The following is a 144,179-nucleotide window of genomic DNA, read 5'->3' as shown; positions in this document are numbered from 1 at the left end:
CAATTTTCACACTTTTGAACCAGATCTGCTGCATCCGAAGCTACCTTCGGCCAATAAAATCCTTGTCTGAAAACCTTCCCCAGCAAAGGCCTAGACCCAATATGAGATCCACATAAACCTGCATGTATCTCCTCCATCAGCTCTTGACCTTCGGTTCTAGATAAACACTTGAGTAGTGGAGAGCAGACTCCATGTTTGTATAAATCTCCTTCTATTATCACATATGGTCTTGTTCTTGCTTCCATTCTTTTATTATAAACTTCGTCATCCGAAAGACAGTTACCTTGGAGGAAAGAAATAATTTCAGTCCTCCAATCTTCACTATGTACAGGTGATATTGCAAGTACTACTCTCTCCATAAGTTCAACCGAAGGTGCTTTTATTGTCTCAAAGAATACTTCCGAAGGTAGAGGAAGCCCCTGTGCCGCTGACTTAGCTAGCAGATCTGCATGCTCATTTTCCCCTCTTGGAATATTTTTTACAGAAAATCCTTCAAAAGAAGCCTCCAATCTTCGGACTGTATCCAAGTATTTTTCAAGCTTCGGATCCCTTGCCTTGCTGCTCTTGTCTACATGGCCAGAAATAACTTCAGAATCAGTTTTAAGGACTGCCCTTCTTATTCCCATTGCCTTTAGCTTCCGAAGCCCCAACAGAAGGGCTTCGTATTCAGCAATGTTATTTGTATAACTAAAGTCAAGCCTTGCTGCGTAGCATGTCCTGACTTTAGAGGGTGCTACTAAAATAGCAGTCGCTCCTGCGCCGAAGGTTCGCCAAGAACCGTCACAGAATATTGTCCAGGCTTCTGTGTCTTTTATTGCGTCTTCTTCCTGAGCCTTTAGAGGTTGTGAAATCTGCAATGAAATCTGCTAACGCCTAGGACTAAATTGAGGATCTATGTACATAATCAATAGTGAATTCATTGAGTTCCGCAGCCCATTTTCCAATTCTTCCTGTATCTTCTCTGTTTCTCATTATGTCCTTTAGAGGTTGTGATGAAGGTACAATTATATGATAGGCTTGAAAATAATGTCGAAGCTTTCTAGAGGCCATTAGCACAGCATAGAGTACCTTCTCCAATTCTGTGTAATTTTGTTTTGATAAACTGAGTACTTCGGAGACGAAGTATACTCGTGCTTGTCTTTTTACTTGACCATCTTGCTTCTCCTGCACTAATGCCACACTGACTGCAGAATGGGAGGCTGCCACATATAGGAGTAACAGAGTCCCTGATGAAGGTGGAGTTAAAGTTGTCAAGTCTATCAAGTATTGCTTTAATTCTTCAAAAGCCTTTTGTTGAGCTGGACCCCATTGGAAAACTTTGGCTGACTTTAGTATTTCAAAGAATGGCATATTCCTTTCTGCTGATCTTGATATAAATCTATTTAATGATGCCAACCTTCCTGCCAATCGTTGAGCCCCCTTCTTTGAATTTGGTAGCTCCATCCGAAGGATAGCTTCGATCTTACTTGGGTTAGCTTCGATTCCCTTCGTTGATACCAGAGAGCCAAGGAACTTGCCCTTCTTTACTACAAAAACACACTTTTCTGGATTTAGCTTAAGACCAGCTTGCCTGAAATTGGCAAACGTCTCTTGCAAGTCGGCAATATGATTCTCTTGTTTCGTGCTTTTTACTATGATGTCATCAACATAAGTCAACACATTCCTGCCTATTTGAGAATGAAGGACCTTGGCTGTCATTCTGCTGAAGCTTCCTCCAGCATTTTTGAGCCCCTCAGGCATCCGAAGGTAACAATAAGTACCACTGGGAGTTATGAAGCTTGTTTTTGGCTCATCTTCTTTCTTCATCCAAATCTGGTGATAGCCTGAGTAGCAGTCTAGTAGGCTCATAAGTTCCAAAGAAGCCGCTGCATCGACAAGGGAGTCTATTCTTGGTAAAGGGAACTCGTCCTTTGGACATGCTTTGTTAAGATATGTGAAATCAATACACATTCTCCATTTCCCATTAGCCTTCTTCACCATAACAGTGTTAGCTAACCACTCTGGATATGTTACTTCTCTGATAACACCAACACTGAGAAGTCTTTTTACTTCATTCCGAGCACCTTTGGCTTTATCCTCAGACATTTTCTGAAGTCTTTGCTTCCTTGGCCTGAAAGATGGATCCACATTGAGTGAATGTTCAACGATATCTCTGTTAACACCACAGAGATCATTAGCTGTCCAAGCGAAGACATCCTTGTTGTTGAACAAAAATCTTAGCAGAGTCTTTTCTTGTTCATTAGATAACTGAGATACCAGCGGTACCCTTTGATCTGTTATATCTTCACACAAGAGCATAGGCTTCGACTGATCTGCCGAAGCAGCCTTCTCTCTTTTGTGCTTATATTGTTGACAAGCTTCGACTCCATCTATGTTATGGATTGCCTTCGAATCCGTCCAACTCCCTTTAGCTCTCCTGGCAGATTCTTGACTCCCATGAACAGTAATGGGCCCCTGTTCCGAAGGTATCTTCATGCACAAGTATGTTGGGTGGAGTATGGCTTCGAAGGCATTAAGCGTGCCCCGACCAATGATTGCATTGTATGGGTATTCCATGTCAGCAATGTCAAAGACAACTTGTTCAGACCTTGTGTTGTGGACATAACCGAAGGTAACTGACATTGTCATTTTACCAAGTGCTACAATCTGCCTCCCCCCGAAGCCACAAAGAGGGTGTGTTGCATCATGAATCTTGCCCTCTGGTTCTTACATCTGTCTGAAAGCCTTTGCAAATATGATGTCCGCTGCACTGCATGTGAAACCAGAACATTGTGGACCAGAAATCCCTTGATAACACAAGATATAACCATGGCATCATTGTGAGGATAGTCTTTAAGCTGAAGATCCTCCTGGGAGAAGGTGATTGTGATATGAGACCACTTGGATCTGATGAAGGGTCCTTGCACCCCAACATGTTGCACTCTTCTCTGTGCTTCCTTCTTATACTTCTTGTTAGCTGGCTCTGAGCTCGAACCGCCTGTGATTAGGAGCACCAGCTTCATGACCGAAGGTGCTTCAGCTTGGTTGTTGTACGAAGCCATGGGCACAACAGTGGAAGTGAGTTCACCAGAGGTGGGTGCCAATGTTGGTCACTTGTTCTCAAATGCTACGAGTTAAGAACAAGGCAACACAAATGTTAATGGTTAAAGACCTTCATCCTCCAAAGCATTATCTCCCTTAGGATATAATGGTCTTCAGACGAAGGTTATGAAGGACATATTTTCATCATCTCAATATGTAATGAAAAGTAGGAACATGTGATACATATAAAGAATATGAATAATCATATCAAATCATTAGATTATTTATATTCCCATTGTATAATCATTAATAAACATTAACGATATCGAATTACATTTATACCTTCATCTTGCCAGAAGGTAAGAATCCAAGAATGACGTGCAAGTCAATACAAGTCAGCGTGAACAGTACGGGGGTACCGTTGACCTATTTATAGGCATAGGACGTAACCCAGTAAAAATTACATTTATATCCTTGATAACTAATTATAGTCATGACACAAATTGTCAGGGACTGAGCGGTCTTTTCCTCTTTAAGTCGGTGCTGCCCTTTGTCTCAGTTGTGTCATCATGCCGAAGCTCTCTTGATTACAGCTTCGGCATATACCTTCGTGTTGTGTCTGCTTGCATATGGCCTTTCCGAAGGTGTTTTTGCTTAGAGGTCCTTCGGCGGAGAAGAAGGCCCCCAACAGGAACGACTTTGGAGCTTCGTCACCCTTTTTGTTACACTCGATGGTGTAACCCTAGATTTATTACATCAGGACAAAGGTTGAACCTTCTTACACTGTTTTTCAGAGAAAGAAAATATAAAGACAGAATAGTAATGAGTATATTAAGCATGAAAATCTTCTGATTGAGGCCCTGTATTGCTTCAGTAAATATATCTTGACTCAGGCACAATACTGTTACTGTGCGTGCTTCGGATTCTTCATGTGTGTCATGTTGTTGCTACGCTTGGCGGTGCCCTTCTGGCTGCTGATTGTGAGTCAAGGTTGGTACCATGGGTGGTGGCGGTGGTAGCAGAGCCCATGCTACTTGAGAGTGGCTTGCCGAAGTAACTGATGCTATGGGCTATTGATTGCCCACATACTCGGAAATGTATGGAGAATAGCACGAAGAAGTATGTAGGACCTGCTTCGGCTGATTCTGCCTTGCTTCGGCTTTAGCTATCTCTTTTTGCTTCTAGATCGTGACCTGGCACGTCCTTGTTGTATGTCCCTTATCTTCCCCACAAAATAAACAGAACAACCTTCTGGATTGGGAATTGAACCTTCCTCCGAAGCTTCTTCCTCCTCTGCCTCTTGGAGCTGGTGGTCTGAAGGAGCTTTGTTGCGTCCCTGAAGACTGGGAGCTTTGCTGGTGGCCTTGAGTGTGATTTCCTCTGTCATCACTTGAGCTAGGATTGTGGATTGTTCTGACATGTCTAGAGTGGAGCCTTCCTCCGAAGCCCCTTGTCATATTTGAGTATCTGTAGGCCTCTTCCCTTCTCTGCCGAAAGTCATTATCGTCTCTGATGTACTCGTCCTTCTGGAGGAGCTTTTCCAAAGTTTGCAATGGCTTCCTGGCAAAATATTGTGTCATTGGTCCTGATCGAAGCCCCTTGATCATAGGTTCGATAACAATCTCGTTTGGCACCGTTGGCGCCTGAGCCCTAAGACGCAAAAACCTTCGGACATACGCTTGCATGTATTCCTCATGGTCTTGCGTGCACTGGAACAGGGCTTGGGCAATTATTGGCTTCGCCTGGAAACCCTGAAAGCTGGTTACCAGCATGTCCTTCAGCTTTTGCCATGATGTGATTGTTCTCGGGTGAAGGGAAGAATACCATGACTGTGGCACGCTCCTGACTGCCATGACGAAGGATTTCGCCATGACAGCCGTGTTACAACCATATGAAGATATGGTTGCCTCATAGCTCATGAGAAACTACTTCAGATCAGAATGCCTAACATACAAGGGAAGCTGCGGTGGCTTGTAGGATGGTGGCCATGGGGTAGCCTGCAATTTTGCTACTAGAGGAGAAGCATCATCAAAAGCAAAGTTACCATGATAAAAGTCATCATACCATTCGTCATCATTGCTTGGACTTTCTTGGCGAAGCTCTCTCTGTTGTGGCCTTCGTCCTTGGTCATCTTGTGTGATATGTCGCATTTCTTCAGCAGCTTCATCAATCTTCCTTTGAAGTTCGGCTAGCCGAAGCATCTTCTCTCTCTTTCTCTGCACTTGCTGGTGAATAGCCTCCAAGTCTCTAATCTCTTGGTCCAGTTCTTCCTCCTGCGATGTTGGGCTGGTATCCTTCCTCTTCTAGTTTCGGGCTTTTCTCAGGGAGAGCCCTTCTTGGTTGGTGTCCAGTGGCTGAAGGGCAGCCCCTGGCGCTATCGCCTTCTTCGGCGGCATGACGAAGACGAATGCCTGAGATGTTGCCGAAGGTGGTCGTTGGAGTTCACTAGAGGAGGGCACCAATGTTGGTCACTTGTTCTCAAATTCTATGAATCAAGAACAAGGCAACACAATTGTTAAATATTAAGGACCTTTGTCCTCTGAAGCATTATTTCCTTTTGGATATAATGATCTTCAGATGAAGGTCATGAAGGACGCAGCTTCATCATTCATGATGATAAGAGTACATAGAGATAGTAGATATTTACTCATTCATACACGTATGTATATTTCATAATGTACACATAAACATTAACATAATTTACATAACATTGATACCTTCAGCTTGTTCGAAGGTGTTGATACAAGGGTAGTTACAATCCAGCGTGAACAGTATGGGGGTACTGTTCACCTATTTATAGGCACGGGACGCAGCCCGGGTAAATGTACATTTATGACCTTAACATTTATTCATAACTATAACATAAATCATTAAGGACTAGCTAGTCTTTTCCTCTTTGGCTCGGCTCCATGTTTGATCTTCGGTGTCACTTTAAGCCAAAGTTGTTTCTCTTTGATTATAGCTTCGATCGTTCATTGTCGTCACTTTCGGGCTATGCCTTTGTCTCGAAGACCTTCGGTCGTTCTCCCATCATGAATCGGAGCTCCCTGTGATAATCAATATTATACTAAAAGTACATTGTTAGTCATGTTTTTAGGACCTTCGGAAGAGGAAGGCCCCCAACAAAAGTTAGTCATTTAGTTGGGCAACCTTTTATTTCCACTTTCCTCTTTCTCTGAGAAGTTGTGTTTGGCTGTGTGGAGAATCAGTGAAGATGCTCATCTGTTCAGTGTTATGAAGACTTCTATAAATCTTTTCTTATGTTGGAAGGCTGCAGGGTCAGGTTTGATGTGTGTATGCTTTCTACAGATGTCTAACAACAGGCGCTGAGGTGGAAGGCGTGCTCAGCCAGAGCAGCAGGCACTATAGGATGAGGTACCCCAGCAGCAGTTGCCACCCCCACCCCCAATGATGATCGTGCAGATGTTTCTGATACAGACTCATGCAGTCCAAGCGATTGGTCAGACCCTGGTAGCCATGCAATAGGTGCAGCAACAGCCTCAACCTCAACCTCAACCACAAGTGTGGATGTCGTAGATGCCTAGAGACAAGCGGGCGAAGTTCATGAGGGGTCATCACCCCGTGTTTGCTCACTCTGCAGACCCCATGGACGTCGAAGACTGGTTGCGCACAGTGAAGCGGGAGTTGCATACCGCTCAGTGCAATGATCGCGAGAAGGTCATGTATGTTCCTCGTCCGCTAAGGGGAGCAGCATAGTCCTGGTGGGAGTCCTACCTTGCCACCCATGCCGACCCTAAAGCTATCACTTGGGAGGAGTTTAGAAACAACTTCCGCTAGTACCACGTTACTAAAGGTTTGATGATAGTGAGGAAGGATGAATTCCTGGCATTGAAGCAAGGCCCCCTATCTGTCAGTAAGTACATAGACAAATTTCTGCAGCTATCTCGTTATGCACCTGAGGATGTCAATACTGATGCCAAGAGACAGTAACAGGTTTCTGAGAGATTTGGTTGACCCCCTTCACTACCAGTTGATGAACCATACCTTCCCTACCTGATAGGAACGGGGGTGCCCGATCTTCCGTCAGGTGAAGGTAACTATCGATTAGGTGGAGATGTCACACAGACGATCCGGCTTCCAATCAACACGACTAGAACCCGCAATCGCAGCACCACTTCTCCTCTGGTTATCAACCTTTCACTGCGCGATTAACCTCGCCACGAGGGCTAATTCCTGCCTGAGAATCGAGACACAAGCAAGAACAAGAAAGAAGACAATCTAGAATATTGCTGATGAATGATTAAGCTCACAAGTTAGGGTCTCACAAACCGATCTACGACGACTGTTCTTAACAGATCTAACTTAAGCAAAACCCACGTCTAACAAGAAGGGGCGGCTACTAATATAGACTCTAGGGTTATGCAAAACCCTAGACGTGCCCCTAATGGGCTCAACGAAGATACACGGCCCAATAGGCCAAAAGACGGCGTCGCAGCGCCGGAACAGATTCTGGACGTCAACTTGTTTAGATAATTCCCGTGGATTCTAGATGAATTTGGACCTAAAACCGGTGCCATTGGAAGATCCTCGAAATTATCTTTCCATCCATATAAAGAACGTCCAAATCTGGCTCCGTATGCGACTTGGGCGCCCATTTTATTACGGGCTGTTCCTGGAATCCGAAACTGAAATGAACTCTAATCGGTTTGGACCTCCACCTTGATCCGAACGTCCTTGCTGGCCTTCCATGCCTCCAAGTCCTTCACCATGTCCTTGCTGGTCCTTTTCTTCATTCCTAAGTACAATTAATTCATTAGGTAGCACACTATTCTCAAATGCACAAGAATAAGTACATAGGAACGAGCTCACCTGCAAATTCAATTGTCTTGCGCGTGAGCGAGTAATCGGACCTTGAACATCAACTAGGGGAGTGTTGTTTGTATCTATGGTAGTGATGTCCTCATCACTACCTTTCAACATCTGATTGAAAGAGCCATAATGACTTAGAGGAAGCGCCGGAAGATGGAAGACGGGAAGTGCACGATCGGTGGACCGCACGCTGGGAGCAGCAACCGTCCACGTTTCTCAGGCAACCCACCCCAACAATTCAAGCAGAATCACCCTCAAGGACACCAGCACCAGCATCAGCATCAACATCAGCATCAATAGCAGTTCTAGAGGCAGTTCCCTCAGCAACTACAGCAGTACCGCCAGAACAACCAATAGGGAGGACACTAGTATCAGCGACAGAACAACCAAGCACCTCGCCTTCCTGTCCTAGCAACAAATTCGAGCAACAAAGCAGCTCCAGTGCAAGGAGGAGGTCGTGGATGTTTCCACTGTGGGGAACAAGGACACTAGGCGACTCATTGCCCAAAGAAAGCAGCTCAACAGTGGTCAGCTCTAATGCCCCTGCAAGACAGAATGCACCTCAACAAGGAGCCAACAACCGTGGACAGCCCCATGCCTAGTATGAAAAGGTGAACCACCTGGAGGCCGACATAGTTCAGGAGACCCCAGGAGTGGCACTAGGTACGTTCTCAGTCGAATATCATCTGCAAATGTGTTATTTGATACTGGAGCAACACATTTCTTTTGTGACTGCATCATGGGTAGAAACACACAACATAACAGTAGCACCCATGTACCCACCTATGAGGGTTAGTTCAATTGGTGGGAGGACTCAAACAGATAAATTTTGCCCCAGTGCAAGAGTTCAAATAAGGAGGATAGAGTTCCTCGCTGATCTGATAGTAATGGGTACCCAGGATGTAGACATAGATTTCATCCTAGGGATGAATTGGTTGACCAAATACCAAGCAGTCCTTAGCTGTGATAAGAGGACTGTGAGATTAGTGTACTTGTCAGGAGAAGAAGTGTTGGTGGAGTTAGTTTTGTCTGGACCAAGGAAAGGAAGTTGTCACCAGATCACTACCCATAGTGAGGAAGTAAATCCACCCAAAGCCATCAAAGTAGTATCGGAATTTCCGAATGTGTTTCCCGAGGATCTACTAGGCATGTCGCCTGAGACAAAAGTTGAATTTCTCATAGAGCTTATCACTGGCACCGCCCCTATTTCTAAGAGAGCCTATAGAGTGTTCAGACCAGAATTGGTGGAACTCAAGAAGCAGATAAATGAGTTGTTGGAGAAGGGTTACATCAGACCCAGCACCTTGCCTTGGGCCACCCTAGTGTTGTTTGTGGAGAAGAAAGATGGTACGAAGAGGATGTGCATTGACTACAGAGCTTTGAATGAAGTCACTATCAAGAACAAGTACCCCCTGCCCAGAATTGAAGATCTGTTCAACCAGTTGAGAGGAGGTAGTGTGTTCTTGAAGATAGATTTGAGGTCAGGTTATCATCAGCTCAGAATCTGGCCTTTGAACATACCGAAGATAGAGTTTATTACCAAGTATGGGCTTTATGAGTACACAGTCATGTCCTTCAGTCTAACAAATGCGCTAGCTTTCTTCATGTACTTGATGAATAGCGTATTCATGGAGTACCTCGACAAACTCGTAGTGGTGTTCATCGATGATATTCTCATATATTCCCAGAATGAGCAAGACCATGAAGAGCATTTGAGAAAGGTATTGTGTAGGCTACAAGATTGTCAATTGTATGCCAAGCTTAGCAAATGTGAATTCTAGAATAGTGAAGTCCTATTCTTGGGTCATATCATAAAATGAGATGGATTAGCTATGGATCCGAAGAAGGTAGCAGATATTCTAGACTGGAAAGCACCAAGAGATGTCCGGGGAATCAAGAGTTTCATTGGAATGATCGGATACTATCGGCGTTTCATTGAAGGTTTCTCCAAGATTGCTAGGCCAATGACAGCCCTGCTACCAAAGAAAGTCGAGTTCAAGTGGACCCCAGAGTGCCAAGAGTCCTTTAAAACGTTGAAAAAGAAGTTGACTACAACATCGATATTGATTCTGCCAGATGTTCACAAGTTGTTCTCAGTGTATTGTGATGCTTCATACACCGGACTAGGATGTGTGCTAATGCAAGAAGGGAGAGTAGTGGCATACTCGTCCCGATAGTAGAAGATTCATGAGAGAAATTATCCCACACATGACTTGGAGTTGGCAGTAGTGGTTCATGCACTAAAGACCTGGAGCACTACTTATATGGGCAAAAGTGTGATGTTTACACAGACCACAGGAGTCTTAAGTATATATTCACCTAGTCAGAGTTAAATATGAGGCAGCGAAGATGGCTGCAGTTGATCAAAGATTATGAGCTAGAGATACATTATCACCCAGGCAAAGCTAATGTTGTTGTAGATGCTTTGAGCAGAAAGAGCCAAGTCAACATGATGGCCGCTCATCTGATGCCATATGAGCTAGCAAAGGAATTCGATGGGCTGAGTCTCGGATTTCTAAACGGCACCCAAGGAGTAACCATTGAGCTGGAACCTACTCTAGAACAAGATATCAAGGAAGGACAGAAAAATGATGAAAATATCAATTAAATTCGGCAGCTGATCCTAGATGGGAAAGGCAAGGACTTCCGGGAAGATGCAGAAGGCGTAGTATGGTTCAGAGATAGGTTGTGTGTTCCTGACTCAAATCGATTCGGGAGCTGATTCTCAAGGAAGCTCATGAGACAGCTTATTCCATACACCCTGGCAGCAAGAAGATGTACCAAGACCTAAAGAAAAGATTCTAGTGATACAGTATGAAAAGGGAGATTGCAGAGTATGTTGCCATATGTGACAGTTGTTAGAGAATCAAGGCAGAGCATCAGAGGCCCGCAGGTTTGTTGCAGCCGTTGCAGATTCCTCAGTGGAAGTGGGATGGATTTTATAGTCGGTTTGCCTCGCACTCGAGCCGGTTATGACTCCATCTGGGTAGTAGTGGACCGCTTGACAAAGGTGGCTCATTTCATACCAGTCAAGACCACCTATAATAGTGCAGTGTTGGCATAATTATATATGTCCCGGATCGTATGCTTGCGTGGTGTACCAAAGAAGATAGTATCAGATTGGGGAACTCAATTCACATCCCATTTTTGGCAGCAGTTGCATGAAGCTTTGGGCACGCACTTGAAGTTCATTTCAGCTTATCACCCATAGACAGATGGTCAGACCGAGAGAAACAACTAGATCCTAGAAGACATGTTGAGGGCTTGTGTTTTGCAAGGCAAGTTAGGTTGGGACAAAAGGCTACCTTATGCAGAATTCTCCTACAACAACAGTTATCAGGCCAGTTTGAAGATGTAACACCCCTGGTGTTTGGCATACTCTTACATGGCATCTGCATCACAAAAGCATTATCATGAGCATTGTTGGGGACTTGTTCTCAAATGCTATGAATTAAGAACAAGGCAACACAAAATGTTAAATGTTAATGCCCTTCATCCTACGAAGCATTATTTCCCTTAGGATATAATGATCTTCAGACGAAGGTCATGAAGGACATACCTTCATGATCGCAGTATATGTTAATAAGAGAAGGAGCATACGAAATATAAGAGACAACATGAACAATCATGTAATATCATCAATTCATTCTCATTATATTATTATAGAAAGATAGAAACAATATTGAATTACAAATGTACCTTCGGCTTGATAGAAGGTAAAAGTACAAGTGTGACGCACAAGTGAATACAAGTCAGCGTGAATAGTACGGGGGTACTGTTCATCTATTTATAGGCACAGGACGCAGCCTGCGAGAAATTACATTCATGCCCTTTATATTTACTATTGACTTATAGACAAATCTATGAGGACTAGATAGCCTTTTCCCCTTTAAGTCGGTTCCTTTATCTGCTATTAGCCGAAACTCCCTTGCGCGTAGCTTCGGCGCTGGTTCAGTCCTTCGTTCCAATCCTGCTTTCCATGCCATATATGCTTTTAACCTGAAACCGAAGGTACCTGTTCATATGTCATACTTGGAAGACATTGTTAAATTATGTTTTTGAGGACCTTCGGAGGACGAAGGCCCCCAACAGTAGCCCCTCGCAGTATTAATTCGTTTAAGATAACGAATTCAGACTGCGACTTGGACGAAGGCCTTAAGCCGAAGGTCCAAAAAAACACCTTCCCTTTGCTAGAATAGCAACAGTCAATGATGGATAGGGCCCCCCAATTTGGAGCATGCTGAGCATATAAATAAGGACTCACACCAGCTATATTTGATACATTGCTTGTGCTATTTGCTTTACTTCCTCAATTTCATAGCTCTTGCTCACTAACGCTTGCTAGTTTTTCAAGCTTCCTGAGCTTCGGTTAAAAAGACGCATTTTCGTCAATTCTGAAGGAGAAATGTCTCAAGACAAGAAGGTTGTTGCTGAGACGAAGTTAACTGAAGAGGAGAAGCTTTTTGAGGAGAAGAAGGTTGTGAATCCTTACATTGCTGGATTTATCGAGTCAATGGCAAAAACAAATGCAGAGAAGATTACTAAGGAGATACTGGAAGGCATGTCTGAAGATACTGGTGACAGTGATAGTTATGATGCAGAAAGTGGGGGCGAAGATTCTGAGGATCGGCCCTGGAGACCAAGTCATTCGATTTTCGGAAAATCGACCATCAAACAAAGTCATCTTGAGAACATGAGAGGAAGATACTTTCGGGATATGTCTATTGTAAGGGCTGGCGGAGACAACAACGTCCCTGCCCCCAAGGAAAACGAAGTTGTGATTTACCGAAGCTTTTTCAAAGCTGGGCTTCGGTTCCCACTGAGCAGGTTTGTAGTTGAAGTGCTGAAAACCTACCAAATATTCCTTCATCAGATGACCCTCGAAGCCATATTGAGGATGGGAGTCTTCGTTTGGGCAGTAAGAAGCCAAGGGATAGAGCCAAGCGCGAAGTGCTTCTGCAGCATGCACGAACTTCTGTATGAGACGAAGGCCATGGGTAAGGAACAGTATCACAACAACTTCGGTTGTTATGGATTTATCGCCCGTCCCAACGCAAGCCACCTAGTGCCAACATTTCAGAAAAGATGGCCCGGAACTTGGATGGAAGAATGGTTTTAAGTGAAGAACGACTTGACAGCGAGGGAGGAAATCAAGGAGGTTATCATGCGCCCCATATGGTCCTGCTTCGGTCTCCGAAAACCGAAGGTTGAAATTGATGACGCCGCCGAAGCGTGTCAGAAGGCGTTTGGTACTGTATGTTTCTTCATTGGTACAAGAGATTTAATTCAAGAGCATATAGCATTCAGAGTATGGCCACTTGTAGAGAGCTAGGAAATGCCGAAGGAGACCATCACCAAGTCTAGCGAAGGTGAACTGGTCCGGCTGAAGTATACATTCAGGTATGGGGATAAATTCGACGAACCAAACGATGACTGGCTGAAATGCATCGAAGCTACAAGTGATGAACTGCTTGGAGCATATTCCAAGGCAGAAGATAATGCACTATCCGTAGCCTTCGGAGGCCGGGGAAAAAAGAGATTGAATAGAGTTTTGATGCCATTAGCTTTGTTTACCCCGACTACCGCTACCCGCTGTGGGGGCAAGGGAAAAAGAGGAAAGCTGCTACTTCGGTCACCCCAGACGAACCTGTGCCGAAGGGAAAAAAGTTGAAGGTCCTAACTCACCGACCACGATACATCGAACCGACCGCGATACCTGAATTTGGCGAAGGGACCTCCTCGGCTGCCAAAACAAAAGAAATCATTGCTCCCGTGCAGAGGACTGAAGAGCCGGCTACAATCCTGAAGGTGCCTTCAGTTAAGGTAGTTGAAACGAAGGTTGATAAGGCTGATAAGCCAGAAACTGAAGAAATAATGAAGATGCTAGATGTTTTGAGCCCTCCAGTAAAGGCAACAGTACCAAAGGTACAAATGGGTTCTGTCGTAACTCCTAAGAGGAGGAGAATGGTAAATGTACTGGATGTGCTAGAAACAACCGAAACCTTGAATCCCGCTTCTATAGGGAAAGTTGCCGAAGCTTCCAGGGCGCAACCCGAAGCTGAAACGAAACAGGCAGAAGTCGAAGCTACAATAATTCAAACTGAAACCAAAGCTGGGCCTTCAGAGCCCGCTGAGAAAAAGCCTGCGGAAATTGAAGAAAAGGCAACAGAAGAAAAGGCCACCGAGCAGATTTCGTCTGAAAAGGTTGCAACTCCTGCTCTCGAAGCTTTAAAAGAGTGCATTGATTACATCATTCGGCATGCTTCGGGAAAAGGATTTTCTCAAGAAGAAAAACGAGAAGCGCAACATTATGCCCAAAAATTGAAATACCCGAAGGGGGCATTAGTGTTTAATGGCAGCGGGGAAGAAGATTTTCTGTACTGTCTCCCGGATAATAAAGAGATATCCGTTTGCCGGGAGATAGGTAGAAGCATCGGATTCCCGAAGCTAGAAGATGGTCTTTCAATATTTTCAAAAGATGAGCTCGCTGACAGTTTGGCTTATAATAGCATAAAGGTATAAAAGCTAATTTTGTGTTTTGAAAACGAAATATTTTATTTGTTTATGCTTAATTCTGTTCTCCTCTTGCAGGGCTTAATTCTTAGCAACGCGCTGAGGGCTCAGAAAAACATTGAAGACGAAGGATATACGATGGCTCTGAACAACCTTTGTTTAGAGGTAATTGAACTAAGAAACGAAGGTCTTGAGAAAGACAAAATCTTGGTTTCGTTGGTAAACAAAGTGAAAGAAGATGAAGCTAGTTTCAAAGCTCAAGCTGAAATTCAAAAGAATGAGATCAAAGACCTTCAAAAACAGCTGGCTGAAGCCAAAGAAAAATGCAGTCTCGCAGAGGCCAATCGAGATATTAGTGAATATTGGAAAAACTATTTAGAAAAAACAGTTGAAGAACTTCACGCATCCAAAGAAAGATGCTTCAAAAAATCCCTAGGCTGCGTGGAGAAGATAAAGGCTAGCTTCGCCAACGTGGGCGCCTATTCCAACAAAGATAACTTTATACGAGGCGACCCTGAAGGTGTTATCGAATGGATAAGCGGAGAGGCCGAAGCTTTTGAAGAAATTTTAAGTGATCGCGGGGATGTCCGCGCGTTCTCCGGTGCAAGAGGAATTTCAGCCATCCTGGAGAAGGCGGGTTGCAATCATGTCAAAACCCTGGCCCAGGCCGAAGCTGCCTTCTTCGTGGATGACACAAAGGATCCCTCAGCCGAAGCAAGTTTAATGGGCGAAAAAAATTTCACTGACATCTGGTCAAATGGTGGCTGAGAAATGGCTCATGAAATTATGAAGAAAAGTGAAAAAGATATTCACGACACTCGAGCAGCAGCGAAACAAGCTGAGGAAGCTGCAGAACGCGAGAGACGCATAGGTATTGTTTCGCAGCACCTAGCTTCGACTTTTGTTTTTGTGGCTTCGGACTAACTAGTTTTTTCCGTTGTAGCTGAATTATCTCCGCCACCGGAACCATTCGATCTACTAGCCGATCTAGCAATGAAGGAAGCACTAGAAATCATAAATATGTCTGAATCTGTTGTTGACAAAGTCGTTAAAAATTGATGAATGAAGTTGCGGAGAAGGTCCTGAAGGAAGACTAGTACTTATTGTAAAAATACTTTCAGATGAACAATGTAACTTTGTTGCAACAAGGTTGTAATAATCGATGTAAAGTTTTGAACCTAAGATGTAAATTATTTGTAATTCTCTTCTTTGCGATGCATGAAACTTTTATACACATACCGTTTTTTAGCCTTTAGCGAAAAAACACCTTCCCTTCTTTTTCATGCTTCGTAAAGAGAAGAATCCATGCTTCGTGAAAATATCCATACTTCATAAAATCATTCATGCTTCGTAGGAACATCCAAGCTTCGTAAAAACATCTAGGCTTCGCAAAAACGTCCATGCTTCATAAACAAGGGATCCCTTCTTTTGCAACAGAGCTGATGAAACTGTATTTCTCAGCTTACTTTGTGCCTTAGCACATTTTCATTTTTTCAAAGCATTCTCCGAAGATTGACTTCGTGTTCAATTCGTGCCTTTAGTGCGATATGATGTATGATGTGATGCTATGCGGTATGATGTAATGATATGATGCAAAATATGATGCTAATGCCGAAGACACACACTCACACACCCACACAGTCTCTGCGTCCCCTTAGGAACGATCAATGTCTCTTTGCCGTTTATTTTTCGGCTTCATCGCTTATTTTTTGGTGTAAGTTCTACATCCCCTAAGGAACGTCTTTTGAACTTCATCGCCTTATATTTCGGCGGTATCACCGTTGACTTTTCGGTGTAAGTTCTGCATTCCCTTAGGAACGTCTTTTGAACTTCTTCGCCTTATATTTCGGCGGTATTTGGCTCTGCATTCCCTTTGGAACGACTTTTGAGCAGAAAACTTACACTGTGCTCCCTTAGGAACGACTTTTGTAACTTCGGCATAACTTACTCTGTGCTCCCTTAGGAGCGACTTTTTGTAGTTTCGGCGATTTTTAGCTCTGCATTCCCTTAGGAATGACTTTTGAGCTTCGGCAGTTTTTGAGCTTCGTAAGTCTGTGAAGAAGATATATTTCATTTTAATAGAAGCGAAACTATTACAAGGAATTAAAACTAGATTTGCATTACTTGTTTCTTATTGAAAAACAAAATGACATTGAACGTAAAAATGTTTCAGAGGTAGGATATCTCTCAATAGATGTGCTTTGATTCCGGCATAGTACTGTTGACTGTGCGAGCTTCGGATTCCTCCCTGAATTCCCGTTGTTGTTGAGAGTGCTGGTGCCCTTCTGGCTGCTGGCTTCGGGAATAGGTCAGTTGTAGTGGTGGTGGGGGTGGGAGTTGTGGCCAGGAAGCCTGTGAATGGCTGGCCGAAGCAACAGAAGCTGCAGGATGATTGCTCACATACTCTGGTATGTAAGGAGAGTGACACGAAGCAATGTGCAAGACCTGCTTCGGCTGATTCTGCCGAGCTTCGGCTTCTGCTATCTCCTTTTGCTTCTGAATGGTGATGTGGCACATTCTTGTGGTATGGCCCTTGTCCTCACCACAGAATAAGCAGTAGATCTTTCTAGGTTGATCCCCAAATCATCCTCCGAAGCCCCTGGCACCTCTGCCCCTTGGAGCTGGTGGCCTAAAAGAGCTTTACTGTTGCCCCAAAGATTGTGAGGTGTATTGTGACCTCTGAGACTGACTTCCTTTGTCGTCGCTCTGAGTGGAGTTATGGATTGACCTAACATGTCTCGGGTGGATTCTTCCTCCGAAGCCCCTGGTCATTTCCGAGAATCTGTAAGCTTCCTCCCTTCTTTGGCGAAAGTCGTTGTCAGCTCGGATGTACTCATCCATCTTCTGAAGCAGCCTCCCCAGAGTTTGTGGGGGCTTCCTGGCGAAGTACTGACCAGTAGGTCCTAGCCTAAGACCCTTGATCATGGCCTCAATGACAATTTCATTGGGCACTGTAGGCGCTTGTGCTCTCAGTCGCAAGAATCTTCGTACATATGCCTGAAGGTATTCTTCATGATCTTGTGTGCATTGGAACAGGGCCTGAGCTGTGACTGGCTTCGTTTGAAAACCTTGGAAACTGGTAATTAGCATATCCTTAAGCTTCTGCCACGACGTGATAGTCCCTGGCCGAAGAGAAGAATACCATGTTTGGGCTACATTCCGGACTGTCATGACGAAGGACTTCGCCATGACTGCAGTATTGCCTCCATACGAAAATATAGTTGCTTCGTAGCTTATCAGAAACTGCTTTGGATCTGAGTGCCCATCATACATAGGAAGCTGAGGTGGCTTGTATGATGGGAGCCATGGGGTAGCCTGCAGTTCTGCTGCCAAGGGAGAAGCATCATCAGAAGTAAAGGCATCATGATTAAAATCATCATACCATCCATCCTCGTTGAATAAGCCTTCTTGACGAAGCTCCCTGTGTTGGGGCCTTCGATCTTGTTCATCTTGAGCAAGATGACGCACTTCTTCAGTAGCTTCATCGATCTTCCTTTGAAGATCAGCCAGTTGTGCCATCTTCTCCTTCCTTCTTTGTACTTGCTGATGGATGATCTCCATGTCCCTGATCTCTTGGTCCAACTCCTCCTCTTGGAGTGTTGGACTGGTGACCTTCCTCTTCTGGCTCCGAGCTTCTTGGACAGAAAGAGTTTCCTGGTTTGGGTCCAGTGGCTGTAGTGCAGCAGCCCCTGTCGCTGAAGCTTTCTTCGGCGGCATAACGAAGGTCAGTGCTTGCCGAAGGTGGTCGAAAAGGTTTCACCAGAGGTGGGCGCCATTGTTGGGGACTTGTTCTCAAATGCTATGAATTAAGAACAAGGCAACACAAAATGTTAAATGTTAATGCCCTTCGTCTTACGAAGCATTATTTCCCTTAGGATATAATGATCTTCAGACGAAGGTCATGAAGGACATACCTTCATGATCGCAGTATATGTTAATAAGAGGAGCATACGAAATATAAGAGACAACATGAACAATCATGTAATATCATCAATTCATTCTCATTATATTATTATAGAAAGATAGAAACAATATTGAATTACAAATGTACCTTCGGCTTGATAGAAGGTAAAAGTACAAGCGTGACGCATAAGTGAATACAAGTCAGTGTGAATAGTACGGGGGGTACTGTTCATCTATTTATAGGCACAGGATGCAGCTTGCGAGAAATTACATTCATGCCCTTTATATTTACTATTGACTTATAGACAAATCTATGAGGACTAGATAGCCTTTTCCCCTTTAAGTCGGTTCCTTTTTCTGCTATTAGCCGAAGCTCCCTTGCGCGTAGCTTCGGCGCTGGTTCAGTCCTTCGTTCCAATCCTGCTTTCTATGCCGTATATGCTTTTAACCCAAAACTGAAGGTACATGTTCATATGTCATACTTGGAAGACATTGTTAAATTATGTTTTTGAGGACCTTTGGAGGATGAAGGCCCCCAACAAGCATCGTCAATCATTTCACCACTTACATTAGAATCGTAAAATTGACACTAATGGTTGTGAAGTGAACCCTTACTTGAACCAATAGAAGACCTAGGTCTCATAGCCATAGATTATCATGGAGTGCTAGTATGAGTAAGTAAATCCACCTAGATAATTTAGATTGATAATGGTTGATCTTTCAACTCTTGAGTTCATGTGATGATAGTTTCTTAAAGTATATGTGATTATGTGATTTAGTGAATGTTGTGCTTGATAAATGAAATTCTCTCAAAAATCCAAAACTTAAGAAGCAAGCATTTGACTTATGAAACTATTAATTATAAGAATTCAAATCCCAAAGGAAATGAAGCTTAACCAAGAATGAAAGATTGGGAAATGGTTAAAGAATGGGAACAACCCTAATTTTTCTAAGTCTAATCATGTACCTCTTTTCAAATGCCAGCATGTTCTAACCAAAATAATCTTCAAATCACATTGCCTCCATTACAAAAGTTGTAGATAATTATTTAGGGCACACCCTGTAAAAAGTTGGTAAATTTTTGAATCCGTTTGACATGTTTTGACACGGTTAGACAGTTGGTTTTCACTGTTTTGCGCAGTGCTGACAAACCAAAGTTTGGAGGCATATATTTCAAAATCTAGCAGCTAAACTGTAACACCCCAAAGTCCTGATTTTGCAATTAGTAAAATCCTTCTAAAAGAAACCAATGTAAAGTGTCCCTAATAAATAATTATACTTTGAAATTCACCCTTTCTAAAAATAAATAATAATATAAAAACAATGTTAGTAAAAAATATTTAGTAAGTTTCTAGAAATAAATAATAGAAAGAGTATCAATTTATTAGATTAGATTATCCTCTTCAAGAAATATATAAACATTCTTTTATGAGTTAAAGTCAGTCTTAATAAATATTTCTATTAACACTTCCTAACTTAGATAAGTAATCAATGTTCACTTTTGATGTACCTTTAATTTGTATAAATACATTTAAGGATGTTAAGGGTCCAGAAGGAAAAAATGGGTATGTATAAATTACATACTTAGAAGCATTTGTTTAAATTAACAAGATAAAGAAATAAATAAACAGATATACTTTTGTATTTGCATTCTGGAGTTTTATTATGACTGTGCATATAAATTTGATTCATGAACCTAGATTTAATTTTGAATTTTGTTTGAATCTAGTTTGGAATAAAAAAAGAAAAAAAAGAAGCATACTGCTCACCTTGGGCCAAATCCTCCCCAGTCACGGCCCAAATCTAAGCATCCGCGCGGCCCACTATCCATTTTCTTTCTCTCACTCGCGCCCAGGGGTGGTAACGGGCCATTTAATTTAGCCTAGCAAATTTAAGGATCGGATCAAGTTAGGGCCGGATCATAAAACAATATAATTTTGAACTAACAAAATTAAGGGCCTTGTTGGTTTGTGAAGCAAGTATTAGGGTCATGATCCATTACCACCCCTACTCGCGCTAGCCATCGCGCGCACTTCCTTCTTACACTGACAAGCAGGGCCCGCGCTCCAGCCTCCCTACCCCGTGCACCAGCGCTATGCCTAGTCGCTGATTGGTGGGACCAAACAGTCATCTTCTCTCCCTCTCCTTCGAAGCAGATCACGTGAACTCGTAAAACCCCTCAACAAAATCGCGCGCAAACACCGTAATCTGATGGGATTCTGCTGGCCATGGACTTGCCACCAGAGTATAAAGCCTGAGGTACCGTACCCCCTCTGCGTCGTGCTGCGCTAGATGCAGAGAGCCTCCCTCTGCGAAGCGTGGGCAGGGGAATCCAGCCGCCGTCGGGCATGGTCTACCAACAACGAGACCTCGGGGTGGATCATCGGGGTCGCGGATGTCTCTAGGATGAGGTCAAGATGTATCCAGGCAAGATATCCCTAGGAGCCATGCCTATTGCTCGATGGAGCGATAACATCACCGCGGTCCGCCTGGCTCTGCGGGTCGAGGTCGTCGCGACATCATTCCAGGTAAAAAGCCATTCGTTAGGATCATCATGTTGCGGGCATCGTGGCGCACTGTTATGGGTGTAGTTTGGGACCTTGGAACGTCGGGTTGCCGTTCTTCGGCGGCAGCGTCGCCGCAGGGGAGGCCAGCACCACCGCCTGGGGGGCTCGGGTGGGGAAGAATAGCCGGGGGCATTGATCCGGCCACGGACGACTATGATTAGATCATAGGATACCCATTCGATACTTTAATTCCTAGTCGTAGATCCGGTAACGGATGGACAAGAATTGGTCACCGCATACCCTATCGAGGAGTTAGAATCAAACCAGGATCATTAATGTGCGGTGTGGATTAGACCCCAGAATAATCCTTCAACCTTTTAATCTGGGCTGTCTGGTTTGGATCTGATGGCTGAAACGCAGCGATACCCCTTCAACCATGTGTTTTTACATAAGAGACCCTCGGTTTTTAGCGAACTAACCCGTCGTCCACGGCAATATAAAGAACAATACAGATCGGTCATGTTTTTCACAAGTTAGACCCTGAGCTCTCTGGTAATTATGCCCGAAGTCCAGAGCCATTAGGAAAATTCAGAATTAAATCAGAAAATGATTTCTAGTAAAAATAATTCCAGAAACTTGTTTAATTCATAAGTAATTTATTTTAACTCCTTTTTTATCCATTCCATTTCCATTAATCTCATATTAATATTGTTTATCATCCAGTAAGCTTGTATTACCATGAAACCTATGGTTAAAATCTTGCACCACATTAGTTTTACAATAAACACTTAAACCTTCAGAAAATCATAACTTTATAACCGTAACTCCAAATTTAGTAATTCTCAAACCCACATTTAGTTCAGCTTATCACCCGCAGACAGATGGTCAGACCAAGAGAACCAACCAAATCCTAGAAGACATGTTCAGGGCTTGTGCTTTGCAAGACAAGTTAGGTTGGGACAAAAGGCTACCTTATGCAGAATTCTCCTACAACAATAATTACCAGACCAGTTTGAAGTTGTAACACCCCTGGTGTTTAGCATACTCTTACATCCAATGTGCATCATGAAAGCATTATCATGATCATCATCAATCATTTCACCACTTACATTAGAATCGTAAATTGTTAATGGTTGTGAAGTGAACCCTTGCTTGAACCAATAGAAGACCTAGGTCTCATAGCCATAGATTATCATGGAGTGCTAGTGTGTGTAAGTAAATCCACCTAGATAATTTAGATTGATAATGGTTGATCTTTCAACTCTTGAGTTCATGTGATGACAGTTTCTTAAACTATATGTGATGATGTGATTTAGTGAATGTTGTGCTTGATAAATGAAATTCTCTCAAAAACCCAAAACTTAAGAAGCAAACATTTGACTTGATGAAACTATTAATTATAAGAATTCAAATCCCAAAGGAAATGAAATTTAACCAAGAATGAAAGATTGGAAAATGGTTAAAGAATGGGAACAACCGTGATTTTTCTAAGTCTAATCTCGTACCTCTTTTCAAATGCCAGCATGTTCTAACCGAAATAATATTCAAATCACATTGCCCTAATTACAAAAGTTGTAGATAATTACTTAGGGCACACCCTGTAAAAAGTTGGTAAACTTTTGAATCCGTTTGACATGTTTTGACACAGTTAGACAGTCGGTTTTCACTGTTTTGCGCGCGCGTGGACAAGCTAGCAGCCACGCCTGGCTTCTTATGGCCGAGCACTCCACTGCGCCCTCACTCTCTCCCACTGCTCTCGTTTTGCTCGCACTCGCCCTCGCTCCCATCCCTTCTTCCACCCGACGCCGACCGCCATGGCCGACGTGAGCTAGCTCGCGCCCACGTCTCTACTGACCACCGTTGTCCACACACCAAGCTGCAATCACTTCGTTGTCAAGTGCACAAACCTGGAGCCTTTGCTCGACCTCGGAGAAGGCCCCAAGCACCTCCGTCGACACCGTCATTCCTCGGTTCCCACCGGCGCACGTAGACCGAGTGCCTCCATCCACAAACTGTCGGGCCGAGAGCACTGTTGAGTTTGCCTTCGTCCATCGCACATGTCTGCCAACTCACCTAGCCAACTCCACCACCGGTAAGCCGATAACCGAGCCGCACGCTCTTCTCTCCCTCTCTCTCTGTTTTGAGGAAGAAGATGGATCTCACGCGCGAATAAGCCAAAACCCGAGGGTTTTTTTGTAAACTATCATAGACTCGATGAATAGCGATCGAGGACCCCGTGGTAACAGTCTGCAGATAGTTGGAACCCGAGGGGCTAACATGCAAAGTGGTTTTCTGTTTTCCTTTCTCCTTTTTCGGTTTAAAAAGCAGAGAACCCTGTAAAATTTGTAACTCGAGTTTTTGAACTCGAAAAATGGTGAAACAAATTTTGTAGGACTCCTTTAGGTCAGATCTACAGTTTAAAAATGTTGCATGTCAAGGTTTGAATGCTTTGGTACTCGGTTTGAATTTAAATACAAAAATTGAGTTTCTCTATAGGTAATAAAATAAATAAATCTGTGGCCAGAAAAATAGGAACCCAATTTTTATTAGATTCCCTTAGTCATGGTCTACCTATGATAAATAATTTGGGGGTATGTTCTGTTGATTAATTTATGATTATGCATTAAAAGAATAAGTTGCTGATTCCTTAGAAATTTGAAAATAAATAGCAAAACCTCTAATATTGTTGTGAAACTTTTTGTGGACAAATTATGTGCTATCAACCACCTCTAGAATTAATTTGAACCAGCAATCATGTAGAGAAATTTTGGATAATAAATTAAAACAGAAAAGGTAGATTTCTTTAGAAACCCATGTAAAAAGATTTATAAAGGAAATGCATGTGTAAATTTTTATGTCACAATGTTAGGTCAATTAGGGTATAGGAAAAACATGGCATTGATTGTTTGATTGATTTAGTAATGGGAAGTAGATTAATTTATTTTCTACACCATTTCTTGTTATTTTTATGCAATCAGAAACATTGGTCCAAAACCATTGAAATTTTTGTGGTAAAGAACGATATAAAAATACTATCTTCTAGAATTTTTGTAATACATTTTGAAGTAATCAAATGGTAGTCTCAATATAAGTCCAACTAAATGGTATACCAAAAGTTTAAATAATTCGGAGAAATTCTAGTTCAATAGTGAGATGGTCTGAAATAATTTAGGAGCTAATTACTGTTGAGGTAGTTAAAGTTTGAACAAATCCCTTGCACAAAGAAATAACTAACCTCAAAAAAAAGAGGGCTAAATGAAGAATATTGCTTAGTGTGTCTACACCCACAGGTGTAAGGCAATCCGAAATGTATTATAACATAACTTGTATTAAGTTGTATGGATTCTTTAAGTAATAGTCAAGACCAACCAAGAAAATACAGACTACATGTTCTTGGATGATATAGACTATCTTGTAGAAACCCGTACGTAATGGATCGATTTAAATATATGTATACATTACATGCACCCATATGCATCATACATCTCTTGCATGAAGCATCATGTATCCTCATACTGCATCCATACAATTACAAGATCACATGAGGAAGTACCAGTGGGGATTATCGAGGAGTTGTCAGGAATTCTCGTGGAAGAGGGTGAACCCGAAGCTGAAGCTCAGGAGTGTCCTGATCACCGCCCTAGTTCCTTCGAGAAAGGCAAGCCCCGACATCTAACTTCCTATATTTGCAGTACTTTAATTTATTCACTGCCTACCTATAGTGTTGCATTAGGTATAGGAGTTGATTGAAACCAATTGTTGCATATACCCTTGATCTCTTGTTTACCCTATCCTTGCCACCTATTTAAAGTAAGCACGCTTAAATGCTTAGGTTTGCTTAGACGGTAAAAGTCGGGTGATTTCCTGTCACCTGCGGGATATAGGTGATTTCTTATGCTTGATTTGGGATAAGTCCTTGGACAATATCCATGATGGAAACAAAGATTTAAGATGAGACTAGGCGGCCTCATATGGGCACCATGTAGGCCATAGTGATCCCGCCTGTGTCGATTAAGGACCGTACCGTTGTGGTCCCTCGAGTCATGTTGAATTTATGCCGACACACTTAGTTGGCTGGATAATTCGTTCCAACCGCGAAACCAAGACACCATTCCAGCCGGATTCGACCTTGCGGTGCACCTACTGGTGTGGTTGAGGAGTGACGGGGACACGACAAGATAACCCATGGTGGATGGTACGCCCTAACCCTCTGGTAGCCAGGCGATCCCTAGGTATGGTGGCCCTTGTGGAATCCGAGATGTGCAGTAAGGCTGCTACTAGAATGAATGCAGTGGTGATTGTATCTCACGAAGTACAGTGGGTACGATTTGTGTTAGGAGTACCCACCAGCTAATTAGGAATCGATTCGAATCACCATCGCTCCTAGATAGTGAGCACTTGACTTGAGCTATCTCATCATAGTAAGAACTGCACTTTATATGAGTTGATGATAAGGATATTAAATGGTGTAATCCCAATTATGCTTAAGGGACGGGATAGCTTGATGTGATAACTTTGATTAATCTTTCTTAACTTGATTCTACACTAAAGTTGTAATTAGACATACAATAAATGTGATATTGAATACTTAGAGAATCAGGTGCAAAACCTAGCCTACAACAAAGTAGGTATTAATTTCGACCTGCTAAAATGGAGTAATAAATTGGTAATCCCCTTTAAGTTGTTAATAACTTCCATAACTCCTGTTACTCTTGTAAAGGAAAGAGTTAACTCCGGATATAGCTTTGCATACTTCTTGGAGTCTTTTTGTTGGGGACTTGTTCTCAAATGCTATGAATTAAGAACAAGGCAACCTAAAATGTTAAATATCAAAGTCCTTCGTCCTTCGAAGCATTATTTCCTTTTGGATATAATGGATTTCGGACGAAGGTTATGAAGGTCACACCTTCATAATCATAATAAAAGATAAGAGAGATTTATACATAAAACATGAAAAATAACATGATAACTTTGAACATTATTATTAATTTATTTATATTTATTTTACTTATATAAACAACAACAAATTACAAACGTACCTTCGGCTTGAAGGAAAGTAAGGGTACAAGCGTGATGCTAATGCCAAGTCAGCGTGAACAGTACGGGAGTACTGTTCATCTATTTATAGGCACGGGACGCAGCCCATGTAAAATTACATTAATGCCCTTTACTTTTATCAATAACTCTATAGTAATTCTTCGAGGTCTAATTTGGCTTTTCGTCTTTAAGTCGGTTTCCCCTTTCTGCTGTCATGCCGAAGCTCTTCTGCACATAGCTTCGTGATCGTTTCATCCTTCATCATGATCGTCTTCCATTTCAGTCAAGCTTCGTCTTGACCATGCTCTTGTATACCCGCAACCTGATTCCGAAGATACCTGCTCGCATACTTGGAAAACATTGTCAAATCATGTTTTTGAGGACCTTCGGAAGCCGAAGGCCCCCAACAGTAGCCCCTCGCAATATTAATTTGCTGGAATGATAAATTCATATTGCGACATGGACGAAGGCCTTAAGCCGAAGGTCCGAAAAAACACCTTCTCTTTGCTAGAATAGCAACAGTCTTTGACAAGCGGGACCCTCCAGCTTTCAACGCACTAGGTGTATAAATAAGAGCTCATCACGAGTTTATTTGGCACGCTCTCTTGCCAACTGCTTTTACTCACCCAACTTTTAGCCTGCGCGCAACAACACTTGCTTGGCTTTTAGATTTTTAAGCTTCGGGATCGAGAGCACTTTCTCAGCGTTTGCAAGGATGTCTGAAGATAAAAAAGCTGTTGGTGATTCGAAGCTAAGTCTTTCTGAGGAGATGCATCTGGGCTTTCTTCAATCAATGTCGAAGACTAATACAGAGAAGATTACTAAAGAAATTTTGGAGGGTTTATCTGAAGATACCGGCGACAGTGACAGTTATGATGTGGATAGCGGTGGTGAAGACTCCGAAGATCGACCTTGGCGACCAAGCCATGCGGTTTTTGGTAAATCAAGTATTAAAGAAAATCATCTTGTCAATATGAGGGGCAGATATTTCCGAGACTTGTCCGTTGTGAGGGCTGATGAAGGAGAGAAGACTTGTTCGACTCCTGAGGAGAATGAAGTCATGGTATTCCGAAGCTTCTTGAAAGCTGGACTACGATTTCCCTTAAGCAGTTTTGTTGTAGAAATACTGAAGATATTTGAAATCTACCTTCACCAACTTACCCCCGAAGCAATCATAAGGATGAATATCTTTGTGTGGGCCGTGAGAAGCCAAGGTTTGGAACCTAATGCGAAAAGTTTCTGCAACATACATGAATTGTTGTACGAGACAAAACCCTGGGGTAAAGAACAGTATCACAACAATTTTGGCTGCTACAGCTTCGGCTCCAGGTCTGGGTCAAGCTGCCCTGTGCCTACCTTTCGAAAGAGGTGGCCCGGCGACTGGATGACGGAATGGTTTTACGTGAAGAATGACTTGAAATCACGGGAAGATATAAAAAGGATCATTATGTGTCCCATCTGGCAACGCTTCGGCCTGCGGAGGCCGAAGGTGGAAATGAATGAAGCAGCCGAAGAATGCCAGAGAGCCTTCGGTGTTGTTTGCTCTTTTATTGGGACAAGGGATTTGGTCCAAGAACACATTGCCTTCAGAGTATGGCCACTTGTGGAAAAATGGGAAATGCCGAAGGAAACCATTAAAGAAACTGACGAAGGTGGACTAGTCAGGCTGAAATACACATTTAAATACGGAGATAAATTCGTTGAGCCGGATGATGACTGGTTAAAAAGTATTGAGGCCATCAGTGATGAATTGCTTGGTGTATACTCAAAGGCCGAAGATACTGCATTATCAGCGGCCTTCGGAGGCCGAAAGAGGAAGAGGCTCAATCGAGTATTTGATGCAATTGGGTTTGTCTACCCCGACTACCGCTATCCAGCGCGGGGTGAAAAAAGAAAGAATACATCTTCGGCGAAGGAAACTGCACCAGTCGCTCCTAGCGAGCCGGCGCCAAAGAGGAGAAGGGTAAAAGTTCTCACACACCGGCCACGTTATATTGAACCGGCCACAGTGCCTGCATTTGTCGGTGGGACTCCTTCGGCCACTGAAGCTAAAGAGACAGCTCCCCTGCCAAATATTGAAGTGCTGGCCGAAGTGCCAGTGACTGAAAAAATAGAAGAAACGAGGGCTAAAGAAGTAAAGACATCAGAAGTCTTGAGTCCTTCGACAAAAACTGAGGCAACAAAAAGCCATAAGGGTCCAGCAGTGACCCCTAAAAGAAAAAGGATGGTTAATGTGCTAGATGTTTTAGAGACAATTAAATCTTCAAGCACAACTCCAAAGAAAATTGCTAAAACTTCCGAAGTGCACACTGAAACCTTTGACGCCGAAGCTTCAAAGCCACAGTCTGAAACTGAAGTCGGGCCTTCAGAGCCCGCCAAGGTGAAATCCTTGGAAACTGAAAAAACAGAAATGGCAGAACAAATTTTGAGTGAAGAAACTGGCACTGCTGCCCCCGAAGCATCTTCCAAAATACGTTATTATATTGTACGACATGCTTCGGGGAAGAGATTATCTGAAGAAGAGATTTTTGAAGCTAATCACTATGCCCGAGAACTGAAGTATTCGAAGGGGGCCTTAGTGTTCAACAGCACAGATGAAGATGACTTCTTATACTGCCTCCCAGACAACAAAGAATTATCTGTCTACCGGGAGATGGCTAGAAGTATGGGGTTCCCGAAGCTTGAAGCTGGGCTCTGCGCTATGACGAAGGACGATCTTGCGGATAGCCTTGCATATAATAGTCTGAAGGTATGAGAATTGTATATTTGGAAATTTGTAATTTTTGAATCATTCTTTTATTCTTATACTAATTCTTTTTCATATAGGGTTTAATATTGAGCAACGCTTTGAGAGAGCAAAAGAATGCCGAAGACGAGAGCTATAATATTGCTTTCAACAACCTACGAACAGAGGTTATTAAGCTGAGGAACGAAGCTTTGGAAAAAGATAAAATTCTGCTTACATTGGTGGATAAAATAAAGGAAGACGAAGCTACCTCTAAGGCTCAAGCTGAAGCCCAAAAACGCGAAACTCAGGATCTTCGGAAACAGCTGGCCAGAGCTAAAGAAGAACGTATACTTGAAGAAACAAAATGAGAACTTAGTGATCAATGGGCAAATCATTTGGAAATAAATGTTGAAGAGCTTCGTGCAGCCAAGAAAAGGTGCTATGACAAATCCATAGAGTGTGTTAAGAAAATAAAATCCAGCTTCGCCAGCGTTGGCGCATTCTCTAGCGAAGAAAATTTCACAAGGGGGAATCCAGAAGGCCCGATTGAATGGATCAGCCACGAAGCCAAAGCCTTCGAGGAAATCTTGAATAGCCACGGAGACATATGTGCTTTTTCAGGCGCCAGGGGGATTGCTACTGTTTTGGAAAGAAAAGGCTGCGGTCATGTGAAATCTTTAGCGCAATCTGAAACTGCCTTGTCTTCCGAAGATATTAAAGACCCCTCGGCCGAAGCAAGCCTGGTTGGTGGAAAAATTTCACCGACATCTGGGACAATGGCGGCTGAGAAATGGCCCAAGAAATCATTCAAAAAAGCGAAAAAGGCATCCATGATGCTAGGAAGGTAGCAGAGGCTACTGAGAAAAGCACAGAGCCCGAAGGGCAAATAGGTATTAATTAGTGATAACTGACTCTTCGTTGTAACTTTTTGATTTCGAACTTGTTCATTGTTTGTAATAGTAATATATCTGTATCTTCTCTTCCCTCAGAACCTGCTGAGCTATCACCAGGCCCCCACACAAAGGGGGATGACGAAATTAAACAAATGGCCGAAGCCATCATGGATAGAGTTGTTGATCAGCTTCTAAATGAAGCTGCAGAAGTAGTCTTAAAGGAAGATTAAATGCTGCTGTAAAAACATTTAGATTGTAATGCTTGCTGAGTATCATGTGTAATATTGTGTAACTTTGGATATAGCATTTTAGCTGTTCATAATTCTATTTTTGACGATGCATGAAACATCACATACGTACCATTTTTGAGCCTTCGGCGAAAAAACACCTTCCCTTCTTTTCATGCTTCGTAAAAATCAATGATCAATCCTTGTGAAATCAATAATCAATAGGTCCTTCCATTTCAGTGTTTGACGATGGTATAACTTTTCAACGGCTATTTTTTGTGCCTTGTCACTATTTCTTCAAAACAATCTTCGAATACCAATATCGAGACCCCCCTTCTTGCGTTGTTGATGCACTATGATGTATGATGTTATGCTATGCAAATGATGTAATGATGTAATGCTGTGCAAAATGATATTTGCCGAAGGTTGACATTAATTTTTCTCTGTAAGCCTCCCTTAGGAGCTTCTTCGCCTTTTACTTCAGCGGAATCAGCGTTTATTTTTCGCTGTAAGCCTCCCTTAGGAGCTTCTTCGCCTTTTACTTTCAGCGGAATCAACGTTTATTTTTTGCTGTAAGCCTCCCTTAGGAGCTTCTTCGCCTTTTACTTTCAGCAGAATCAGCGCTTATTTTTCGCTGTAGGCTCAGAAAACTTACACTGCGCTCCCTTAGGAACGACTTTTTGCTGCTTCGAAAAAATTGCGTTGCGTTCCTTAGAACAAATTTTTGATAATTCGAAGGTCCTCCTTGCCATCATAAATCCTCATGCTTCGGCAACTTAGGCCTATGGAGAAGATATATTTTCATTATGGTAAAAAGTGAAACTATTACAAGAAATTAAAAGACGATAAAAGACATTTAGACTCTCCATAATTGTTCCTTATTAAAAAGAAAATAATACTGAATGTGAAAATGCGAAAAGCTGCTGTCGAGGTAGGATATTTTCAGTAAATGTCCTTCGACTCTGGCACAATGCTATTGACTGTGCGAGCTTCGGACTCCTCTCTGAAGTCCCGCTGAAGGTGAGTGTGTTGACTCCCTTCTGGCTGCTGACCTCGTTGTGTTGGTGGTGGCGGTGGAGGCTGTTGCCAAGATGCTTGGGGTTGGCTTGCCGAAGCAACAGAAGCTGCAGAGTGATTGCCTACATATTCTGGAATGTAAGGCGAATGGTACGAAGCAGTATGCATGACCTGCTTCGGCTGACTCTGTTGTGCTGCAGCTTCTGCTATCTCCTTTTGCTTCTAGATGGTAACATGGCACATCCTGGTGGTATGGCCCTTGTCTTCACCACAGAATAGGCAGTAGATTTTTCTTGGCTGATCCCCAAATCTTCCCCTGAAGCCCCTGGCGCCTCTGCCCCTTGGCGCTTGCGGCCGAAAAGAGCTTTGCTGCTGCCCCGAAGCTTGCGAGGAGTATTGTGGCCTTTGCTGTTGGCTCCCTCTATCATCATTCTGAGTGGAGTTATGAATTGACCTGACGTGCCTCGGATGAAATCTTCCTCCGAAGCCCTTGGTCATTTCAGAGAACCTGAATGCCTCCTCCCTTCTTTGGCGGAAGTCATTGTCAGCTCGGATATACTCGTCCATCTTCTGGAGCAGCTTCTCCAAAGTTTGTGGTGGCTTCCTGACAAAGTATTGTGTTGAAGGTCCCGGCCGAAGTCCCTTAATCATGGCCTCAATGACAATTTCATTGGGCACTGTTGGCGTCTGTGCCCTCAGACGCAGAAACCTTCGGACATACGCCTGAAGGTATTCTTCATGGTCCTGGGTACACTGGAATAAAGCTTGAGCAGTAACTAGCTTCGTCTGAAACCCTTGAAAGCTGGTTATCAACATATCCTTCAGCTTCTGCCATGAGGTGATTGTCCCTGGCCGAAGAGAGGAGTACCAGGTTTGAGCGACACTCTTGACGGCCATGACAAAAGACTTTGCCATGACTGCAGTATTGCCACCATACGAAGATATGGTTGCTTCATAGCTCATCAAGAATTGCTTCGGGTCTGAATGACCATCGTACATGGGGAGATGGGGTGGCTTGTAAGACTGGGGCCATGGTGTAGCCTGCAATTCTGTTGATAGAGGAAAAGCATCATCAAAAGCAAAATTTCCATGATGGAAATCTTCATACCAGTCGTCCTCATTGTAGAAGCCCTCCTGATGAAGCTCTCTGCGCAGAGGCCTTCGGTTCTGGTCATCCTGAGCAAGATGACGAACCTCTTCTGAAGCTTCATCTATCTGCCTCTGAAGGTCAGCTAGGCGAGCCATCTTGTCCTTCTTTCGTTGCACCTGTTGATGGAGCATCTCTAGGTTTTGGATTTCCTGGTCCGAGTCGTCCTCCGGAGGCGTTGGACTAGTGGCCTTCCTCTTCTAGCTTCGGGCCTCCCTAAGAGAAAGGATGTCCTGATTGGGGTCCAGCGGCTGCAGAGTGGCAGCCCCTGTCGCTGAAGCTTTTTTCGGCAGCATGACGAAGGTGATGCTTGCCGAAGATGTTCAAAGCTCAAGAAATGGAAGTGAGTTCACCGGAGGTGGGCGCCAATGTTGGGAACTTGTTCTCAAATGCTATGAATTAAGAACAAGGCAACATAAAATGTTAAATATCAAAGTCCTTCGTCCTTCGAAGCATTATTTCCCTTTTGTCACACCCGGTTCCAGGGGGTAGAACCGAGCGCATACCATATGTGTGCCAGGATCCATTTCCACACATATGTTGACGTCACAAGTGTAATATATCAAAAGACAATGCAATAAAGGCGTAAAGAGAGTATAATACTTTATTACATCATCTGAAACATTGTATCTTTAACAAGTATCACATCAAAGTAAAGCGGAAATAAACAACTGGGCAATCTCCCACAGGAAGATGACCGGCGCATCGTTAGACTTAGAAATCATCGTCGTCGATAAAATCTCCATCAAAGTCTCCAGCATCACCCTCTGATCAAAATATTAGCAAGGGTGAGCTCACTTATGGTCGGGGCTCAGCAAGTGGGGGAAAACTAATGCAGGTATAACAAGGTGAGGCTAAGGTTGAGCAGTAAGCATTTTAGTTGGTCAACATTTTATTAACAACACCTGTCTTACTAATAAGTGTGAATCCCAAAATCCCATTTAAACAAAGGAATATGAATATAACAAAAACACTTAAGTGAAATCACTTAAGCAAATTATTGGCAGATCATCGGATCTCAATTTAATTCCATCTTCAAGTTCAATTATCATGTGAGGAGTCCAGGTCGCTCATAACCGGGAGCACGGCTGATATATCAGTTTTACACTCTGCAGAGGTGGTACAACTTTACCCACAAGCCATGTATCCCATCTAGCCCGGGTTGATCGGACCCTTAGACACTGCCGAGGTGAATGGCTAGGGATCCATTATGAGGTTTTCACAAAATACGCTTAATACGAAGCAACCCGCTAAGGTTTCTAAAGACGATGGTGGTGGCCCCCTGGGTGAAGTACCTTAGCCAAGAATACGACCCCATGTTAACGTGGGCTGCCAGCACCTACCGCTCCCCCTCTTGCCCATCTTTCAGGTAAGGTTGCTAGGCACTAAGCATATAGAGCTATTTACCAAAGCCAGAGCCATGATAGCACTCGTGGTTGCACTGTTATCCTGGGTGGTCACTCCATGTTCCAATTAAATTTGCAATAAAGTTATCTTAACCATCGGGTTAATGCCATAATTGCCAATTAAATCTTTGGAACATTAAAACCAATTAATGAGTGACATTAAGAAATCATTAAGTTGAGCGGTAGCATAAATCTTGCACAGCTTAATTATTTCCCCAGGTTAAACAAGGAATACATGTAGTAAATCTAGGAAATCCTTAATTAGGTGAAACCCATCAAATTATGCAGTATATCAAAAGTAAACATTATTAAATGCAATGACTGGGTACAAAAAGAGTATGCAGAGGGAGAATCCACTTGCCTTGCTCAAGCGAGTCGTGCGGATCGTCTTCGAACGAGTTCGGATCGTCTACCGCACAATCCGCTTCTAATAGGGTCGCATAGCGCACATACAAAAATAAAACATACACCAATAAATAAACATGCACCATTCATAAACATACACCAATACGTCATTAAGCACACATTAACCTATCACACTAATCATATCTTAATTACGTACTAATCGCGTAAATACTTATTAATTCAATTGTGGCTATTAATGTGAATCCTAATGGTGAATTTATGAGTGGGTGCAATAAATATAATTTTAACTAATATTAATTTATTTTAACACCATCAATGAAATTAAATAATACTTATTATCTTTTAATACTAATAAATAAATTAATACCTTTTATTCCTTCTAACTCAAATTAGTTAGTATAGCAAGAATGAATTTAATAATATTAATATTCTAAAAATCTACATAAACTACTAATTGAATATTTTCTAACACAAGCGAGGTTATTTGACATAAACTAGTACTCTAACAATTTTAAGTTCTAAATCTGTGAACATGTTTATTTGACTAGCAAAAACCTATTTTGCCATCTACCAATGATATTTTCTCCTTTCTTTATAAAAAAAATATGCTAATAAAATAATTAGATAAATCATCTAAAATCCTATATTATTCAAATAACATGAGTTCTATACCATTTTCTAATCCATCAAAACTGCACCTATAATTCTCCAAATAGTTTCTAGAATTTATCGTGACCAAAATTGACTATAAATTCTTATCTAGTATTTTTATCACCAACGTGTGACTATTAAATCTACGTCATATTTCTCTAAACCAAAATCAACGCGTCGATTACATGAAATAACACGGTGCACGCATATTTCTAACAAATTCTGTAGCGCACACAAATACATAAATCGGAATCACATGTGTTCATATTACAACAAACAAACTATACAACACATGAATCAAATTAAAAGCACTTTATAAAATACATAAAATAAATTTGGGTCGTCATCAACCTCGGGTTCGTGCGTGTGACGGAGATGGATCGACGGGTTTCGGTCGGACGGAGAGCGGGGCTCGACTACGGACAGCGAGTACGTGACTCCGGTGAACTCCGACGATGAACGGCACACTCCGGCGAACTCCACGGGCTCCGGCGACGAACGGCAACGGCACTAGCGATGAGCGTGGAGTGCTAGAGAGAGAGGCAAATTCGAGTAGGCAGGAATGGGGGAGGCTCTGCTACCTTTTATAGGAGAGGGAGGGGAGAAGAGAAGTCGTCGTGGGAGAGAGGAGAGCGGTCGGCGGCTCCATTACGCGCGGTTTAATGGCGACAGTTTCTTCTGTGGTTTCAATGGAGAGAATAGAGAGAGGGAAGAAGGAACGGACGTCACTTGAAGTTCCATAACGCAGGGAGGTGTAACGGCAAGGGAAACGGCTCGGTCGCGTGGTGAGCGGGCAGGGCGCTCGGGTCGTCGCGGCGGTCGTCGGGGCGAGGCACGGCTGGGCGAGTCGCTGGCACGGCCGGCGCTTGGAGCGCGCGCTGCACGAGGACGCGGCCGGGGCTCAGCCGGCCGAGCGCGGCTGGGAGCAGGCGCTGGGCGCGACTCTGCGCACGCGGCTGAGTGCTCGCGGCGTGGCTTGGCCGGGCGGCTGCGTGCGGCTGCGCGCTCGGCTGGGGTCGCGGGCAGGTGAGCGAACGGAGAGAGAAGAGAGGAGCGGTGAGGGAGAGAGAGAGTGGGAGAGAGAGAAGAGAGGGAGAGAGAGTGGGAGGCGGCGGCGGCTGGGGGAAAAATTCCCAGGGGCGCGCGGCGCATAAGGCTAGGGTTAGGTAGTTTTGGGCCCCTAAGTGGGCCGGCTGGGTAGTTTTAGGTTTTTTTTTCTTTTTTTTTTAAATTCCAAAATTCATTTTTAAAGAACTCTAAAAATCATAAAAAATTACCAAAAAAATTTATAAATGGAGTACTTGTTTTTAGACTAATAATTACTATAATACTTAATTATTATTTAATTACAAGTACTTCTTTTTAAAATGGATTGATATTTAAACATCCGATAAGAAATCACGTGCATGCAAAGAAAAACGATGCAAATAAATAGTTAAACACTAAGAAAAAAAATCATTACCCTGATTAATATAATATCTACATTTGTTATTTTTATTTGATGGCTTTTGTGGTGTTACAAACCTACCCCTCTTAAAAAGAATCTCGTCCTCGAGATTAAGAAACTTCCGAGAATAATTGGGGAAATTCTGCTCTGAGTTCATCTTCTCTTTCCCAAGTGGCTTCATCTTCCGAATGATGACTCCACTGAACTTTGCACATGTTAATGACTTTACTCCGTGTAATTCTGCGAGATGTTTCCAGAATTCTGATCGGGTACTCCGAATAAGTCAAATCCTCATTAACATTCAGTTCTTCCATGGGTAGTTGTTCCTCTGGTACTCTCAAGCACTTCTTGAGTTGTGATACGTGAAATACGTCATGCACATCCGATAATCTATTGGGTAGCTCTAATTGGTAGGCAACTTCACCTTTTCTTTCCAAAATCTTGAATGGGCCAATATAGCGAGGTGATAATTTTTCTTTAACCTTAAACCTTTTCATTCCTCTCATCGGTGAAACTTTAAGGTATACGAAGTCTCCTACTTCGAACATCAACTCTCTTCTTCTATTATCAGCATAGCTTTTCTGTCTTGACTGTGCTGTCTTCAAATTTTCTCTGATAATCTGCACTTGCTTTTCGGCCTCTTGGAGTATTTCTGGTCCAAATACTTCACTTTCTCCAGTCTGATTCCAATAAAGCGGTGTTCTACACTTTCGTCCATATAGTGCTTCAAACGGTGTCATTTTGAGACTTGCTTGATAAATGTTGTTATACGAAAATTCTGCATAAGGCAAACTTTTATCTCAGCTTCTACCATGCTTTAGAGCGCAAGCTCTTAGCATATCTTCCAACACTTGGTTTGTTCTTTCCGTTTGCCCATCCGTTTGAGGATGATAAGCTGAACTAAAGTTTAGCTTGGTATCCATGGACTCATGAAGTCTTTTCCAAAAGCGTGAGGTAAACTGGGTTCCTCGATCTGATACGATCTTCTTCGGTACTCCATGCAGACAAACAATCCTCGACATGTACAACTCTGCTAACTGGGCTCCTGAGTAGGTTGTCTTCACAGGTATAAAGTGTGCTACTTTAGTTAACCTGTCTACTATGACCCATATTGAATCATAGCCATCTCGAGTACGGGGTAGTCCAACTATGAAATCCATACTGATTTCTTCCCATTTCCATTCCGGTACCTTGAGAGGTTGTAGCAATCCTGCTGGTCTTTGGTGTTCAGCTTTAACTCACTGACACACGTCACATAATGCAACATGAGTAGCAACATCTCTTTTCAAACCGTACCACCAATACTTTTCTTTAAGGTCCTGGTACATCTTTGTACTTCCAGGGTGAATAGAGTAAGCTGAATCATGAGCTTCTCTCAAAATAAGTTGGCGCAAGTGCTCGATTTCTAGTACACAGATTCTCTTCTTAAACCATATTGTGCCTTGTTCATCTTCCGTGAAATCTGGGGCTTTACCCATACTAATCAAAGTTTTAATTTCCTTAATCTTCTCATCGGACTCTTGTCCTTTACGAATCTCTTCTTCCAAAGTAGATTCAACTTCCATCACCGTTGCTTCTACATTATTGAGAAATCCAAGGTTGAGTCGTTCCATTTCCCAGCACAATTCTTGTGACATCAAATGAGTAGTGATGTTGTTCACTTGACCCTTACGGCTCAAAGCATCAGCTACTACATTTGCTTTTCCGGGGTGATATTGTATTTCCAAATCATAATCTTTAATCAACTCAAGCCATCTTCTCTGTCTGAGGTTGAGTTCTTTCTGAGTGAATATATATTTCAAGCTTTTATGATCCGTGAAGATTTTGCACTTGTTTCCAATCATATAGTGCCTCCAAATCTTCAAAGCATGCACTACGACAGCTAGTTCCAAATCATGCGTAGGATAATTCTTCTCATGTTTCCTCAACTGTCTTGAAGCATAAGCAATCACCTTTCCTTCTTGCATTAGCACACATCCAAGTCCAAGGTGTGATGCATCGCAATACACATCAAATCCCTTGTGGATGTCTGGCATTACCAATATTGGTGCAGTGGTTAATCTTTTCTTGAGTTCTTCAAAACAATTCTGGCAAGCTTCATCCCATTTGAACTCTTTGCCTTTCTCCAGTAGAGAGGTAAGTGGTTTCACTAACTTGGAAAAACCTTCAATAAATCTTCTATAGTATCCTGCCAATCCAAGAAAACTTCTGATCTTGGACGCATCCTTTGGTTGCTTCCAATTCAGTATCTCACTTATCTTTCCTGGGTCCACTTTAATTCCACCATCGGTAACAATATGCCCTAAGAAAGCAACTTCTTTCAACCAAAAATCACACTTCGAGAATTTTGCGTACAATTGGTTGTCACGAAGCTTTTGTAGGACTAGCCTTAGATGATCTTCGTGTGCTTCTTCATTCGGAGAATATATCAGTATGTCGTCAATGAATACAACCACAAACTGATCCAGATATTCCATGAATACTTTATTCATCAAGTTCATAAAGTATGCTGGTGCATTAGTCAGTCCAAACGACATGACCAAAAACTCATATAATCCATATCTCGTCGTGAAGGCTGTCTTCGGTACATCTTCTGCTCGAATCTTTAACTGATGATATCCCGATCTCAGATCTATCTTCGAGAATATCTTAGCTCCCTTCATTTGATCGAATAAATCTTCAATCCGAGGCAGCGGGTATTTTATTCTTGATGGTTACTTCATTCAAACTTCTATAATCAACACACATTCTCCTCGAACCATCTTTCTTGTTCACAAATAGCACTGGGGCTCCCCAAGGGGATGAACTTGGGCGAATGAAACCTTTTTCTAGTAATTCTTATATTTGTTTCTTCAATTCTACTAAATCTTTAACATCCATTCTATATGGTCTTTTCGAGATAGGTGCGGTTCCGGGTACTAATTCAATAGAAAACTCTATATCACGGTCAGGTGGCATACCTGGCAATTCCTCCGGAAATACGTCTGGGTATTCGCACACTACTTTGATATTTTCCAAGGGCTTTTCTTCCAAGTGATTGATCACTGTCTTCCCTTTTTCATTTGTTGACTTGTCTATGTTAACTTGGATTCTTTCACCTTGAGGACTTGTCAACATAATTGTTCCATTGGCACACCGTATCACTCCATCACAACTTTTCAACCAGTTGCATCCAAGAATCACATCAATCCCGTTGGATCCTAGGACCACTGGGTCGACTGTAAAATCTATTCCTTGAATCTTGATATTAACATGAGGGCATGAGTGTGTGGCCTTCATGTCACCTCCCGGTGAACTAATGTGTAATATCCTCTTCAGAGGGTACTTAGGTATGTTATGTTTTTCCACGAATGACTCAGTTATAAATGAATGTGATGCTCCAGAGTCAAATAAAACTGATGCAGGTATGGAGTTAACAAGGAACATACCATACACTATGTCGGCATCCTCAGGCACTGATTCCGCAGTGACGTGATTGACCCTTCCTCTGCTCTGGTTCTGTGGTGTCTTGTTCTGAGCAGATCCACGAGCGGGGGTGTTCTGGTCATTCCTCTAAGTATTGCTTTTCTGAGGTGTCTGTTGGTTGCGCCTTGGGCAGTTGTTGGCATAGTGGCCCAGTTCACCGCACTTGAAACAGCCGTTGGGTTGGACTGGTGCGTTGTTTCTGGCCTGCGTGTTGTTGGTGCCACCTTGACGGTTTTGTGAATTTCCACCAGACCTCTGGTTGGTCTGGGAGTTGCTCCTTTGCTGATTCTGGTTTTGATTACTTCTCTGGCTTTGCTGTCCAGAGCGTTGCACTTGATAATTGTTTCCACCCTGATTTCCAGAGCGGAACTGCGAACCTTGAGCATTGTTTGGCCGGGTGTTCCTGCTGGACTGACCTTGAAATTTTCTTTTGTGGTCAGATAGCTCCTTCCTTTTACTCTCAAGGCCGATTGCCTTGTTCGGCAGTGTCTGGAAGTTGGGAAAAGTGTGACTCTGAAGTTGATAGTTCAGAGGTCCAATCAATCCTTCCAGGAAACGCTCTTGGCGCTTCTCATCAGTGTCCACTTCTTCTGGTGCGTAGTGTGAAAGCTGAGTGAAGCGATCACGATACTCACTAACAGACATATTCCCTTGAGTAAGGGAAAGGAACTCCTTCTTCTTCAGCTTCATAATTCCAGAGGGGATGTGATGAGCGCGGAAGTTCTCTTGGAACTCCTGCCAGGTTATGGTATCAGTGTTGGGATGTGCCGCTGTGAAGGCATCCCACCAATCGGACGCAGCTCCCTCGAGTCTTCCCGAGGCGTACAAGACCTTCTCCCGGTCGTTGCACTGAGTTATGTCCAGCTTCTTTCCAATAACTTTGAGCCAGTCATCAGCGTCCAGAGGATCAACCGCATGAGGGAATGTTGGCGGGTGATGACTCATGAAGTCCCGGTGCTTATCTCTGGCCGGGGGTGCATATTGCTGCTGCTGGGGTTGCTGATTCTGTTGGTTCTGTTGTAATTGCTGAACCGCAGCAGTGAGTCCTTGCAGAATCTGCATCTGGGCGGCGATGAACTGCTCCATATTGGGATTTGGTGGTGGTGGTGGTGGTGCTTGTTGTCCACGCTGGTTCCGGTTGTTAGGTCCTTGACGTTGGTTCACCATCTGATTGGTTAGAAAGTGAACATCTTAGAGAAGAGTAGAAAGATTCTAGAGGGGAAATGACTTAAGTTTTAAAATTTTTATATGTTCTTATGGCCATCATTCCATAAGACCATTGCACTCAAACAAAGATCCAAATCAAACATTTCAATCAATCACCATCACATGGTTGATATTTATTAATATGATAACATAAAGAGAGTATCATCGTCTAACGCGAAGTATAACTTATTACATCATGACTCAAAACTCCTAAAGCAGCCTAGTGACTGATCCGGGCTCTCCATAGCGCAGCCTCTTGCGGGGAGGAGACAGCGCCATGGCGGGGACCTGAGCTTCTGGCGGATCCAGTCCTTGCAGTTGGGCTTCCAGGGCTGCAATCCTGGCGTGGGCATTCTCCAGCTCCAAGTGCACACTGTAGAGGTCCAGAGTGGCACTGTCCAGGTCGGTGTTGAGACCGGCCACTACACCAGCTAGGGTGCTGAGGCGATCCTCACCAGGTTCACCTGGGACAATGTTGGTCTGGCTTTCTCCACGCAGGCGCTGAGGAAGGTGCCTGAACCTCGTGTTCTGCAGCTGCTGCCGGTAGGTGTGGCTGAGCGACCACAGGGTCCGACGGGCAGCATCGCTGACCTAGGCAGCGTAGGTGGACAGCGGTATCAGGGACTCGTGAGCAGACAGAGTCCTGAATCCCCTGTCACCTGCATCCATTACCCTGACATGGATGCGAGTGATGTAATAGCAAGCCCGGGGAGGCTCGCTCACTCGCCTCGTCTCGTACAGGGGGCGGACGTAGGCTCCTAGCTCGTGCAGCACTGCTTACAGCAGGTTGGGGAAGTGCCCTGTCTCGAACATTGATGTGTAATGTTCGACAACTGGACCAATCCCCATGAAGTAGTCCTGCTGGGCGTAGTCAGCTTCCTCGTTGACGTGTCCGTCTTCTCCATCGTCTTCGTCGTCGTCATCCTCGTCATCGCCGTCTCCGGAGTCGTCGGGGTCATCGCCTCCAGGTGCAGGTGCTTGGAAGGCTGGTGCAGACAGTGCTGACGTCGATGACCCAGCTGCGAAGGCCAGGGACTCGGCCAACGGGGTGGGGGTCGGCAGCTGCTCCTCCGAGCTGTCCTCCAGGTTGATCACGTTCTCCACTTGGACGGAAGGGAGATTCGCTGGAGCTTCCTCGACTACCACTGGGTAGACCGGGATCTGCCGGGGCTGAGGGGCGTAGCTGGTGTTGATGCGGGTAGTTTGGAGAGTGCGAACCATCTACAAGAGAAGTGTCAACTCAGTTGAATTTCAAAGAGGTAAGACTGATAAAGGAATTTATAGGAATGAAATTAGCAAGTTTTGAACAACTAGGCTTTCCATTTCTAACTAATCTAACGACCTAGGGTCAGCATAGCTTTGATACCACTTCTGTCACACCCGGTTCCAGGGGGTAGAACCGAGCGCATACCATATGTGTGCCAGGATCCATTTCCACACATATGTTGACGTCACAAGTGTAATATATCAAAAGACAATGCAATAAAGGCGTAAAGAGAGTATAATACTTTATTACATCATCTGAAACATTGTATCTTTAACAAGTATCACATCAAAGTAAAGCGGAAATAAACAATTGGGCAATCTCCCACAGGAAGATGACTGGCGCATCGTTAGACTTAGAAATCATCGTCGTCGATAAAATCTCCATCAAAGTCTCCAGCATCACCCTCTGATCAAAATATTAGCAAGGGTGAGCTCACTTATGGTCGGGGCTCAGCAAGTGGGGGAAAACTAATGCAGGTATAACAAGGTGAGGCTAAGGTTGAGCAGTAAGCATTTTAGTTGGTCAACATTTTATTAACAACACATGTCTTACTAATAAGTGTGAATCCCAAATATCCCATTTAAACAAAGGAATATGAATATAACAAAAACACTTAAGTGAAATCACTTAAGCAAATTATTGGCAGATCATCGGATCTCAATTTAATTCCATCTTCAAGTTCAATTATCATGTGAGGAGTCCAGGTCGCTCATAACCGGGAGCACGGCTGATATATCAGTTTTACACTCTGCAGAGGTGGTACAACTTTACCCACAAGCCATGTATCCCATCTAGCCCGGGTTGATCGGACCCTTAGACACTGCCGAGGTGAATGGCTAGGGATCCATTATGAGGTTTTCACAAAATACGCTTAATACGAAGCAACCCGCTAAGGTTTCTAAAGACGATGGTGGTGGCCCCCTGGGTGAAGTACCTTAGCCAAGAATACGACCCCATGTTAACGTGGGCTGCCAGCACCTACCGCTCCCCCTCTTGCCCATCTTTCAGGTAAGGTTGCTAGGCACTAAGCATATAGAGCTATTTACCAAAGCCAGAGCCATGATAGCACTCGTGGTTGCACTGTTATCCTGGGTGGTCACTCCATGTTCCAATTAAATTTGCAATAAAGTTATCTTAACCATCGGGTTAATGCCATAATTGCCAATTAAATCTTTGGAACATTAAAACCAATTAATGAGTGACATTAAGAAATCATTAAGTTGAGCGGTAGCATAAATCTTGCACAGCTTAATTATTTCCCCAGGTTAAACAAGGAATACATGTAGTAAATCTAGGAAATCCTTAATTAGGTGAAACCCATCAAATTATGCAGTATATCAAAAGTAAACATTATTAAATGCAATGACTGGGTACAAAAAGAGTATGCAGAGGGAGAATCCACTTGCCTTGCTCAAGCGAGTCCTGTGGATCGTCTTCGAACGAGTTCGGATCGTCTACCGCACAATCCGCTTCTAATAGGGTCGCATAGCGCACATACAAAAATAAAACATACACCAATAAATAAACATGCACCATTCATAAACATACACCAATACGTCATTAAGCACACATTAACCTATCACACTAATCATATCTTAATTACGTACTAATCGCGTAAATACTTATTAATTCAATTGTGGCTATTAATGTGAATCCTAATGGTGAATTTATGAGTGGGTGCAATAAATATAGTTTTAACTAATATTAATTTATTTTAACACCATCAATGAAATTAAATAATACTTATTATCTTTTAATACTAATAAATAAATTAATACCTTTTATTCCTTCTAACTCAAATTAGTTAGTATAGCAAGAATGAATTTAATAATATTAATATTCTAAAAATCTACATAAACTACTAATTGAATATTTTCTAACACAAGCGAGGTTATTTGACATAAACTAGTACTCTAACAATTTTAAGTTCTAAATCTGTGAACATGTTTATTTGACTAGCAAAAACCTATTTTGCCATCTACCAATGATATTTTCTCCTTTCTTTATAAAAAAAATATGCTAATAAAATAATTAGATAAATCATCTAAAATCCTATATTATTCAAATAACATGAGTTCTATACCATTTTCTAATCCATCAAAACTGCACCTATAATTCTCCAAATAGTTTCTAGAATTTATCGTGACCAAAATTGACTATAAATTCTTATCTAGTATTTTTATCACCAACGTGTGACTATTAAATCTACGTCATATTTCTCTAAACCAAAATCAACGCGTCGATTACATGAAATAACACGGTGCACGCATATTTCTAACAAATTCCGTAGCGCACACAAATACATAAATCGGAATCACATGTGTTCATATTACAACAAACAAACTATACAACACATGAATCAAATTAAAAGCACTTTATAAAATGCATAAAATAAATTTGGGTCGTCATCAACCTCGGGTTCGTGCGTGTGACGGAGATGGATCGACGGGTTTCGGTCGGACGGAGAGCGGGGCTCGACTACGGACAGCGAGTACGTGACTCCGGTGAACTCCGGCGACGAACGGCACACTCCGGTGAACTCCACGGGCTCCAGCGACGAACGGCAACGGCACTAGCGATGAGTGTGGAGTGCTAGAGAGAGAGGCAAATTCGAGTAGGCAGGAATGGGGAGGCTCTGCTGCCTTTTATAGGAGAGGGAGGGGAGAAGAGAAGTCGTCGTGGGAGAGAGGAGAGCGGTCGGCGGCTCCATTACGCGCGGTTTAATGGCGACAGTTTCTTCTGTGGTTTCAATGGAGAGAAATAGAGAGAGGGAAGAAGGAACGGACGTCACTTGAAGTTCCATAACGCAGGGAGGTGTAACGGCAAGGGAAACGGCTTGGTCGCGTGGTGAGCGGGCAGGGCGCTCGGGTCGTCGCGGAGGTCGTCGGGGCGAGGCACGGCTGGGCGAGTCGCTGGCACGGCCGGCGCTTGGAGCGCGCGCTGCACGAGGACGCGGCCGGGCTCAGCCGACCGAGCGCGGCTGGGAGCAGGCGCTGGGCGCGACTCTGCACACGCGGGTGAGTGCTCGCGGCGCGGCTTGGCCGGGCGGATGCGCGCGGCTGCGCGCTCGGCTGGGGTCGCGGGCAGGTGAGCGAATGGAGAGAGAAGAGAGGAGCGGTGAGGGAGAGAGAGAGTGGGAGAGAGAGAGAAGAGAGGGAGAGAGAGTGGGAGGCGGCGGCGGCTGGGGGAAAAATTCCCAGGGGCGCGCGGCGCATAAGGCTAGGGTTAGGTAGTTTTGGGCCCCTAAGTGGGCCGGCTGGGTAGCTTTAGGTTTTTTTTCTTTTTTTTAAATTCCGAAATTCATTTTTAAAGAACTCTAAAAATCATAAAAAAAATTACCAAAAATATTTATAAATGGAGTACTTGTTTTTAGACTAATAATTACTATAATACTTAATTATTATTTAATTACTAGTACTTCTTTTTAAAATGGATTGATATTTAAACATCCGATAAGAAATCACGTGCATGCAAAGAAAAACGATGCAAATAAATAGTTAAACACTAAGAAAAAAAATCATTACCCTGATTAATATAATATCTAAATTTGTTATTTTTATTTGATGGCTTTTGTGGTGTTACACCTTTGGATATAATGGATTTCGGATGAAGGTTATGAAGGTCACACCTTCATAATCATAATAAAAGATAAGAGAGATTTATACATAAAACACGAAAAATAGCATGATAACTTTGAACATTATTATTAATTTATTTATATTTATTTTACTTATATAAACAACAACAAATTACAAACGTACCTTCGGCTTGAAGGAAAGTAAGGGTACAAGCGTGATGCTAATGCCAAGTCAGCGTGAACAGTACGGGAGTACTGTTCATCTATTTATAGGCACAGGACGCAGCCCGTGTAAAATTACATTAATGCCCTTTACTTTTATCAATAACTCTATAGTAATTCTTTGAGGTCTAATTTGGCTTTTCGTCTTTAAGTCGGTTTCCCCTTTCTGCTGTCATGCCGAAGCTCTTCTGCACATAGCTTCGTGATCGTTTCATCCTTCGTCATGATCGTCTTCCATTTCAGTCAAGCTTTGTCTTGACCATGCTCTTGTATACCCGCAACCTGATTCCGAAGATACCTGCTCGCATACTTGGAAAACATTGTCAAATCATGTTTTTGAGGACCTTCGGAAGCCGAAGGCCCCCAACACTTTTTACTTTCTTATTTCCTGGTTTTGGACGGGTCAGTCTAGATGAGTACATTCCGGTACTCAGGGTGCTATTCTCAATGATTTGTTACAGATGGTCAGATGTACTACGGGTACTGCGAGCACTTCTTATACCCGGCTACCGAAGATGACTAAGCCTAGGGCAGGGCTTCCCCATTCTTGTCTCAAGCTTTTGGTGGGTTGACATACCTAATGTTGGCACAATATCTCCAAAACCCCGCAAGTGTTGTGGGTGCTAGTTAAATAAATGCTTCCTCTAAACTTATCACTTCAATGAATGCTACTTGGAGTTATTTGGGGCTTGTGTGCCACCTTTATTGTAACAACTCTACAAACTCCGATTGATGTTAAAAACATTGTGGAATGTTGTAACACTTGATGCAATGAATGTCAGTTCATTACGATCTTGGTTGCGAAGGAAAAGTTCAGGATCCTTCGCGATTTCACTAGACCTTGGGTTTATATGGGCTCGAGTGTGAGATAATCTCTGCGGGGCAGGTGGTTTGCATACTTGATCTCTTATAAATCTGGTCAAGTTGCCGTAGAAGATGTCATCGTTCCAAGCACTCTATATGAGGAATTATCGAACTCCGTTGCACTGGGACTAACTCGGCATAAGGCAGGTGTTCGGCCCAGACATTTTGCTTGAAGCCGAAGAGAATATCAGAATGGTTCGAGAGAATCTGAAGACAGCGCAGTCCAGACAGCGAAGTTATGTCGACACTCGAAGAAGAGAGCTGAGTTTCAAAGTGTGAGATTATGTTTACCTGAAGGTGTCACCGATCAGAGGAATCAAAAGGTTTGGAGTCAAGGGCAAGCTAGCACCTCGATACATCGAACCGTACCAGATTCAGTCAAGACATGGAGAAGTGGCATATCAACTCAGCCTACCAGAAAGTCTGTCAGTCGTGCATGATGTATTCCATTTGTCTCAGCTGAAGAAGTGTTTGCGAGTGCCAGAAGAGTAATTGTCAACCGAGGATCTTGAGGTTCAAGAAGACTTGACTTATATCGAGATGCCAACTCAAATTCTAGAAACAACAGACAGAGTCACTCGAAGAAGCACCGTCAGAATGTGAATCTGAAGACAGCGCAGTCCAGGCAGCGAAGTTATGCCGACACTCGAAGAAGAGAGCGGAGTTTCGAAGTGGGAGATTACGTTTACCTAAAGGTGTCACCGATCAGAGGAATCAAAAGGTTTGGAGTCAAGGGCAAGCTAGCACCTCGATACACCGGACCGTACCAGATTCAGTCAAGACGTGGAGAAGTGGCATATCAACTCAGCCTACCAGAAAGTCCATCAGCCGTGCATGATGTATTCCATGTGTCTCAGCTGAAGAAGTGTTTGCGAGTGCCAGAAGAGCAATTGTCAACCGAGGATCTCGAGGTTCAAGAAGACTTGACTTATATCGGGAAGCCAACTCAAATTCTGGAAACAGCAGACAGAGTCACTCGAAGAAGCACCGTCAGAATGTGTAAAGTCAAGTGGGGCCACCATTCAAAGGAAGAAGCATCTTGGGAAAGAAAAGATGATCTGAAAGCTAAATATCCCTAGCTCTTTGCTAACCAACACAGAATTTCCAGGGCGAGATTCTTTTTAAGGGGGATAGGTTCGTAACACCCTGAATTTGGAGTATAAAATTTCTTCTCTAGTGCCTAGCAAATTTAGGTGTTACACCTTTTCTCACCTCTATAGTTTTTCTTCTCTATTCTCTCTAATAGGATTTTAGGTTATTTTTGGGAGAGAGGTATTATTTTGTTTCTTGGGAATATTAAAACCTAGGGTATATATGAATGTTTGCATCATGCTGAGCCTAGATTATTCTTTTTGTTTGATTCACATGTTTGAATTATTTGAATTTGAATTGTGGTTTGGTTTGAATTGAATCCCTAGAAAAAATAAAAAGAAAATCAATTGCAAATTCAAAAGAAAATAGAAAAACCCATTTTAGCCCACGCAGCCCAACTTGGCCCATCCAGCCGCACGTGTGCGCTCGCCCTCCCTAGGACAGTCGGGCCCCGCCGGTTGGAGCCAACCCGCGCCCGCGTGTCCCTTCTTCCCCTCTCCCTGTGCCCGGTGGGGCCGACCTGTCGGCGCCAATCCCCCTTGCGCGCGTGTCCCATTCTCTCTCTACGCAGCGGGGCCCGCCCGTCAGCGTTGACCGCTCGTTCACTCGCCCGCTCTCGCTGGCCCGTGGGTCCCGCATGTCGGACTCGTCCCTCCCGAACCGCCCGCGCGCATGACGCGCGTGTCGCCGTGGACTCCGCGCCCACGATGCACGTCGAGGCCATGCCCGCCCACCCCGGCCTTTTCTAGCTGCCTAGTACCTCACTTGCTCTCCCTCCTCTCTCACTCGCTCATCCGCAGCACCCCAGCACCCGCTCGCGCCAGCGCGCGCCCGACAAAGCACCATCGTCATCCGTCGTGATCTTGGGTCCGTTCTGTGGCTGCTGTCGAGCCTCCGCTGTTTCTGTGGCCCCAGTGAGCTCCGCCTCCACACCAGAAACTCAGGACGCCCCTCGGTTTGCCCCTTCCCCTCTATTCCTCTCTGCTCGCGCTCACCGGACTCCCCACCATGCAGCCGTGTCGCCGCTATCGTCGACCCAAGGCCTCACTGTGTTCTCACCGTCGCTCAAGCGCCCAAGAGCCTTCTCGAGAGGTAATCCACCTCCCCAGGCCCCTAATTTCCCATTCCCTACCTCGGTGCACGCACAATTGCTCGCCGGAGTATGCTAGCATCGTCGCTGGGCCACTGTAATGCAAACTGCGACCCTACGATGCCTCTGCGCCGGTGTCGCGCCCATGACCGTGTTCGCCATGTCACCCTGAATCCGCGCCGAACCCTCGCTTGAGCCCGCCGACCTCATTTGCGCCTCGCCCGCGCCCCTGCTGTTGGGCCCGGCCGGTCAGCCAGCCCCGGCCCAGCGCCGCTGATGGCTGCCTGCCCGCCCGCACTTGCGCCCAAGCACGTGCGCTCGCGCTCATGGTTGATCTCGGTCGTCGATCTGTGATCGGATGGCTCAGAACATCTCGTACCCCTTCGCGTGGTCTTTTTGTTAAAGAGACCCTCGGCTTTTTAGAAAATAATCCGTCGTCCCTGGTTTTTGCAGCTGAGCCTCTGGTTTCTTGCAAAGAAGCCCCTGGACTTTATTTTTATCACAGAAATAGGTCTAATTTTGTATTTTGAATTCCAAAACCTGTTTATTTCATATCTTTTGCATATGAACTTTAAATTTGGTGGTTCAAATTGCAAAATGTTCATAAAATTATTCTCTATCTGTTAAAATTAGTATATTTTACTATCTACATGTATTAATTTTATGTCTAGGCTATAGGTGCATTTAAAGTAACGGTTTGTTATTTAAAAAGAAATAAAAAGGGAAACACTAATGATAATTAAGTGATGAACTTGGTGAAGTTAATATCATGTAATGTATGAACCCATCCCTGGTATACTTTTAATAATCCATTAAGATGACTATAGTAAGTTATGTTAATCCACTGAGATAAGCAGTGCCTAGAGAACCACAAACCCCTAAGTATATTTGATTACCCTAGAATCTAGATTTCACTCTGTTGTTTGTACTTTTCTATTGAACTTGTATTCACTTGATTGCATATGTTTGGTGTACTATTCCTTTATCATTTTCCAAATGTGTTGAATGAATGATTGCTTTGCGTAGACAACGAGCAGTCTGAGGTTTCCAAGTGTGTTGCAGGAGACTTTCGTGAGCAGCAACCTGGTGAAGGCAAGTGTCCTCTAACCCATTTTGTCCTACTCACTTATAATTCACGGTCCCGCATTACTTAATTGAAACCTAAGGATTGACTAGCTTTGTATTTACCTTATCCTTGATTACCTTTTGGGTCAATATGGTTAGTTCCATGTTATTCCTTTACTTTAATCAATGAACATGATGAGAACATTTATGATATGATGATGTTATCTTGATTATGATGATGAACTTGTGATACTTTATGAAGCGCCCCAATCCTCTAGGACTCAAATGTGATACAACTACTAGTCCCAGGAGGCTAGTAAACACATTTATACATCAGATGATTTTAGATCTGCTTAAACGAGGCAAACCTATAAAGGTGGCGATCAACTTTAAGAGTTGGTCCACAACTCGAGACATATCATCAGAGTGGGGCTGAAGCAGCCCGATATACGCAGTTAAGCAAATCAGCGGTCCAACAGCCACAAGCAAGGTTGGGAACAGGCGTAACTCTTACCCGATCAGCAATCTCCTTCTCTGAAAAAACAACAAATAAGCAAGGGTGTGTACTTACGTACTCAGCAGCCCACCTTCACCCACGGAATGGGGAAATCAGATATAATGCATGGAATATATGGAGCTCAGGATATTTTTGTAGAAAGAGCAATATTTGATGCAGGGTTATTTTGTAAAACATTTTATATTTTTCAATGCGCATCCTCTCCCAAAGGAACATGAAGTTTTTCAATATAGAACAAAATCCAATGGACTAAACCATCCAGGTATCTTAGCAGTTTTCCACTGGTTTTCATTTTCAAAAACAGCTACTGGACTTCTCGTCCACCATATCTCACGGCACAACCGCCAGACCTTTTAAAGTAGCTTTTCAAAAGCATTTTTGGAAAACAAAACACTAATTATCAAATCCATGTCATGACTCATCCATATCCGTGGACGCAGACTATTCGAATAGGTTTTCAAACTCTACGCAGAGGTGTACACTTTACCCACTAGTCCGGTTTCTGCAATCTCACCGTCGTGAGATCCGAATTCTGAAACTCTCTCCTTCCTTGCACATCCTTACCTTAGCGATTATACCGGAAGGAGTCAGGCCACCACCATGCCCAAACTGGACAAAACATTCCCCTTCCTTATCCTCCCGGTGCTCCCCAGCCATCAAAACCCTGGGGTTTGAACCGTACAAGTTCAGATTGAGCGACCGCCCATACAGTCTCGAGTGGTTGTACTTGATAAGAGTATAGGTAAGGAGTGATGACAAACCGGTCCTTAGGCGAGAGGGACAATCCTTCATGCTCACACCTAAACCAGCTGAGCCATCACCTTAGGCCCTCTCCTAAACCAGGGAGTCTCTGATCATCCCACTCAAGGGTGATAAGGGTGACAACCCTTCATCATACCCATTTTGAAAAACATTTTCTTTTGAAAACTCACATCTTTTCTCAAATCATTTGTAACAAATATGTCAAGGAGTATAAAGATTGATTGCGGCAAGGGCTAGGTGGCCATAATAACTTGTTTCTTAGCAACAAAATCATATCATGCATAAAATAACATGCTGAGGGTTGTGGTTGAACAAGCATAGGTAGTTTATGCATCAAAGGGATCCAGTGAGCTTGTCGTTGCTTAACCGGTGAAAGGGGTGAGAGCTCGTGGAACTGGCTTCTGGCTCCACCGTCTGGCGTAGACTTGTAGATCTGGCCTTCACGAGACGGCACGAACGCTCCGATGGCTATGCATCATGAACAAGCAAACATACAAACCAGCAAGTATATGAACGATTATTCAGTATAGTGGTCAGAATGGCGATATATAGATGGGTAGAGTCTTGAGAGAATCTGTGTCATGTGGTGTTATGATATTACTGGTGGTGGAGCGGAGGTGCTTACCAGGAGGGTGGATTGGAGGCGAAGCGACACTATGCGCGTAGCCGGTAGAGCAGAGTAACTGAGTGGGTGAGGTGTTTGCCTTGGCTGAGGTGTTGGGTGTGCGAAGAGGGAGAGGGTAACTGAGTCTATTTATAGCTGGGTGTATGTGGTGTAGTACAGTAGAGTTCACTGTTGGTGAGAATAGTGACGAATGAATCGTCTGACTTAGTCTGAACAGGGACATTATAGACAGAATATGGGACAAGAGTATTTTGGGAGTTTTTGGAATATGAACCATGCTTAAGGGATGACATGGTTGGATAGAGAATAATTTGATAAGAATTTATAAATAAGAATTATTGGAATCTGAGTTTGGAAGTCTGGGTCGAAAGAATCCCAAAGTTAAGCGTGCTCAACTTGGAGAAATCTGGGATGGGTGACCAGATGGGATGTTTTTACTAGAAGGAAAATCACAGTCACCGGGGTTCGTATGACTGGAATATTGGTCTGACAGGTCTTAGGTGAGCTGGACAGCATGATGGATGAGCAGTTGAAATTTAGGGTGATCGGATGATCGATGAATAGTGACGATGAAAAAGCAACGATAAATATCATCGATGAATAGTAACGATAATGAATAGCAATGATGAATAGTAACGATAATGAATATTAATAGTGAATAGTAATAATGAATAGTAATGAATAGTAACGATGACGAATAGTGACGATGAATAGTAATGTGGACAATCATGTATTTGCCATGTATAAGTGAAATTAGTGTAGAGCCCACCGTATGACACCAGAGGCGTACGTATACGTATGAGCATGAGGAAAATTATGAAGAAAATATTTGTAGAGACTTTAAAAATGATTCTGGAGGTATTTCTCAGGAGGAAAATATTTGGAGAATTATTGGTGGAATATTTGGGCAGTATTTCTGGAAAGAATCAGAGGGGATCACTGGGGAAATATTTGTAGGATATTTTGAGGAAGATTTTGGAGATAATATAGACCACTATATTTTATTTGTTGAGATCAACTCGCAAACAAACATTTTGAAATGAAATTTAAAATTTCATTTTGAATTTACAGCGAGTTTGAGGAAATTTCAAAACTTGAATTTCCAGGGTGCTACACTTTAGGGGACTCAGGTTGTTTCTTGAGTACCTCTCCGTAAGGACCTGTTTGTTGAGAGACCACCTGAGATAACAGTACAACCATGAGGGTGAAATAGGACGCCCTTACTGATTAATTAGATGAACTTGGGGCTATAGTTGGTTTTATCGGAGGACCATCAATGGGGGTCGGGGCATAGTGCTTGCTCTGTTAAGGGTGGGTGTCGAGGTTCATTCGATTTGGTTTTGTTAGTCACCCACTTTAGGGAGGAGTATTGTGTTTGTATGACTAGCGAAACCTAACGAGCAACTGCACACCAGGGGAATCTTTGTAAAGGCTACATAGTGAAACCTTGCCTACTCATCTTGGTAGTGTTTGAGGGTTTGATCGACCCGAGGCAAAAAGGGTTCACGACTCATGGGTAAAGTGTGCAACCTCTGCAGAGTGTTAGAAACTGGTATATCAGTCGTGCTCACGGTTAAGAGCAGCCTTGGGATCCTCTTTGATTAGAGTAACTTTGGATACTTTTATGATGGTGATTAATGGTGATGGTTATAACTATGGTTTCTGGTATTTCCTCTTGGAGGGAGTACTTTTGGGTAATAACTTGGGTTTATTACTAAAACTTGGCTTTTCTACTAGTAATAAATACCTGACCAACTAAAAGCAACTGCTTTAACCTTAACCTCACATACAGCTAGACCACTTTAGCCAAACAGGACATTTGCTGATTACGTTGATGTGTACTCACCCTTGCTTTTAAACCCCCCAATCCCAGGTTGTCCCCATTGAAACCAATGCTTAGGAGAAGACGAAGGCAACCTGGAGGACTTTCAGGAGTTTCTGGACTTCGATGAGTTCTAGTCATGTTTAGTGGCAAACCCCAGTCACCTGTCTGTGAAGGCCTTATCATTCTACGTTTCATATCCACACTTTGATTATGTTAATGACTATGTTAAATTAATGACTCTATGGATGTCTTGGACATCTTGATGTAATAAAGTATTATTTCCACTATTTATTTTGAGCAATGTGTGATGATGTCCAACTTTGTAATCGCTGTGTACGTGAGTTTCTGATCCTAGCACGTACATGGTTCGCATTCGGTTTGCCTTCCAAAACAGGGTGTGACACTCAGGGAAGTCTCCTACAACACACTCGAGAACCACAGACTACTCGTTGTCTATGCAAAGCAATCATTCATTCAACACACTTGGGGAATAATAAAGAACAGTACACCAAACATATGCAACAGATCAAACACAAGTTCAGTAGAAAAGTACAAACACATAAGTGAACTCTAGGTTCTAGGGTAGATCAATATGTTTAAGGGTCTACTGTTCTCTAACTAAGTCTATCTCAGTAAATCAATATTTTCAATTTGAACCATCCCATTTGGAGTTCATATGCAAAAGATGTGAAATTCACAAGTTTTGGAATTCAAAACCCTAAATCTAAACCCAATTTTCTAATTACAAACAACCACGGGGTTCTCTCTGCAAGAAACCATGGGCATGACTGCAATAACCAGGGACAGCGGGTTCTTGTTGTGGACTTGTTCTCAAATGCTATGAATTAAGAACAAGGCAACATAAAATGTTAAATGTTAATGCCCTTCGTCCTTTGAAGCATTATTTCCCTTAGGATATAATGATCTTCAGACAAAGATCATGAAGGACATACCTTCATCATCGCAGCATATGTTAATAAAAGAAGAAGCATATGAAATATAAGAGACAACATAAACAATCATGTAACATTATTAATTCGTTCTCATTATATTATGAAAGGACAGAAACAATATTGAATTACAAATGTACCTTCGGCTTGATAGAAGGTAAGAGTACAAGCATGATGCACAAGTGAATACAAGTCAGCGTGAACAGTACGGGGTTACTGTTCATCTATTTATAGGCACAGGACGCAGCCTGTGAGAAATTACATTCATGCCCTTTACATTTATTATTGACTTATGGACAACTCTATGAGGACTAGATAGTCTTTTCCCCTTTAAGTCGGTTCCTTTTTCCGCCATTTAGCCGAAGCTCCCTTGCGCGTAGCTTCGGAGCAACTCCAACCTTCGTCACGATCATGCTTTTCACATCGTACATGCTTTTAACCCGAGTCCGAAGGTACATGTTCATATGTCACACTTGGAAGATATTGTTGAATCACGTTTTTGAGGACCTTCAGAGGACGAAGGCCCCCAATAGTAGCCCCTCGCAATATTAATTTGTTTAAGATAACAAATTCAGACTGCGACATGGATAAAGGCCTTAAGCCGAAAGTCCGAAAAAACACCTTCCCTTTGCTAGAATAGCAACAGTCAATGACGGACGACCCCCCCCCCCCCCCCAATTTGGAGCGTGCTGAGTGTATAAATAAGAACTCACATCAGCTATATTTGATACGTTGCTTGTGCCATTTGCTTTACTTCCTCAATTTCATAGCTCTTGCTCACTAACGCTTGCTAGTTTTTCAAGCTTTCTGAGCTTCGGTTAAAAAGACGCATTTTTGTCATTTCTGAAGGAGAAATGTCTCAAGACAAGAAGATTGCTGCTGAGACGCTGACTGAAGAGGAGAATCTTTTTGAGGAGAAGAAAGCTGTGAATCCATACATTGCTGGATTTATCGAGTCAATGGCAAAAACAAATACAGAGAAGATTACTAAGGAGATACTGGAAGGCCTGTCTGAAGATACTGGTGACAGTGATAGTTATAATGCGGAAAGCGGGGGCAAAGATTCTAAGGATCGGCCCTGGAGGCCAAGTCATACAATCTTTGGGAAATCAGCAATTAAACAGAGTCATCTTGACAATATGAGAGGAAGGTACTTTCGGGATATGTCTATTGTGAGAGCTGGTGGAGACAACAACGTCCCTGCCCCCGAGGAAAACGAAGTTGTGATTTAACGAAGCTTCTTCAAAGCTAGGCTTCGGTTCCCACTAAGCAGGTTTTGGTTGAAGTGCTGAAAATATATCAGATTTACCTTCATCAGATAACCCCCGAAGCTATTATTAGAATGGGGATTTTTGTCTGGGCTGTAAGAAGCCAAGGGCTGGAGCCAAGCACGAAATGCTTTTGCAGTATGCACGAGCTTGTATATGAGACGAAGGCCATGGGCAAAGAACAATATCATAACAATTTTGGTTGTTATGGATTTATCGCTCACCCCAGCACAAGCCACCCGGTGCCAACATTCCGGAAAAGGTGGCCCGGAGCTTGGATGGAGGAATGGTTTTATGTGAAGAATGATTTGAAGGCAAGGGAAGATATTAAGGAAGTCATTATGCGTCCCATTTGGTCCCGCTTCGGCCTCCGAAGGCTGAAGGTTGAAATTGATGATGATGCGGAAGCGTGTCAGAAGGCCTTCGGCACTGTTTGCTCTTTTATTTGCACAAGAGATTTAGTTCAGGAGCACATAGCCTTCAGGGTGTGGCCGCTTGTGGAAGGCTGGGAAATGCCGAAGGAAACCATTAATGATTCTAGCGAAGGTGATTTGGTCCGGCTGAAATACACCTTCAGGTTTGGAGATAAGTTTGATGAACCAAATGATGATTGGCTGAAGTGCATTGAAACTACGAGCGACGAGTTACTTGGGGCGTACTCCAAAATCGAGGACAATGCCTTGTTCGCAGCCTTCGGTGGTTGGAGAAAGAAAATATTAAACAGAGTTTTCGACGCCATCGACTTCGTATACCCTGACTACCGCTACCCGCTGCGGGGACAAGGGAAAAAGAGGAAAACTTCTGCTTCAGACAGCCCAGATAAGCCTATGTCGATGGGCAAAAAGTTGAAGGTTCTTACACACCGGCCACGTTACATTGAACCGGCCGTGGTTCCTGAGTTTGGCGCAGGGACATCTTCTGCTGCCGAAAGAAAAGAAATTGCTTCAACTACACAGAGTACTGAAGAGCCGGCTGTAATGCTAAAGGTGCCTACAGCCAAGGAAGTTGAAACGAAGGTTGATAAGGTTGATGAACCAGAAATTGAAGAAATAACGAAAATGCCAGATATTTTGAGAGCTCCAACAAGGGCGACGATACCGAAGGTACAAACGGGTTTTATCGTGACTCCTAAAAGGAGAAGGATGGTAAATGTATTAGATGTACTGGAAACAACAGAATCCATAAGTCCCGCTCCTACAGGGAAGGTTGTCGAAGCTGACAAAACGCAACCCAAAGATGATACTAAGCAAATAGAAGTTGAAGCTACAATAACCCGGGCTGAAACCGAGGTAGGGCCCACAGTGCCTGCTGAGACGAAGCTTGCCACAACCGAGCAGAGGGCCGAAGGAATAACTCCAGATACTAATATAGCTTTTGAGAAAAGTGTGGCCAAAGAAGCTGAATCCCTTACTCCCGAAGTACTCTCCGAAAGTTTTGATTATATCGTTAGACATGCTTCGGGAAAAAGACTATCCGAAGAAGAAATTTCTGAAGCCAAACATTATGCCTGGGAATTGCAGTATCCGAAGGGGGCCCTAGTGTTTAATGGTACAAACGAAGATGACTTTTTGTACTGCCTCCCGGACAACAAAGAATTATTTGTCTCTCGGGAGATGGCCAGAAGTATGGGTTTTCCGAAGCTTGAAGCTGGCCTTTGTGCCATGACAAAGGCCGATCTCACAGATAGTCTTGCATACAATAGTCTGAAGGTACAAAAATTGTGAATTTTGAAGTTTATGGACTCTGAAATGAAATCTTTTATTCTCATATTAATCCTTTATTCTTTCTTGCAGGGCTTAATACTTAGCAACGCTCTAAGGGCATAAAAGAATGCTGAAGATGAGAGTTGCACTATAGCTCTCAACAACCTTCGATCAAAGGTTATCAGGCTGAGGAACGAAGCCACGAAAAAAGACAAAATTCTACTTTCATTGGTGGATAAAGTAAAAGAAGATGAAGCTAGCTTCAAAACCCAATTCGAAGCCCAAAAAATTGAGATTGAAGACCTTCGAAAGCAACTAGCCGAAGCTAAAGAGAATTGCGCAGTCGCAAAAGCTAAACGAGGAATTAGCGAATACTGGACAAATCATTTAGAGAAAAACGTTGAAGAACTTCGCACATCCAAGGAAAGATGCTTTGAAAAATCTATGTACTGTGTGAAGAAAATAAAAACCAGTTTTGCCAATGTGGGCGCCTATTCTTCCGAAGAAAACTTCATACAAGGCGACCCCGAAGGCGTTATTGAATGGTTAAGTGGGGAGGCCGAAGCCTTTGAAGAAATTCTAAGTGACCGCGGGGATGTATGCGCGTTCTCCAGTGCGTGGGGGATTTCAGCTATCTTGGAGAAGGCGGGATGCGACCATATTAAAACCATGGCCCAGGACAAAGTTGCCTTCTCCGTAAATGATACGAAGGACCCCTCAGCTGAAGCAAGTTTAATAGGCGGGAAATTTTATAACGACATCTGGGCAAATGGTGGCCGAGAAATGACTCACAAAATTATGAAAAAGAGTGAAAAGGACATCCATGAGACCCAGGCCAAAGCAAGACAAGCTGAGGAAGCTGCAGAGCGTGAGAAACGTATAGGTATTATGTTGTGATTTTTAAATTCAGCATTTGTTTTTATAGCTTCGGACTAATTAACTTTTTCTTTCTTTAGCTGAATTATCTCTGACGTCGGTATTGCTCGATTTCCTGGCCGATCCAGAAGCGAAGGAAGCACTGGAGGTCATCAATATAGCCGAATCTGTTGTTGATGAAGTTGTTAACAAACTACTGCAGGAAGTTGCAGAGAAAGTTCTTAAAGAGGAATAACACTTATTTGTAAAAACATTTTGAGATGATCAATGTACCTTTATTGTAACAAGACTGTAATATTGATGTGTATAGCTTTGAATCTAATATGTAAATTATTGTAATTCATTTCTTTGCGATGCATGAAACTTTACATACATATCGTTTTTGAGCCTTCGGCGAAAAAACACATTCCCTTCTTTTCATGCTTCGTAAAGAGAAAGATCCATGCTTCGTAAAAATATCCATGCTTCATAAACAAGGGATCCTTTCTTTTGTGACTGGGCTGATGAAGTTGTATTTCTCAAAGCTTATTTTGTGCCTTAGCACATTTTCATTTTTACGAAGCATTCTCCAAAGATCGTCTTCGTATTAAATTCGTGCCACTGATGCGATATGATGTATGATATGATATTATGCGGAATGATATGATGATATATGCAAAATGATGAAGATGTCGAAGGCACACACTCACACTCACACACTTGGAACACAATCTCTGTATTCCCTTAGGAACAATTGAAGTCTCTTTGCCGTTTATTTTTCAGCTTCACCGCTTATTTTTTGGTGTAAGTTCTGCATCCCCATAGAAACGTCTTTTGAACTTCTTCGCCTTCTATTTCGGCGATATCACCGTTGACTTTTCAATGTAAGTTCTGCATTCCCTTAGGAACATCTTTTGAACTTCTTCGCCTTATATTTCGGCAGTACTTGGCTCTGCATTCCCTTTGGAACGTCTTTTGAGCAGAAAACTTACTCTGCGCTCCCTTAGGAACGTCTTTTTTGTAGCTTCGTCAAAACTTACGCTGTGCTCCCTTAGGAACGTCTTTTTTGTAGCTTCGGCAGTTTTCTAGCTCTGCATTCCCTTAGGAACGACTTTTTGAGCTTCGGCAATTTTTGAACTTCGTAAGCCTGTGAGGAAGATGTATTTCATTTTAATAGAAGCAAGACTATTACAAGGAATTAAAACTAAATTTACATTACTTGTTCCTTATTGAAAAACAAAATGACATAGAACATAAAAATATTTCAGAGATAGGATATCTCTCAATAGATGTACTTTTATTCCGGCACAGTACTGTTGACTGTGCGAGCTTCGGATTCCTCCCTGAATTCCCGTTGCTGTTGAGAATGCTGGCACCCTTCTGGCTGCTGGCTTCGGGAATAGGTCGGTTGTAGTGGTGGTGGTGGGGGTGGGAGTTGTGGCCAGGAAGCCTGTGAATGGCTAGCTGAAGCAACAGAAGCTGCAGGATGATTGCCCACATACTCTATTATGTAGGGAGAGTGACACGAAGCAGTGTGCAAGACCTGCTTCGGCTGATTCTGCCGAGCTTCGGCTTCTGCTATCTCCTTTTGCTTTTGAATGGTGATTTGGCACATTCTTGTAGTATGGCCCTTGTCCTCACCATAGAATAAGCAGTAGATCTTTCTAGGTTGATCCCCAAATCTTCTTCTAAAGCCCTTGGCGCCTCTGCCCCTTGGAGCTGGTGGCCTGAAAGAGCTTTGCTGTTGCCCTGAAGATTGTGAGGTGTACTTTGACCTCTAAGGCTGACTTCCTTTGTCGTCACTCTGAGTGGAGTTATGGATTGACCTGACATGCCTCGGGTGGATTCTTCCATCGAAGCCCCTGGTCATTTCCGAGAATCTGTAAGCTTCCTCCCTTCTTTGGCGGAAGTCGTTGTCAGCCCGGATGTACTCGTCCATCTTCTGAAGCAGCTTCTCTAGAGTTTGTGGGCGCTTCCTGGCGAAGTACTGAGCCGTAGGTCCTGGCCGAAGGCCCTTAATCATGGCCTCAATGAAAATTTCATTGGGCACTGTGGGCGCTTGTGCCCTCAATCGCAAGAACCTTCGGACATACGCCTGGTGGTATTCCTCATGGTCTTGCGTGCATTGGAACAGGGCCTGAGCTGTGACTGGCTTTGTCTGAAAGCCTTGGAAACTGGTCACCAGCATGTCCTTGAGCTTCTGCCATGACGTAATTGTCCCTGGCCGAAGGGAAGAATACCAAGTCTGGGCCACATTTCGGACTGCCATGACGAAGGACTTAGCCATGACAGCTGCATTGCCTCCGTATGAGGATATTGTTGCCTCATAGCTCATCAGAAATTGTTTTGGGTTTGAGTGCCCGTCATACATGGGTAGTTGGGGTGGCTTGTAGGATTGTGGCCATGGAATAGCCTGCAATTATGCTGCCAAGGGAGAAGCATCATCAAGAGTAAAGGTATCATGATTAAAATCATCATACCATCCATCTTCGTTGAATAGGCCTTCCTGACGAAGCTCCCTGTGTTGGGGCCTTCGATCTTGTTCATCTTGAGCAAGATGACGCACTTCTTCAGTAGCTTCATCGATCTTCCTTTAAAGATCAGCCAATCGTGCCATCTTCTCCTTCTTCCTTTGCACTTGCTGATGGATGATTTCCATGTCCCTGATTTCTTGGTCCAATTCCTCCTCCTAGAGTGTTGGACTGGTGGCCTTCCTCTTCTGGCTTTGAGCTTCTCGGAGAGAAAGAGTTTCCTGGTTTGGGTCCAGTGGCTGCAGTGCAGCAGCCCCTTTCGCTAAAGCTTTCTTTGGTGGCATGACGAAGGTCAGTGCTTGCCGAAGGTGGTCGAAAGAGTTCACCGGAGGTGGGCGCCAATGTTGTGGACTTGTTCTCAAATGCTATGACTTAAGAACAAGGCAGCATAAAATGTTAAATGTTAATGCCCTTCATCCTTCGAAGCATTATTTCCCTTAAGATATAATGATCTTCAGACGAAAGTCATGAAGGACATACCTTCATCATCGCAGCATATGTTAATAAAAGAAGAAGCATATGAAATATAAGAGACAACATAAACAATCATGTAACATTATTAATTCGTTCTCATTGTATTATGAAAGGACAGAAACAATATTGAATTACAAATGTACCTTCGGCTTGATAGAAGGTAAGAGTACAAGCGTGACGCACAAGTGAATACAAGTCAGCGTGAACAGTACGGTGTTACTGTTCATCTATTTATAGGCACAGGACGCAGCCTGTGAGAAATTACATTCATGCCCTTTACATTTATTATTGACTTATGAACTCTATGAGGACTAGATAGCCTTTTCCCCTTTAAGTCGGTTCCTTTTTCCGCCATTTAGCCAAAGCTCCCTTGCACGTAGCTTCGGAGCAAATCCAACCTTCGTCACGATCATGCTTTTCACATCGTACATGCTTTTAACCCGAGTCCGAAGGTACCTATTCATATGTCACACTTGGAAGATATTGTTAAATCATGTTTTTGGGACCTTCGGAGGATGAAGGCCCCCAACAGTTCTATTACCAGAGAACCGAGGGTTCTTTCTACAAAACGGCAAAACCGAAGGGGTATCGGGTCTCCTCACCCGTTGGATCTCGGATCAACGGCCGAGATTAGAACCAGCGGGTGAGTGCGCGAGCATGGGTGCCTGATGAGTAGGGCCCACGGGCCAGCGACTCGGGCGGGGCTGGGAGGGAACGACGGAACGCCAGAGCACGGGTGCCTGATGGGTGGGGACATGACAGGGCTGGGCCCGCTGGTCAGCGGCACGGGGCAAGTGCAGGCGCAGGTGCGGGCGCGCACTGATGGGCGGGGCCCGTCAGGCGGTGACCTAGCGTGGGGGAAGATGGTTGGCGCGGTGCTGACGCGTGGGACCCAGGGTCCACTGGTCAGTGGCCGCGCGAGGGGAGAAGAGAGGGGTTGCAGCTGAGAGACTACGGGTGGGCCCCCTTGTCGGGTTTGTCGTCTTCCTCGGCCACGCGCTCGGTGCGAGCGCCATGGCCAGAGTCGGCGATTTCACACGGGCGAAGGAGGGCACGGAGATTTGGCTGTTAGCCGGGGGACCTCGGCACGACGGCGCAGTGCCGGTGCCAATGATCACCGGCGACTAATCGACGTAGCAAGGAGAACGAGGGAGAGAGAAAAGGAACTCCGGCAAGGAAATTCACCTCGGGTGAAGCGCGAGCGGTGGCAGCACTTCGTTTGGTAGTGGCGGGTCACGGCTAGGGACAACGGGTGGGCCTTGCTGAGGAAGAATTCGGGTGCAGGAGGCCTGTCGATGGGGAAGCTCCAGCGAGCTTGGAAGCGGTCGCGCGCAGCTCGGGTGAGTGCGCTGAGGCGAAATGAATGAGGCGGGGGAGAAGTGGGCGCGTGCAGGAGCTTCAAGGGGGTCGGGGTGGCGGTTTTGCTTAGAGAGGCGACGTGGGCGTGGCGGTCTCGGCGTGTGATGAGGACATCACTTCTATACATACAATGAATGGACCGATAACACGATCGCGTGCACGACAGCTAAATCTCCAGGTACGTTCTACCCTAGTCAATTGTGTTTCAGAGCTTACGCTTAGGGCCATGGATGTTTTGATGATTAGGAACCTTGGAGAGGACCAGCAAGGACTTGGGAAAGGCCAAGGTGTTGAGGAGGAGCAGCAAGGGCGCCCATAACAGGAAGGAGATCAAGTCTGACTCGGCTGCGACTCCATCTCGGGTTCTAGGACCAGTCTGCACTAAAATGGACGCCCAGGATGCATCCGGACTCCGATTGTGATGGACTTGATATGATTGGAAAGATAAGGAGATTGTCTAACCAACCCAACTAGTTCCATATTAAAATTCATCCGGAGTCAACGGGAATCGTCGAAACAATTCAGCGTTCAGATTCTGTTTTGGTGCCGCGACACCGTCTGTTGGGCCGTTGGGCCGTGTATCGCGTCAGAGCCCATTAGGGGTGAGACCAGGGGTCACGCACACCCTAATACTCTATTTATTCAGCAGCCACCGCCATATTAGGTTTTGGGTTTTGCTTAGATCATTCTATCATCGAACAGTGTCGTCGTCATCGGTTTGTGAGACCCCATCCCGTAATCAATACAATTTTGGTTGCGTTTCTTTCCTGTTCTTGCTTGTGTTCTTGATTGCGCTTGCAGGGATAAGCCTTCGTGGCGAGGTCACTCGTGTGTCACGGGTGATAACCAACGGAGCCGTGTTATAGTGATTGTGAGGAACCGTTCGCTCGGAGCCTTGGATCATCAACGTCGAGATCTCCACTCAATCAAGTTATCGTGTCTCACGAAAGATCGGCCCTCATCTTCTATCAAGTGGTATCAGATTTCCAGGTTGCCCATGAGGTATAATCCTACCTTTAGATTAGTTTTGTTCCATCCCATAGTCCACAAAAAGCCAAAAAAATTACGATCAGTTTATCCCGACCTAAAACCATCGCCTTAGCCTTTGCACAATTCAGTTTTAGAGTCCGCACTTCTGAGTTCGTGTTCTAGGTTGAGTTTGGTTGGTAGTTTAGATTTGTTTTGGTTCAGTTTGATTCTTTCCATCCGCTTCCATCCTACAAAATTGACCTTCAAAACAGATCTTATCTCTAAAACCGACCCTATCCACAAAACTGAACCCCCCACCCTTCCAACACCTCGCTAGAAACCCTGATTCGGAGTCCAAACTTAAATTGACCATAACTTTCGCCTCGGAACTCGAATCATGCCCAATTTTTTTCAAATCGCACAGAATTAAATTTCGCATCTGATTCTTTCTGGCTTTGCCGGATTCACCGTTTTTAAAATCCCCAAATTTGTCTTGAAAATATGACTTCTCATTTTCCAAACATTTATTCTGATTTTAGGGCAAACTTGCAGAAATTCCAAAGGATGCGTCTTTGCACAAAAAAATCTAAAACTTGGTGTGTTTCCTTCTTATGTGCTGCTGCAAAAGAGAAAAATATAAAAAAAATATTTGAAAAAAAAGAAAAATCGCAAAAAAAACAATGACTAGAGCAAAAATCAGAAAAAAAGAGTAGCACATAAGCAGAAACGCCAGTGTTCTGTGCACCTATGTGATTATTTTGCCCGAAGCCTGTTTTCCTTGCTGCACCTAGATACTTGTACCTCCTTTCTTGTGTCTTGGTCCAACTGTTCTATTACATTTTCTAGGCCAGCAACTAGGACGAGTACCTGGAACACTTATTCAGCATTGTTATCTGTTACTGACTTGTGTGCCACATATATATATTTAGTCAGCCTTCCCATAGCTCTAGCTTTCTCTCGAGCAGAATGGGTACTCCTTTGTAATCACACCCACGCTCGTTGGACAATCACACTGGTCACCGTTTGCCACCTGCAGTGCTGGTAAGAACCTTGTAAGAGTGGGGTAAGACGCTTCATAACTTGTGTTCTACCACCACCACCACCATGAGAGATAGTTGTAGGGTTCACATTGTTTGTTGCCTTTTTGTCTCTGTTTTGTGCTAACAATGACAGGACCAAAGAACCAAATGGACAAGGAGAAGGGACCTAAGCTTAACGACGATGAGTGTGTCTCTCAGCTAGAATTGAAGGAGATGATGCGCGCGATGACTGAAGCTTTTAAAGAATACCAGGACTCTACGGCGACAACCTATGAGCAGCTTGATCGACGAGTTGCTGAACTTGTTACACGCATGGACGTACTGGAGGCTCGTCCCCCACCACCAACTCCAGCCGCAGCTATTGGTGCAGTACTGCTCTCTCCTATGGACGACGACGACGGTGATGTTTATGCACCGCTGCGACGACGCCTCGCACGTAATCGACAAGGTATGGGAGGTAATGGTAGACGTCGTCATCATAATCCTGAACGAGACAATGATCCATTTGCTAAGATTAAGTTCTCTATTCCACCATTCATGGGTTTTTATGATGCTGAAACTTACTTAGACTGGGAGATGACGGTAGAACAAAAATTTAATTCTCATCTTGTTCCTGAGCAGCATAGGGTTAGACAAGCCACTAGTGAATTTAAAGATTTTGCTATCATTTGTTGGAATGAACTTGTTAACACACGTGCTGCACCACAAACATGGAATGTGTTAAAAGAGGAGATGCGAGCTCGCTTTGTTCCCCCTTCTTATAGACGTGATCTTCGAAAAAATTGCAACACTTAGATCAGGGAGACATGTCGGTACAGGAATACTACCAAGAGCTTCAGAAAGGTATGCTACGATGTGGGGTAGTTGAGGATCCGAAGGATTAAATGGTTAGGTTTTATGGGGGGTTGAGGCGGGAGATTCAGGATATTATTGATTATAAAGAATATCATTCTATACAACGCTTGTTCCATCTTTCTATGTTGGCAGAAAAAGAATTCCAGGGTCATCAACAGCGGAGGAGCAGCACCTTCGCGCCACGACAGCCACCGGCGCCAGCCAAGGCGTCATCCTCTTTGGGCGTACGGACGTCCACACCTTCCTCCACCAGCGGCACACGCAGCACCGCACCTTCGGCATCACAGGGACACGACAACAGCAAGTCCTTGGTGCCTTCGGGTGTTACAGCAAAACCTGCTACGACCACCTCTTCCACAGGCCGCTCCTCCGACATCAAGTGCCACCGCTGCCAGGGACTTGGCCATATGCAGCGAGATTGCCCCAGCAACCGGGCATACATTGCTACTGGTGATGGTGATTATGTTAGTGCTTCTGATGTTGAAGATGAAGATACTGTTGAAGCTAACATTGCAGAGATAGACTTATGATGGTGATGAAGAGGTTCTTGGTACAACAGCGACCGAGACCTATAAGGCCTTGATTGTGCAACGAGCTTTGAATGCCACGGCTGGTGACGACGACAACAGACAGCGCCACAACCTCTTCAACATGTTCCTCATTGTCAAGGGCTGCTGTGTACATACCATCATTGACGGTGGTAGCTGCAACAACTTGGTGAACGTTGAGGTGGTCAATAAGCTTGGCTTGACCACATGAGAGCATCCCCACCCTCATCACATTCAATGGTTTAACAACAGCGGTAAGTTCAAGGTAACAAAAACAGTAAGGGTGCATTTTTCTATTGACTCTTACCATGACTTTGCTGATTTCGATGTGGTGAGTATGGATGCTTGCTCTCTTTTATTGGGACGTCCTTGGGAGTTTGATACTGATGATATTCACCATGGTAGATCTAATAAATATACTTTCATGCATAAGGGAAAGAAAATTGTGTTGCTTCCTATGACTCCCACTGAAATTGTCCACTTTGAACATGAGAAAAAGACTCATGCTAAGCAAAAAGGTGTTTTGAACTCTGAAAATCAGCAACCTATTAAGTTAAAAACTCCTACTTTGCTAGCTACTAAATCTGATCTTGATGAGTTACACGCCTCTGTTGGACTTTGCTATGCCTTAGTGTGCAAAAATGCTTTCTATTCCATTGATGATACGTTTATTGCTTTGCCACCGGCTGTTGCTAACCTTTTGCAAGAGTATATGGATGTGTTTCCCTCTGAGATACCCCCTGGATTACCACCTTTGCGAGGCATTGAGCACAAGATTGATTTAATTCCAGGGGCGAGCTTGCCCAACCGTGTTGCCTAAAGGACCAACCCCGAGGAGACTAAGGAGATTCAGCGCCTTAGTCCTTGGACCTTCTAGACCGCGGATACATTCGTGAGAGCCTTAGTCCTTGTTCTGTTCCTGTTCTTTTGGTTCCTAAGAAAGATGGCACTTGGCGCATGTGTGTTGATTGTAGATCCATTAATAACATCACAATTTGGTATCGATATCCTATTCCTAGATTGAATGACATGCTTGATGAATTAATTGGTTCTATTGTTTTCTCTAAAATTGACTTGCGTAGTGGATACCACTAGATTCGTATGTCTTTAGGTGATGAATGGAAAACTGAATTTAAAACTAAGTTTGGTCTTTATGAGTGGTTAGTCATGCCTTTTGGGTTAACTAATGCGCCTAGTACTTTCATGAGATTGATGAACGAGGTTTTACGTGCTTTTATTGGTAAGTTTGTGGTGGTATATTTTGATGATATTCTTATCTATAGTAAGTCTCATGATGATCATATTGAACACTTACGTGCTGTTTTTGATGTTTTGCGTGATGCACGTTTATTTGGTAACCTTGAGAAGTGCACCTTCAGCACCAATCGTGTGTCTTTTCTTTGATATGTTGTGACATCGCAGGGCATTGAGATGGATGAGGCAAAAATTATTGTCATCACGAGCTGGCCACTTCTGACCACGATCACGCATGTTCGAAGTTTTCTTGGTCTTGCAGGATTCTACAAGCGATTTGTGCGGGATTTCAGCACCATTGCAGCACCTCTCCACGAGTTGACAAAGAATGGAGTGTCGTTTCGTTGGGGACTAGCACAACAACAAGCTTTTGATGCCCTCAAGTCGAAGCTCACACAAGCAACAATGCTGCAACTTCATGATTTTGACAAGACATTCGAGCTCGAGTGTGATGCGAGCGACATTGGGATTGGAGGAGTGCTCATTCAAGGAGGTAAACCTGATGCTTTCTTTAGTGAAAAATTGCATGGTCCAACTCTGAATTATTCTACATATGACAAAGAATTATATGCTTTAGTACGAGTTTTACAAACTTAGCAACATTATCTATGGTCTAAAGAATTTGTCATACATTCGGATCATGAATCTTTGAAGTATCTTAAGGGACAATCTAATCTAAACAAATGACATGCTAAATGGATTGAATTCATAGAATCATTTCCTTACATTATTAAGCATAAAAAGGAAAGGATAATGTGATTGTTGATGCTTTGTCTAGACGTTATACTATGCTGTCCCAACTTAATCATAAAATCTTCGGTATGGAGACTATAAAGGAATTATATGCTGCTGATTTGGACTTCAAAGATGCTTTTGAAAATTGCAGAGAGGGAAGAACATGGCAAAAATTTGTGCTGCGTGAAGGTCTTCTCTACCGTGCTAACATGCTGTGTGTTCCAGCTAGCTCCGTTCGTCTTCTACTCTTGCAGGAAGCGCATGGAGGTGGCTTGATGGGACATTTTGGTGTTAAGAAGACCGAGGATGTGTTATCTACTCATTTCTATTGGCCTCGGATGCGGCGTGATGTTGAGCGCTACGTCTCTCGTTGCACCACGTGCAACAAAGCTAAGTCCCGACTTAACCCCCATGGTCTTTATTTGCCTCTTCCTGTTCCTCGTGCACCTTGGGAGGATATTTCTATGGATTTTGTTTTGGGATTGCCTAGAATAAAGAAGGGGAGTGATAGTGTTTTTGTCGTTGTCGATCGTTTTTCAAAGATGGCACATTTTATACCCTGTCACAAAACTGATAATGCTTCACATGTTGGTGATTTGTTCTTCACTGAGATTGTGTGTTTGCATGGTGTGCCAAATACTATTGTTTTTGATAGGGATGCTAAGTTTTAAGCCATTTTTGGAGGACCTTGTGGTTTAAATTGGGAACAAAGTTGATGTTTTCTACTACTTGTCATCCCCAAACTGACGAGCAAACAAAGGTTGTTAATCACACTTTATCTACCATGTTACGGGCTATTTTGAAGGATAATTTGAGGTTGTGGGAGGAATGTTTGCCACATATTGAGTTTGCTTATAACAGATCAATTCATTCCACAACCAAGCTTAGTCCATTTATGGTACTATATGGTTTTAATCCTCGTGCTCCAATTGATTTGCTACCTTTACCAACTTATGAAATAGTGAACTTGGATGCTACACAACGTTCTGAATTCATTCTTAAGTTACATGAAACAACTAAGTTGCAAATTGAAAAGATGAATGAAAAGTATCGTATTGCTGCTAATAAAGGCAGGAAGGAAATGAAATTGGAACCTGGTGACTTGGTGTGGGTTCATTTGAGAAAGTCTAAACTCATGCCACGTGCTGCTAGTCTGTATAAAGTTCTTGCAAAAATTAATGATAATGCATATACACTTGAGTTGCCTCCAGATTTTGGGGTTAGTCCCACCTTTAACATTTCATATTTGAAACCATATATGGGTGACGAAGATGAGATCGAGTCGAGGACGACTCCAATTCAAGAGGGGGAGGATGATGAGGACATCACTTATATACATACAATGAATGGACCGATAACACGATCGCATGCACGACAGCTAAATCTCCAGGTAAGTTCTACCCTAGTTAATGGATGTTTTGATGATTAGGAACCTTGGAGAGGACCAGCAAGGACTTGGGAAAGGCCAAGGTGTTGAGAAGGAGCAGCAAGGGCACCCACAACAGGAAGGAGATCAAGTCTGACTCGGCTGCGACTCCATCTCGAGTTCCAGGACCAGTCTGCACTAAAATGGACGCCCAGGACGCATCCAGACTCCGATTGCGACGAACTTGATATGGTTGGAAAGATAAGGAGGTTATCTAACCAACCCAACTAGTTCCACCTTAAAATTCATCCGGAATCAATGGGAATCATCGAAACAATTCAGCATTCAGATTCTGTTTTGGTGCTACGACACCGTCTGTTGGGCCGTTGGGCTGTGTATTGCGTTGGAGCCCATTAGGGGCGAGACCAGGGGTCACGCACGCCCTAATACTCTATTTATTCAGTAGCCGCCGCCATATTAGGTTTTGGGTTTTGCTTAGATCATTCTGTCATCGAAAAGTGTCGTCGTCATCGGTTTGTGAGACCCCATCCCGTAATCAATACAATTTTGGTTGCGTTTCTTTCCTGTTCTTGCTTGTGTTCTTGATTGCACTTGCAAGGATAAGCCTTCGTGGTGAGATCACTCATGTGTCACATGTGATAACCAATGGAGCCGTGGTGTAGTGATTGCGAGGAACCGTTCGCTCGGAGCCTTGGATCATCAACGTTGAGATCTCCACTCAATCAAGTTATCGTATCTCACGGAAGATCGGGCCTCATCTTCTATCAGTGTGCGTGCACGTGATTGAAAGAAGGGGCTAGCAGGAGGGGCCCGCAGGGCGGTGGCAAAGGCGCGCGGGTGCGCAACGGGCAGAGGCGCTGACAGGTGAGGGTCGTTGGGCAAAGAACGCAGGACGCACGGACGAGCGAGGGAGAGCGCCAACAGGGTGGGCCCGCCGGTCAGTAGGAGGGGGCGCGCGGGCGGACTGGGCCTAGTGGGATGAAAGGCCAGGAGGGAGGGGTGGCTGGGCCGATTTGGCCTTTTCTTTTATTTCAATTTTTCTAATTCCTTTCCCTTTCATTTTCTCTTTTGGATTCAAATTCAAACATGCCACAAATTCAAATTTATCTATTCCAAACATGTGCATCAAACAAAAGAACAATCTAGGCTCAACATGATGCGACATTTCATGACTCTCGTAGGTTTTAATATATTAAAGAAATAATTCATCTCCCAAATACTAGACACAACTCTAATAAAAGGAAGGGAGAAGAAATCTATAGTGAGAGAAACAAGTGGTAGCACCTGAATTTGGTAAGTATTAGAGAAGAAATTTTATACCCCCAAATTCAGGGTGTTACAGTAATAATCGACCATGGAAGTTAAGGCAACAATGTCCTTTTTAGCTTCTCAATCTCAAATTCCATGATCTCTACAAGTCAAAACAAATTAGATTTGCATACAAAAAGATGGAGTAAATGTATACATTTTGGGTAGTCGACATAGATAGCTGATGAATAGACTAAGAACATAGGTGCAGGAAATGAACAGAAGAGTGCATAAGAACAACCTTCAAACCTATTGATTTCGATATGCACAACCCATTACAGAAGATAACAACAAGCATCATATGAACATAGGTGCAGGAAATGAACAACTGACTGCATAAGAACAACCTTCAAACCAATGGGTTTGTACATGCACAACCCATTTCAGAAGACAACAACAACTAGTGGGCTTCAAACAATGATTTGATAGACAAATAACACATACAAAACAGAAGTTACTCAATGAACATAAATGGTATTGTTGCATGAGGAAGTAACAAACTGCATCTACCTGGAGATGAAGTACTATGTTCATTAATACCCAAAACCAGGGGATCCACAAACGATGAAGGCTAACAAATTCACATTTTCCTTTCTCATCACTAACCCTACACGACACATTGAATCACATACCTCATAACCAAGATTGAGAAACCCTAACCTTCCAAACCTCGTAACCCTAGATCTGCAACCAAAATTAATCGGAAAAACAAGTACAATGGGAGAGCAAAAAGACAAATCCTCACCGATCGAGACGAGGTGCTTCGAGTGGCGATGAATGGTGGATGACGGAGATCAAGGGCATCGTCGTACAGATCGGTGTAGGCTTTTTCAGCGCTCCGCCATGTCGGTTGTTGACGCAACTTGTGGATGTTGGGGGCGTCGGCGTCGAGGCTAAGGTGTTGGAGACGTTCGAGAACTGATGGACTCCTGCAGATCCGCTTGTCCCTGGACCGCTGTCGCTCGATCCGAGCGACGGGGAGGGGGGGACAGACCCCAGACAACAACTCACCTAGAGGATGGGCCACGCCGCTGGCAGACACCATACCAACCTCTCATCGCGCGCGTGAAAGTGTCTCATAAGCCACACACTCCAACTGTCGACTCTTGAGGGCTGGTTTGGCGGGCATGAAATTTTGAATAGCAAGGGGATCCCTCCTCCATGGATCCCCTCCATTCCCCTATCCACCAAACCGGCCCTAACCCATGAGGGCTAGTTTGGGAGCCACAAAATCGTAGGGTTAGAGGGCCACAAAACATAAGCCCCTCTAACCCCTTCGATTTTGTGGCTCTCAAACTAGCCTTGAGAGAGAACTCTCTGAGCATGTCGAGGAGAAGAAGGCACCCGAGGTGGAGGGGGAGAGGAACGAGTGAGTAGTTGTTGGAGCGTCCTAGGATGAACAGTCTCCCACGTGAGGGGAATTGGAAGCTTCAGGTCACCCCCACGACCCTGCCAGCTAGGGATGCAATATGGTTCGAAAAATATCCGTCCGGATCTGGATTCAAAGATGGTGAACACTGGCTCAGATGGGATTTTCAGATATCCGAACTTTTTTCGGATAACAAATATGAATATGGATATTTTATTCAGATATCGAATTCGAATACAATATGTCTAATATCCGTCGGATATCGAATATCCGTATATCTTCTCGAATATACAGATATCTTATCCGGATAGCTGTGTGCATTTTGCTGATTTTTCGTAGAAATAAATTAATAATACACAAATAGCCTCCTCAGAAATTCATGGGATTTTATGGAGGCATAACATATGTCCACATATAATCCTCCAAAATATTTGAACCATAAAATCCATAATATGATAGTGTTTTTCATTTCACTTTCACTTGTTGCGTGAATTACACGTGAAATCTATACTATACTTAAAGCACCAGTTTCAACGGTCGTCATGCGTCATCTTTTTACAAATAACCCTCACAACTATTTCAAATTAATCCGCTGCACGTCTATATAGATGGCCAAACGGCGCCTGGCACGGGCTAGACACACGTGGGCCACAACTATTGCCGGCCTGCTAACTGTGTCGGGCCAGCCCGTTAGCCCGTCGACCCATTCAATTAAATCAGCGTAAAATGTTAAAAACGGTGCAGGAGGTGGGCTTTGAACCCATGTCCTGACGGAAGAAGGATATGAGACACTGGGTGAAGCTGTCTAACTAGTAAAACATCATGCTAAGATGTTTTTAATATTGAATATAAATTGTATATAAGTATATACGTTTTTTTTGTAAAATAAAAAAATAATCGTGTCGGGTTGGGCCAGCACTATGGGCCGAGGCTACAGCCCAAGCACGGCAAGACGTTCTTGGCTCTTGCAAACATTAGATCGTTTCTGAGACCACATTGACGCAATAGACTACATAGTGTTTGAGGTTGATGAATTGGATGGAGCAACAATGATTTGTCACACTAACAGCAAAATGAAAGGTTATTTGTTGGTTTTAAATGTTAGTAATTGGTATGAAGTAGCATAATTTATATGGAGCGCATCCATTTTTTATTGATGCCTGACTTTAGCAATCACTCCATATTTTGATATATCTTTTTTATAAGTTTGACTTCATAGGACTTATTTTAGAAACTTGATCTCACAAACTTTGTCTTATTTGATCTCTGTATGATGGAATTATGTCATTTTATAATCTGTGTCAGTCGTTGTGAACTCTTTTCTAATCGCTCACTTCATTGTCCTTGTTGTACCAAGACATATTGCATGGAGTAAACAATAACGTCAGTTAGCCAAATCAAAAAATATTATACAGAGAGCGGAGACATTTATGGATAGTTTACGTGAGTATTGTTGTAAGCCGTCGCAACGCACGGGCAACCGACTAATTACTCTAAATATTCTAGTTTCAACGTAAGCAATACTTCACTTTATCATTTTCATGTGGAGACTTGAGGTTATATTCTTATAGAATGTTTATTATTAGTCTTGGTAACTTATTTGTATTTTGTTGATTTTATGCAAAATAAATAAATAATACACACATCCTAAAAATTCATGAATTTTTAAAAAACGTGACATATGTACACGTATAATGCTAAATAAATATTTGGATTCAAGGAGTGGATAAATGATTATAAACATGATATGTGTAATGTCTTACACGTTATCCGATAAAAAATCTATTACCGACTAGTTCCATATTCGATATACATCTATCCGTATTTGAATTCAAATCCAAATAAAAATATAAAACAAATATAGTTCGAGTAATATACTTCCGTATTCAGAGTGATATACTTCCCTATTCGATCCGATCACGTACCTGCTGCCAGCCAGCCCTGCCGTACGGTAGGTTCCCACGCAGCACAGAACTGCCCACGCAGCACACCCCACTGCGCCACTCGCGTCGCACGGATCTCTCCTTCCCTCCAGGCTCCAGCTCCAAAGCCTCGTCGTCTTCTTCGCCCCGCCACCCGTCCTGCACACTCACAACTAGACATCGTACCACCCAGGTGATCTCGCGCGCCACTCCCTCCTTCCATCCCTTAGCCCCAGCTTTACTCTCCCCTCCCGCGCCCAGATCCCGAGGCTCCTACCCCTCGATCGCCGCCTTCCAGCGGCCGATCCGGCGCTGGCTCGCGGCCCCCGACAGGCACCCTACCCACCGACCGGATCTAGCCGCCGCGTGGTTTTTGAATTGAGCTCCCCTCGCGTCGCATGGCGCTGGCGCGGGCCGCGCGGGTTCCTCTCTGGGCTGCTGCCGGATCGACGGCGATGCTAGGGTTTAGGTGTGGTTCGTGTCTAGTTAGCTGAGTGGCGCGTACGCGTTTCGTTTTGTCTTGGGGAGCCAAGCGTGGCCCGAAATTTATCTGGAGCAGGTGCAGCAGCCTTTTGGAGTGACGGGCTTTGAGATTTCCAGTTTAGGGTTCGTTTTGGGTTGGTGGGAGCTCGGGTGTGTTATGGCCATTCTGTGCGTTATAACTGACATGCTTATAATTTCAAAAGTGTTTAGTTTGGTTAACTGCAGCTCATGGGAGCTGGAGGGACCTCATTCAGATGATCCGACATTTACTGCAGTTTCTATATTCATAGCAAGTATTCGTGCCGTGAGATCATTTGTATGTGGTTTAGGTCAAAGCTGTTTGTTTTTAAAACTAAAAAGCTTTAGGTACAAATTCCATGGCAGTCTTGTCTTGTGCATGTGTAAGGTTTTGGGTGACTATACAGTATACACGTTTAGAAAAAAATGTTTTCTGGGACTACCATATAGTTTTTATGCTGTATGGCGGAAGTGCCGAGTGTTATAGTTGGTGTGATAAAATACTCTGCAAAAATTGATGAAATTGAGCATTAATGAAGTTGTCTGTTTTGATGTAGCATAGAAAGTAATTGACAGGATTGCATATGATCCACGCTAGTTTATTCTGCGCTTTAAGTGAATAGGGATCAAGGATATCGTACACAACAGTTAAGTAGGATCACTTGTATCTGTCCTTTAATCTTTTAATTCTAAACATGATAAGGGTTTATGATATTGTTTTCTGAAAGTATAGTATATTTTGTCTTGAACAATTAAATTGGGTTTTCTTGCAAAGGATGCTACATTTTAGCTTACATTTGCTCTTCTTTTTGCCAATTCAGGTTTTGCTTTATGCTGGTTCATTTGTCTACGGACAATGGACTAGTTGCTGCACTGTTTCTGTGATTCACCATGGGAAGCAGTGGAGCAGATACACCGTCTAAGGTAAGCAAGGCATCTGCCCCTCAGGTTCTTGATGCTTGGCTTGTGGGCATTATCTTTGAAGTGAAAAAGATTACATGCTAAAAGTTTATCCTTCCCTGTAACAGGAGCAGCAGCCACCTGCTACCTCAGGTGCTGCAATACCACCTGTTTATCCAGATTGGTCTAGCTTCCAGGTGAGCGTGATTCCCCTCCTCCCCTCCAACCTAACTAACCCAACAACACTATGGGAGAAAGTAAATATGTATCTAAAAGTTGCAACTTTTGTTTCTATAGTAAATCTGTAGTCCCTACCATAAAATGATAGCAATCAACTCATTATAAGCATAATAGAAAGCAAAGACATACTAATTTTTGATTGCAATGTTGTGCGACTGATAATCAGAATGGGCATATATATTATATACTTCCCCTCTTTATTATGGGTCCATAATGAAGTGTTTCTGGTAGTGTTTCTAGTCCTACCAGGGATCTGCCGAAGGGAGTATGGGTGAGGGGAGGAGTAGGCCGGGCTACGACCTGGAGGTGGTGCTGGTGGCTGCCTCTTGGGCGCCGTAGTTGCAGGGAACGACGCACAGGGATGTGGGTTCCAGCTTCCGTGAGGAAGCTGGCAGAAGATATCTGCTATTGCTGGCCTTCTCTTGATTACAAAGTCCTAATTATATAGGCCTAAGGCCAACTGACTACTCCACAATACTAGGAGACTTATCCAACTAAACTACTCCATAATATTAGGAGATAAACTGCACCAACCGACTACTCCACAATACTAGGAGACTTCTCCAACTAAACTACTACATAATATTAGGAGATAAACTGCTAAGACTTATCCAACTAAACTGATTACTTATCTCCTGATCTCCTGTGCCTACTTTGGTGGGTCTAGTCGCCTTCTGGTAGACCAGGCTGGTCATAAGATCTCTCCCCACCTGCTGAAACAACCCGTCCTTGAGCCGAAAATTGGGTTATGTAGAGCGGAAGGCATCCAGTGGCTCCTCCACGACCTCGTCCACAGACTCGAAGTCGTCCGACTCCAAGTAGAAAAGCCGCTTGCACTGATGGCCACTGATGAATGGCTCGTCACAGTTGAAGCACAACCTTTGACGGCGACGCTCCTACTGCTCTGCTGGCGTGAGGCGACAGAACTGTTGGATTGACGGCAGGGCCGTCGTGGTCGGCTGTGCAGCGCCTCCAGGTGCTACAGTGGGCTGGAGAGGCAACGGTCGCGCCGGTTGCTGGGGGCCTGACGGGAGCATTGCCATGATGCTGTTGGCGCGCAGCTCGAATGCTCGAGCCAAGTACACCGCCGTCGGAAGGTCTTGCGGTGCGCGCATCGCCACGTCGACGCGGATTTGGTCCGGAAGGCCTCCCACGAAGAGCTCCGCCTTCTAGACAGCGTCAAGATTGCGCGTGTGGCACAGAACGACGTTGAACCGCTCCGTGAATTCCTGCACCGTCGAACGGAATTGAAGCCGACCGAGTTCCGCAAGGCACGAATCCCGAACAGGTTGCCCAAATTGCATATGGCATAGCTCCTTGAAGTGCTCCCATGTCGGCATCCCGACGTCTTGCACGAGGGTGTAGTACCATGTTTGAGCCGTGCCCCGGAGGTGATAGGATGCTAGCCACGTCTGGTCGGAGGCCAACGTCTTTTGGCTGCAGAAGAACTGGTTGCAGTGATTGAGCCAGTTCAAGGGATCCACCGAGCCGTCGTACGTCGTGAACTCGAGCTTGTAGAACTTTGGCGGCATCGGATCGTGATCCATTGCAGATCCCAACTGTTCCTGGGATCGGCTGGAGGAGGCGCCCCTGGAGGGGGAGAAAAGGGTCCCATCCACCCTCCGTACCGAGCGCCCGGTGGCTGCGCGCCGCCACAAGGCCCGAGGGCAGTAGTAGGCGCCGGCGGCTGCGGTACTGCTGTGGTGATCGATGTTGTTGACGAGTATTAGATCGGCGGCAGATCGGATCCCAGCGCCCATGCCGGAATTTGAGACGGCGATCGCGAAAAGTGCAACTGGTGGATTGGTACGCTCGGCGGCTGGGTGGACGCCGGGGTGGCTGTTAGGGCCGGCTGTGACAATGATGACAGAGCCGCTACGGCCTCGGATGGCAAAGACAGGGATGATGGCGGGTGGGAGCCCATCATGACGGCCTTCAACGTGGCTACGTCAGACTACAACGCCATCATCTGGGCTTGTATGGCTCCCAGATTGTTGGAGAAGTGGAGAACGGACGACGTCAGCTGCTCGTTTGTCATTGTGGGAAGGGCGGTGGACACATCGGAGGTGGGCCGGATGAGTGCGTTGGTGGTGGTGCTGGGCAACGGTTGGGTGGAGGTGGACAGGGAGGCGATTGTGGCTGGTGGCAGCGGCTGGGTGGAAGAGCGCAGGGAGGTGGTTGGGGCTGGTGGTGGGTAATTCATGGTGGCCGGAAGATCAGAGTCTCTGGATACCAAATTAGTAGTGTTTCTAGTCCTACCAGGGATCTACCAAAGGGAGTATGGGTGAGGGATGGAGCAGGCCGGGCTACGGCCTAGAGGTGCTGGTGGCAGCCTCTTGGGCGCCGTAGTCGCAGGGAACGACGCACAGGGATGTGGATTCCAGCTCCCGCGAGGAAGCTGGCAGAAGATATCTACTATTGTTTGCCTTCTCTTGATTTCAAAGTCCTAATTATATAGGCAAAAGGCCAACCGACTACTCCACAATACTAGGAGACTTATCCAACTAAACAACTCCATAATATTAGGAGATAAACTGCATCAACCGACTACTCCACAATACTAGGAGACTTATCCAACTAAACTACTCCATAATATTAGGAGATAAACTGCTAAGACTTATCCAACTAAACTGATTACTTATCTCCTGATCTCCTGTGCCTACATTGGTGGGTCTAGTCGCCTTCTGGTAGACCAGGCCGGTCATAACAGTTTCTTGCACTGCATATTTCTTTTCTTGGTTCATGGGGTTGACTTCGTTATCATTCTAATAATATCATAAGTATTTTTCTACCAATGCGACTTTTGTTAATAATGATGTTCCATGGTTCTTTTGCAGGCATATCCCCCAATCCCACCACATGGATTCTTCCCCTCACCTGTGGCATCAAGTCCACAGGGTCATCCTTTCATGTGGGGAGCTCAAGTAAGCAGTTTAGCTATTTGTTTATGTTTTCAGTATAGTGGGGACTGACTGCTTTTGATGGTTTGTATCAGTAAGAGAGTTGTTTAAGTGTACATGCTTCAAGTAATTGAACTTAGGCTGTCTTCGGTAGATCGTGTATATGGGCGTACAAAACACTGTTTTGTATTGTAGACTGCATTGTTTACAGAGTGGGGTTTGAAATAGGGTGTGAGATAGGAGGTGGGATAGGTGGGTTGCTCGAGAGCAATTCCAGCAATAGCCTCTACAAAAGGGCCCCTACCCTTCATTTGAGGGCATCTACTTTTTAGATCCCACTTTTTGGACTAAACTCCAGCAGTGGCCCTTAAAATAGACCTCAAATTTATTCCCCCACGCAACAACACCTAGAAATCACCATTGTTATTAAAACGCCGTTAAAATGTGGTTTAAACGACGCTTAAACGACAAAACGCTCTCAGGATGTTAAAACTCTGTAACGTTTTACGACATGACGTAAAACATGGTTTTATGGCGTTTAAACGTCACATTTTGGAGTTTAAACGTTGGATGCGGTAAAACGCTGTGTTTTTAACTTTTTAGTCCTCGTGCCCAATAATGAAATTTAGACCAGTCCAATTTTAGCCCTATTAGCATTCAACCCTGCCCTCGAAGCGCAGAGCGCGACACATGGCGTGATGAGTGAACCACTGACGAGAGGAGTGCGGACTGGGCGACAACCTCGCTGTTAGAACCCTGTTAGGGTTTTGCCTCTGTGTAATGGGCTTGGCCTAACTACTTGGCTTATATATATGCACTCCCAAGCCCGATTAGGGTTAGGGTTTCATTCAACTTGGTACCAGAGCCAATTTTCTCTTTCCTCCCTCCCACCTCCACAACAGCCGGCCTTCTCCCTGTCCGGTCGCCCAACGTCCCCCTCCTTCCGCGCTGCCTGGGCACGCACCCATTCTTCCCTCTCGTCGGCGCCACGACTGGCTTCTCCAGTGCTCTGCGGTCGGCCCCCAGGCTCCTCTTGCGCCGTCTAGCCGCTGTCGGTCCCTTGTAAGCAATGAGACTCTTACTCTCATCGAAAGGATGACACTACGAGTTGGGGCAAATTTTCGTTTATTTCTTACACTACTCAAATGACATACCCATCTAAGGGTTGGGGATACATATTTATAGCCCTAAGGGCTGCACTACACACTACACAAATGTGCTGCCCTCTAGATTCTAAAGCACAAGATGTTGTCCTGTAGATGCTAAAGTGCAGTAAAAAAACTGCAGCACAAGGTGCACACAAAGGTGCTGTCCTCTAGATGATAAAGCACAAGATGCTGTCCTCTAGATGCTAAAGTGCAGTCAAAAAACTGCAGCACAAGGTGCTGTTTTCCTAGCTGCAGTCCTCCACACCTGCTGTACTGCAGTCAAAAAGACTGAGATGTTGCTGCTGTTGTCCTTCCCACAGACCATGAGACTTATTCCAACAATTCTCCCCCTAAGTCTTGTGCATCGTCTTGTAGGATAGTTGGGCCATCCACCTAAAGCTCAAGGAACTTGATCCTCTCAAGGGGCTTGGTGAGCAGGTTTGCAAGCTGATCCTTGGTGTTGATGTAGCGTGCCTTGATGCTCCCTTCTGCCATGCAATCATAGATAGGGGTGGTAATGGATCACAATCCAAATGCTTCTTCACAAAATGATAGGGCCCTAAATAAATTTTAGTTCAAAAATGAATAGAAATAGGGCCCGATCCTAATCCGATCTGAACCTTAAATCTTATAATGTAAAATTTAAAGCCCATTGTCACCCCTAGTCATGGATGAAATGGTACCTCACCCGGATGTGCTTGCTCCGTTTGTGGAACACGGGGTTCTTGGCCAATGCTAGGGCGGACTGACTGTCCACCCTGAGTTCCACCGCTCCAGTGTCTCGCCCGAGGAGATCACCGAGCAGTCGAGCAAGCCAGAGCGCCTGAGTTGAAGCGGTGGAGGTTGCTATGTACTCAGCCTCGCAGTTGGACATGGCCACCACTTGCTGCTTGATCGACTGCCAGCTGATGGGGCACTTGCCGAGGAAGAAGAGGATCCCGCTTGTGCTCTTGCTGGTGTCTATGTCGCTGTCGCTGTGCCCGACAAGGTGTGCCTCCCTAGGGCACCTCAGGTAGTAGAGACTGTGGTCGAGAGTCCCCCCAACGTAGCGGGCGATCCTCTTCACAGCCTGCTTGTGCTCCGTCGTCGGTCGCTGCAGGAACCGACTAACGTAGCTGACGGAGAATGCCAAGTTCGGCCTGTGTGCACGAGGTAGCGAAGGCTCCCCACAAGACGTCGGTACCGTGTAGCGTCCACCTTCTTCGTCGTGCTGTCGCGACCCAGCTTCAGCCTTTCCTCCATCGGAGTGGGAGCTGGGTTGCAATTGGTGAGCCCAGTCAGCTGAACAATGCGCTTGGCGTAGGCCGTAGGCCGTCTGGCGAAGTGTGATCTCATAGTCACCTTGGTGCACCTCAATCCTCAGATAGGAGAGATGCCCCAGGCCACTCATCTGGAAGGTGGCCTTCATCTCTTGAACGTTGCTACCTCTGCATCCTTGGCGTCGGTGATCACCAAGTCGTTGACGTAGACACCCAACAGCAGGGCATTTCCCCCATTTGCCCCGTCGATAGATGAACGCCTCATGCGTGCTTGGCATGAAGCCCATCCCCTTGAGCGTGAAATCCAGCTTGGCATTCCACGCCCTCGGTGCCTGTCGCAAGCCGTAGAGTGCCTTGCGTAGGCGAACACCTTGCCCTCCTTGCCAGGTGACGGCTGGTGTACGTAGACCTCCTCCTTTAAGTCGTCGTTAAGAAACGCCGACTTGACGTCCATGTGATGAACGTGCCAGCCCTCCTGGGCTGCCAGCGAGGAGTCGCACGGATTCCATCCGTGCCACGGGGGCGAAAGCATCGTCGAAGTCGATCCCCTTTTGCTGCAAGAAACCGCGTGCCACCAAGCGAGCCTTGCGTTTGACGATGGCGCCGGCTACATCCCTCTTCAGTTTGAACACCCACTTAAGGGTGATCGCGCGATGACCATGAGGGAGATCAGCGAGCTCCCAGGTGCGGTTCGTCTCAACCGCGTCCATCTCCGACTGCATCGTGGCACACCAAACCACGTGTTTCTTGGCCTCCACGAAAGACCGAGGCTCACCATCATTGCATGCAAGATGCAACTCTCCCGCCAAAATGCGAGACGCCAGGCTCGCCACCGACGGGTCGATGAGAAGTCCCTCCACCGTATGATACCGCAACGGCTCGCCATCGAAGCACATGTTGACACGCTCCTTGTCGTGGGAAAGCGAGGACACAAGCTCCATCGGGTCGTGCTCGACATGAGTTGGCGTCAGAGAGGACGTTCCTGGAGAGGTTACCGTCAGTGCTGGAGTATGTGGTGACGAAGAGCTCGCTGTAGCCGGAGTCGTGGCTGGATTGCGTGGTGGCGAAGAGCTTGTTGTAGCTGGAGCTGGAGAGCGTGGCGGTAGAGTCGGTGGAGACTTGGGGGCTGGGGTAGACCTGCTCGAAGAAGAGTTGCTTACTCCCCCAGCTCCCACAATGTGGACGTACTCGATGGTGAAGTCGTCGTACGTCGGAGTCGTGCCGTCATCCACCGCCTTGTCCCAGGCCCATCCTCGCCCTTCGTCGAACACTACGTCGTGCGCCGTGCGCACACGCTGTGTTCCTGGGTCAAGGATGCGGTAGGCCTTCGAGCTCTCCGCGTAGCCAATGAACACCCCGGGGTGTTCCTGTCGTCGAGCTTGCCGATGTGGCCAAGCTCCTTGGTGAATGCGAGGCAGCCGAAGGTCCGTAGGTGAGAGACCGCCGGCTTGCGCCCATGCTAAGCTTCGTACGGTGTCATCCCTTTGAGTGCCTTGGTGGGCGAGCGGTTGAGGATGTAGACTGCTGTCACCATCGCCTCTCCCCAGAAGACAACCGACATTCCCCTCTGCTTGAGAAGAGCCCGAGCCATCCCCACAACTGTCTGGTTGCGCCGCTCGACGACGCTGTTCTGCTACGGGCCGTACGTCATGGAGTAGTGGCGCTGATCGCCCTCATCCACGCAGTACGACGCGAACTCAGCCACCGTGAATTCGCTATCGTTGTCGGTGCGCAGCACGTGCAGCTTGCGGCCGCATTCCGCCTCCGTAGCGACCTACATACGCCTGATGGCGTTCGCAACCTCTCCCTTGCTGCTAAGGACCATCACCCACGTGTAGTGGGAGAGGTCATCAACGAGCAGCAAGAAGTAGCGTTGTCCTCTTTGTGTGGCTGGTGTCACCGGGCCACATAAGTCCCCATGCACGAGCTTGAGCCTCTCCTTGGCTCGGAATCTCGACTATTGGGGAAAGGGAAGCCATCTCTGCTTTGTCAACACGCAGACATCGTAGAACCACTCCACATGGTCAAGGCACGACATGCCTCGTACCATCTCCTTGGCATTGAGCCGCTCAGGGCCTCAAAGTTAAGGTACCCAAAGCGCTCGTGCCACTGCCATGCTCGTCGTCCCAATGAGCAGCAAGGCAACAAGGTTGTGCCATCTTCACGTTGAGGATGTAAAGCCGACTTGGACTCCTGCGTACCTTGGCAAGAAGGCGATGAAAGGGGTCCCAGATCCTCATGAGTCCGTGCTTGATCTCCACGTGCGAACTGTTCTCATCCAGCTGTCCCAAGCTGATGATAGAGTTTCTCAACACGGGGATGTAGTAGACTCTAGTGAGCAGCATGTGCTCACCAGACGCGACAGTGAAGATGACTGAGCCGGTGCCCTTGATCTCTATGCTAGAGGCGTCCCCAAACTTGACAGAGCCTCGGACGCTAGAGTTTGTAAGTAGAGAGACTCTAACTCTCATCAAGAGGATGACACTATGCGTTGGGGCAATTTTCTGTTTATTTCCTCAAACACTACACAATGCCATACCCTTAGAGGGGTTGGGGACACATATTTATAGCCCTAGGGGCTGCACTACCACACCTTCTCACACACACTACACAACAGGATTGTCCTCTAGATGCTAAAGAGGCTACAGAGGACAGTCAAAAAAGCGACTGCTGTCCTCTAGATGCTAAAGGACTACAGAGGACAGTCAAAAGCAGGCTGTCCTCTAGATGCTCAAGACTTATTCCATCATTCTCCCCCTAAGTCTTGGGCGTCGTCTTGTGAGAAAGTTGGGCCATCCCGGACCTGGAGCAAAGCTCAACAAACTTGATCTTCCCAAGGGGCTTGGTGAGCAGGTCTGCAAGCTGATCCTTGGTGTTGATGCAGCGCGCCTTGATGCTCCCTTCTGCCAAGCAATCTCGGATGAAGTGGTATCTCAGCCGGATGTGCTTGCTCCGTTCATGGAACACGGGGTTCTTGGCCAATGCCAGAGCGGACTGGCTGTCCACCCTGAGTTCCACCGCTCCAGTGTCTCTCCCGAGGAGATCACCGAGCAGTCGAGCCAGCCAGAGAGCCTGAGTCGAAGCAGTGGACGCCGCTATGTACTCGGCCTCGCAGCTGGACATGGCCACCACCTGCTGCTTGACCGACTGCCAGCTAATGAGGCACTTGCCGAGGAAGAAGAGGATCCCGCTTGTGCTCTTGCTAGTGTCGATGTCACCGGCGTGGTCGCTGTCGCTGTACCCGACAAGGTGTGCCTCCCCAGGGCACCTCGGGTAGTAGAGACCGTGGTCGAGAGTCCCCGCAACATAGCGGATGATCCTCTTCACAGCCTGCTCATGCTCCGTCGTCGGTCGCTGCAAGAACCGACTAACGTAGCCGACGGAGTATGCCAAGTCAGGCCGTGTGTGGACGAGGTAGCGAAGGCTCCCCACAAGACGTCGGTACTGCGTAGCATCCACCTCCTTCGTCGTGCTGTCGCGACTCAACTTCAGCCTCTCCTCCATCGGAGTGAGAGCTGGGTTGCAGTCGGTGAGCCCAGCCAGCTCAACAATGCGCTTGGCGTAGGCGGTCTGGCGAAGTGTGATCCCGGAGTCTCCCTGGTGCACCTCAATCCCCAGGTAGAAGGAGAGATGCCCCAGGTCACTCATTTGGAAGGTGGCCTTCATCTCTTCCTTGAACGCTGCCACCTCTGCATCCTTGGCGCCGGTGATCACCAAGTCGTCGACGTAGACACCCACCAGCAGGGCACTTCCTCCATTGCCCCGCCGATAGATGGCCGCCTCGTGCGGGCTTGGCGTGAAACCCATTCCTTTGAGCGTGGAATCCAGCTTGGCATTCCACGCCCTCGGTGCCTGTCGCAGGCCATAGAGAGCCTTGCGCAGGCGCAACACCTTGCCCTCCTTGCCAGGGATCGCAAAACCTGGCGGCTGGTGTACATAGACCTCCTCCTTTAAGTCGCCGTTAAGAAACGCCGACTTGACATCCATGTGATGAACATGCCAGCCCTTCAGGGCTGCCAGCGCGAGGAGTCGCATGGATTCCATCCGTGCTACAGGGGCGAAGGCATCGTCGAAGTCGATCCCCTCCTGCTGCAAGAAACCGCGTGCCACCAAGCGAGCCTTATGCTTGACGATGGCACCGGCTTCATCCCTCTTCAGTTTGAACACCCACTTAAGGGTGATCGCGCGATGACCATGACGGAGATCAGCGAGCTCCCAAGTGCGGTTCGTCTCAACCGCGTCCATCTCCGACTGCATCGCGGCACGCCAAGCCGCATGTTTCTCGGCCTCCGCGAAAGACCGAGGCTCACCGTCGTCGCATGCAAGATGCAACTCTCCTGCCAGAATGCGAGACGCAGGGCCCGACACCGACGGGTCGATGAGAAGGCCCTCCACCCTTCGATACCACAACGGCTCGACGTCGTAGCACGCGTCGACGCGCTCCTCGTCGCGGGAGAGCGGGGTCACGAGCTCCACTGGGTCGTGCTCGACACGAGCTGGTGTCGGAGAGGACGTTCCCGAAGAGGGTACCGTCGGTGCTGGAGTACGTGGTGGCGAAGAGCTCGGTGTAGCCGGAGTCGTGGCTGGAGTGCGTGGTGGTGAAGAGCTCGTTGTAGCCGGAGCTGGAGAGCGTGGCGCTGGAGTCGGTGGAGACTTGGGGGCTGGGGTAGACCTGCTCGGAGAAGAATTGCCTACTCCCCCAGCTCCCTCAAAGTGGACGTACTCGATGGTGAAGTCGTCGTACGTCGGAGTCGTGCCGTCGTCCACCGCCTTGTCCCACGCCCATCCTCGCCCTTCGTCGAACACTACGTCGCGCGCCGTGCGCACACGCTGTGTTCCTGGGTCAAGGATGCGGTAGGCCTTCGAGCCCTCCGCGTAGCCAATGAACACCCCCGGGGTGCTCCTGTCGTCGAGCTTGCCGATGTGGCCAAGCTCCTTGGTGAACGCGAGGCAGCCGAAGACCCGTAGGTGAGAGACCGCCGGCTTGCGCCCATGCCAAGCCTCGTACGGTGTCATCCCGTTGAGTGCCTTGGTGGGCGAGTGGTTGAGGATGTAGACCGCTGTCACCACCGCCTCTCCCCAGAAGACAGCTGGCATTCCTCTCTGCTTGAGGAGAGCCCGAGCCATCCCCACAACCGTCTGGTTGCGCCGCTCGACGACGCCGTTCTGCTGCGGGCTGTACGGCGCGGAGTAGTGGCGCTGAACGCCCTCATCCGCGCAGTACGACGCGAACTCAGCCGCCGTGAATTCGTCGCCGTTGTCGGTGCGCAGCACGCGCAGCTTGCGGCCGCACTCCGCCTCCGCAGCGACCTGCACACGCCTGATGGCGTTTGCAGCCTCTCCCTTGCTGCCAAGGATCATCACCCACATGTAGCGGGAGAGATCGTCGACGAGCAGCAAGAAGTAGCGTCGTCCTCCTGGTGTGGCTGGTGTCACCGGGCCACACAAGTCCCCATGCACGAGCTCGAGCCTCTCCTTGGCTCGGAAGCTCGACTGCTGGGGAAAGGGGAGCCGTCTCTGCTTTGTCAGCACGCAGACATCGCAGAATTGCTCCACATGGTCAAGGCACGGCAGGCCTCGTACCATCTCCTTGGCACTGAGCCGCTTCAGGGCCTCGAAGTTAAGGTGCCCGAAGCGCTCGTGCCACTGCCATGCCCCGTCGTCTCGACGAGCAGCAAGGCAGCAGGGTTGTGCCACCTTCACATTGAGGATGTATAGCCGATTTGGACTCCTGCGTACCTTGGCAAGAAGGCGACGAGAGGGATCCCAGATCCTCATGACTCCGTGCTCGACCTCCACGCGTGAACCGTTCTCATCCAGCTGTCCCAAACTGATGATAGAGTTCCTCAACGCGGGGATGTAGTAGACTCCGGTGAGCAGTCTGTGCTCACCAGACGCGGCGGTGAAGACGACTGAGCCGACGCCCTTGATCTCTACGCCGGAGGCATCCCCAAACTTGACGGAGCCTCGGACGCTAGAGTCAAGCTCGGTGAAGAACTCCCGTCGGCCGGTCATGTGATGAGTGGCGCCGGTGTCGAGGCACCATCCTTCGATCATGTCCTTGTTGGAGCCGTCCCCGAGGAAAGCGCGTGCTTTCGACTCATCAAGGTGGAGGAGTGCCGCTGCGGCCGGTGCCGCTGGAGATGGCTCGATGCTTGCATGTGCCAGGAGCAGGGCCTCCTCCGCCTCCGCCTGTGCGACGTTGGCCTGACCACGTCGTGGCTGCCGACAGTCCCTGGCCCAGTGGCCAAGCTTGCCGCAGTTGTGACAGCCGTCGTCTCGTGCCGGCTTCTTGTTGCCGACGGCGCCGCCTTGGGCACCTCCACGTGCACCACCCTCAGCATGTCCTCGCGCCCCGGCCTGGGCGCCTCCACGCGCCTTGCGCGGCTTGCCGCGTTTGCGGCCTCGTGTCGAGGAGGACTCCCCCTTCTTCTTGTCATCCTGGCAGGCCTCCCACTGCTCCCGAGTGAGATGTAGCTTCCCGCCGATAGTGATAGGCCCAGAGAGAGCCTGTGGTTCGTCGCCGTCGACCACCTTGAGGCGACCAATCGCCTCTTCAATCGTCATCGTGGAGAGGTCTAGCAGAGACTCGATCGAGCGAGCAATCTGCCTGTACTTCTCGGGGATGCAACGGAAGAGCTTCTCAACAGCTCTCTCCTCATCGTAGGTGTCGTCGCCGAACTGCACCATCTTCTGCAACAGAGTGTTGAGGCGGAGATCAAAGTCATCAACATCCTCACCTGGCTTGAAGGCCAGGTTCTCCCACTCCTTGCGAAGTGCCTGCAGTGTGGTCTTGCGGGCACGATCGCTGCCGATGCGGGTCGCAGCGATGGCGTCCCAGGCCTCCTTGGCAGTCCGCTTCTGGGAAAGCGAAAACTGCATCTCGGGCGGGACTGCAGCAATGAGGGCATCCAGCGCCCGCCGATCCTCATGGTAGTCGACGTCGTCGTAACGAACTGCTTCCCACATGTGGCGAACCTGGAGCCGTACCCTCATCACCGCGACCCACTCGACGTAGTTGGTCTTGGTGAGGGTAGGCCACCCACCGCTGGGACCGATGTCCCTGACAATGGCCTGGGCCATGCGGCGACCATGGTACCGATCCGGGGAGGGAGAATCGCGCCGCCTGTAGAGGCCGCGATCTCCGTCGACTCGGTCGCCGCCGCCGGGAGCACCGCCAGCGCGTCTACGCCCGTCGGGGCTGCCGCCGCGTGCGCCTTCGCCCGGAGCGCTGTCAGCGCGTCGGCGCCTATCTGGGCTGCCGCCACGCGCGCCCCCATGGGGATGCGCGGCTGCCCACTGTGCCGCCTGCTCTCGCGCTGCTTCCCTCGCCAGCCTGAGCTCTTCGTCGGTGTTGTCGTCGACAGAAGCAGAGCTGCCAGCTCTACTGCCGCGCAGAACCTCGAGCTCTGCTGCCGCCGCACGTGCAGCATTCGCCGCCTCCGCTGCTTCTACTTCCGCTCTCGCTGCTGCCAGTTCCGCCGCCGCCAACCGTGCTGCCCTCGCCGCTGTCGCTGCAGCCGCCGCTGCTGCTCGCTCGCGTTCTTGTGCCGCGGCGACCTCGGCCTCTTGCTGGCGCCGCGCACTCGAAGTGACCGAGCGTAGGGACATGGTGGGCTACTGAGGGGTCGCTGCGTGTGGAAGAGGCTGTCTCAGACGAAAGGTTGCTCGTCTGAGCAAGAGAGGAAGGAACAGTTGGAGCTCTTGCTGCCGACTGAGTGTGGGGAGAGGCGCGGGAATGAGATGAGCAAGAGATGTTTAGGCTGCAGGATAGTTTGGCTTTGATACCAATTGTAAGTAGAGGGACTCTAACTCTCATCAAGAGGATGACACTATGCGTTGGAGCAATTTTCTGTTTATTTCCTCAAACACTACACAATGCCATACCCTTAGAGGGGTTGGGGACACATATTTATAGCCCTAGGGGCTGCACTTGTAAGTAGAGGGACTCTAACTCTCATCAGAGGATGACACTATGAGTTGGGGCAATTTTCTGTTTATTTCTTCAAACACTACACAATGCCATACCCGTCTAAGGGTCGGGATACATATTTATAGCCCAAGGGGCTGCAGCATATGCTTCCTAGAGTTGCGAATATGCTGTCCTACAAACTGCACTAACCACTAGGTGCTGTTGTACTCTAGTCAAAAAGGAAAAACTGCAGCAAGCTGCTGTCCTCCAAAAGCTGAAACTGAAAAAGGAGATGCCTGCAGGCTGTCCTCGCAGTCAAAAGACTGCTGCTGTGCTGCCTGCCGCAGTCCTTGCTGTCTGCCGCAGTCCTTGCAGTCAAAAGCTGCTGCGTTGCTGCTGTCCTGCAGCAGAGATGCTGTGCGGACTGCGGACTGTCCTCCACACATGACTTATTCCATCATTCTCCCCCTAAGTCTTGTGTGTCGCCTTGTGGGAAAGTTGAGCCATTCCGGACCTGGAGCAAAGCTCAACAAACTTAATCTTCCCAAGGGGCTTGGTGAGCAGGTCTGCAAGCTGATCCTTGGTGTTGATGTAGCGCGCCTTGATGCTCCCTTCTGCCAAGCAGTCTCGGATGAAGTGGTATCTCAGCCGGATGTGCTTGCTCCGTTCATGGAACACGGGGTTCTTGGCCAATGCCAGAGCGGACTGGCTGTCCACCCTGAGTTCCACCGCTCCAGTGTCTCTCCCGAGGAGATCACCGAGCAGTCGAGCCAGCCAGAGCGCCTGAGTCAAAGCAGTGGACGCCGCTATGTACTCGGCCTCGCAGCTGGACATGGCCACCACCTGCTGCTTGACCGACTGCCAGCTAATGAGGCACTTGCCGAGGAAGAAGAGGATCCCGCTTGTGCTCTTGCTAGTGTCGATGTCGCCGGCGTGGTCGCTGTCGCTGTACCCGACAAGGTGTGCCTCCCCAGGGCACCTCGGGTAGTAGAGACCGTGGTCGAGAGTCCCCGCAACATAGCGGATGATCCTCTTCACAGCCTGCTCATGCTCCGTCGTCGGTCGCTGCAAGAACCGACTAACGTAGCCGACGGAGTATGCCAAGTCAGGTCGTGTGTGGACGAGGTAGCGAAGGCTCCCCACAAGACGCCGGTACTGAGTAGCATCCACCTCCTCCGTCGTGCTGTCGCGACTCAGCTTCAGCCTCTCCTCCATCGGAGTGAGAGCTGGGTTGCAGTCGGTGAGCCCAGCCAGCTCAACAATGCGCCTGGCATAGGCGGTCTGGCGAAGTGTGATCCCGGAGTCTCCCTGGTGCACCTCAATCCCCAGGTAGAAGGAGAGATGCCCCAGGTCACTCATTTGGAAGGTGGCCTTCATCTCTTCCTTGAACGCTGCCACCTCTGCATCCTTGGCGCCGGTGATCACCAAGTCGTCGACGTAGACACCCACCAGCAGGGCATTATCTCCATTGCCCCGCCGATAGATGGCCGCCTCGTGCGGGCTTGGCATGAAGCCCATCCTCTTGAGCGTGGAATCCAGCTTGGCATTCCACGCCCTTGGTGCCTGTCGCAAGCCGTAGAGAGCCTTGCGCAGGCGCAACACCTTGCCCTCCTTGCCAGGGATCGCAAAACCTGGCGGCTGGTGTACATAGACCTCCTCCTTTAAGTCGCCGTTAAGAAACGCCGACTTGACATCCATGTGATGAACATGCCAGCCCTCCAGGGCTGCCAGCGCAAGGAGGAGTCGCACGGATTCCATCCGTGCTACAGGGGCGAAGGCATCGTCGAAGTCGATCCCCTCCTGCTGCAAGAAACCGCGTGCCACCAAGCGAGCCTTATGCTTGACGATGGCGCCGGCTTCATCCCTCTTCAGTTTGAACACCCACTTAAGGGTGATCGCGCGATGACCATGAGGGAGATCAGCGAGCTCCCAAGTGCGGTTCGTCTCAACCGCGTCCATCTCCGACTGCATCGCGGCACGCCAAGCCGCATGTTGCTCGGCCTCCGCGAAAGACCGAGGCTCACCATCGTCGCATGCAAGATGCAACTCTCCTGCCAGAATGCGAGATGCAGGGCCTGGCACCGACGGGTCGATGAGAAGGCCCTCCACCCTTCGATACCGCAACGGCTCGCCGTCGTAGCACGCGTCGACGCGCTCCTCGTCGCGGGACAGAGGGGTCACGAGCTCCACTGGGTCGTGCTCGACACGAGCTGGTGTCGGAGAGGACGTTCCCGGAGAGGGTACCGTCGGTGCTGGAGTACGTGGTGGCGAAGAGCTCGTTGTAGCCGGAGTCGTGGCTGGAGTGCGTGGTGGTGAAGAGCTCGTTGTAGCAGGAGCTGGAGAGTGTGGCGCTGGAGTCGGTGGAGACTTGGGGGCTGGGGTAGACCTGCTCGGAGAAGAGTTGCCTACTCCCCCAGCTCCCTCAAAGTGGACGTACTCGATGGTGAAGTCGTACGTCGGAGTAGTGCCGTCGTCCACCGCCTTGTCCCACGCCCATCCTCGTCCTTCGTCGAACACTACGTCGCGCGCCGTGCGCACACGCTGTGTTCTTGGGTCAAGGATGCGGTAGGCCTTCGAGCCCTCCGCGTAGCCAATGAACACCCCCGGGGTGCTCCTATCGTCGAGCTTGCTGATGTGGCCAAGCTCCTTGGTGAACGCGAGGCAGCCGAAGACCCGTAGGTGAGAGACCGCCGGCTTGCGCCCATGCCAAGCCTCGTACGGTGTCATCCCGTTGAGAGCCTTGGTGGGCGAGCGGTTGAGGATGTACACCGCTGTCACCACCGCCTCTCCCCAGAAGACAGCTGGCATTCCTCTCTGCTTGAGGAGAGCCCGAGCCATCCCCACAACCGTCTGGTTGCGCCGCTCGACGACGCCGTTCTGCTGCGGGCTGTACGGCGCGGAGTAGTGACGCTGAACGCCCTCATCCGCGCAGTACGATGCGAACTCAGCCGCCGTGAATTCGCCGCCGTTGTCGGTGCGCAGCACGCGCAGCTTGCGGCCGCACTCCGCCTCCGCAGCGACCTGCACACGCCTGATGGCGTTCGCAGCCTCTCCCTTGCTGCCAAGGATCATCACCCACATGTAGCGGGAGAGATCGTCGACGAGCAGCAAGAAGTAGCGTCGTCCTCCTGGTGTGGCTGGTGTCACCGGGCCACACAAGTCCCCATGCACGAGCTCGAGCCTCTCCTTGGCTCGGAAGCTCGACTGCTGGGGAAAGGGGAGTCGTCTCTGCTTTGTCAACACGCAGACATCGCAGAATTGCTCCACATGGTCAAGGCACGGCAGGCCTCGTACCATCTCCTTGGCGCTGAGCCGCTTCAGGGCTTCGAAGTTAAGGTGCCCGAAGCGCTCGTGCCACTGCCATGCCCCGTCGTCTCGACGAGCAGCAAGGCAGCAAGGTTGTGCCACCTTCACATTGAGGATGTAAAGCCGATTTGCACTCCTGCGTACCTTGGCAAGAAGGCGACGAGAGGGATCCCAGATCCTCATGACTCCGTGCTCGACCTCCACGCGCGAACCGTTCTCATCCAGCTGTCCCAAGCTGATGATAGAGTTCCTCAACGCGGGGATGTAGTAGACTCCGGTGAGCAGCCTGTGCTCACCAGACGCGGCGGTGAAGACGACTGAGCCGGCGCCCTTGATCTCTACACCGGAGGCGTCCCCAAACTTGACGGAGCCTCGGACGCTAGAGTCAAGCTCGGTGAAGAACTCCCGTCGGCCGGTCATGTGATGAGTGGCGCCGGTGTCGAGGCACCATCCTTCGATCATGTCCTTGTTGGAGCCGTCGCCGAGGAAAGCGCGTGCTTTCGACTCATCAAGGTGGAGGAGTGCCGCTGCGGCCGGTGCCGCTGGAGATGGCTCGATGCTTGCATGTGCCAGGAGCAGGGCCTCCTCCTCCGCCTCCGCCTGTGCGACGTTGGCCTGGCCACGTCGTGGCTGCCGACAATCCCTGGCCCAGTGGCCAAGCTTGCCGCAGTTGTGGCAGCCGTCGTCTCGTGCCGGCTTCTTGTTGCCGACGGCGCCGCCTTGGGCACCTCCACGTGCACCACCCTCAGCATGTCCTCGCGCCCCGGCTTGGGCGCCTCCACGCGCCTTGCGCGGCTTGCCGCGTTTGCGGCCTCGTGTCGAGGAGGACTCCCCCTGCTTCTTGTCACCCTGGCAGGCCTCCCACTGCTCCCGAGTGAGATGTAGCTTCCCGCCGATAGTGATAGGCCCAGAGAGAGCCTGTGGTTCGTCGCCGTCGACCACCTTGAGGCGACCAATCGCCTCTTCGATCGTCATCGTGGAGAGGTCTAGCAGAGACTCGATCGAGCGAGCAATCTGCCTGTACTTCTCGGGGATGCAACGGAAGAGCTTCTCAACAGCTCTCTCCTCATCGTAGGTGTCGTCGCCGAACTGCACCATCTTCTGCAACAGAGTGTTGAGGCGGAGAGCAAAGTCATCAACATCCTCACCTGGCTTGAAGGCCAGGTTCTCCCACTCCTTGCGAAGTGCCTGCAGTGTGGTCTTGCGGGCACGATCGCTGCCGATGCGGGTCGCAGCGATGGCGTCCCAGGCCTCCTTGGCTGTCCGCTTCTGGGAAAGCGAAAACTGCATCTCGGGCGGGACTGCAGCAATGAGAGCATCCAGCGCCCGCCGATCCTCGTGGGAGTCGACGTCGTCGTAACGAACTGCTTCCCACATGTGGCGAACCTGGAGCCGTACCCTCATCACCGCGGCCCACTCGACGTAGTTGGTCTTGGTGAGGGTAGGCCACCCACCGCCGGGACCGATGTCCCTGACAATGGCTTGGGCCATGCGACGACCATGGTACCGATCCGGGGAGGGAGAACCGCGCCGCCTGTAGAGGCCGCGATCTCCGTCGACTCGGTCGCCGCCGCCGGGAGCACCGCCGGCGCGTCTACGCCCGTCTGGGCTGCCGCCGCGTGCGCCCCCGCCTGGAGCGCCGTCAGCGTGTCGGCGCCTATCCGGGCTGCCGCCACGCGCGCCCCCATGGGGATGCGCGGCTGCCCACTGTGCCGCCTGCTCTCGCGCTGCTTCCCTCGCCAGCCTGAGCTCGTCGTCGGTGTTGTCGTCGACAGAAGCAGAGCTGCCAGCTCTACTGCCGCGCAGAACCTCGAGCTCTGTTGCCGCCGCACGTGCAGCATCCGCCGCCTCCGCTGCTTCTACTTCCGCTCTCGCCGCTGCCAGTTCCGCCGCCGCCAACCGTGCTGCCCTCGCCGCTGTCGCTGCAGCCGCTGCTGCTGCTCGCTCGCGTTCTTGTGCCGCGGCGACCTCGGCCTCCTGCTGGCGCCGCGCACTCGAAGTGGCCGAGCGTAGGGACATGGTGGGCTAGTGAGGGGTCGCTGCGTGTGGAAGAGGCTGTCTCAGACGAAAGGCTGCTCGTCTGAGCAGGGGAGGAAGGAACAGTTGGAGCTCTTGCTACCGACTGAGTGTGGGGAGAGGCACGGGAAGGAGATGAGCACGAGATGTTTAGGCTGCAGGATAGTTTGCCTCTGATACCAATTGTAAGTAGAGGGACTCTAACTCTCATCAGAGGATGACACTATGAGTTGGGGCAATTTTCTGTTTATTTCTTCAAACACTACACAATGCCATACCCGTCTAAGGGTCGGGATACATATTTATAGCCCAAGGGGCTGCAGCATATGCTTCCTAGAGTTGCGAATATGCTGTCCTACAAACTGCACTAACCACTAGGTGCTGTTGTACTCTAGTCAAAAAGGAAAAACTGCAGCAAGCTGCTGTCCTCCAAAAGCTGAAACTGAAAAAGGAGATGCCTGCAGGCTGTCCTCGCAGTCAAAAGACTGCTGCTGTGCTGCCTGCCGCAGTCCTTGCTGTCTGCCGCAGTCCTTGCAGTCAAAAGCTGCTGCGTTGCTGCTGTCCTGCAGCAGAGATGCTGTGCGGACTGCGGACTGTCCTCCACACATGACTTATTCCATCAGCACTACCACACCTTCTCACACACACTACACAACAGGATTGTCCTCTAGATGCTAAAGAGACTACAGAGGACAGTCAAAAAGCAGGCTGTCCTCTAGATGCTAAAGCGACTACAGAGGACAGTCAAAAAGCGACTGCTGTCCTCTAGATGCTAAAGAGGCTACAGAGGACAGTCAAAAAAGCGACTGCTGTCCTCTAGATGCTAAAGGACTACAGAGGACAGTCAAAAGCAGGCTGTCCTCTAGATGCTCAAGACTTATTCCATCAGAGTTAAGCTCGGTGAAGAATTCCCGTCGGCTGGCCATGTGATGAGTGGCGCTGGTGTCAAGGCACCATCCTTCGATCATGTCTTTGCTGGAGCCATCGTCGAGGAAAGCGCGTTCTTATTGGAGTGAATATTCCATAGATTAGGGCTAACCCAACAGGTTAGCCATATAGTGTTTACATGCGTCACATGGGCCTAGCCTTAACAGGCCTAACACTCTAACACCCCCCCCGCAGTCTGGACGTCCGACGCAGCGGAGTACACAGACTGGACTCAAAAAGAAGTACATCACACAATAGGATCCCCCCACAGACTCAACTAGCCACTACTGATGTTGAGGCTGGAGCGAAACTCGGCGAAGGTCGAGGACGGAAGACCCTTGGTGAAGATGTCGGCAAACTGGGAGGTGGTCGGGACGTGGAGGACCCGAACAGTACCGGCGGCGACATAATCACGGACGAAGTGTAGATCGATCTCGACATGCTTGATCCGCTGGTGCTGCACTGGGTTGGTGGAGAGGTAGACCGCGCTGACGTTGTCGCAGTAGACCACCGTGCTCCTGGAGAGGGGACTGTGAAGCTCGGTAAGGAGCTGCCGGAGCCACGCAGCCTCCGCCACGCCGTTGACCACGACACGGTACTCCGCCTCTGCACTTGAGCGGGAAACGACCGGCTGGCGCTTCGACGACCAGGACACTAGGTTGCCGCCTAAGAAGACAGCGTAGCCGGAGGTGGAGCGTCGAGTGTCTGGGCACCCAGCCCAGTCAGCATCAGTGTAGACGACCAACTCGGAGGAGGTAGACCGGTGAAGAAGCAGTCCGTAGTCGACGGTGCCCCGGAGGTAGCGGAGGAGGCGCTTGAGCGCCGCAAGGTGGGGCTCCCGAGGGTCGTGCATATGGAGGCAGACCTGCTGCACGGCGTAGGAGATGTCCGGCCTGGTGAAGGTGAGGTACTGAAGGGCACCGGCAAGACTCCTGTAGCCGGTGGGGTCCGCGACTGGGTCACCCCTGGCCTCAGAGAGCTTGGCCTGCGTGTCGACTGGGGTGGAGCAGGGCTTGCAGTCACTCATCTGGGCCCGCTCCAGAATGTCAAGAGTATACTGTCGCTGGTGAAGGAGGAGTCCTGAGGGGCGAGGCTCAGCAATGACCCCCAGGAAATGGTGAAGCACGCCTAGATCTTTGACCGGAAACTCCCGCTGAAGCGCGTCGACGAAGCGGCGAAGAAGAGACAGATTGGAGGCGGTGAGGACAATGTCATCCACGTAGAGTAGCAAGTAGGCAGTCTCTGCGCCATGATGGTGGACGAACAAAGAGTGTCGGACTTGGCCTCCACGAAGCCCAGTGTCACCAGGAATGTAGCCAGTTTGGAGTGCCACGCCCCGGGGGGGCCTGCTTGAGGCCGTAGAGGGACCTGTTGAGCCGGCAGACCATGTCAGGGCTAGAGGAGTCCACGAACCCGCATGCTGACAACAGTAGACGGTCTCGGTGAGGGCGCCGTGCAGGAAGGCGTTCTTGACGTCGAGCTGGTGAACTGGCCAGGAGCGAGCGAGGGCCAGCGAGAGCACCGTGCGGACGGTGGCCGACTTCACAACCGGGCTGAAGGTCTCATCGTAGTCGACTCCGGGGCGCTGAGTGAAGCCCTGAAGAACCTAGCGAGCCTTGTACCGGTCCAGGGTACCATCGGCCCGTCGCTTGTGTGTCCAGATCCACTTGCCGGTGACGACGTTGGTGCCAGGCGGACGGGGCACCAGATCCCACGTCTGGTTGGCGACGAGCGCCGCGTACTCCTCCATCGCCTGACGCCAGTGGGGGTCCAGCAGGGCGGTGCGGACGGAGGAGGGTACCGGAGAAACCTGCGAGTCTGCGGTCGTGGACGCCAGGACACGGGGCGGCAGGGTACCGGCCGTGTGCCGCGTCACCATCGGGTGGACATGCCGCGGGTCGCGATGAAGGAGCGATGGATGGTACACCGGCGTCTCGACACGGGCCGCGGGTGGCCGCGACGGAGGTGTAGGTGTCCCTAGCGGGGACTGGGCCACCGGCGGTGACAGCGGCAGGGGCGGCGACGGTGGAGGTGCGAACCCCGGCCGGCGGCAGCCGGCGCTGGTAGACCCGCACTGGCTGGGCGAAGCGGGCCGGAGGGGTCGTCACCGACGGCCCGGTAGGCGGTGCAGTCCCACCACCCTCGCTCGGCCCGGGGGCGATCGGAGACGGGGCTCCGCGGAGAGGCGACACCACCGTAGGCGACACCATCGAACCCGAGCAAGGTACCGGGCCGGGAGTAGGACCGACAGGTGGTGAGCGAGTACCTGCAGAGAGAGGAAGGAGAGGTGGCTCGACCACCGCGTCAGTCTGAAAGAGAGTGAAGAGGTCAAGGTCAGGGTCGGAGGAGGGTGGTGTGGTGGTGGAGTAGGGAAATACGGACTCATCAAACACCACATGGCGAGAGATGAGGACCCGGCGAGAGCAGAGGTCAAAGCAGCGGTAGCCTTTGTGGTCCGGGGAGTACCCGAGAAACACACAGAGGGTGGAACGGGGTGCTAGTTTGTGAGGAGCAGTGGCAGCAGTGTTCGGGTAGCAAGCGCACCCGAAGACACGGAGGTGGTCATAGCGCGGAGGGGTACCGAAGAGTGCCTGGTGAGGAGTGGGGGCCGGGCACGCAGTGGAAGGGAGACGGTTGAGGAGGTAGGCAGAGGTGTGGAGGGCCTCGACCCAGAAACGAGCCGGAAGGTGCGCCTGGAGAAGAAGAGTGCGGATGGTGTCGTTGGTCGTGCGGATCATGCGCTCAGCCTTGCCGTTCTGGGAGGAGGTATACGGGCAAGACATCCGCAATTACATCCCGTGGGAGAGAAAGAAGTCGCGGGAGGTGGAGTTATCGAACTCCCGACCATTGTCACACTGAACGACCTTAATGGTGAGGCCGAACTGAGTGGACACCCAGGCGAAGAAGTGGCGGAGGGCGGGGAAAGTCTCAGACTTGGCACGCAAAGGAAAAGTCCACACATAATGAGAAAAATCATCAAGCACCACAAGATAGTATTTGTAGCCTGACATACTGGTAATAGGTGAAGTCCACAAATCGCAGTGTACAAGATCAAATGCATGAGTAGCATGTGAGGAAGAAGAAGAAAAAGGAAGACGAACATGGCGGCCTAACTGGCACGCATGACAAAGATGCTCGTCATGGGATCTAGTACATGGGATAGTGGCACTACGAGTAAGCTGCATCAAGGCATCGCGTCCGGGGTGACCAAGGCGACGATGCCAGGTGGTAGAAGACGTGGCGGCAGCAAAAACAGCAGCTGTGTCAGGTGACGAAGACGAAGAAGATGTGGCGTGCGGAAGCCGAAGGGTGTAGAGGGGGCCGGTGCTGTCACATCTGAGGAGGGGGCGCCGAGTTGCCGAGTCCTTCACAGTAAGACCAAAAGAGTCAAACTCGACAGAACAAGAATTATCAGCAGTAAACCGACGAATAGAAAGAAGATTGTGGACCAAAGAAGGAGCGACAAGAACATCGGGAACGCGAAAAGAGCCGGGAGGGCCGGCGGCACCCACAGATGTGACAGGAAGACACGAGCCATTCGCCACCATGATGGACGAGGGGAGAGAGGAAGAAGGAGGGCGAACAGAGGTGAGTATACCAGGGTCGGGGGTGGTGTGGTAGGTAGCACCGGTGTCCGCGATCCACTCGGGACCCATCGGCGGAGTCAGAGTAGGAGTCTGGAAGGCAGCCAGGGCGACCGCGTCCCAACCAACCAGCCCGGACGGTGGAGTAGCCGGAGGCGTGGGCCACGACGAAGCGGCAGGTGTCGAGGTCCAGGGCGACGGAGAGGCGAAGGCGAACCCTGGCTGCGCACCAGCGAACATGGCCGCCGGAGGCCGAGCCTCAGAGCCTGGCCCCTGGAACGGCCACATGGAGATGCACCCTGACCACGGGTGGTGGAAAGTGGGCCAAGGCGCACTCTGCTGGGGTCCCGGCGTCGATGCGTGGCCACGGGCACCACCGCCACCACCACCGCGGCCACCACGGCGGCGACGACCACCACCGCCTCCGCCACCTCGACCCCCGCCGCCCATGCTCGGCCCGGGAGGGCGAGGGCCAAGGGCAGACTGTGACGGAGTAGGCGGACGGGTCGGGGTGAAAGCCGCCAGTGCTGTCGAAGAGGACGAGGACCCCGGGCCGGAGATTGATGCAGCCTGAGCACCCAGAGTGATCTCCAGGGCGAGGTCGTCGCGAACCTGGAGGAAGGTAGGAAAGGGGCGCTGGCACATGATCAACGACCGGAGGTGGGTGTAGCGATCGCCGAGGCCACGGAGGACATTGAGGACTAGGATGCGGTCCTCCACGGGGCAGCCCAGACCGCCAAGTGAGTCCGCCATGGTCTTCATCTTGCGGCAGTACGCACTGACACTGAGGTCCCCCTGGACGAAGGTGCGAAAAGCGGCGTCGAGGCGGAGAGCCCGGGCCTCGGCGTTGCCCATGAACTGGCCCTCGATGGCAAGCCAAACAGCCCGAGCGTGAGGAAGGTTCCGGAGGAGGCTGTGGAGGTCGACAGAGATCGTCCCCACGATCCAGGTGAGCACGATGCTGTCGAGGTGCACCCACGCAGCAGTCGGCGCCACATCGGTGGGGTCGCAGAGGACATGGTCATCCAGGGCGTAGCGGCGAAGGGTGAGAAGAAGCAAGTCCCGCCAACGCGTGTAGGATGGCGACTCTGACTCCAGGACGACCGGAACCATCAGGCGAATGTTCTGGACACTCCCAGCCTGTAGGTGGAGCTGAGCCACGAGCGGGTCAGCCGGGTCATGCCAGAGCACCGCGGGGATGGTTCGGGGCCCGGTCCCGACTGTCGGTACGGTCGGGACGCCGTACACGCCGCCCATGGTGTTAGCGAAGGTGGCCCCGCCGTCGTGGGCCGCAGACCCCCACGCGGGCAGTGGGGTCCCCACCGGTGGCGCTAGGCGCAGCCCCCCACGCGGGCCCAAGTGCGGGGGAGACAGGAATCGACCCCCACGCTCCTGCTACCTGGGTTGGCGCGCCAGCAGGGGAGGTAGTGTCGGCGGCGGCTGGCAGGGGGTGGGGCACGGCGGCGCGTCGGCCAGGGGATGCAGCGCGCACCCAGGAGGAGAGGGGAGGGAAGGAGTTGGAGAGAGAGGGGCGCTGCTGACCAGCCATGGGCGCGCCGGGAAAGAAGTGGCGGCGGCGGAGGCGCCCTGGGCGGCGCGGCCGGTCCTTGCGCGGCTGAGGGCGCGCACGGCGGCGTCGGGGCCGCGGCTGGACGCGGCCAGGCGCGGTGCAGCAGGGACGCGGCCAGGCGCGGCGTAGCAGGGGCGCGGTGCCAGTCAGTCAGGGCCACCAGGAGGAGGGCGGCGGCGGCGGAAGCCCTGGGCTGGAGTCTGGTGGCGGCGGCTGAAACCCTAGGATAGGGTGGCGGCACCAGAAACCCTAGGGCGAGGGCAGCGGCGGCTGTAGGGAGGGTGGCGGCGCCAGAAACCCTAGGGCTAGGGCAGCGACGGCTGTAGGGATGGAAACCAGGCTGATACCATATTGGAGTGAATATTCCATAGATTAGGGCTAACCCAACAGGTTAGCTATATAGTGTTTACATGGGCCACATGGGCCTAGCCTTAACAGGCCTAACACTCTAACAGTTCTTTCGACCCAACAGGTTAGCTATATAGTGTTTACATGGGCCACATGGGCCTAGCCTTAACAGGCCTAACACTCTAACAGTTCTTTCGACTCATCAAGGTGGAGAGTGCCACTGTGGTCGGTGCCGCTGGAGATAGCTTGATGCTTGCGTGTGATAGGAGCAGAGCCTCCTCCGCCTCCGCCTGTGTGACGTTGGCCTAGCCGCGTCGTGGTTGTCGACTATCCTTGGCCCAGTGGCCAAGCTTACCACAGTTGTGACAGCCATCGTCTCGTGCTGGCTTCTTGTTGTCGACGCTGCCGCCTTGGGTGCCCCCACGGGCACTACCCTTAGCATGTCCTCGCGCCTCGGCCTGGGCGCCTCCGCACGCCTTGTGCGGCTTGCCGCATTTGCGGCCACATGTCGAGGAAGAGGACTTCCCCTTCTTGTCACCCTGGCAGGCCTCCCACTGCTCCCGAGTGAGATGTAGCTTCCCATAGATGGTGATAGGTCAGAGAGGGCCTGTGGTTCGTTGTCGTCGACGACCTTGAGGCGACCTATCGCTTCTTCGATCGTCATCGTGGAGAGGTTTAGCAGAGACTCGATCGAGCGAGCCATCTGTTTATACTTCTCTGGGATGCAACATAAGAGCTTCTCAACAGCTCTCTCCTCACCGTAGGTGTCGTCGCCGAACTGCACCATCTTTTGCAACAGAACGTTGAGGCGAAGAGCAAAGTCATCAACATCCTCACCTGGCTTGAAGGCCAGGTTCTCCCACCCCTTGCGAAGCAGTGTGGTCTTGCGGGCACGATCGCTGCCGATGCGGGTCGCAGCGATGACATCCTAGGCCTCCTTGACAATCCGCTTCTGGGAAAGCAAAAACTACATCTCGAGCGGGGCTGCAACAATGAGGGCATCCAGCGCCTGTCGATCCTCGTAGTAGTCAACGTTGTTGTACCGAATTGCTTCCCACATGTGGCGAACCTAGAGCCGTACCCTCATCACCGCGGCCCACTCGACGTAGTTGGTCTTGGTGAGGGTAGGTCACCCACCGCCTGGACCGATGTCCCTGACAACGGCCTGGACCCCGCGGTGACCATGGTACCAATCCGGGGAGGGAGAGCCGCGTCGCCTGTAGATGCCGAGATCTCCATCGACCTGGCCGTCGCCGCCAAGAGCACCACCGGCATGCCCAAGCCCGTCTGGGTTGCCACCGCGTAAGTCCTCGCCAGGAGCGCTGTCGCTGCGTCTGTGCCTATCTAGACCGCCGCCGCTCGCGCCCCCATCGGGGTGTGCGGCTACCCATTGTGCCGCTTGCTCTTGCGCTGGCTCCCTTGCCAGCCTGAGCTCATCGTTGGTGCTGCCGTCGCCGGAAACAGAGCCGCCGGCGCTACTGCCGCGTAGAGGCATTGAGCTCTGCCGCCGCCGCACAGGCAACATCTGGCGCCTCCGTTGCTTCTACTTCCGCTCTCGCTGCTGCCAGTTCTAACCTGAGAATTGACAGTCTTAACACAGTCCCTAAGGACTATTATATATATAGACAGTGGGTCGGGCCTAATGGGCCTTAACACCTCTCCTCAAACTCAAGGTGGAAATGGAGGATCTGAAGCTTTGAGTTTGATCAAGTGAAACTGATGTTGTGCTCTTGTTTGTGCTTTGGTGAAGAAATCTGCCAACTGAGATTCTGAGGGCACATATTTAAGATCAATAGTCTTCTGCTGACAATGAGATCGAGTAAAAGATGCATCGACACCAATGTGTTTAGTAAGTTCATGCTTCACTGGATCATGAGATATCTGTATAGCACTCATTATCACATAACAGAGGTGTAAGAGTGTCACAAGAGACACCAAGATCATTCAAGAGCCAGCGCAACCAAATAATTTCAGCAGTGGTAGTAGCGAGAGCCCGGAGCTCGGCTTCAGCACTAGAACGAGATATGGCCGCTTGCTTCTTGGATTTCCAGGCAATAGGTGAGGATCCAAGAAGAATACAGTAACCTGTAGTAGAAGAACGATCAACAGGATCACTTGCCCATGTGGCATCGAAATATGCATGAAGCTGAAGTGGGCTATCAGAGGCATAGAGTAAACATCTTGATCTTGTTCGACGTAAGTATCTAAGCACACGAAGCAAATGACCATAATGAACTGAGGTCGGTGTGGATACAAATTGGCTCAAAATATGAACAACATGAGCAATATCAGGTCTGGTGATGGTGAGATAAACAAGGCTACCCACAATATGGCGATATCGAGTTGGGTCTGCTAGTGGTGTACCATCCTTCGGACGAAGTTGTAAATGAATATCCATTGGTGTCGCAACTGTGCGTGTATCAGTAAGTCCAGAGCGATCAAGAAGATCTTGTATATATTTGGACTGAGATAGATAAAATCCTTTTGGAGTCTGTTGAACTTCAATACCCAAGAAACAGCTAAGAGGACCCAAATCAGACATCTGAAATTCCTTACTAAGATGCTTCTTGACATGAGAAATATGGTCTGAGTTGTCACCTGTAATCAGCATATCATCCACATATAATAGAAGTAAAGTGCGACCTTTTGGAGAGACATGAACAAACAATGCAGGATCATGTTCACTCGAAGAAAAACCAGCAACTGTGATGACAGAGATGAATCTCTGAAACCAAGCACGAGGAGCTTGTTTCAGACCATACAATGCGCGACGAAGACGACAAACATGCCCTGAGGGGGTATTAACCCCCAGAGGGGGATGCATATAAACTTCTTCATGTAGATCACCATTGAGAAAAGCATTCTTGACATCCATTTGGGAGATAGTCCAAGAAGATGAGGCTGCAACTGCAATCAAGGTTCGTACAATGGTCATATGGGCAACTGGTGCAAAAGTCTCATCATAGTCAAGTCCTTGAGTCTGTTGGAAACCACGAGCCACAAGACGAGCTTTATACCTCTCAATAGAATCATCTGATTTTGTCTTAACTTTGAAGACCCATTTACAAGTGATAGGAACAACATGCGAGGGTAAAGGAACTATATCTCATGTGCCAGTGCGTTCAAGAGCAGCCAATTCATCAATCATAGCAAGCTGCCACTCAAGAATCCCAGAAGCCTCCTGATAAGTAGTTGGTTCAACAATTGCCACACTAGCTCGTGGAAAACCATAGCGATCTGGAGGTTCAATGGTACCACGGTCATGAAGATGATATCCTTGATTAAAAACATCATTAGACTCAGTATTGTTAGTACAAGAATCAGGTACATGATCAGTATCAGGACCAGCCGTAGGAATAGAGCAGGAACGACGAATATAGGTCTGGGTGATAGGTGGTTTGGAAGAGTAAGATGACGTGGAGATGGAAGGTGGTGTTATGGGAATAAGAACATCAGGTGTGGATGTGAAAGATGATGGTTCAGATGAAAAATCAGGAACATAAGGAAGACACATGAAGGAAGTGGATTCTGTGGGATAATATGAGGGGTGAGTGGACTTGTTGTAAAAAAAGGGGCGATTTTCATTGAAACTCACATCTCTAGAAATTCGAATACGACGAGTAGATGGATCATAACAACGATAGCCTTTGTGTTCAGGACTGTATCCAAGAAAGACACTCAACAGATTGAGCAGTCAATTTAGTCCGTTCACGTGGTGGTAACAGGACATAACATAGACAGCCAAACACACGAAGATGATCATATCGTGGAGATGTCCCAAAAAGAACTTCACCCGGTGTTTTGCCAGAAAGTTTTGAGGATGGTTGTCTATTAATGAGATACACGACAGTGGAAACAACTTCACTCCAAAAATGTGAAGGAACAAAAGAAGATATCAAAAGAGTACGAGCACTCTCAATAATATGACGGTGTTTGCGTTCAGCAACACCATTTTGGGCATGAGCACCAGGGCAAGAAAGTTGAGCTAAAGTGCCCTCTAAGGTCAATATCTGGCGAAAATTATCAGATAAAAATTCACCACTAGAATCAGAACGAAAATTTTTAATAGTGGCAGAAAACTGGGTGTGAATCATGCGAGAAAAAGACTTGTAAATAGAAGGCAATTCTGAGCGGCGTTTCATGAAGTAAATCCAAGTATAACGAGAATGATCATCAATAAAAATGACATAATATTTATGACCACCTTTGGAAACAAAAGGAGCTGGACCCCAAACATCAGAGTGAATAAGATCAAAAGGTTTTGCAGAATGAGAATCACTAGTAAAGTATGGAAGTTGTACTTGTTTGCCAAGATGACAACCTTTACAATGAAAACTAGACTCAACATGTGTAGGACCTAAACATCCTGACTTTATTAGAGTAGACAGACGAGACCCACATAAGTGACCAAGACGATGATGCCACTGGGCAAACGACAGTGTGGGACCGGAAGCGGCAAGCCCACGAGCTGTAGAGGCATGGTGGGAAGGGAGACACAATGTGTCCAAGATGTAGAGGCGAGGGGAAGATTTACGGCGACGACCAGTCCCAATCACATCCCCTGTGAGTCGATCCTGTACAAAATAAGATGAGTCATCAAATCCAACAAAGCAATTGTGATCGGTAATTTGACCAACTGATAAAAGATCCATGGATAATTCAGGTACAAAGAAAATATTTAGGACAGTAAAGTTTGAATTGGAAAGAGAACCCTTGTGGGTGACATGACATAATGTACCATCAGCAGTCTGAACAGAAGTACCCTCGACGACAGGTGCAGTAGAAGTCAGGCGTGACTGATCAGATGTCACATGAAATGAAGCTCCAGAGTCAAGAACCCAAGTAGATGACAAAGCACCGGCAGATGAAGTAGCAGCAACAACAACTGAGCCTCTAGAAGATGGTCCTGTACCACGACCACGAGTAGCACGACGGACACGAAAATCAGCTAGCTTCTCTGGATACTTAGTAAAGCAGTTCTTAGACCGATGAGTGGTCTTCTTACAATGCTCACAAGGCTGAAAAGAGGTGCTCTTGGACTTCTGAGCAGTGGCCAATACACTGTGCGAACTCACACCAGTAATAGAAGACATGGACTTAAGGCGAGTCTCTTCAGCAAGTAATTCAGACAATGCCTGAGCCATGGCGAGAGTATCAGAAGTGTGTAGTAACCTTGCACGAAGAGAATCAAATTCAGGTCGAACGCCCATAACAAATATGTAGGTAAAGAACTTCTCAATGAACTTATGGGCTGGGCAAGGCACAACTGTACAAGCAGGCACCATGGAGGTCAAAGCACTCATAAGACGATCAAAAGCTGAATAGTAATCATCAATGGACATATCATGTTGCTCAATGACATGAGTTTGCTGCATAAGAGTATGTAAAAGAGCCCCACTGTCCTGAACAAACCGATCCTTCAGATGAGACCAGATAGCCCTAACAGTGGTGAATTTGGACAGACTCATAATCATAGTTGGTTTAGTACTATTGACCATTGCAGCCATTACTTTGCCATCATTGATTTGCCAAGTCTTGATTGCAGCTGCGTTGCTTCTATCAGCTGCTAAAACTGGTGAATCTTCAGTTAAATGGAATAGTAAACCATGACCTCTTAATGCAGTTTGAACACAAAAAGCCCACTCTGGGTAATTCTGCCCATCAAGCACAATATTGACAACAATAGCATTGGACGTCATATTGAAGAGCAGGAAAAGGACAAAAGAATAACGGATCTGAGAAAGACTGTCTTGATGGTACCAAAAACCCCTGGTTGCAGTTGATGAACAGTGGATACGCCGCTGCAACCGAGACCAAAAACCCCTGGTTGCGGAGATGTGATGCGCAACAGATCTGGGCGCGAAGAAGTGGGCGCAGATGGCTGCCCGGACAGCGAGACGACGTAGGAGAAGCTCGCAGATGTGGCAGACGTCGCGGACGGCGACAGAGAAGAAGGCGGCGACGTCCTTAGGGAGCCAGTAGATGGCGCAACGAACACGCAGACAGCTACCCGCGGTCCCTGGTGAGGTAGAGGACCCCTGGCGACGTCTCTGGGGAGCCAGAAGACGGCGCTGCGGACGCGCAGACAGCTGCGCGCGGACAGCCACGACACCGGCGGCGTCCCTGGCGAGGCAGAGGACCCCTGGCGAGGCGGACGCGCGGACGGTGGCAGACGCTGACGGCGGGCGGACGAGGCAGACGGCCGCGGACGGCGCGCAGATCCGGCGGACGCACGGACGTCGCGCTGACGGCGCGCAGACGGAGGCGGACGCTGACGGCGGGGGGGACGAGGCGGACGGCCGCTGACGGCAGGGCGGACGGCAGCGGACGGTGGCGGACGAGGCGGGCAGAGGCGGCGAACGCGCATACGGCGCACGCACGGCGGCGGACGAGGAAGGAGGGCCGCGTCGGCGAAAGAGCCGCGACGACGACCGGGCAGGGAGGGCCGCGACGGCGGCCTGGAGGAAGGCCGCGACGGCGGCAGAAAAAAGCCCTAATCTAAACCTCCTCCATACCATGTTACTAACCTGAGAATTGACAGTCATAACACAGTCCCTAAGGACTATTATATATATATATAGACAGTGGGCCGGGCCTAATGGGCCTTAAGAGCTTCTACTTTCGCTCTCGCTGCTGCCAGTTTTGCCGCGACCAATCGTGCTGCCCTCGACGTTGTCGCTGCAGCTGCCGCTGCTGCTCGCTCGCGTTCTTGTGCCGCGCGCGACCTTGGCCTCCTGCTAGCGCCGCGCACTCGAAGTGACCGAGCGTAGAGACACGATTTGCTTGCAAGGGGTCGCTGCATGTGGAAGAGGCTGTCTCCGACGAAAGACTGCTCGTCCGAGCAGGAGAGGAAGAAACAGTTGGAGCTCTTGCTGCCGACTGAGTATAGGGAGAGGCGCGAGAAGGAGATGAGCAAGAGATGTTTAGGTTGCATGATAGTATGCCTCTGATACCAATTGTAAGCAACGGGACTCTTACTCTCATTGAGAGGATGACGCTACAAGTTGGGACAATTTTTCGTTTATTTCTCACACACTACTCAAATGCCATACCCATCTAAGGGTTGGGGATACATATTTATAGCCTAGGGGCTGCACTACACACTACACAAAGGTGTTGTCCTCTAGATGCTAAAGTGTAGTAAAAAAACTGCAGCACAATGTGCACACAAAGGCGTTGTTTTTTAGTTGCTAAAGCTCAAGATGCTGTCCTATAGATGCTAAAGTGCAGTAAAAAACTGCAGCACAAGGTGCTGCTGTTCTAGCTGCAGTCCTCCACAACGCAAGACCCCGAGTGGCTATTGTCGAGTCTCTGGCTCTTGACTCACGTGGCGCGGCGCCCTAGGCCCCACCCCCACGTGCCTGGCGCCTGACGACGTGCTCTCTGCTGTTTGCTCTGCACCCAGGACCTTCGCCCACAGGAGCTCAACCCCATCCCTCGTCGGTGCCCGCGGCGGCTCGTCCCTTCCCCACCTCCAGCTCCACGCGGTCTCCATCGCCTGGAATCCCAACGCCCCCCTATGGCACGCCCCCATGCGGTCTCCCTGTAGCGCCGCTCGTGCGTCTTTAGTCGCCAGCCACCCCCGCCTCGGTCGCGCTGCCCCCTGTGCAGCTCCCTCCATGGCGACCCCCATCTCCTACGCCTCGGGCACTCTGCTACCCGTAGGCGTGCACACTGGCCTTTCTCCAGCCGGCTGCGCTCTCCTTCCTAGCCCCTTGACACCTTTTTACGGGTTCTCGCCATCCTCCACGGCTCCAACTACAACCTTATCCTTTGACCCTCTTCGACGTCGGAGCTCGTGGTCTACATCGACGCTGACTGGGCTGGCTGCCTCGACACGAGCCGTCCACTTTCGGTTACGTCGTGTTCCTGGGCGCCAACCTCGTCTCCTGGGCCGCCAAGTGCCAGCCCGTTGTCTCTTGCTCCAGTGTTGAGGCCAAGTACTGCGCTGTTGCCAACGGCGTGACCGAGGCTTCCTGGTTGCGTCAGCTTCTTCAGGAGCTCCACAACCTCCTCCAGCGCAGCACTCTCGTCTACTGCGACAACATCAACACGGTCTACCTCTCCATCAATCCCGTGCAACATCAGTGCACGAAGCACGAGGAGATCAACCTGCACTTCGTCCGCGAGCGTGTCGCCGCCGGTGACTTTTGGGTTCTCAGTGCCTCGACCATGCAGCAGTTCACCAACATCCTCACCAAGGGGCTGCCGTCAAGTGTTTTCGCTGAGTTTCGATCCAGTCTCAACATCTGTGTATGATAGAGTTCAGACTGGGGGTGTGTGTGTAATTACCTGTATACCCTCTGTGTAATGGGCTTGGCCCAACTACTTGGCTTATATATATGCACTGCCAGCCCTGATTAGGGTTAGGGTTTCATTCTTCAACTCTCGCTGCCAGATCTCTCCCAGTGAGAGGAGCCGAGGCTTGGAGTCCCTAGCCATGACCTCTAGCTTGCCACAGACCGCCAACGCGACAAGAGGAGCGAGCTACGACCTTACCGAGAGGAGTCAGGACTCGGCCCTGAGGAGTGTGGAGGCGCTGGGCCCGGGAGCCAAGAGGACCTCATGGAAACAGCGAATACAATGGTGCAGCATCGGATCTGAACAGCTGGTGCGATTATTTGTGCTTGTGGGACAGGAAACAACGACAGTTTTGAGAGCTGCCTCTAGAGTCTCCAGGAATGAGGACCGGAGGGAGGATTTAGGCGCCCATCCAAATTTGAGGGCTAGTAGGGGCCCTGCCAGACCTCTGTTTTTGACCTGGGCACCCATATTTAGCTATGGAGGCTCAAGCAGGGGCCCTGCTGGAGTTGCTTTAGCTATCTGGTAGGATTGTTGTTTGTATATTAGTTTTATGTTTTTTGTTACTAATAATACTTATATCCATTTGCTATTATCTGCAAATGTGAGGGCTATTTATGGACCTTTTTTCTTAGTTCCTTAAAGTGACATGAAATTATTTGAAAAATAGTTCTGAACCAAAAGTACTACTGGTATTTATAATTTTAAAGGTAAATTTAAGGGTTCAAACAATTTGATTTTTGCTAGTGAGTGGGTAATTAACTTAATAACAAAGTTTTTTTTTGATTCACATTTTTCTCATTACTTTCTCTCAGGCTATGATTCCACCTTATGGAACACCGCCACCATATGTCATGTACCCCCCTGGAGTATATGCCCACCCATCTATGCCCCCGGTATGTTCAACATGTGGCTTTAGTTTCACTATGTACTTGTCAAATGGCAATGCTGACCTTGGTTGTCATTGTACTATTGTGCAGGGTGCACATCCATTTACTCCTTATGCCATTACTTCTCCAAATGGCAATGCTGATGCTACTGTAAGGCATGATATTTTTAGGTTCGTCTTTCTTGTGCGTAGTATGGGGGAACCTAATGCATCTATGCTTTGTAGGGAACTACTGTTGCAGCTGGTAATACTGATGGCAAGCCCTCTGAAGGCAAAGATAAAAGTCCAACAAAGCGATCCAAAGGAAGTTTGGGCAGCTTGAACATGCTTACTGGAAAGAATCCCAGTGAACATGGTAAGTCCTCAGGTGCATCGGGTAATGGAGTCACTTCTCAAAGGTATTTTTGCTGTAACCTTAAACACCTTATATTCTTGTGTGCATCCGTCTTTAAGTATATCAGTGAATGAGTTGCTGTTTCTCTTTGTAGTGGCGAAAGTGGCAGTGACAGTTCAAGCGAAGGGAGTGAAGGAAATTCTCACAATGTAAGCCTTGCTGATTGCTCCTTCATCTATGTATACACAATAATTTGTCTTCTATATTCAGTGATTTTTTTTTAAAAAAAAATACTCCGTCCAGTAAAAAATATATGATGTTTTTGACTTTTTTAGTCTCTGAGGTATAACTTTATCCTCAATTTCTATATTAAAATCTAGTCACAATGTCTAATAAATATGTGATATCAAAAGTGTTGCTGCCGAAAAAGCAACTCATACTTCTGTATATCCAGACTGAATATTTTGAGAGCTCTCATTGGTAATATCTTTTCCAATATCCATGAGAACTGCCTCCTGCATTGTTGACCTATTGGATATACTTTGATGTTCCAAATATTTCGGACCACACTAGCATGGCTTTTGAGTTGCTGTGCATTTTTGTCACAGTTGGGTTTACAATGTAATTGCACATGGTCAAATATTCCTGGCATTCATTATGACTTATTGATATTATCTTGGGGGTTGTGCTAATTCCTTGCATCGTTGACTGATTTTTACAGGATTCACATCACAAGGAAAGTGGACAGGAACACGATGGGGGTATGTATGTGGACATATCAACTTGGCTTCTTCTTTTGCATTTTTCTGAACTTTATCATTTTGGGCCATTTTGCATTCAATTAGATGTTCGAAGTTCCCGGAATGGTGTATCACGTTTGCAATCTGAGGGAAAATTGAACCAAGCTATGGCAATCTTGCCCATACCATCAAGTGGCCCAGCAACTGATCCAACTACAAACCTAAATATTGGGATGGACTATTGGGCCAACACAGCAAGCTCTGCTCCTGCAATTCATGGCAAAGCGACGTCAACAACAGTTCCAGGGGCTGTGGTCCCAGCAGAGCAGTGGACACAGGTTTGTCTTCTTTTTATTCTGCTTTGTATGCACTGTGTCCTCCACCTTTTTCTTGCGTTATTTCTGTTTGCATTTTTGTGCACACCATATCATCTGTCCACTGGCCTGATCTTTTGCAATAGGGGTATTGATTATAAAATATATTTATGTAGAATAAATTTGGTCCATGAAATTGAAATCAAACTGTTGCACAAGTATATTTTCTACTAGCTCTGGTTCAATGTACTTATTTCAGTATGTGTACACAGTTTAAGAATTTAGTGTGTTTTGGGTCTTTGATCATGAACTGCTATTTTCTTGATTTGTTTTGCATTATTTCTATCTGAATCCTGCATGAGGCGTATGCCTTCTGCTAACTCTATTGGAGACCGAATTGACACTAGAGAAATTGTGTATACAAATTCAACATATATCAATATGGCAATTGGAGAAGCTATTCATGTTGACTGTAGTGGGTACTACTTGTGGTTCAGGATGAACATGAACTCAAAAAGCAAAGAAGAAAGCAGTCCAATAGGGAGTCTGCACGTAGATCTAGGTTACGTAAACAGGTAATTGTTTGTTCAACTTGACTGTACTGGGTACTACTATGTTAACTAGTTGATGATGAACAATGAGTTTTGCAGGCTGAATGTGAGGAATTGGCTCAACGTGCTGATGTTTTAAAGCAGGAAAATGCTTCACTTAGAGATGAAGTAAACCGTATCAGAAAAGAGTACGAGGAACTTCTATCAAGGAATAACTCACTAAAGGTTAGTCTGCAACTTTTCAATTTTATTCTGCTGAAGTACGTATGTTAACATCTCTGTTCTGCTTTCTGCTGTGTAGGAAAAACTTGAAGGCAAACAACACAAAACTGATGAGGCAGGACTTAACAACAAGCTGCAACATTCTGGTGATGACAGCCAGAAAAAAGGAAACTAATGCTATCATGCAATGCTTGCCTACATTGGTCCTAACTAGATTATTGGGAGGTGCAATTGTAGTATGCACATTAACTCCTTACTTTATTGCAGTTAATTGTTACCAGGTTGTGATAATGTTGATGCCAACCTTTTGTGTGGGTGTTTCCTGTTTCAGATCTATCTTGGCTTATCTTTTAGAAGCCAAGATGTGACTGAAGCTATAGGCTGTGACCCAATTCACTATATCTGTTAGAAATAGTGGATAAAGTCAAACTTTCAAATTTGAAGTGCTGACTAATATTGTTATGTATACCTGGCAAAAGACTGGTTTCCTTTTAATTCAGTCTGGTTGAACATTTTGCTGGGCTTTCACTACTGCCTAGTTTATGTACATTGTTGTTCATATCGGTTGTTCCTAGTTATTTTTTGTAATAATTAACAAATAGATGAGGGACACTGTCTCAACCTCTGCACCAATATATATATGGACACACACACACACACACACCTCTTTTTTGCGTCTATTTTCTGTTTTACTTCAAAGTTTGCAGGTTTGTTTCAGCCCTGTTTGATTGTGAGCCTTGGCGCTGGCGGTATTTTTTTTAAGTTTAAATGATCCACCTGCTGTAGGTAAGTTTGGTTAAAAGACATTCCTATTTTTCTGTTTAGTGACACTGATATTAGTAATCCTTTTTTTTCATCCATCTATTTAAGTGTCAGCAGAATCGTTTGTTAAACTTGCTTTCCTGAACTTGCTCTTGATTCTGGTAAGTTTTTGGGCTCCTGGCACTTTACTTTTATGATCTTATTTTGATTTGCTTTTTACAGGAAAATGGTTCTGGACTATGTCTTAGATGGGAAGCATAGTTCATTAGTATGTCTGCCTTACAGGTATCAATTTATTTTTCTTTAAGTTTATTATTTGTAAGTTATTGCTGGTAGTTTTATTATGGTTTTGGTATCATAATGCATGAAGTGAAGTTATCAGACTCCTAGAAGGTTTTATGTCATTAGATCATAACAAAGATAATACTACTACTACTGTGCACTAATTTTCCTCGAATGAATATCCAGATTTAAAAATGGAAAACATCAATGCCAATCCAGTTTTTGACAAAGTGTCTGAACTTTGAGGGCTTTCTGCTGCAGGTTCTTAAGCAGGGATCGTGGAAGAACCTGTGTTGGGAGGTGGTAGAGAAGATGTGCCAATGATTGGTTTTTGGTCAATGTCTTCTCTGGTGCCGCAGAAGTTGGAGCGGCATAGCGAGTGCATGTTGCCGCTTTTACTCTGTGTTGCTGTTTGCTTTATGATTCCTTTTATTCCATGGCACCTGAATAACTCCCCCAAGTGGTAGAGATCAGGACTTGTGAGCTCGATGCCGGTGAAGTAGAACTTTTGACGCTTGATGTTGGTTACGGTGATCGTGTCACCCAAGTGGTGGGTGGGAACTGGGGACTATGGTTCCATTGGGAAGCCTGATGAGGTAGTTGAACACGAGGGGCACAGTGATGGAATGCCTGGATAGGAACTCCAGCACCTGGCTCAGAAATGGACGTGACAGCAGCCTGTCGCTGGGCATCAGGAAGGTGGTGTTACGGGGTATCTTCTCCTGCACCATTCTGATGAGCATGACGAAGGTGAAGTAGCGCACTCGCTGCATCTCCTATGCCATGGTGGCAATGCCACAGCTAACCATCTTTGTGTAAGCAGGTATGTCTATCTATCTCCCTGAGTCTCTAGCAGGTTGTTTTATTACCAGATCGTGGGATCCCTGGCTTAGGATGTGGTTATACAACTCCTGCAAACTTATTCGTGTGTTAACTGCTTTTCAGGCGGCACACATGTTTAAACTACATGGACACCCTTATTATGAAAATAAAAATATAGAAAAAACCCTCTACCTGGATACTGTTTACAGTCTGAGCACAGTGACAGGCTTTTTTGTCTACTCTTCGACCAGTTCGGCTCTATCTTAAGGTGCTGGCTGCAGAAAATGAGCTTCATGGCTTCAATAACTAGCTGTATGATCTTCAGATTCTTGGACTGTTGAACTGTTTAACGGCAGATATTAACAGTTGCAGCCTTACAGGTGCTTCGTCAAATGTTGAGGCATTGCTGCTTAATAACTGTTTGGGGGATAGAGTTTGGGTTATACACTGTAGGTGAATCTTCACGTTGATACCACAAACAATGTGTGGAAGTTTCAAAACCATTATCATATCAAGTGTGCAGTGAATCTTAACGTTGATGCCAGAAACCATGTGTGGAAGTTTCAAATCCTTACAAAGGAAAGGTGGTTGAAAATAACATAATTTACAAACGTGCTTCGAACCCTGGGACTCAAGTTCGTTTCTGGTGCCCGAACATCTGATTTCACGGGTGAGTTAGTTTTGAAGGCTAGGCGCTTGAGTAGATGTTCTGGGTTCAGAACTGCACTTGGATTCCCATGTTTTCAAGCACATTAGTAATGTTGACCATTGTCTATTCTACTCTGTCGGACGTCAATGTCGTCAGAGAAAGTTAGGAGGATTAAGTGAGATTGAAGGAAACGGTGACGTCTAAGATGTGGTGAATTAGGACTTCTATTTTTTTTAAACTAGGCCACAAATAAAATCTTAGAGCAAAACCTATGTAAATAATCAAACTAAAATGTGCAAACGTTTTTATCTAAGTGTTGCTATCTCTACCGCAAAGTCTAAGTTTTAATCTAAACAATATAAAAAAGACAATTGAAATTTAAGTACTTAATGTAAATACGAAAGATAAAGAGCAAGGTAGAGATATAAACTCTCATGGATGACGCTGATATTTTTACCGAGGTATCTGGAATCACGCAAGTTCCTGACTTAATCCTCTTGGTGCCTCTGTACCACGGTCGAGTAATTCCGTAGAGAGCTGCGGGTCTTCTCCACGCGCAAGTAGTGTTTCGCTTCTGGCTCCTCTCGAATGCTTGCTGCCATATCCACTATTGAGCTTTTGGTTGAAACGTCGCGGGCTTCGTTCCCTCCGGTACACGGTGGCGGTTGTGACACAAACTCGGTTGTCATGGTCTCGCAAGACTTTTGCCTCACTTGGTACAATTACAATGGCTCACGCAAGAGCCGAGGGGTTGTATGGTTTTTCTAAACTCACTCAACTAAGTAGGATTCACCACAATTCTAGCCTCACACACAATTCTAGCCATTGGACAGAAAGCAACAACTTTCTGTTGACGGGCGCACCGGATAGTCCAGTGCATACCAGACAAACACTGTTCACTGTCCGTTGCTCTACCACGTCAGTCGACCGTTGGGGTCTATAGCAGTCGACCGTTAGATCCGACCGTTACCCAGACTGTATGGTGCTACAGCCCAAGAGCGCCCGTTGTGGGCCTCTCTGTGCAGAATGTCCGGGTGTCCCACCAGATAGCCCGGTGCACACTGGATAGGTTGTTCACTATCTGGTGCACCACTAGTGCGTTGGCTGACTTCCCTCTTCATGTATTTCTTCGCTAATTCTTTGGTCTTCTTTTGTTCATGAGTCTTGGACTTCTGAGCTCTTTTTATGTATTCTTCTGAGATGTTGCATTCTCAGTGCCTTAGTTCAATCCTCTTCGCATCATGTGAACTATAGACATAAACACTAGCAAACACATTAGTCCACAGGTTATGTTGATCATCAAACACCAAAACCTTTTGAGCCAAATGGCCCAGGGTCTATTTTCCTTACAATCTCTTCCTTTTTGGTGATTGATGACAACACAACCAAAGCAAGCAAATATACCAAACATTTAAATGAAATGTTGCAATCTACTTGCTAGGATGCATGAGTGTCCCCTCAAATTGAGATTATGGACTTAAGCCTCCCCTAACTCCATAATTCACTTGCTTCCTATTTTAGACCAAAAGAATCAAAACCACTTGCAAGATATTTTTTTAAATTGGTGATGTTTGGTGTTTGATATAATTTCCATTGCTTTGGTCCCTAAAACTTCTCCCCTTTAGCATCAATCATCGAAAAGGAAGACATTAAAAACATGTAGGAAGCAAATAAGACTTGCCCTCTTAAAAGATTTATCAATTTAAGCACTACAAATTACTCCGCCTAAACAAGTTTTCTTCTTTTGAAAGAGTCTTCTCCCCTTTTGAGACGAAGAAATACTTCCATGATAGAGATCTTCTATGTAGAAAAAAGCATGTGAGAAATAGAGGAACAAGACATGATTTGAATAGACTAACTTCTCTTATGCATAGGTAACAAATATAATTTGACAGCATATGCAATAATAGCGATGTGAAATATATTCTAATCAAGTATTGGAAAAAACATGTAAATGATACCAAATGTAGTCTCAAAGATACCAATTTTAGACCAATGGTAGACTTGTGAGACATAAGAATACTTGTAGATTTGCAGTGGAAGCTTATTGTCTTTCTCCGAGAACTCTATTTTCCGTCAATGAGACTAGTACATGAAATAATCTTGAAAACAGGTATTAGTCTCAAAGACTTAGATTATAGAGTCCCTAAAAGTGTGCATACAAGTTTTGAATACTTGTAGGAGACACGCACTTTGATTTGATATCAAGAGGGGCAAATTATCTATAATCCGTGCTTTGGCACATATAAGTTAAATGTTACCAATTGAAATATTATACCACTTGTAGTATATTAATTGTAGTATATGTCATATGGAAATACCAATTGATGTATCATTTTCTTAGAAATGTTAAATAAGCTATGTGCCGTGCTTAATTAAACATTCTGAACCATGTATGTTTGCTTCAAGAATATGAATGGAAAGTGAGCAATCCTACCATATGATTGACCTAGTATGCATGCATTTTTAATCAAAAGTAAATACCAATTGTAGCACTAGGTATGAAAGGTAAAAAACTAGATATTGAAAAATAGATATGCATATCTAAAAAACAAGAAATACAACAAATCTAGTTACCTTTGTCATAGGTGGGGAATTTGGGTCCAAAATATATACTAACCCACTTGGCAATAGACTTGTGTCACACCCGGATTTGAGGGGGCCAAACCCGGGCGCGGAATCAAATGTTTGCTAGGATCAAATCTCACACATACGATGACTCAGGGTACAAAAACAAATGTCACATCATTAATATATAACGGAGTTCTGTACAAAATAGATAAATAATTACATCATACGAAGACAACGATCCAACAACCAAGTTGACTGGGAGACGACGGCCTAGACCACTCATGAACTCATCACAACATCCTTCATGCGCCTCATCCTGTGGTACCTAGTCTTGACCTGGGGGATGTGAGTACAACAAGGATGAGCTCACATACTTTCATCGCTCAACATGTTGTGGGGAATAATATGCATCAACTCTCCAATGGTGAGAGCTCATGTGAAGTGTAAGGCTTACCAAAGAAGATGGTTAAAACTGAGCATTGCTTTTAAAGTTGGTTAAAATTTTATTAGTAGTTACTAAGTATAAGTAGATACCAACCCAATTAAAGGAGAGATCACAATTGATAATAACACCCACGATGCAATGCATATGACAAATTAAGTTTAATTCCATAAATTAATCATGCGAGAGTCCTCAGTCGCTCTTGACCGTGAGCACGACTGATATACCAGTTTTACACTCTGCAGAGGTTGCACATCTTTACCCACAAGTTGTGTTACCTATTTGTCATGGGGTTGTACGGACCCCATACACCTCTACTGAGGAGGCGAGGCAGGGTAGCACTACGAGGCCATTCCAAAGTTCCACTAGTTCGAGAATACCCACTACAGTTTCAGGACGAAGGAAGCATAGGAATCCCTCGTCCTAACTGCCATCGCAGTAGTTCGACCCGAGAATCTCCCTATACTCTGCAGCGACATCTCCCCGCTTGCTCCTTTCGGGTAAGCTAATCTCTCCCTAGCTTTCCTAATTACTTGGCAAGGGCGTCCCATTCCACCCTTGTGGTAGCACAGTTATCTCAAGTTAAGCTCCATGTTCCAATTAACACAATGATCTTGTCATGAACAATAATTAAAACAACAACATAATTAGAACATGATCATAATTAAAATGTAACATTAATCCCAAAACCAGGTAGAGCAATAGCACATACTACACAAAAGTTCAATGGTAAACAAGGTGTGGGATAAACAATTCTAGGGAAACCTATTAGGTCCCATCAAATTAACCTGAGCATGTCACAATGATTAACCGTAACATTATTAGGTAAAGAAGAGTGATCAAGGGCATAACTTGTCTTAGACTTGAGATTTCTAGGTACCAACTTGGCCCAGGGTCCATTTTCCTTACAAGCATGTTATTTTGCAGAACCAAGCCAAAACTTGTTTTGAACAAACTCTTCTACCGTTGCCTACCTCACGCAATACGCAATACAGACTACAGTAGCAATCAGACAGCAAGGCTGGCGCATTTGGTTTGAACTCCAACACTACTGATGTTTTCTTTGCTACTCCTTATGTCCCAAATTAAAATTCTTCAGATTATTAATAGGTTCATACAATAATTGATGTATGTGTTTTACATGTGTTTATGTTTATCTTCATGTATTTGAATATAGACATAAAATTAAGAGTTAAAATGACTAGTATTTTAGAACGGAGAGAGTATAATACTATAAACAGATAACAAATATTCATCATTCACAAATATAGAAGCTTTATTACAGATGTAATATTGAGCTATTTGATCATCTCTCATCCCGTATTAAACAATATTGCAATTCATCTCATGTATTAACAAAGCAGCATAAATTGTATATTACATTGATATCTTCGGCTTGCTCGAAAGTAAAGGTGTGAATGCAATTCCAATCAAGCGTGAACAGTAGAGATGGCCAAACGGGCCGCCCGGCCCGGTCTGGTCTGGGCCCGGTGAAGCCCGGCCCGTTTTTGGCCCGGCCTGCCAGGCACAGTTAGAAAACCGGCCTGGGCTGTCTAAGCCCGCGGGCTCGATTTCCTGTCCGAGCTCGGCCCGCAGCGGGCCTAAATGGGTCGGGCTGGCCCATTTAGAACAAAAATAGGGCTGAAAAGTGGGCTAAGCGGGCCGGTAAGCATATTTTAGTGCAAAAAGCGGGCTTAACGGGCTTAGAGGTAAACGGGCCATGCCGGGCTAGCCCATCGTGCCTAGTTTCATGTCCAAGCCCGACCCGCTTATTCGTGCCGGGCTGGCCTGAGCCCGCATAGAACCGGGCCGTGCCGGGCTCGGACCAGGCCCAAACAGCTGTGACGGAACCTCCTAAGGTATTAGGCCCACCTACAAATGTCCTTGTCCTAAGGACCTCAGACAACCTTGTAGGTGCACGTAATCACTCGACAAGTTCGGTACTCTGTATCCTCATTACATCGCTCAAGAGCGCTTCACCCATCACGCAGATATTACGTCACATCGGAGAAAAGAATAAGCGAAAGCAGATTACAATACTTAATTTACATTTATAAAATATAGAGAAAGAGTATTATTAGAATACCGGGTGTTAAGAGTGCATAAAGTGTTATTACAAACCAAGGAGGCAAAACACCCTCCCGCATAAAAGTTCAGTGTTTTTAAACTGGGAGGCAGACATCCTCCCACACCCACGATCACTGCTTTGGCTCCTCTTTTGGTACCACCTTTGAACAGAAACAACAATCCACTGTTTCCTCACCTACAACAACATGGGTTCAAAAACCCTGATTACGGAGTGTACTTTCGCAAGTCTTACCCGTCAAAAGAAAAAGACTCTCAAGGATATGCTAGTTTGAGGGAGTCAAGGTAAGGATGATTAAGCATCAAAGATTCTGTTTGCAGAAATGCTTAAAAATCCAGTTTTATTGTCAGGTTAAGTAAAGTTACCTGCATCTAGAGTTCTTTCTATCCTAGTTCAAGCACTTGGCCTGCACTAGCCATCTTTTATCACCCTTTTTCTTTACTGGATTGCTTCGTGTAGGGCAGTGACCAAGTCTTCTTGTCCAAGAAGTAACGACGATCTGAATCGATTAATACCCAGCTGGGGATCTCCAACCACACGACATATGTAGCACTTAACCCTTGCATATGTCAACTCGCCACCGGGTTTCTCAAGACCAGACCGGGTTCACGCCAACCGAGAGCACAAACACACCACCGTCCAACCTCTTGCCACAGAGGGTACACGCTACTCTCGCCATCTCTCCACTCCCATTACGTGTTGGCCTTTCTGGTATTGGTCTGCCCGAGGCAAAGCTTACCCATGACGAGGCATGTGGCCAGTTAAAAAGGTCCTCAATCAGCAAGCCTACATCAGTACGGTCCTTAATCGACTCAGATGGAGACACTACACCGAGACTTCCTACTCGTGCAAGTCACCCGCTCGGTCTCGTCTTTATCACCCAAAGTTTGGTACCTGGCAGAGGTACATCTTTTCCAATGTTGAACCCATCACAACCATGATGGATTCACCATCTAGTACTTTTCTTTTGAAAACTTCCCATCCTATCTTTGTTTTAAAAACAAAACATTTTGTTTTCTAAGGCAAGACTAAGCATAAGAAAACTTTTAATTAAAATAGGTATCAAGGAATGGTAAACAATTCCAAGGAAGAAAATGCATCAATTGTTTATCACCCAACTCCTATCACGTAATGCATCAATTCAAGTGATAAAGAGTTTAAAAACACAAGGAAAGGGTAAATGCACCAGGGCTTGCCTTGTGTTGTAGGAGACTCGAGATCTGTTCCACAAATGTCAAAGTAGAAACTGTTCTCGACAGGTGGAGTTTCAGCTGGTGGGGCAGTTTCTTCTTCGACAATACATATACGTGAATGCTCATGTGATGCTATGAATATGAAATAGAAACACATTAATTTGTGTCTTGAATATAACTTTCCTTCACGGTACACCTGAGTCACTAGGGTTTTCTGAGTTAGTACCCTATCAGGGTTAAGCAAATTCTACCTTAGGAAGCTAGGGTTTTGGGTTTGGGGATCAAACAATGTCCAAAACATGCCCAACTTTACCCAAGGGCTTTAATCATCATATTAATCTTATCCAAAAAGTTTTATGATTTTTGGAGCTACCAATTTAATTCTAAAATTCTAAAAGACTATATTTAGGCATCATTAATTGTAAAATAATTCAGGGTTGGGACTAAAAATCTTGGAGCTATTTTTATTAAATACTAGAGGAATTATTGAGTCTAGTAAAATTGGTCCCATATTTTTATAACTTTTCTAGATTTTCCTATAAATCTCCTAAGCCTGGTAGAAAAAGAAAAGGAAAAAGATTAAACAGTAATGGGCTCAAACCAGCCCAAACCAGCCCACAGACGGGGGAAACGCGCCCGCGCTGGCGATCTTGCATAGAGGACCCCGACTGTTCGAATAACTAGTACAGAATCCTTGGCACTATTTCACTGTCTCTCTGACATTCACACTTAAGCCCCCGCACTTCTATTTCTTCACAGCGCCAAGTCCACAACGGTGAGCACGCTCTCCAGCGAACTTGTATCGGCCGAGATGCGCAACCACCTGTGCTCTAACTTGGTCGTCACCTAATCCTACCCCTGGAGACCCTAATCCCTCCATTAATTACACGAATCTGGCCCAGAGTTCGTCTACTCACGACGACGGTGAGAACCAGAGACAAACTTAGGTGTTCTTGATGATTTAGTGAGGTCTAGCTCAATCAAACGGGTCTACGAGCAACAGGAGACTTAAGGGAGGCTAGAACATCAAGCAGAATAGTTTGAACTAACGTGTAGAGGGATGGCCACGATGAGATGTCTCACGGCGGCGTTCCGACCCATTTGGGGGAAATTTGAAATTTGCGAGCTATGGTGGCTAATCGGAGGCGAGGACTGGTGCACTGGGCACGTAACAACCTAGCAGAGCACGTTGAGTGCTCAATTTGTAGAGATCAACAGCGGTGGCGTCCAATTTGGGGAAGACACGCGAGCGCCCGGAGAGAAGGGGAGGTCACTGGCGTGAGTTACCATGGCATTCACTAGAGCAACGACTCAGATGATGGACATGCCATCTATTTCAACCTACAACAATGTGGTAACACTACTGCTTACGCGGCGCATGGGCGGCAAGCGGCCAACTCTGGCGAGGATCATTTTGGCCTGCCGTAGAGCAAGTGGGTACGGCGGCCAGCACACGACCTCATCCGCGGTAAGATCTTTTCACTATCGGTCGTAATCCGCACCCTAGAGAGCATGAATCGTAGCGCCAGCGCGAATCCGGGTGCGGAGGTCATTGGCGGCGAGGTGCGGTGCATCTACTGATCTTTTTCAGTACTGTACCATTGAAACCTTTCTTCAGAGCGCCTGACAGAGCGAATTAGAGGGTTTAGTTCTTCCATTTTTATGTGACAACTTAACCAACCCTCTATAGCAAAGTTGTTAATCTATAATCCGGCTACAATTCGACTATAGGAACCTTGATCATTTACTTACTTGATCAATCTTGAATCGACTCCAAAGTTCATCAGAACCCACTGTCAGACCAATTTCAGACTTCAGTGGTGACTGACAGCTAGGCTTCCAGTCCATTTATCTCCAATTTTTATACAGCATCAGTGCTTAGTCTCTTAATCAAAATTGTGCCCCTAACATAGCTCTACAAATTTGATGTATTGACCTAGGGCAAAATCCTCATGAATTTAGAAATACAAAGCTCTAAAGTTGGCTCAATCTCACTGAATTTCAAACTTAGTCATATGGGTGTCCATGGGACTTTTTGCAAATAAGTACAAATTTCTCCACACTACTTGAAAATCCTCCAATGTAAAAGTTACTTAGTTTTTGATGCTCTATCACTTTGATATTTGCACTTTGGTCCAAAAGTGCTTAGAATTTGAATTCACCCCTAGGGTACAATTTAGGGTTTTCTAGAGTTTCTTTTAGGGTTTTGGTCACTCTAGGGTTTTTGTGCCACTTAAGTTCACCATATTTGATATCTTGTGAACATTTCCAATGACTTTTGAGATTTTACTCATTTTGGCTTACTACTACCCATATGCCCTAATCCTAGGGTTAAGTACCCTACCCTAGGGTTAAGTACATTTCAGGTCACCACATCACAACTTGTTTTGAAATTGTACCTACTGAATGCATTCTAGGTATGACAAACAAAATGAAATGTCAATGCATATGATGTCATGCTCAAGTTTTAGTGCCAGTAACACCAGGGGTGTTACATCCTTCCCCCCATAAAAGAATCTCATCCCGAGATTTAAGATCCTAGAATAAGTAGTGGAAAAGGAAACACGTCACATTTTTATTTCCTTATTTGTCTATAGAGCATGGGGTGGTATGGGGTTTATTCCAACCTTACAATCAGATATACACATTTTACAAGTTACATGAAGCTAAAAACCTAGGAAAATTCTTCTCCAAGAAATCTTGAGTCTCCCAGGTAGCTTCATCTTCAGTGTGATGGTTCCATTGTACCTTATAGAACTTGAGGGTCCTTTTTCGAGTGATCCTGTCCTTCTGATCCAAAACTCGAATGGGATGTTCTGAATAAGTCAAATCCGGTTCCAAGGCAACATCCGCCACATCGATGGTTCGATCAGGAATCCGAAGGCACTTTTTTAATTGAGATACATGGAACACAGTATGTACTGCAAACAATGTTTCTGGCAGTTGAAGTCGGTATGCCACTGGTCCGTATCATTCAAGAATAAGAAACGAGCCAATATACCGGGGTGCCAATTTCCCTTTTACCCCAAATCGATTGACACCCTTCATTAGTGATACTTTCAGGCATACATGACATTAACTTGAAAGACCAAAGGTTGGCATTGCTTATCCGCATAATTCTTCTATGGAGCTTGTGCTTCTTTCAAGTTGTGTACTATCCGTTGAACTTTTTCTTCTGTCTCCTTGACCATGTCAGGCCTGAAAAACCATCGTTCTCCTGGTTCAGACCAACTTAAGGGTGTACGACACCATCGCCCATACAGTGCTTCAAATGGTGCCATCTTAATGCTTTCTTGATAGCTGTTATTATAAGAAAACTCCGCCAATGGCAGACAATCATCCCATTTATGTGGAAACTCCAGGACACATGCTCGCATCATATCTTCAAGTATTTGATTTACTCTCTTAGTTTGTCCACTTGTTTGAGGATGATAAGCCAAACTGTGGAGCAACTTGGTATCCAAAGACTTGTGGAGCTCTTCCCAAAACTTGGATACAAATTGCGGTCCGCGGTCCGACACTATTGTTTTTGGAACCCGTGCAAACTGAGAATACGAGCAATATAAAGTTCCGCGTATGTTGCCACTGTATACTTTATTTTGACGGGAAGAAAGTGGGCAATCTTTGTAAGCCAATCAATTATGACCCAAATAGAGTCAAAGCCTTTGGCTGTCTTGGGAAATCCCACAATGAAATCCATACTAATATCTTCCCATTTCCATGTTGGGATGGGCAAGGATTGTAATGGTCCAGCGGTCTTCATATGCACTGTCTTGACACGTCTACAGGTGTCACATCTTGCCACATAGCGTGCAATTTCAATCTTCATTTTTGTCCACCAATAGTGTTGTTTTAAGTCTTGATACATCTTAGTACTTCTAGGGTGAATGGAATATTGACTAAGATGGGCTTCATCCAAAATTTGTTGGTGGACCTCAGCATCTTTTGGCACAACTATGCGATCTTTAAACGATATTACTCCTTGGTCATCTTTTCTGAAGCACTTTGCTTTGTCGGCTTCCATTTTCTCATGAATATGCTTCACACCCTTGTCGGTTCTTTGGGCATCAGTAATTCTCTATAGAAGAACTGACTCGAGCTTCAACTGTGTCAAGGTTTCGTGTTGTATCATACCCAGGTTCAACTTTTCCATTTCTTGACATAGGGTGGTGTTAGGTGTCCTTACTGTAAGACAATGACAGGAAGCTTTGTGACTCAATGCATCTGCCACCACATTGGCCTTTCCTGGGTGATAATGGATTTCCAAATCATAATCCTTAATTAGCTCAAGCCATCTTTGTTGTCTCATATTCAGTTCTGACTGGGTAAAGATATATTTCAGACTTTTGTGATCCGTATATAGATGACAAGTATTTCCTAGCAGATAATGACGCCAAATCTTAAGGGCGTGAACGACTGTAGCTAATTCCAAATCATGAGTTGGATAGTGCTCCTCATGCCGGCATAGTTGCCGTGAAGCATAAGCTATGACTCGGCCCTCTTGCATTAGAACACATCCGAGTCCACTGCCTGATGGGTCACAATACACATGAAAAGGTTTTTCAATATCCGATTGAGCCAGCACCGAGGTAGTGGTTAACAACACCTTCAGCTGCTCGAAGGCTTCATTGCACTTTGGGGACCAATCAAACTTTGTATCATTCTTCAATAAACATGTAATAGGTTTAACAATCTTGGAGAAATTCAAAATAAAGCTGCGGTAATATCCAGTCAGTCCAAGGAAACTTCAAACTTGATGTACTGTAGTGTAAGGCCCAAAATGTGTATAAGAAAAAATAATAATAAAATAAATATACGAAGAAATGAAATAGTGAATTCAAATATCTCAAATTATCCTTGAGTGTTGAAAATTGAGAACTGAATTTTGAAAACCAAGAAATATTTTAGAAAAGAAGTAATAGAAAAGTTTTCTATTCAACTAAAAGATTATGCATATTATTAAATGATGCACCATAAGCAATCATTTTCATGAATATTTAATTTTTAAGTAACTTTAATTCCTAACCCACAACTAAAATACTATTTTTCTAAAAAAGAAAGAAAAAACAATATGAGTGGGTAAATATTTCAAACATCTACCAAGCAAATAAATTAATTGAAATAAATATACATCTATTGCATCATAATTGATTTTGGGTGTATATTAAACTCTTAAACTTTATCTTGGGTTTGAATTGAAACCTAAATACGAAACTAGAAAATGAGAAAAGGGGTGAAAGGATATAAATATAAAGAAAATATAGATGAGCAAAAATATCCATTATATACTTGTAAATTATTTATTTTTATGCACTTAACCTTCATGGTAGATTTCCAATCCAAATTTGAAATTCAAAGCAACATATTTGAAATTTGTAAATCAAAATGGGAATTTGAAAAGGAAAACTGAAATAAAAAAGAATAAAACCCTGCTGGGCCTGCTACCCCATTCTAGGCCCATTCCCAACCTCCGCGCGGCCCAGCTCTTTTCTCTTCCTTGGTGTCACCTACGCGTGGGGCCCATGGTCCAGCCTCCCACTCCTCAGACTATGACGCGGTGCTGCGCCAGCCTTTCTGTCGCTGACATGGCGGGACCCACATGTCATCGTTCACATCCGCGCCCGCGTCCCTGTGTGGGTCGCGCGAAGCTCGCTGCCGTTACAACGGCCGCCACCTTACCCGCTCTGGGACTATAAGACTGGGCCACGTCGCCCTCTCCTTGCCCATGCCTCTGCCACCTCAAACCCGCTAACTGCACCTTGCACCATGCCGAGACGCTGGAACTAGAGAGGGGGGAAAAGCGACGGGTTGCTAGCACGGCGGACCGCCGACGTCGGAAATCGGAACCCCGGTGAGTTTGGGAGTGGAACTCGGCTCTGGGTGATCCTCGCACCTCGGGGAAGTCGTGCGCCTCATCGGCTCGGGCAGAGTTCACCGGAGCCCTGCGCAATTGCTCGCCGTCAAACCAAATCCACCGCGGATCCGCCTCTCGCCGTGGGTAGCTTCGCTGTTGTCGTCTCCAACCTCGGTGAGTAGACCATCCATTTAGTTGCACTAGGGGTAACGCGTAAGCCGTCAGAATTGAAGTATTAGGGCCCCAAACCCTAGGAATGGTCGAACGCCGGCCATGAGCCACCATGGTTGCGGTGCAGCGCCGCCGTGCTCCTCCCTCGGGGTAGAGGACGGGTTCTACGCCGTTGGATTCTTTTCTTGTGGCTTTGATTAGGTCTGGAGTAACGGTTGGGTTGGATAAGCTGGGAGTCGTAGATCGTGTAATCAATGACGCCGATCAAAGTGGAATTCATAAATATGAACCGTGCATCGTAGATCCATCGGCTGCGATCCAGTACCGGTTCGGGTGAGGTTGTTTTAATCTGGGCCGTTCGCGTGTGATCCAACGACCAGAAATGGCCGATACCCTTTCCCTAGTTCATTTTGCATAAGGGTCCTCGGAGAAAAGGGAAATCAACCTGCAATCCATAGCCAGGGTTGTCTGAGTCACGGGAATACTTGCGCAGAGGTCCTTGTCTTATCTGGTAATTGAGGCACGGTCCAGGGAAATGGAAAATCAGAGAAATTGATTTATAAAATGAATTTCTTATATAAAAACAATTCCAAAATCTTGTTAAATCCATAGAAAATACAAATTAAGTCCAAATGAGTCCATTCCAAAATCTATAATTATAAAATATTATTGTTTATCACATAGTACCTCTGTTTTGACATGAAAGTCACATTAAAATTTATATCCTATTTAATCTATTACAAAACACATGAAAGTCACATTGAAATTCTTAACTTCTTCGTTTTAATTCCGATTTGACCTGTTCCAGTTGCGTTAGCTTCGTATAAATATTTACTATGCAATAACAACATTTATTATACCATGTCTCTCTACTTTATAATTAGATCTTTTATTTAACTTATGTCGGTTAGTCTTGTTAATCTGCTTATCCTTATAATCTACTAGAATATGATCTATGATCAACTTATAACTTAGATTAAAATCGAGATAATTATTTATAGAATAACCTCTCATATGATCTATGCTAACCAATTTATAATATAGTTTAATATTTTAATCACACATATCTTCTATAAAATCATAACTCCTTAATCGCAACTCCGATCTTAGTAGTTCTCGATCCCATGATCTCGTTACGACACGTAGATCATTATTATTCATTTTGTACTTATGTTTGGTGTGATGTTAATTTTGTCTATACCATGTCTGTTTGTATTGCTATGACTAGCAGTGAGGTCACGAGGATCTGAAGAATCATCCTGGTACCTGAAATCTCGAGTGCCAGGCAAGTTGTGCCCTTGATCACTTTCATTTACCTAATAATATTCTTTATTATCACTATTCAATGCATAGATTTAAGTATGATGGGACCCAATAGGTCACCCTAGTCTGTTTACCCTTTTACCTTGTTTATCCCTAAATCACTTGGGTAGTTTTGCTATTGCTTTATTTGGTTTTGGGTTAATATTTCATTATATCCATGTACCAACTATTCTGTTATGTTATTTATGTTCATGTCAAGATCATTATATTCTAATTGGAACATGGAGCTTAACTTGAGAAACATGTGCCACCACAATGGAGGAATGGGATCCCTTGGCTAACTAATTAGGAAAGCTAGTGGAAGACTACCTTACCTGAAAGGGGCAAGGGCAGTAGGGGAGTTGCATGCAGGGAGGTTCTCGGGTTGATTTTGCTGCGATGGCAGTCAGACGAGGGATTCTTGCAAGTGCTCTTCCCATAAACTGTAGCGGGTTTTCGGAAGCTAGTGGAACTTTGTAAAGGCCTCGTAGTGGATCCCTAGCCATTCACCTCAGTAGTGTCTAAGGGCATTGCAAACCCTGGCGACATGGGAAACACGACTTGTGGGTACAGAGTACAATCTCTCCAGAGTGTAAAACTGGTATACTAGCCGAGTTCACGATCAAGAGCAGCTCAGGACTCTTGTATGATTAAATTATGGAACTTAAACTCAATTTGTCACACACATTGCATGGGATTTATTATTAATTTTGTTCTATTATTATTTATTATGGTTTGGTATTTACTTACGTCTAGTAATTGCTAATAAAATTTTGACCAACTTATTAAAAGCAATGCTCGACTTTAACCTCTATTGTTGATCAGCCTTAGACATCACATGAACTCCCACCTTTGGTGCGTTCATGCACATTATTCCCCACAACTTGTTGAGCAATGAACATGTGTGAGCTCACCCTTGCTGTCTCACACCCCCCACAGGAGAAGAACAGGTGGTTCAAGAGGAGCCTCACAACGAGGAGTTCGATTCGATCTAGGTGGCGTCTCCTAGTTACTTTATGGCGCCAAGGATGATCCTTAGTTCGTTTTATATTTATCTTTTATTTTGTAAGACTTCCGCTATGTAATAAGTACTCTGATTATATTGTGACATTTATCTCTATACACCCTGTTATTATATATGTTGTCTTCTTTGGCGCATGTATGAGATGCACCTGGCTTGTCCCTTAAATCTGGGTGTGACAGAAGTGGTATTAGAGGAATGTTGACTATAGGACGAAACCTAGTAAGAACTGGACAACCATTGTCTACTTACCTCTGCTACTCTGATCTTTTCTAAACTTTTCTCATCTATTTCCGCTTCACTTTGATTATTCTCACCTTTTCCTTCTAAAGACAAATGTGGATTTCACACTTTTTGAAATCCTGTGGCTAAAGTGACCTTTAGGAATATGAGACCGACTCTTAGGAATAAAAACAAAACTATTTTTATAGGTATCTATACGCTTGAGTGTTTGTTCTTATGATATTTGTCTGATTTGGATATTTGATTGAGTGTGATTAGTTGTGGAGTAGTGTCCACAATTACATCTGCATATACATATAGGCATAAATAGAATTCATAAGATAACTAAACAACCTATATTATCCTCCATCAAAGTGTATCTATTTCAGATAGATTCCTTTAAGTTGATATATATATATATATATAAATCTATCTTATCCTAATGGGTTCACCTTGTGTAAAAATATATAATAATCTTATCCTATTAAATTGTTTATAAGGTAAACAAGATCAACTAAGAATATTCCCCACTAGAATATATTTTAATAGATCCATCTTATCTTAAAAGATTCACTCTTATCTTAATAGATCCATCTTATCTTACAAGATTCTTTCTTATCTTAATAGATGCACCTTATCTTGAAAAGATTTTATCTTGTCCTAATAGACCTAACTAATCTCAAAAGATTCTACCCTAATCTTAGAGACTCATCTTGTCCTAATAAGTATACTTATCCCAACAACTTTGCTTATCTCATAACAATATAACAAACATGATCTATTCCAAAATAAAATAAGTAGATCTTGTCTAGTCTAATCTGATTAAACCAATTTAATTCTGATCCCATCTAATCTGATCAGATCTAACCTAATGGACAAACATGTTAGATAATACTGGTAACATAAGATTGGATCCTACTCTTATAAATATGTTTTAACCTAAATTAGAGTCTTAGTCCAACCTGGCCATATGCAACTACCTTAACCACTCGATAGTTGCATAACCCTTCTGTTTTAACCTAACAGAAATTCTGATCTACCTACACCCTATAATCCATCTTATCCCAAAAAGGTTCTATCATGTCCTAATAATATTTACTCTACCCTGGTAGGTTTATCTAACTTAAACTAGTCAAATCTAGTTATATCCAATCTAATCTAGACCCTACCTAATCTGACATGATCGAATCTAAAGGGAGTTACTTAAACAAGTTATTTAATACTGGTGACATAAATTAGACCATATTCCGATAAATGAGTTTTAAATCTAAACTGGTGTCTTAGACCAACTTGTCCGAGAAACCACGACCTAGCCTATTTCATAGGTTGCCCAACCCATTTATCCCAAAAGAAAAGTAAAACTCTGTTTAACCTACCTACCTTGTATACCCGCAATTGTTATCCCAACTTGGATAATGGCATCTAACACCACGACCGATGGTCCCTATTTCAGACCCCCAAAGGAAGCTCGATTATGCCATAATACACTCATTCTATGTCAACACTCACCAAATAGCTAAAACCTGATGTACCCTAGTTTCTATACCACACCTGCTAATGGCATAAAAAGAATTTTAGGTGTATAAAAAATACTAGAATTTCATAAAGATAAAAGTCAGCTTGACATGCTCAACTAAATGATATCCTTAAATAGGATTATAGAATCTAATGTGACCTAATCTAATGTTATCTACTAAAACATATCAATGATACTGGAGAAAGAGATTAGACCCTACTAGCCAAGTGTTAACTTAACTTAGCACATTAGACCAACTCAACCATGAGCATAAGAGCTAACCCAACCATAAGAGTCATAATGGGTTGTATAATCTGTCTATCCTCACCTAACATCAAACAAACTTTTAACCTACATCATGTAGACTATCTCCTCTTGACAAAATTCTATTCTACCTTTGGATAGTCACCTTATACGACTAGTTACCCCAATCTGGACATAAAATAAAGATTAAGCCCTGCTAAAGAATCTTCATATAATAACCAGCTACTGGCCTATTCATTCTGCTTACCAAATACTTTTCATTGCAAAACTATCCTACCTTATGCTTCTAACTCTCATGGTCAAAACCAGGAAGAGAAGATTATCAGGAAACAACAAACATAAATGAATCCTCCAAATCCTCCACCAGTTGGAATCGATCAAGTGGTTGCCACCCAAATGATGGTAACACAACAGATGGCAAACATGGTTACCGAATTGCAAAATCAGATAAGACAAGAACGCGAGGAAATACGCTAGGACCGTCTGGAGATACGTCGAGGAATAAGGCAAGCACATTTGGAAAGACAACAACAACAACGTCGACTACCTCCACCACCACCACCAGCTCCACCAAGCTAGATAAATTTATATATATAATACTATTTGTAATATCTAAGTGTTACTTTAGTTAGTGGTTGGTATGATACTATTTTAGGAAGAATAATAAGGTCTAATTGACCCCATGTGTTGCTAATAAAGTATGCATCATGCCAAGATTTTGTTTGTGCATATGTTTTGAGGTAACATAGTTATACACCCTTTTCTCACAAATCTCGAGGACGAGATTTCTGTTAGGGGGGTAGGATTTGTAAGGCCCAAAATGTGTATAAGAAAAATAATAATAATAAAATAAATATATGAAGAAATGAAATAGTGAATTCAGATATCTCAAATTATCCTTGAGTGTTGAAAATTGAGAACTGAATTTGAAAACCAAGAAATATTTTAGAAAAGAAATAATAGAAAAGTTTTCTATTCAACTAAAAGATTATGCATATTATTAAATGATGCACCATAAGCAATCATTTTCATGAATATTTAATTTTTAAGTAACTTTAATTCCTATCCCACAACTAAAAACTATTTTTCTAAAAAGAAAGAAAAACAATATGAGTGGGTTCATATTTCAAACATCTACCAAGCAAATAAATTAATTAAAATAAATATACATCTATTGCATCATAATTGATTTTGGGTGTATATTAAACTCTTAAACTTTATCTTGGGTTTGAATTGAAACCTAAATACGAAACTAGAAAATGAGAAAAGGGGTGAAAGGATATAAAATATAAAGAAAATAGAGATCAACAAAAATATCCATTATATACTTGTAAATTATTTATTTTTATGCGCTTAACCTTCACGGTAGATTTTCAATCCAAATTTGAAACTCAAAGCACCAGATTTGAAATTTGTAAATCGATGGAATTTGAAAAGGAAAACTGAAATAAGAAAAAGAATAAAACCCTGCTAGGCCTGCTACCTCATTCTAGGCCCATTCCCAACCTCCACCGCGTGGCCCAACTCTTTTCTCTTCCCTGGTATCACCTACGCGTGGGGCCCATGGTCCAGCCTCCCATTCCTCAGACTATGACGCGGTGCTACGCCAGCCTTTCTATCACTGAAATGGCGGGACCCACGTGTCATCATTCACATCCGCGCCCGTGTACCTGTGTGGGTCGCCCGAAGCTCGCTGCTGTTACAACGGCCGCTGCCTTACCCGCTCCGGGACTATAAGACCAGGCCACATCGCCCTCTCCTTGCCCATGCCACTGCCACCGCAAACCCGCTAGCCGCACCTTGCACCGTGCCGAGACGCTGGAACCAGAGAGGGGGTAAAGCGACGGGTTGCTAGCACGGCGGACCGCCGACGTCGGAAATTGGAACCCCGGTGAGTTTGGGAGTGGAACTCGGCTCTGGGTGATCCTCGCACCTCGGGGAAGTCGTGCGCCACATCGGCTCGGGCAGAGTTCACCGGAGCCTTGCGCAATTGCTCGCCGTCGAACCAAATCCGCCGCAGATCCACCTCTCACTGTGGGTAGCTTCGCTGTTGTCGTCTCCAACCTCGGTGAGTAGCCCATCCATTTAGTTGCACTAGGGGTAACCTGTAAGCCGTCAGAATTGAAGTATTAGGGCCCTAACCATAGGAATGGCCGAATGCCGGCCATGAGCCACCATGGGCACGGGGCAATGCCGCCGTGCTCCTCCATCGGGGTAGAGGACATGTTTTACGCTGTTGGATCCTTTTCTTGTGGCTCTGATTAGGTATGGAGTAACAGTTGGGTTGGATAAGCTAGGAGTCGTAGATCGTGTAATCAACAATGCCGATCAAAGTGGAATTCATAAAATCTGAACCGTGCATCGTAGATCCATCGGCTGCGATCCAGTACCGGTTTGGGTGAGGTTGTTTTAATCTAGGCTGTGATCCAACGGCCAGAAATGGCCGATACCCTTTCGCTAGTTCATTTTGCATAAGGGTCCTCTGGGAAAAGGGAAATCAACCCGCAATCCATAACCGGTGTTGTCTGAGTTACGAGAATGCTTGCGCAGAGGTCCTTGTCTTATCTGGTAATTGAGGCGCGGTCCAGGGAAATGGATAATCAGAGAAATTGATTTATAAAATGAATTTCTTATATAAAAACAATTCCATAATCTTGTTAAATCCATAGAAAATACATATTAAGTCCAAATGAGTCCATTCCAATTTCTATAATTATATAATATTATTGTTTATCACATAGTATCTCTGTTTTGACATGAAAGTCACATTAAAATTTATATCCTATTTAATCTTGTACAAAACACATAGAATCTTTATAAATTCATAACTTCTTCGTTTTAATTCCGATTTGACCCGTTCCAGTTGCGTTACCTTCGTATAAATATTTACTATGCAATAACAACATTTATTATACCATGTCTCATTCCTTTATAATTAGATCTTTTATTTAACTTATGCCGGTTAGTCTTGTTAATCTGCTTATCCTTATAATATACTAGAATATGATCTATGATCAACTTATAACTTAGATTAAAATCGAGATAATTATTTATAGAATAACCTCTCATATGATCTATGCTAACCAATTTATAATATAGTTTAATATTTTAATCACACAGATCTTCTATAAAATCATAACTCCTTAATCGTAACTCCGATCTTAGTAGTTCTCGATCCCACGATCTCGTTACGACACGTAGATCATTATTATTCAGTTTGTACTTATGTTTGGTGCGATGTTAATTTTGTCTATACCATGTCTGTTTGTATTGCTACGACAAGCAGTGAGGTCACGAGAATATGAAGAATCATCCTGGTACCTAGAATCTCGAGTGCTAGGCAAGTTGTGCCCTTGATCACTTTCATTTACCCAATAATATTCTTTATTATCACTATTCAATGCATAGGCACTACAGGAAAACACTTAATTCCCGTCGGCCAGGAACCGACGGGAATAAACCTTAAACCGACAGGAATTAGTAATTCCCGTTGGTTTAGTGCTTATTCCCGTCGGTTGTAAGCCGACAGGCGTTAGATGTCGGGGATAAGATTATTCCCATCAGCCGCTGACGGGAATAATTAATCCCCGTCGGCCAATTACAAGCCGACGGGAGTTATTGCTAATTGCCGTCGGTCAGGACAACCGACGAGAGTTATTAATTAATCCCCGTTGGCCTACCTGGTCGACGAGAGTTATTAATTAATCCCCGTCGGCCCTACCTGGCCGACGGGAGTTACTGGGCCAACGGGAATTAATTGTTAATTCCCGTCGGTTCGACCATAGCTGACGAGAATTAACTAGGCCGACAACAATTACCCTATACTGCTACAAAACCAGCACTAATTAGGTCACTATTTCTACACAATTGCACACATAATATATCACACAGAACAGACACATTACAAACACATGCATTCATAATCAATTCACACATTACAAACATAACATCCACCAACATAGTTTACACAAACATTTCAAATAAAAGTACGACATAAGTTCAAGTGTTTAGTTCGCAAAAAACATAGAGTCAACGAGTTAAGAAACATGTTCAAGTGTTTAGAGATAACCACCACTTGGGTGGTTAGAGCTTTGACCGCTGCCGCCACCACCACCAGGAGGAGGGAACGCGAAGAGGGAGTCAACAAATCCAGTCCCTAATGTGGGATCAGACCCACTACCACCGCTTCGGGCGTAACCTATGCAAGTTAGCAAATATCAACACGTTAAATGCAAATATCAATAAGTATACAAGTGTATAAATTTATCGAGAGTTATCAAACGTACCCTATCTCCAGGTGCAGGTATATGTGTCGGAGGGGTGTTGAACTGTGGTGGCAGAGCTGGTGTGGATGCAAACTGGCTCTATTGTGGTGGCGGTGGAATATTTGGTGTCATGCTCTGTTGCTGCATTAACTGTTAAACATATGTGTTACTATTGAAGATGTTGTATTGAAATATAATAATTTAGATTTTGGATTATGTGTACTCACTTGATACATCGCTTGGTTATGTGCATTGCAAGCCTCCATAAATTCCCATTGTTGTCTCATCTCTTCACGCATCCTCATAATCTCCAACTCCTGCTTGTTCGGTCGACGAGAGCATGAGCTACGGGAAGACGAACCCGTCCTCTGAGATCATACCGAAGACAAGTCAATGAATCCGTCGAAGAGTGCGTATCTATAAGTGATTAAAAATTCTGATTACTGCATAATCAATTTAGCGTTAACCATATAATTTCATAAATTAGAGCTTACCGTCCATGCGCTTTGCCACCACCACTTGCGTACACCACCGAGGGATCCACCGGTTCATGGCGCCAGTCGAAGTCAGGGCCATGGTGACGAACCATCTCTTTCCCATATGCCGTCTATACATCATTCACAACCTTACAAATGCAGGAATTTCTATACTTTGAACATTTGTACTTTTGGGCCAAAACTCACCAGCCGATCCGTGGCTGTCTGGCTGCAGAGCTGGTTAGGGTTGTTAGGGTCTGGTCCTTTGTGGCCCTCCTGGTAGACCTCAATGTCACTAGGCTTTTGGCCACTCGTAGCTTCCTGTATAAACAAAAAACATTCATAAGCAATCATACTATTTGCTGATCGACATAGCTAGATCAAACTTACCATTCTTTTAGCTTTTCGTAGCATGTCGTCACAGCCAAACTTGTGGTTAGGATTGGTCCCTCGACATTGCCTGTGATGCGCTGACGCTTTCTGGAAGCCTTTGGAAGCCCAATATCGACACCAAGCATAGTACGCATCAGGCACGGGCGCCATCCATGGAACCATCACCTGCACACACAATGTTACATATTATATCAATCACAACAATCAATAAAAAAGGTAAAACAAATTGAATACTAACCTCACGATATTGATCCTCAGTCAAATATATCTTTGAGGACCCTTCTTTTTTATTCAAGGGGCCTGCTTCTTCTGGATGCTTTTAAAAATACAGGTTTGTAGCCTAAATTCTCGCATAGTATATGACATCCTTCACCAGCTTCTTTGCATTGTTTTGGAACACACGTTCAGCGTGCCCCATGTAATCCTCTCCGTCAGGCAACCGATATCGAAGCTACAATATAAAGAATACAAATACAATGGTATAAGTCATAGAATTTCAATATTAAGAAACATAACAAAAGCAATAAAGAATTCATACCCAAAAGTCATTACACACAAGTCCTTGTCTGTCGGTGTGGTTTCGTTCCTTTTTAAACTTGTACTCGTCCCAGGTACTGACGAGCACCTCAAATCCTTGGTATCACCGTTTGACACCTTCACTATACCAGGGTAGTGAAGGCGGCAAAGAGAACCCAACGTAAGGTTAACCTGAGTGTGGTGTCCCTTGCCGTCAAAGGACAGGTCCTCCCAATTCCTGCATTACACAAAAACATTAACAATACACATAATAGTTATATGAGATAAGTTAATATATTACACTCACCGATCTCCATGTGGCATGATTAAGATCCTATCAGCCTTTCGCTCTATCGCGTAACGAGGCTTTACTGAGTGGCTTTTTCTTGAGCGACGTGTGCGTGTCGCTGAAGAGCCTCCTGAGCCATCATCCATCGGGTTGTTAGCCGGTTCGGCCTGTTGGCCCCACTGGTCCCACGCCTGTTGCTGCTCTCTCTAGTGGTCCCACTGGTCCCATGGCTGGTGATGCTGTGCGGCCTGGTCCCATGTCGCGTGCTCCACCTCCTCATTGTGCTGCTCAGCCTCATTGTGCTGCTCCTCCTCATTGTGCTGCTACTCAGTGTGCTGCTCATCCTGGTACATACAACTCAAAATTTATTTGTAAATATGTAAACAAATTTATTTGTACAAGATATGTTACCTCATCTCCATGTACAACGCTCAACAGCTCTTGACGTCTGCTGCTGCTCGAAGAACTACCCTGAAAAAGGCCCAGGCCCTTGAACAACCCTTTCACTGACTTCTTTGATTTTGGCGGCATCCTGCATCAAAAATAAGAAATTATTCATTAGTGCATCAAAATTGACATAATCCTTAAAAAATAGAAACAAATGAAATAACAAAACAACTTTACTTGTTAAATATCATCAAAATCAAGATCTATTTGTTCTCTTCTATGCAGAGGTCGCCATGTAACTTTTCTCCTAACAGGTTGTCTTCTCCGTCTCTCAGGAAAAGTTAAGTCGTTAACGTATGTGTTGGGGGCCTTCGGCTTACGAAGGTCCTCAAAAACAGGATTTAACAGTATTTCTGGAGCATAATATGTGAACAGGTATCTTCAGACTCGAGTCGATATCACAGTAGGAGAAGCCCAAGATAATACGAAGGTTGATGCAGCGCCGAAGATGTGAGCGGGAAAGCTTCGGCGTGGTAGCAGAAAATGAAACCGACTTAAAGATGAAAAGGCTATTCAGACCTCAGTGGATTACTATAGAATCATTACCAAATGTAAAGGGCATGAATGTAATTTTGTATGGGCTGTGTCCCGTGTCTATAAATAGGTGAACAGTACCCCCGTACTGTTCACGCTGATTTGGCATTTGCTTTTGCGTCACACCTGTACTTTCATCTCCTTCCAAGCTGAAGGTACATTTGTAATTCGATGTCATTTCTGTTTCTTTGTAATAATAATGCAAAAAATAAGTTGATAATAATATATAATTGTCTATGTTATCATTAATATTCCTTATGATTCATTCTTCGTCATCGTATGCTGTGTTTATGAAGGTACGTCCTTCATAACCTTCGTCCGAAAATCATTATATCCTAAGGGAAATAATGCTTCGAAGGACGAAGGACTTTATCGATTAACATTTTCTGTGTTGCCTTGTTCTTAACTCATAGCATTTGAGAACAAGTCCCCAACATTGGCGCCCACCTCCGGTGAACTCACTTCCACTCTTTGAGTTTTTGAACACCTTCGGCGATCATAAACCTTCGCTATGGCGCCGAAGAAAGCTTCAGCAACTGGGGCTGCAGCTCTGCAACCGCTGGATCACAATCAGGAGACAGTCTCCCTTCGGGAGGCCCGAAGCCAGAAAAGGAAGGCTGTTAGCCCGACACCGCCAGAGGATGAGATAGACCAAGAAATCAGAGACATGGAGATGCTTCATCAACAGGTGCAGAGGAAGAAGGAAAAGATGGCCAGGCTAGCTGAACTGCAAAGGCAGATAGACGAAGCCTCTGAAGAAGTTCGTCATCTTACTCAGGATGAGCAACACCGAAGGCCTCAGCACCAAGACCTTCATCAGGAGGGTTTCCTCAACGAAGATGACTGGTATGACAATTTCCATCATGGGAATTTTGTTTTTGATGATGCTTCTCCTCTGTCCGCTGAGCTGCAGGCTACACCTTGGCCTCCGTCCTACAAGCCGCCTCAGCTTCCCATATTCGATGGCCACTCAGACCCGAAGCAGTTTTTGATGAGCTACGAAGCAACAGTATCTTCGTATGGTGGCAATGCTGCAGTCATGGCCAAATCTTTTGTTATGGCTGTCAGGAGTGTTGCTCAAACCTGGTATTCCTCCCTTCGACCAGGAACAATCACTTCATGGCAAAAGCTGAAGGACTTGTTGTTAACCAGCTTCCAAGGGTTTCAGACGAAGCCGGTCACTGCTCAAGCTCTATTCCAGTGCACCCAGGATCACGAAGAATACCTTCAGGCGTACGTCCGGAGGTTCTTGCGTTTGAGGGCACAGGCACCAACAGTGCCCAACGAAATTGTCATTGAGGCCATGATCAAGGGGCTTCGGCCAGGACCTTCAGCTCAGTACTTCGCTAGGAAGCCTCCTCAAACTTTGGAGAAGCTGCTCCAGAAGATGGACGAGTATATTCGGGCCGATAATGATTTTCGTCAAAGAAGGGAGGAGGCTTTCAGGTTTTCTGAAATGACCAGGGGCTTCGGAGGAAGATTCTATCCGAGGCACGTTAGGTCGATCCATAACTCTACTCAAAATGATGATAGGGGGAGCCAGCAGCAAAGGCCACAGTGCTCCTCACAGTCTTCGGGGCAACAGCAAGGCTCTTTTCGACCACCAGCTCCAAGAGGCAGAGGCGCCAGGGGCTTCGGCGGAAGATTTGGAGATCAACCAAGAAGAATTTTTTGCTTGTTCTGTGGTGAGAACAAGGGCCATACCACCAGGATGTGCCATGTTACCATCCAGAAGCAAAAGGAAATAGCCGAAGCTGCGGCACAACAGGCTCAGCCGAAGCAGGTCATGCACACTGCTTCGTATCATTCGCCTTACATTCCAGAATATGTAGGCAACCACCCTGCAGTTTCTGTTGCTTCGGCGAGTCAACCTCAAGCTTCCTGGCAACAGCCTCCGCCTCCACCACCGCTGGAACAAGGCCAACAGCCAGAAGGGAGCCAATATGCTCCACACCAAAGGGACTTCAGAGAACAGTCCGAAGCTCGCACAGTCAACAGCACTGTGCCAGAGTCGAAGCACATCTATTGACAAATATCCTACCTTGATAGCAGTCTTTTTCATTCAGTTTTATTTTCTGTGTAATAAAGGACATTTTTCAAATTCCATGTAATAGTTTCGTTGTTTGCCACAAGGGAAATATATTTTCTTCACAGGCTTAAGTCGTTGAAGCTTAAAAGATTTGCGATAACAAGGAGGACCTTCGAATTATCAAAAAAAATTTCGAAGCAACAAAAAGTCGTTCTAAGGAACGCAGAGTAAGTTTGCTGAAGTCACAAAAAGTCGTTCCAAAGGGAGCGCAGTGTAAGTTTTCTGCTCCAAAGTCGTTCCAAAGGGAATGCAGAGCTTACAGCGAAAAGTCAACGCTGATACCGCCTAAAGTAAAAGGCGAAGCGCGAAAAGTCAACGCGAATACCGCTGAAAGTAAAAGGCGAAGAAGCTCCTAAGGGAGGCTTACAACGAAAAATAAACGCTGATTCCGCTGAAGTAAAAGGCGAAGAAGCTCCTAAGGGAGGCTTATAGCAAAAAGACAACGCTGATTCAAAAAGATTATGTGTTTTATCGCAGGAATGTGTGTGTATCTTCGGAATAAACACCATCTTACATAACATAACATAATCACATCATTTCGCATAGCATAAGCATCATACATCATGCTGCATATGGCACAAGAAGGGGACACAATATCGATCTTCAGAAGAATGTTTTGAAAAAGGGGAAAATCATGCTAAGTCGCAAGGAGATACACTATTGATCTTCGGAAGTGTATCTTCGGAAAATATCTTCACGAAGCTTGGATATTATTCATCAGAACACTACGGATATTGTTGTGACAAATGAAAATTCTTCTTCACGAAGCATGAAAAGAAGGGAAGGTGTTTTTTCGTCAAAGACTCAAAAACGGTATGTATGTAAAATTTCATGCATCGTAAAGAATTGAACAATAAAAACAGGTATATTACATTCAGGGCTACAAGATGTCACACATGTTACATTTCAGAAGTTTTTACAATAGTACTTAATCTTCTCTCAGAACAACTTCTGCAGCCTCATTCAGGAGCCGATTAACAACTTCATCCATGATAGCTTCAGCCATCTTTTTAATTTCGTCGTCTCCTTTCGGGTGAGGGCCCGGAGACGCTTTAGTAGGATCTGAAGGAGGACAGGATACGACTACATTGCTATTACAAATTGCGAACGAAGTTTAAAACCAAAAATTACAACACAATAAAAACCATTAGTTAATACCTAGTTGCCCTTCGGGCTCTGCGCTCTTCTCAGCAGCCTCAGCCACTTCTCTAGCATCGTGAATACCTTTCTCGCTTTTTTGGATAATTTCTCGAGCCATTTCTCGACCGCCATTATCCCAGATATCGGTGAAAAATTTTCCACCAACCATGCTAGCCTCGGCTGAAGGATCTCTCGCATCTTCGAAGGACAAGGTAGCTTCGGATTGCGCTAAAATCTTTACATGCTCACAACCCTTTTCTCCAAAATGGTGGCAATCCCCCTGGCACCCGAGAAAGCACATATGTCTCCGCGGCTATTTAAAATTTCCTCGAAGGCCTCAGCTTCGTGATTAATCCATTCGATGGGACCTTCGGGGTTGCCTCTTGTAAAATTTTCTTCGCTCGAGAATGCGCTGATGCTGGCGAAGCTAGCTTTCAACTTCTTAACACACTCCATAGATTTGTTATAGCATCTTTTCCTGGACGAACGAAGCTCTTCAACAGTTCCCTCTAAATGATTTGCCCATTGGTCTCTAAGTTCTCGCCTCGTTTCTTCAAGTATGTGTTCCTCTTTGGCTCTGGCCAGTTGTTTTCGAAGATCTTCAATTTCACGCTTCTGAGCCTCAGCTTGACCTTTAAAAACAGCTTCGTCTTCTTTTATTCTATTTATCAATGAATGTAATATTTTATCTTTTTCGAGACCTTCGTTCCTCAGTTCAATTACTTCGGAATGAAGGTTGCTCAGGGCTATAGCGCACCCTTCGTCTTCGGCATCTTTTTGGGCCCTGAGGGCATTGCTAAGTATAAGGCCCTGCAAAGAAAAATGTGTTTACGTCAATAGATTTAAGCAAACGAAAAATTTTGGTCTCAACAAAAAAAATACAAAGATCTCATTTTTTGCACCTTTAAGCTATTGTATGCCAGGCTATCGGCCAGTTCGTTTTTCGACAACACCGAGAGCCCGTCTTCTAGTGTTGGGAATCTGAAGCTCTTGCTTATCTCCCGACAGACAGAAATCTCCTTGCTGTCAGGGAGACAATACAAAAAGTCTTCTTCTCCACTGCCGTTGAATATTAACGCCCCCTTTGGATACTTCAGTTTTTGGGCGTAGAGCTGGGCCTCTTGCTTCTCTTTTTCTGATAATTTTTTCCCCGAAGCATGACGAACAATATAATCAAGGACTTTGGGGGATGCTTCGGGGGCAACAACACTGATTTCTTCAACAAGAATTGGCTCCGTTATTTTTTCTTCCTCGGTTTCCAAGGATTTTACCTTTGTAGGCTCTGAGGGCCCAGCTTTAGCTTCAGTTTCTGGCTCTAGAGCCTTAGTATCAGAAATTTCAGTTTTTGCTTCGGAAATTGCAACAGCCTTCTTCGGAGTTGTGCTTGAGGACTTAATTGTTTCCAAAACATCTAACACATTGACCATCCTCTTTCTTTTCGGAGTCACCACTGGCCCCTTTTGGTTTTTTATTGTCTCAACATTTGCTGAAGGACTTAAAGCTTCTGATATTTTTGATCCCTCGGTTGATCCCTTTACTTCTTCCATTTTTTCTGTCGATGGCACTTCGGCCATCTCTTTGGTTACTGGTAACAAAATCTCTGGTTTTTCCAATTCTATTCTTGTTGGCGCTTCGGCCATTTCTGCGACTTCTGGCAGCAAGGTTGGCTTGGTTGGCTTTTCAGCTTCGGTGGCCGAAGAGGTCTCTCCGGTGAACTCAGGCACCGAGGCTGGTTCAATATAGCGTGGCCGATGTGTGAGGACTTTTATCCTTTTTCTTTTCGGTGCTGGCTCACTAGGAGCAGTTGCAGCTTCTTCTTTCGCAGAGGTTGTGCTTTTTCTTTTCTGCCCTCGAATGGGATAGCGATAGTCAGGGTAGACGAACCCGATTGCGTCAAACACTCGGTTCAGTCTTTTCTTTTTTCGGCCTCCGAAGGCTGCTGACAGTGCAGTATCTTCGGCCTTCGAGTAAGCCCCAAGCAGTTCATCACTTAAATTTTCAATGCTTTTTAGCCAGTCATCATCTGGCTCAACAAATTTATCTCCGAACTTGAAAGTATACTTCAGCCTGATAAGTCTACCTTCGTCGGCCTCCTTTATGGTTTCTTGCGGCATTTCCCATTTCTCCGCGAGCGGCCATACTCTGAAGGCAATATGCTCTTGTACCAAATCTCTCGTTCCAATAAAAGAACAAATAACACCGAAGGCTCTCTGGCATTCTTCGGCAGCTTCATTCATTTCAACCTTCGGCCTCCGCAGGCCGAAGCTTTGCCAAATAGGGCGCATAATTATAGATTTGATATCTTCCCGTACTGTCAGGTCATTCTTCACATAAAACCATTCTGTCATCCAGTCGCCGGGCCATCTCTTCCGAAAGGTTGGCACGGGACAGCTTGACCCAGACCGAGAAACGAAACTGTAGCAGCCAAAATTATTGTGATACTGTTCCTTACCCCAAGGTTTTGTCTCGTATGATAATTCGTGTATATTGCAGAAACTTTTCGCATCAGGCTCCAGACCTTGGCTTCTCACGGCCCACACGAAGATATTCAGCCTTATGATTGCTTCGGGGGTAAGTTGGTGAAGATACACTTCGAATATTTTCAGCACCTCTACGACAAAGTTGCTTAGGGGAAATCTAAGTCCAGCTTTCAAAAAGCTTCGGTACACTACGACTTCATTTTCTTCAGGGTTCGAACAAGTCTTTTCTCCTTCGTCGGCCCTAACAACGGACAAGTCCCAGAAATACCTTCCTCTCATGTTGACAAGATGATTTTCTTTGATACTTGATTTGCCGAAAACCGCATGGCTTGGTCGCCAAGGGCGATCTTTGGAGTCTTCACCACCACTATCCGCATCATAACTGTCGCTGTCATCAGTATCTTCAGACAAACCTTCTAAAATCTCTTTGGTGATTTTTTCTGTATTGGTCTTCGACATTGCTATAAGAAACCCCAGATTCTTCTCTTCATCGAGACTCAGCTTCATCTCGGCAGCAGCCTTCTTATCTTCAGACATCTTCGGAAACACTAAAAAACTGTTTTCGATGCCGAAGCTTTAAAACTTAAAAGCTAAGCAAATCTTGGTGCGCAAGAGCTAAAAATTGAGTGAGCGG

At 46.1% G+C, this 144,179-nt stretch overlaps 1 protein-coding gene across 6 annotated transcripts; it reads left to right on the top strand.

The window, feature by feature from the left end:
- Nucleotides 1–73,802: 73,802 nt before the first annotated feature.
- LOC100193697 (uncharacterized) lies at nt 73,803–114,158 on the top strand. Of its 6 annotated transcripts, none has more exons than XM_020544889.3 (16): nt 73,803–73,990; nt 75,120–75,222; nt 75,327–75,395; nt 78,276–78,362; nt 109,525–109,605; nt 109,690–109,749; nt 109,824–109,996; nt 110,087–110,141; nt 110,654–110,693; nt 110,778–111,010; nt 111,484–111,561; nt 111,637–111,762; nt 111,839–112,545; nt 112,744–112,806; nt 113,065–113,626; nt 113,749–114,158. In XM_020544889.3, the coding sequence occupies exons 2-13, from the start codon at nt 75,190–75,192 to the stop codon at nt 111,932–111,934; spliced, it is 1,131 nt and encodes a 376-aa protein (XP_020400478.1). In that variant the 5' UTR covers nt 73,803–73,990; nt 75,120–75,189; the 3' UTR covers nt 111,935–112,545; nt 112,744–112,806; nt 113,065–113,626; nt 113,749–114,158. The 6 variants fall into 6 exon arrangements, with proteins under 6 accessions (XP_020400478.1, XP_020400479.1, XP_035818797.1 ...); XM_020544890.2 differs by adding an exon at nt 74,861–74,945 and having other exon boundaries at nt 73,804–73,990; nt 111,839–112,806; XM_035962905.1 differs by having other exon boundaries at nt 73,947–74,945; nt 113,749–113,831.
- Nucleotides 114,159–144,179: the final 30,021 nt, after the last annotated feature.

This window comes from Zea mays, chromosome 10 (assembly GCF_902167145.1).
Source record: "Zea mays cultivar B73 chromosome 10, Zm-B73-REFERENCE-NAM-5.0, whole genome shotgun sequence".
In the NCBI taxonomy this organism is placed as follows: Eukaryota; Viridiplantae; Streptophyta; class Magnoliopsida; order Poales; family Poaceae; genus Zea; species Zea mays.
The sequence above is the reverse complement of the archived record's forward strand: the minus strand, read 5'-3'. Positions and strand labels throughout refer to the sequence as shown.

Coding starts and splice junctions, on each gene's coding strand:
- LOC100193697 (XM_020544889.3), top strand. CDS start 75,190: ATGGGAAGCAGTGGAGCAGATACACCGTCTAAG. Junction 78,363..109,524: donor CTTTCATGTGGGGAGCTCAA/GTAAGCAGTTTA, acceptor ACTTTCTCTCAG/GCTATGATTCCACCTTATGG. Junction 111,011..111,483: donor CAGCAGAGCAGTGGACACAG/GTTTGTCTTCTT, acceptor CTTGTGGTTCAG/GATGAACATGAACTCAAAAA.